Genomic DNA, 121,589 nt, shown 5'->3' with positions numbered 1-121,589 from the left:
CTGGTATATCGTTTCCCATGTTTGACAGATGTCACCCAACTATTACTTTCATTCTAAATCACCTGCTGGGAACAAATTTTCCCACCGTCCCACCAAGATCAGAAGGGGTTCCCGAGGTTCATCAGGATCCCGCTGGGTTCATCAGGATCTCGTGCCGGGCGAGTGAAACACGAATCGAGCACGGTAGGGGAAATTGCCGGCACCACAGGACTCGTTGACTCCCATCACTCGAAATGCGCGTGGAAGCGACCTGAAGTAACGCGTGACCGCTTGTTCGGGGAGGCGATCGTCCCTTTCCGAAAGGGTGCCAACCAGCTGATTACTGCTCGATGCCGTTAAAGCCGCATACCCAAGCAAGTGACAACATTTCCAAGCGGAAGGAGATATACAAGGGTCCGCCAGAAGTGATCAAGTACAAGACAAGCATACGTTTCGCTTTGAATATTATGTTTCCCGTTTAACATTGACTTGAGAATAGTGAAAAAGAAGGAAAATAATAGGTTACCAACCTCGAGAGTATTGCCTCCAAAAGAGATCAGTGATGGTGGTGGCGGCCCATATACCAGCAATATCCCGGCGCGATTTCTCACGATATTGGAAGACCAACAGTAAGGCGAAGGAAATTATCACCATTAAATCGAGTATCACCATTAGGTAGCACGGCTTGAACTTCAAATCAATACTTGAACATACAATGTACAGGCTGGCCCCGGTTTTCGTCAGCCCCGGTTTTCGTCGTTTGACAAATCGTTCTAAGCTGGTTTATAGTACCGTGCTTTGTTCTTTACTCATATGATTCAATGCATTTTGTATGACAGAAGATCCGAACATGGACTCATAAACGAGTGGTACAGGTTTTCTGCTTCAGACTACCCAGCGAACGGTTTTGCTCGAATCAGTTCATTTTACAGGCGAGGGGTAGGGAGAATCCCATCTCCACGACCCTCTACTGTGGACAAGATCGAGATAGCTGCTATTGATGCTATGCCCTGACTCTTTCTTCCTCATTGGGTCATGCATTTGCTGTTAATGCGGAATAAAAACCGGTTGATGGTGTGCGTGAAGCGGAAGGCATATGCATTGTATGCGTGTTGAGGATTCTCTTTCAATGCTTTCTGCTGTGTGCAAAAAGAGCATGCCTCAAATGTGCTATCTCTTTCACTCGTATTGGACCTGTGTTTGTTTGTATGTGTTATGATTTTTATTCTATGTTATTGGCACAGCTGATTGCTGAGCAATGTAGCGGTCTCCAGATTTACAAGCGTTCGAAATTGGTAGCAATCGCTGCACGGTTCAGTTTGTTTCAATAATGTGAATGGCCATTATTAACCAAAGGCTTTGGCTCACTTCTTTGAACCGAAATCCGATGAACCTTTACTCAAGCTGACACGAGCATACGTAAATTGAATTTACCTTAATCAACCCGTACAACATGCATACAGCGGTTAACGGCATTATTGCGGTTGTTGTGCTAATGTGATAACGCAGTACTACCATATTTCAACCCATTGCAATTCATAAATTTTTAATCGTTATTTTAATGTAGTCCTTTCATTCATTCAATTCTATAGTAAAACGTACGAAGAACAAAGAAAATGAAGAAGCAAAACGACAAATAAAGAAATTACTTAGTTTCATGCATGTAATTTCATTACATTAGCTTGACGCAATTTCATTCCGCAATCAAAACAATCCCCATGCATGCATCGAACACATACACCATTCATATCATTGACTACGAACAGCTGTTTGCGAAACCATCCGTGCTTACACCTGAGCGGAGCAAGGTAGTGCGCCATGATGGGAGAGAGAATGGAACGTCATGGAAAACGATGTCCATTCCTCCTAGGTTAATATTGGATGTTAAACCTCGGGCATCGCCAACTGACAAATAGCCCAGAGTGATTATTGCACTGACTTATCCTATCGAGACAACATGACGACTAAATAGTAGAAAAAGACGCATTGGTGAGAATTGAAGACGAGCTGGGAGAAAGCTTGGGGGCTGAGCATAGTAGCGAGCGGAATAAGAGAGCAACTATGTTTTTGCCCTTTTTTGCCTGGCGCGCTTGGTGTGCGTGTCACCTCTGACTCAACGTTGTGTGCGTGTAATCCGACCCCCCGTTAAGCGGATATCGGGGGGTCCGAAAGAAAAAGGCAAAAAACTGCTCGATATTCAGTGCACCGCCGTTCGCTGGGTACTTTGCTCAATCAAAAATATCTTCCAATTGAAGCACTGAACGTATTATTGTAAACCTACGCGGCATGGAAACCAAGAAAGTAAAACGTAGTATAAAACGATTGATGGCCATTGATTTGGTGATAAAACACACAAACTTTGTTATAGTTTGAAGAACACCTTCATATCAACCACTGGAAAATTCAGACGAGAAGAATGTACATAAGTAAGGTTTGTTTTGTGTTAGTCAAGTCTTGAGTAGGTATTATAAACGTAAGAGCTGTAGTCCGCTAGCCTCGGTTTTCGTCGCTGTCAAAGTCCCGTTTGGTGACGAACACCGGGGCCAGCCTGTATTGTAAACTACAAAGTTGAACAGTTCAAAGTGGAATTTTTACATCCCTGTATATAGCGACTTCTTATGACCAACATTCAAGGCACACAAAATGCTATCCTAGAAACTTAATCTGGTTCGTATTTACCACTGGCTTTGCTGCAAATACTGATGCACAACCATCTGACGCATAATCCAATCGCTCTTTTCCCGACTTTACATACTCTTCATTCGACTTTCTATCTGTAACGTGCTACTGAGAAAAGTACCATATCAATGCGTACTACGATTTTACTCAACAGCTCAATCAACTGCATATTGATATTCCGTGCGATAACGACAATAAAATCCCCCTGCAAAGAATTGTTTTGCAGCCCTCATCTGGCTACCTTTGCCTACACCCTATACCGCGCGTACAACACACAGCCGTCTGGGTGATATTTAATCTTATCCTCTATCACCTCCTGACAACCCGGATGTGGGTAAACCGTCAATTCCAAAACATCGAAGGGTTCGGTGCGTTCCTTATCATTCTTAGTCCTGCAGTCTAGCGTAGTGCGTGGATACGTTCGGTTCAGGTACTCGGTTACTAGGAGAGTCGAGCGCCATACAATAGGGTTATAAAGCATTCGATTCTGACCACTATGGCATTCCAAGCAGACCTGGGCAGTATTGGTACCAAAAGCATCGAAATAGATGAGAAAAATGAGTCCGCTGCACGTTTACCAGATTTAGCTCCATATGATGTCAACTACGATGAGTTTGGACCACGTTTTGCGGATCTTCCGATGGAGGTAGGGTTGAGGGGAGAGTGGATGTTTTTATTGGTGATCATGAGATCGCTTGCTGGAAAGTGTCGATGTTGTGAACGATGTAGACACTGGGTATTGAAATGTCAGGAAATTGTGTAAATCAATAAAAAAAGGAGATGACACCCGACAAGTCGTTATCATACGATCACGACCTTCGAACGCGTTCTGATGACAATAAAAAACCAAAACTACGAACAGCAACTTGCACTCTCGGCAATTACTGTGGGGATAAGCTATCTTCCCTGCAAGCATCAAGATAACGATATTATCCGTGACGTACGCGATTAAAAGTGGCCTACTAAGGCTGATTAGGGAAGGGAGTGCATCGCCTACGAACATACGCTCACAAGTGGTTGCTGTTTTTCAATTGATTCACAATATTCTTTACTAATAATGTTTGGCAACAAGTGATTCACATTTTGTTTTCTACAAGTGTACTGACCACAAAGTATTTTTTCCCTTTTTTCTTCCAAGATTCTGCTAAAGATGTTTTCTTACCTTACTCCATCGGAACGGCGAGAGGCGGGACTAACCTGTCGCCGTTGGTACGAGGCCACTCACCATACGGCATTTATGGACAGATACTGGCTCGTCCTAAAGCGCTTCGAGTCCGATGAGAATGAACTGTTCATGCAGCACCTGCTTGACTACTCCCACCATTTCCCGAACATCGAGCTGCGGGAGGTTGATTTCGATCGGCTCGGTAACTTCTTCGCTCAATTCGGACTACACATACGTAGAATCGTATTCGATGCGTGCGACCTGGAGGAGCGCACACTATTCACCATCCTGAGCCACCTATCTGGATTGCAGTCGCTCTCGATACGCTCTTGTCAAATCCCGTATACGTCCAAGAGCGTGCTGGACGAGAATCCAACCGAACAGGCGGCCCTCCGTCAAACGTTGTCTGGCGTGACGGAGCTGTCCGTTGCCAACATCAACGACACACTCCTAGACCGGCTGGTGGAATGTATGCCTTCGCTGTGTTCGCTCGGGCTTGTGCGCCGTGTCATGTACTTTAATTCCGAGCGATTGCGACGCAAATTCTTCCCAGGCTACATATTTAAGAACTGTTTTAACAGCGCAAGAGAGCTGAAGGAGCTACCCGTCATGGTGCCAGAGCTTCAACTCAAACGGCTCGAGTTGGAAGAAACGACGGGAATAGGTCCTCGTTGTGGGAATGCTATGGAGACGGTGAACCTATTCTTTTCTATGCTGCTTCGAACGCAAGCGAACCATCTGCAGCATCTCAACCTTTCAACCTGGTACAAGATGGGTAATCACACTCTGAAACAGATTTGTCAGGAACTTCCGGGGTTGCGTGTACTCAAGATGCGCAAGTGTAAGATCAGCAACCAGGGCCTGCAGCAGCTATCGCAACTAACCCAGCTCGAAGTGCTCGACATTTCGTACTGTAAGGCCATCAATGGTGAAGGAATCGTCGATGGAATCGCCTCCAAGAAGAATGATGTTCTGAGGGAGCTGTACATCGGTGGGTTGGATTTGTCCGAGCGGTCGATCATTGCCATTACGGAGACCTTGGGAGAGTTGCGTGTGCTCGATCTTGGCTACTGCTTCCATGCCATGTCCGACCTCTGTGTGCAGTTCATTTGCCGCAATTTGGTTCGCCTGACGCACCTGACACTGGATGGCTGCAGGAAGGTGTCGGACGGTGGCCTGACTGGGCTGGGTATGCTCGAGCAGGTGCAGCACCATATGCAGGCAGCTACTGAGGATTCTTCAACGGAAGGAAACCGAATCCAAAATGCACACCAAAAGGCTGCTGCTCCCGAAGCAGACGAAGTTCAACCAAAGCTTACCGTTCCACAAGTCCAACCTATCCGCATCCCGCTTCGTAGGTGTGCTGAGCAGGAAATTGTGAACGATGCCGAAAGGAAGCGCCAACGCATGGAAGCGATGGAGCAGAAGGAAAGCATGTCGCAGCAGGCGTCTTCATCGACTACTGCGTTCAGTTGCTACTCGATCGAACGACTCCAGCAGCTCCGTGTGCTCAACCTAGCCGGCTGCTATAGCCTGACCGACGTGTCGCTCCTGTTCAACTTCCGGCTCGTTGAGCTCCGCAAACTATCGCTCGCCGCCTGCAAACAGTTCACGCACGAAGGTGTCCACGCACTGGTGCGGGATTGTCCCGCTATCGAGCAGTTGGATCTGAGCGAGTGCTACAACATCAAGGACGAAACCGTACGCCAGATCGTGATCCATTTGCGGCGGCTGCGGGTGCTCAGCCTGCGCGGCTGCTACCAGCTGACCGACTACAGCCTCGACTACATCGCGTCCCATTGCCACCGGCTGCGGGTGTTGGACGTTCGCGGTTGCAAGCAGATGGACGGTGAGCCGGCCCGTCGGCTAGTGAACCTGAAGCAACTCACCACGATTCATAAGGGCGAGTAATTTTTCTTCTAGGGGCGAGGGATATTCCGAATTGGTAGAAAAAGCTTATTTGGCAAGCTTTAAGTGAAGAAATCCACAGAAAATTTGTTGGAAGCATGCCAACACGGCGTGTTAACACGTTGACTGCCATGTCACCCAAAAGTGGGTGACAGCAAAAATCAGTTCTAAAAAGTTTTTGACCCATAAGTAAATGAAAATGCAACATGAAAATTATAGTTATATATATAAATATATATAACTATATAAATGTTATAAAACAAATTTTATCAAAAAAGATTGTACTTATACTATACTTATGATTATACTTTAAATGAAAATCAATCCATCGCAAATGTTATTCCTTGCCAACCAACATACTGATTTGATAAATAGATAATAACTCCCAAAAACTTATTTTGTATTCATGATAAGCCCCGTTTTACGAAAAACAGTAGAAGCTCGAGTATCACCATTAGGTAGTACGGCTTGAACTTCAAATCAATACTTGAACATACAATGTATTGTAAACTACAAAGTTGAACAGTAAAGTAGAAATTTGACATCCATGCATATAGCGACTTCTTATGACCAACATTCAAGGCACACAAAGTGCTATCCTAGAAACTTAATCTGGTTCGTATTTACCACTGGCTTTGCTGCAAATACTGATGCACAACCATCTTACACACCATCCAAGTTCACCCCCAACCAGAATCAACCAGAATTCAACCCCCCAGAATTTCAAATTGTATTCTGGGTTCAAACTGGAATCGGGACCCATAACCTTATGAAAAATACATTCTCTCTTTTCCCGACTTTGCATACTCTTCATTCGACTTTCTATCTGTAACGTGCTACTGAGAAAAGTAACATATCAATCCGTACTATGATTTTACTCAACTGCACATTGATATTCCGTGCGATAATGACAATAAAATCCCCCTGCAACGAATTGTTTTGCAGCCCTCATCTGGCTACCTTTGCCTACACCCTATACCGCGCATACAACACACAGTCGTGGTATTTAATCTTATCCTCTATCACCTCCTGACAACCCGGATGTGGGTAAACCGTCAATTCCAAAACATCGAAGGGTTCAGTGCGTTCCTTATCATTCTTAGTCCTGCAGTCTAGCGTAGTGCGCGGATACGTTCGGTGCAGGTACTCGGTTATTAGGAGTGTCGAGCGCCATACAAAAGGGTTATAAAGCATTCGATTCTGACCACTATGGCATTCAAAGCAGACCGGGCCAGAAGCATCGAAATAGATGAGAAAGATGAGTCCGCTGCACGTTCACCAGATTTAGCTCCGTACGATGTCAACTACGATGAGTTTGGACCACGTTTTGCGGATCTTCCGATGGAGGTAGGGTTGAGGGGAGAGCGAATGTTTTTTATTGGTGGTCACGAGATCTCTTGCTGGAAAGAGATGTTGACAGTGGGTATTGAAATGTTAGGAAATTGTGTAAATCAATAAAAAAGGAGATGACACCCGACAAGTTGTTATCATACGATCACCACCTTCGAACGCGTTCTGATGACAATAAAAAACCAAAACTACGAGGAGCAACTTGCACTCTCGGCAATTACTGTGGGGACAAGCTATCTTCCCTGCAAGCATCAAGATAACGATATTATCCGTGACGTACGCGATTAAAAGTGGCCTACTAAGGCTGATTAGGGAAGGGAGTGCATCGCCTACGAACATACGCTCACAAGTGGTTGCTGTTTTTCAATTGATTCACAATATTCTTTACTAATAATGTTTGGCAACAAATGATTCACATTTTGTTTTCTACAAGAGTACTGACCACGAAGTATTTTTCTTTTTTTCCAAGATTCTGCTAAAGATTTTGTCTTACCTTACTCCATCGGATCGGCGCGAGGCGGGTCTAACCTGTCGCCGTTGGTACGAGGCCACCCACCATACGGCATTTCTGGACGGATACTGGCTTGTACTGCAGCGCTTCGAGTCCGATGAGAATGAACTGTTCATGCAGCACCTGCTCCACTACTCCTACTTGCCGAACATCGAGCTGCGGGAGGTTGATTTCGATCGGCTCGGTAACTTCTTCCCTCAATTCGGACCACACATACGGAGAATCGTATTCGATGCGTGCGACCTGGAGGAGCGCACACTATTCACCATCCTGAGCCACCTATCCGGATTGCAGTCGCTCTCGATACGCTCTTGTCGAATCCCGTACACGTCCAAGAGCGTGCTGGACGAGAATCCAACAAAACGAGCGGCCCTCCGTCAAACGTTGTCTGGCGTGACGGAGCTGTCCGTTGCCAACATCAACGACACACTCCTAGACCGGCTGGGGGAATGTATGCCTTCGCTTTGTTCGCTCGGGCTTGTCACACGCGTCGTGTACTTTAATTCCAAGCTATTGCAATGCAAATGCATCCCATGCTATACGACTTCATTTATCAGCGCGAGAGAGCTGAAGGAGCTACCCGTCATGGTGCCAGAGCTTCAACTCAAACGACTCGAGTTGGAAGAAACGTCGGGAATAGGTCCGGGAATAGGTCCTCGTTGTGAGACTTTTATGAGGAAGCTGTCCCAATTCTTTTCTATGCTGCTTCGAACGCAAGCGAACCATCTGCAGCATCTGAACCTTTCAACCTGGTACAAGATGGATAATGACACTCTGAAAGAAATTTGTCAGGAACTCCCGGGATTGCGTGTACTCAAAATGCGCAAGTGTAAGATCAGCAACCAGGGCGTGCGGCAGCTGTCGCAACTAACCCAGCTCGAAGTGCTCGACATTTCGTACTGTAAGGCCATCAATGGTGAAGGAATCGTCGATGGAATCGCCTCCAAGAAGAATGATGTTCTGAGGGAGCTGTACATCGGTGGGTTGGATTTGTCCGAGCGGTCGATCATTGCCATTACGGAGACCTTGGGAGAGTTGCGTGTGCTCGATCTTGGCTACTGCTTCCATGCCATGTCCGACCTCTGTGTGCAGTTCATTTGCCGCAATTTGGTTCGCCTGACGCACCTGACACTAGATGGCTGCAGGAAGGTGTCGGACTGTGGCCTGACTGGGCTGGGTATGCTCGGGCAGGTGCAGCAGCATATGCAGGCAGCTACTGAGGATCCGTCAACGGAAGGAAACCGAATCCAAAATGCACAGCAAAAGGCTGCTGCTCCCGAAGTAGAGAAAGCTCAACCAATTCCCACCGTTCCACAATTCCAACCTATCCGCATCCCGCTTCGTAGGTGTGCTGAGCAGGAAATTGTGAAAGATGCCGAAAGGAAGCGCCAACGCATGGAAGCGATGGAGCAGAAGGAAAGCATGTCGCAGCAGGCGTCTTCATCGACTACTGCGTTCAGTTGCTACTCGATCGAACGACTCCAGCAGCTCCGTGTGCTCAACCTAGCCGGCTGCTATAGCCTGACCGACGTGTCGCTCCTGTTCAACTTCCGGCTCGTTGAGCTCCGCAAACTATCGCTCGCCGCCTGCAAACAGTTCACACACAAAGGTATCCAAGCACTGGTGCGGGGTTTTCCCGCCATCGAGGAGTTGGATCTGAGCGAGTGCTACAAGATCAAGGACGAAACCGTACGCCAGATCGTGATCCATCTGCGGCGGCTTCGGGTGCTCAGCCTGCGCGGCTGCTACCAGCTGACCGACTACAGCCTCGACTACATCGCGTCCCATTGCCACCGGCTGCGGGTGTTGGACGTTCGTGGTTGCGAGCAGATGGACGGTGAGCCGGCCCGTCGGCTCGTGAACCTGAAGCAACTCACCACGATTCGTAAGGGCGAGTAGTTTTTCTTCTAGGGGCGAGGGATATTCCGAATTGGTAGAAAAAGCTTATTTGGCAAGCTTTAAGTGAAGAAATTTACAGAAAATTTGTTGGAAGCATGCCAACACGGCTTATGGATGGAGTGGTTATCGATGCAAACCGAATTCGTACAAACTTAGGCATCTTGTTTGATGTATTTGAATTTAAAATGATGAAAATGACACATTTTTGGTAAGTTACTAATTCATCTCTGCAGATAGTCTAGGATGTACACTATTCCACAAAAGTCACTACACAGCAGGCCATAACGGACACAAGTACCACGAGCTGGGACATTCATTTGTAGTGTTCTCCACATATTGATGCACATTCGGATACGAAGCGAGTTTGGTGATCCGAGAATTCTGTCGTGCCCCTACAGAACTTCAATCGTCCACAGAGTATCATGATATTGAGTTTATTTGTACCAAAACGCTGTTCTAACATCGCCCGATAGCCCTCTGTCATGAGCTCTAAAAAGTGTTGTGCAATAAAAATGCAATATAAAAGCTAAAGTAATTATAAAAACTAAATAATTGTAATTCTAAAGGTGCGTACAGACTACGCCAATATTGGCGCCAAGTACTTACCGCCAATGCGCTACTCGCTAGCGATTCTACACTAGCGACTACTAGTGATAGCTAGCGCAACCAAAAGTTGCTCACCGAGAAAATGTTGTCGCCAACACTTGACAACTTGTTCACGAAACAATCAAAGCAAACCGTTTTACATGCATGTGCATCAGAAATGGATGTATCTACGAAAATAGTGCAGTGGTTTGTGTTGTGAAACGCTGTTTGTAGTGTAATTGTGTGTTATTTTGTGTCCTGGAACAGATTAGGCACTAAAGTCGTTCAACTATGAACGAATGAAAATGAATCAAATCGACTGTTCCGAAATCACCAACGGTTTCTCAGCAATTTCAAATCCAATGATTGCTGAGTATTACCGAGGGCTTTCACACACGGGCAAGACCAAGGCAAGATTTTTTGGCACTTGCTAGTAGCTTGTCAAGTGTTGCCTTGGTCTTGTCTTGGCAGGCCTTGGCGACAGTCTGTAGGTACTTTAAAAGCACCTACAGACTACGCCAATATTGGCGCCAAGTACTTACCGCCAATGCGCTACTCGCTAGCGATTCTACACTAGCGACTACTAGTGATAGCTAGCGCAACCAAAAGTTGCTCGTCGAGAAAATGTTGTCGCCAACACTTGACAACTTGTTAACGAAACAATCAAAGCAAACTGTTTTCTATGCGTGTGCATCAGAAATGGATGTGTCTACGAAAATAGTGCAGTGCTTTGTGTTGTGAAACGCTGTTTGTAGTGTAATTGTGTGTTATTTTGTGTCCTGGAACAGATTAGGCACTAAAGTCGTTCAACTATGAACGAATGAAAATGAATCAAATCGACTGTTCCGAAATCACCAACGGTTTCTCAGCAATTTCAAATCCAATGATTGCTGAGTATTACCGAGGGCTTTCACACACGGGCAAGACCAAGGCAAGATTTTTTGGCACTTGCTAGTAGCTTGTCAAGTGTTGCCTTGGTCTTGTCTTGGCAGGCCTTGGCGACAGTCTGTAGGTACTTTAACGTCTACGGCTTGCTTTACAGTGTTTTACATCTCACCTAGCAACCGGGGCAGTGTATGTAGAACATCAAAAATGGTAGCCTACTGCAGAGTATTTGATGTAGAATAGCAAAACCCACAAGTGGCAACACAAACGGGTAAGTAGAAAAATCATCACTTTCTAGAATCTACCAGAATGAAAGTTGTCGCGTGGATGTTCGAAGTAGGACATACACTGCCCCGGTTGCTAGGTGAGATGTAAAACGCTGTATCCACATATTGATGCACATTTGGATACGATACGAGTTTTGTGGTCTGAGAATTCTGTCGGTGCTCGTCCAGAACTTCAATCGTCCAGAGAGCATCATGATATTGAGTTTAACTGTGATTGATTAAAAATTTGCTGTGTGTGAAAAAAAAAGTGTTATTCACAAAAGGGATTAAATTTCATTCTTTTGGATGGCATTGTAGAGTAAATATGAAGAAGAAACCCGGGAAAGAACTAACATTCAAATACACGACCAAGACACAGAAGTGGTAGCGTCTTAACACTTTGACTGCCAATGATCCACATAGTCATAGGACAGGCAATTTAGAACTTGCCAGGAAATTTATCGAGTATTGCACTATTTAGTGGTGGGCTGAAGAAGCTGTTACAGCGTTTTACAGGTCACCTAGCAATCGGGGCAGTGTATGTAGAACATCAAGAATGATAGCCTACTGCAGAGTATTTGATGTAGAATAGCAAAACCCACAAGTGGCAACACAAACCGGTAAGTAGAATATCCATCACTTTCTAGGATCTACCAGAATGAAAGTTGTCGCGTGGATGTTCGAAGTAGGCACGACGAGTTGAGGGGTGCAGGTAAAAGTAGGGGAAAATCGCTTTCCGGTCGAAAACATACTTTTGCGAGCATTGTTGTGATTCGCGCTCGTTTTCTGATGCGAAAAAGCGATCATAGCCTACCTTATCCTGTACCTCTCAATTGGTCGTCTCTACTTCGAACATCCATGAGACAACTTTCATTCTGGTAGATCCTAGAAAGTGATGGATATTCTACTTACCGGTTTGTGTTGCCACTTGTGGGTTTTACTATTCTACATCAAATACTCTGCAGTAGGCTATCATTCTTGATGTTCTACATACACTGCCCCGATTGCTAGGTGACCTGTAAAACGCTGTAACAATAAGGCTTAGGAAAGATAAGTCTACTTGAAATTGGTTTAAAAACAATTCTAAGCATTTGTTGTATAAACATTTTTTATCAAAAATGAGTGTTGAGAAACCACTGGTCTAAAAACGTTGATTCCTGTTTTGATAGCCCGCTGTTATGAGGTCTAAAAAGTGTTTGCAATAAAAATGCAATATAAGAGCTAGAGTATTTCTTCGTCTTCTTCTTCTTCTTCTTCTTGGTCATGCCCGCCCCGTTAAGAGTTGTGTCTGCTCGATCCCCGCTACCAATCGATTCTGTTGAACATAGGAAATTATAGAGCAGTCAACAACGATCGCTACCGGTCTTAAGGAGAGTTGAGTCGAACTCTTCTGCCAGAGATTCAGAGATAAGTCTCTATTACTTCAACATGGAGAAGTAGATACGAGTGGGAGATGGTATGCTCTACAGACAACGACAGCAAACTGTGCCTACAACCTGTCAGGAGAACATCGTGGCAACACCAGTTTTAGCGGGTACGCAGATTGACCTGGTATCGCATCAAAGATCAGCAACCAGCCAAAGGTCCTCTCACGGTAGGCTCAGTACTTCAATAAAAAAGTAAATCATTGCATAATAAGGCTCCACCAGCAGAAGAGAAGAAGAGCCGATACAATGGTGAGCTCTATGAGTCGACCTTATTGTGGTGTAGCAAATTAGACTCACCAGGCTCCGGTAGACTGGTCATGTCAAGCGAATGGCATCGTACGACCCAGCTCGTAAAGTTCTTACAGGCTGTCCCGAAAGACGGAGGTGGCGTTGTAGGCGTAAATTAAGTGAGAAGAATGATGTACCGACATAATACATAAAATAAAGTATCTTCTTCTTCTTCTTGGCGTAACGACCTTGTTGGTCATGCCTGCCCGTTGAGGGCTTACAAGACTTGTTTCCCTGTTGTACGTGGATAGTCAGTCCTCTGGTACAGGGGAGGGTCTCGGTTGGGATTCGAACCCTCGCCGTCGAGGTGGTAAGCCTCGGCGCTCATGGACCGATTTTCTAACCGGCGCTACCGCTCGGCTGTCGCGGACCCCCTAAAATAAAGTATCCATCTCATTTTATTTTTTTGAATTGAAATAAGTACACTGTAATTATTTTAGAATTATCATATTTTTCATAAAAACATCTTTCGCTCTAAAAATTGGATTTACAACAACATATTTAACGAAATGTTTGGTTGTGATACTATTGTAACGGCTTGAACAGAGTATTTCAATGCCTCCATCCCTAGCTCGCTCCATTTGTTATCGATGACTCCGTTCCTTGGGTTCATACGGTTTCAAAACAATGAGACAAACGTCAACCGGTCGAAAATGAAAACAACAACTGTGACTGTGTATTGTTTTGCGACCCTGATCTTGCTACCTTCGCCTACATCGGCCCCCATAACACACGGCCATCGGGGTGGTAGTTAATGTTACCCTCGACCAACCCCACCACCCCCACGACGTCATCAAAACATCGAAAGGTTTAGTACTTCTCTTATCGTTCATCGTCGTGCAGTCTACCGTAGTGCGCGGATACGTTCGGAGTTGATCAGCCGTTGTTACGAGAAGTGTGTGGGTGCCACCAAAGGGATTCTAAAGTATCCATTTGTGACCACCATGGCTTTTCGGGCAGGCCTGACCAGTTTTCGTAGCAGAAGTATCGAGAAAGATGAGTCCGAGCTACGTTCGCCAGATTTAGCACCGTACGATGCCAACTACGATGAGTTTGGACCGCGTTATGCGGACCTTCCGATGGAGGTAAGGTTTGGGGGGGAGTGTTTTTTTATTGGTGGTCACGAGATCTCTTTCTGGAAAGGCGTAGACAGTGGGTGTATTATAATGTTATGAAATTGGGCAAGCCAACAAAAAAGGAGAGAACACCTGACAGGGTGTTATCATACGATAATTTCACGCCCATCGGTCGTGTCCAGATTACAAGAAAACCAAAACTACAAAAAACAACTCGCACTCTTCGACGATCGGAGACATGATGCGCACCAATGACTATAGGAAAATGCTATCTACGCTGTAAACATCTAGATAGCGATATTATCCGTGACGTTAGCGATTAAAAATGGCCTACTAAGGCTGATTAAGGAAGGGAGATAATACGAACAAACGCACATAAGTAGTCAATGAATGAATTGGTTCCATGGCTGAACAATATGGTGTAGGTTGATAATATTTAGCGTAATCTAAAGTACTGACCACAAAGTATTTTTCCTCTTTTTCTTCCAAGATTCTGATAAAGATGTTTTCTTACCTTACTCCATCGGATCGACGCGAGGCGGGCCTAACCTGTCGCCGTTGGTGCGAGGCCGCCCACCATACGGTATTTCTGGACGGTTTCTGGCTTGTACTGCAGCGCATCCAGTTCGACGTCAATGAACTCCCAGTACAACTTCTTCTCGACAGCTTCCGCCACTTCCCGAACATCGAGCTACGGGAAGTTGATTTCGAGCGGCTCGGCAACTTCTTCCAACAGTTCGGGCCACTCATCCGGCGAATCACATTCGATACGTGCGACCTGCAGGAGCGCACACTGTTTGCCATCCTCAGCCACCTGTCCGGACTGAGGTCGCTCACGATACGATCTTGTCGGGATCTGTTTATGTGTGTACTGTTGTTCGAGAATCCTACCGAACGGGTGGCCCTTCGTCAAACATTGTCCAGCGTGACGGAGTTGTCCCTCGCAAACATTCAGTATCTCTCCGACGCGATCCTGCACCGGCTGGTGGAAATCATGCCTTCGTTGTGTTCACTCGGGCTCGCCGGATGCAACGTGTCCTTTCATCCCGGGCTGTACCGGAAATTCTACCCCGGAGATCGTAAGCAACCGTCGGAGAGTGTGCTAACCTTTCAGTACATCTCGCAGGTGATCGGCGAGCGGAAGGCGTTCATTCGGACGCTCGATTTTAGTCACACTCTGGTGGACGATAATGCGCTGGAGGTGCTGGCCGCCATGGCGCCAGAGCTTCAGCTCGAGCGGCTCGAGCTCGAACGCTGCGAGCAACTTTCCGGTCGAGGATTGAGAACACTGCTTCGAACGCAAGCGAACCATCTGCAGCATCTCAACCTTTCGCGCTCGTACCGGGTGACCGACTCCTGCCTGGTGCAGATTTGTCAGGAACTCCCGGAGCTGCGTGTACTCAAGATGCGCGAATGTCGTGCGATCAGCAACCAGGGCGTGCGGCAGCTATCGCAACTAACCCAGCTCGAAGTGCTCGACATTTCGTACTGTAAGGCCATCAATGGTGAAGGAATCGTCGATGGAATCGCCTCCAAGAAGAATGATGTTCTGAGGGAGCTGTACATCGGTGGGTTGGATTTGTCCGAGCGGTCGATCATTGCCATTACAGAGACCTTGGGAGAGTTGCGTGTGCTCGATCTTGGCTACTGCTTCCATGCCATGTCCGACCTCTGTGTGCAGTTCATTTGCCGCAATTTGGTTCGCCTGACGCACCTGACACTAGATGGCTGCAGGAAGGTGTCGGACGGTGGCCTGACTGGGCTGGGTATGCTCGGGCAGGTGCAGCACCATATGCAGGCAGCTACTGAGGATCCTTCAACGGAAGGAAATGGAACCCAAAATGCACAGCAAGAGGCTGCTGCTCCCGAAGCAGAAGAAGCTCAACCAGAGCCCACCGTTCCACCAGTTCAACCTTTCCGCATCTCGCTGCGAAGCCGGGCTGAGCAGGAAATTGTGAAAGATGCCGAAAGAAAGCGCCAACTCATGGAAGCGATGCAGCAGAAGGAAAGCATGTCGCAGCAGGCGTCTTCATCGACTGCTGCGTTCAGTGGCTACTCGATCGAACGACTCCAGCAGCTTCGTGTGCTCAACCTAGCCGGCTGCAATAGCCTGACCGACGTGTCGCTCCTGTTCAACTTCCGGCTCGTTGAGCTCCGCAAACTATCGCTCGCCGCCTGCAAACAGTTCACGCACGAAGGTGTCCACGCACTGGTGCGGGGTTGTCCCGCCATCGAGGAGTTGGATCTGAGCGAGTGCTACAACATCAAGGACGAAGCCGTACGCCAGATCGTGATCCATCTGCGCCGACTGCGGGTACTCAGCCTACGTGGCTGCTACCAGCTGACCGACTACAGCCTCGACTACATCGCGTGCCATTGCCACCGGCTGCGGGTGTTGGACGTTCGCGGTTGTAAGCAGATGGACGGTGAGCCGGCCCGTCGGCTCGTGAACCTGAAGCAGCTCACCACGATCCGACCGGACAAGGCGGTGGACGACATGGATTCTCGGTCTGCCTACGGAACGGTGATGATGCCGCCAGGTGTACCACCGCCTCCGGGAGTGCTGCTGGCGATGCGTCTTTAACAGGACTTGGCTGTGGCTGATGCTGCTGCTGGTGTTCGACACCGGTTGCTTGCTGCTGATGGCTTTGATGCTGAGTTAGAATCTTGACACTACAACGCAACACTTGCAGACCTTTAATCGGGCTTCGTACCTCAATTGACAGAACGATCAAGTCGTCAATATAACGGAAGAGAGTTGTTCAGTTTACAATCGTTGCCACCTATCTTTTCCTCTAACCAACCCATAATTGGAATGGCTGGCAAATCAGGGCTGTATGTGATGGAAGTACCGACCAATTATAAACCACAACTTAAGGTACTATTTTGAAATGACTACAAGCAGCTGTTACTAAACTACTGTTAACATGTATGTACATGTAATAAAATTGTTAACATATTTTAATTAGCAATAAAAATCATGACTCGATAAATGGAACGTAAAAGCCCTTGTGATATCACCACTACCGAGCACAGAGGGACACAGTGCTCTCACACAGCTCCCCACTTCCACTTCACTTTATAATCACTTTAATTAGTATTCAGTCCAGATTTATTGCTCCCGAAACGCATTTGGTTTGCTGCTTTGTAAATATCTCTCTGCTCCACTGGTTTCGATCCACTTGATTTCCCTTTCCCGTTATTATTTACAAGCGCAAACGGAAAAGGGCACCGCGCACAGGGAAATGGGTCACTTATGATGTACGGGGAAAACACAAAAGCTAGCATGCACACTCACTAGTTATGAACGCAAACAAAAAACACCGCGCAACCCTACGATTGCTAATATCAAACGAGATACGAGAAATGAAACTACGTTGTACAATAAATATTTAAAAGAAAAATGGCACTAAAATTGAATATTAAAAAAAAACGCACACAGAAAAACATTTGCACACTCACACGAACCGCATCCGCGTGACTCGTGCGGTAAGACGCACTCGCGGCGTAGAGGAGAAATTAGACGAAAAAAAAAGGTAGGAAGGATGAAGGAGGCTCGTAAAGCTATCTTACACAGGGCGCGACGAACACGACATGAAATTTCACCTACGGAAGGACGATTGAACTACTTGACTTGACTTGACTTGACTTTTCGCAGTCGATCCTTTGATTGGTTTGTCCGATCGTTGTACGATCGGGCAATCACGAAGACTCGTTATCGACTAAATTGGCTTGCTTGATGTTTTGGAGTAAATCTCTCTCGCTCTACTCGGACAGGACCCACCCACTTCTCTACCCGTACTCCGACTGTATGGTAAGGGAAAACTCGCCCTTCGAGTGGATGAAGGTACCGTGGTACCAGAGCCGGGTGTCAACGAGCAGCGCGTCACCCGGTTCGACGTAAAAGCTGAAGCTGCGACACTCCGCATCGCACTCAGGCGTTGGCGCCAGGATCCAGCTCTTGTTGCCTCGCAGCTGCGCCTGCCACATCAACCGGGGGATGTAGTCGATCTGCGATGGGGAAATCAAGGGGGTGCGATGAATCAGAGTGACAGCACGAACTTACGTTAAGAGATCGTGAACTTACGTGCATAACGGCTCCCTGCTCGTAGCCGAGAAACACAAAATCTGTATTGGGCATTTCGGCGTCATCGGGCAGGAAGTGTGGTTTCGGGTACAACTTCCGCAGCTCACCGAGCACGGCCGGGTTGCAGTTGCTCCAGCCGACGTACCACGGTTGCTGGCCCGCCCGAAACTCGGCCCGATCGTCCGACATCCGGAAGACGTCGCGTAGCGTTTGGAAGTTCGATTTAAAGTGCAAAAACTGGCAGTCCTCGTGCAGGCTGTCCAGTGCCGTCGGGTGCTTCAGGTAGAGGTCCTTCAGGAAGGTGTAGTTGAGCAGCCGCACGGCCGGCCAGTGCGATACCGCCCGCTTGATGATGATCGGCCGGGACGAGTACGCGTACGGTTGGAACTCGTCGCGTGTCAGATTCTGTAGTATGATCGGTCGGTCGACCCCGCGGCAAAAGTCACAGTTCGAGACCGGTCGCGTCGCCTCCCAGATCAGATAGTTGTTTGGCACGATGCAGCGCATCCCGAGCACCAGCTCGAGGAACCCCGCCAGGAACGGTGTAATGATGAACAGCACGACCACGAATATGGCACTGTAGACGATCGCCAGTATGCCGTCGTTCTGTGGGAAGAAGCGTGGCGCCCGGTAGCCGATCGACTGCTTGAACGCTTCCTCCATGTCCCGCTCGGTGATGCCACGGTTCGTCCGCAGCACCTCATTGCTTAGCAGGTGCAACTTTTGCAGCAAAATCTGATCACATACTTTCACGCGATCCATGTTTAGAGCTCGTTTACTTTGTCGATTTTTGAGCTGCAAAAAAAGGAAATTAGGACAGTTTAGCTTACATCAGACATCCGGCAAACAACGGGATGTTTTGTTTACTTTGGCGTAAGGAAGCATGTACCGTACCACTTCTGCTGGCCCATTTACAACTGCTTGAGTCCTCCCTAGTTTGTTGTGCGTGCACTAGTTCGTGCGTGTTACTTTTCTATTTGTGATTTTCCCCTTTTTGCGCTTCAAAACTACACTAAAATCATCCACTCCCTACACGTCGCTCGATCTGTTGTTCGGTGGACTCGTCGACAGTTTTGCGGCGCATTGGCCGTCTTTACACGGGGCGTTGTTTATTCGATAATTCCGCGAGTCACGGGCCATACCTAGCCCCTTCCTCCGACGGTGGACAGTGTGTTTCCTCAACTATCGCCCTCACACCAGCGATTCCGTCCGGGATTTACACAATTCGCATGAAAGTACGATTATCTTCGGGAAGGCTCACCAAATTTTGACAGCAAAACAATTTCATTTGACAGCATGCCGTCCTGTCAGTGAGTTGTCAAAACTAACTGTCCGAATTTCGTCCGAATCCAAGGGATTTGAAAAGTCTTCCCCGTTATTATTATGCCCGTTAAAAATTAATCACACATGTTCTGGCGTTCTCGTGTTAAAACACTTATTAAAAAGCAAGAATTAAGATATATTGTTTTGGAATTGAGTCATGAATATAGGAGCTGTCTCCAATTGTGATGGGTAGATTTAATATTATAACTGTTTGGAATACTATGGAACATTGAAATGGCTGACTATTTTTCAACCAGTAACAGTAAAACGTAAACCGTAAATAGAATAATAGTTAAATAAAGAATCTCTTAAATTACTGTTTAATTTTCATGAAGTTTTATTTAGCCACGTTGTAAGTTGTCTCCGTATCGACCGATACGCAGTGCATGTACACTTTTGTTTCCAATCTTTTTTTCGCAGTAATAAGATGTATTATTAATTTATTGTAAGATTTTTTTTTCGTTCAATTTGCAAAGATTAATGTTATTTGTGTCGGCGCGCGTGCGTATGTTTAGTTTTATATTTTTACCTTTACGGTCAGTCACGACAGATTAGCTCCCGGGGTTACGTGGACATCAACTTGTCCTCCACCAGCGGTCTCGTTCCCTACACACACTCCATTCAAAAAAGTGTAAGCAAGAGTCCAATAGTTAGTTTATCCAGTATGAAACAAATTACGAGACAAATTTACATTTAATTTAAATTTCACTCTTTCTCTTTCATCTTCGCCGTACAATAGCTATCGAACATGTTAAATGGGTAATGCCTCATTATCTATTTGCTCACACTTACCACCGGTACACTGGAAGATGGATAAAATTCACTGCCTAACACAGACGATGTGTGGCAGTTCCGTTTGAACGCCATACCTCTTGCACTTGCTCAAATGATTATTTATTATCTATCGCTCCAAACGAGCTTCACACTCAACACTACCGTACGGCCGACAACTATTAGGGATACCATCTATCTCTTCAGCCTTATTTTTCCAGTAACATAGTGTTTCGCAAACATTTCAATATTTTGTAGCGTTAGATAATATTAGTTGATTCATTCATTTCCATCTTTACATTCAACTTTACACTACACTATAGGCGTATGCCCAGTTGAACGGGAGGTGTTTTTTTTCGAGAGTGAATCTGTTGCTTTCTTACAACAAATACGAATTGGATTGAACTAGGACTTTCATCTACCACACATTGCATGATTTCACTGGATCTTTTCCGCCACATACTAGGAGATAATTTATTAATACATTTTTTTTATCCTGCAACATTCCTTTGCTTTCGCTATTTTTTTTATCTTACGCATCACCTATAAATAAAAGTGTTTTGTTTTAGCGTCCTAACAACAGAATTCGATAGAAAATGTGTACTACAAAGGGTTTTAAACGAGTTTTTCAGCTTGTGTTGCACACCAACAGCGTATTTCTACATATTTTTTTGATAGTCTGTAAGAACAACTCTCACTTGGATGTAGCATAGCAAAAGGGGGAGGAATTAAGAAAATGCATTACACAATTACCATTAACTTGCAGCACACCATTGGAAGTGCTGGAGGTAGGGTTGAAAGCTGCCCAAAGTGAGATAGAGGTGGATGAAACTAAAAAAATGCTTCATACGAAGAACGAAATAGGATTGTAAGCCCTTTGGGTTTTCCATCTAACAATTGTTTGCCGCTGGGGCGTGTAAGGATATAAATGACTTTTATTTTGTTCTAACGTTTACCACCGACCAACGTCCCCAAAAGGTCCTGGTGATGAAGAGCGGGAAAAAACATTCGTTTCACATTACAACAAAGGCAACCCATCGAACGAGTGGAACGAAAAGAAGGCGATCTGTGGTCTGCGCACGTTTAATCTTGCATGCGGTTTCCGGTCGGTTCCCGATTTTCTGGTTTTTATTGCTATTTCAACTGTTATAATTACGAACTACCGATTACATGTAGCCTACAAAGTATAATTAGGAAGTTCTTATGCAGTAATAGGACAGCTGAGTAACTTAAAACAATATGTACACAAACCACCGCCGGAACATAGCCCGGCAGTCCGAATAAATCCATTTTTAGATCGTTTACATTTACAGTGTAGAGCTATGTAATGCAATTTTTTCAATTGTATTTTCAGTTTCTCGCTGAGAACTGACGGTTCCGAACGGTGTCAATCAACAACTGCAGCAATGACGCCGTTCGACAATCACACGACGGTCCCGACGATCGCGGTTTGCCGTTCGCTGATGATCCTTTGGACCCTCGACCCGCTCCGACTACCCTCGACTGTACGTCCGTACCAGCATCGTGGGCGGATGATGGTGCTGGAGATGCTGATGATGGTGATGAAGTTGGTGGTGGATCCGCGGCGGTTCTTCCATCGGATGGTAGTAGTTTTGATGGTGCGCCGGTAACCTCCGGCCACGATTTGGCTGTATCGCTACAACAGCCGGCGGTGGTGGCTGCTGCGGCGGTGGTTCTACCGGTGGTCGGCGTACCGATGGAGCGATTGGCTGAGCAATGACTCTGCCGCCGGGCAGCTGCTGCGGGTTGATGGCCACTCCATTGTCAGCGACGGGGCGAACGGCGACCGACGAGGAGGACGACGGCGCAGGACCTGTCCCTCTACTATTCCCACCTGTGTGTGCCAAAAAGGACAACAACAATAGAGCAGAAACGTTTTAATTTTGGAACCGTCTTGACGTTTTCTAAGCTCAAATTCTCCCAACTCCGGCGAAGGAAGGAACGCTCAAAATATCGTAAATTCTAAAACTTATCGTACTAAGGCCGCAACTAGCGTCGGCAGGACGATTTTCATTTTTTTCATACATAAAAATATAACTTTTTACATTCGAAACAACACAAATAATTTGTTTATGCCTACACTCTTCCTAAGGGTGTTCGTATATCTACTAATTGCTAAAAACAGTCTTTTTTTACTAAACAGTACATTCGTTTTCTCCAGCCAACGTTGCCATTGGGTATCGATCACCCTAATTTCCTATCATGTCCTATATCAGCGCTTCGGCGATGAGAGGAGTAATATCGGCGAAGGAGATGCAAATCCTTCAACAGCACACAACAGAGGGACAACAACACAGGAGCGACATTAAATCAACGAAAATGATCCTAGAAGAAGATAAATGACAAAATCGGGGAGAGAGAAAGAGAGAGAGAGACAAGAAAAAGAGAAGAAAAACGGGACAGTCGATGATGGACGGAAGGAAGGTAAAAACATTGGGTCGTCCGAAAAGCAAATTAACCGAAAGACGAAGAAGAATTCGGAGGGAGGGGTGGGCGGTAGAATGAAAAGATAGAGAAAAGAAAATTATCATAAATGGTGAGAAAAATATGCACGGTAAAGGTAAAATGCCAATAGTTTTAGTTTTAAACTAAACTTCAGTTAGGCGAGAATGTGTTAGGCAAAACCAGAATCAAACTCAAAACTGTTCCACTGTCACCCCTTACACATCGGCCTTCGTGGCGCAATCGGTTAGCGCGTTCGGCTGTTAACCGAAAGGTTGGTGGTTCGAGTCCACCCGGGGGCGAGGATCTTTTTTTTGGTGTTACAAAAACTTTTTACTCGTTGTGATGAGTTGAAGCTTTGTTACTATTACAATTATTCAAATAATTAATGTTTAAAATCTCTAAAATCATACATATTTCATTAAATAATAAACCAGATTCACCCTGTTCCCATTAGAGTATTGTCCGAATGCTATTTAGCGGTATTTTTGATCGCTCTTTTAGAAATTTCATCATTTTCGGTAAATTAGTTAACTATCTTTTCGCGTTTTTGGTTTTTTTATGCACCTCTCCACCATTCCACTAGCTCGGTGTAAAGCAACAGATCGCGCCGCAATTCTTTTAGGCCATGTTGGTTCAATTTTACGAGTTCTTTTAATAACTTTCTGGACTGTCTAGTTGGATGGAGTAGTGCATCAAAAAACCAACAATGCCAAGCAACACATCTACTTAAAAGAAGCTATTTACAAATCAGAAACATTTTCAAAAATGTCGACGTTGTTGTAAATGTCGAAAAAAGATTTCGAGCCTGATCAAAATGACCGATATTTGAATTCTAGTGTTAACAAAACGTGAACCTTCTTTTTAAGGAGTAACTAGTCGAATCTATGAAAGAAAAATCTAGATCTCAGTGTAGGAAAATTTAGTGTGGAAAATATGTTTTAAAAAAATGTTATGCTGTTCAACAACGATACTGTAACTTAACAGCTTTCAAATAACACAACCCAAATCCTAACTGCTTGTTTTTGTTTGTTTAATGTTTAGTTTATACCCATTTTTGAATACCTTACTTTCGATACGTTTGTTTTACTTTGTAACCAACACACACACACACAAACACACACACACTAAACCAAGCGGTTATGCTACAGCTAATGAGTAGAGGAACCATTAATTCGATACATACCTTTCGAATCGTTTCGCTTACGAACCGGAGCGGTCGTTTTCCGGGCGGCTGAGATTCCATTCCCACTGGAGGTCGTGGTCGTTAGCGCTTTCCGCTTCCTTCGGGTGCAGACGGGTGAGTAGTCGACGTCGCGCGTATCGTCATCGTCCTCGTCGAGGAAATCATCGTCCTCCGGAAGGGTGGGTAATCGCTCCGGGCCACTTCCACCGTTGCTCGCCGATACCGACGATGAACGCGATGAGGTGGCCGTCGTTGTTGATACACTCCCCCTGTGCGAGTTTGCCTGGCTCCAGTGCTGCGTGGCATCACTGCCATCCGCCGCCGCCGCCGCCGCCGCCTCCCTGACCGAGGCAGACTTCTCCGAACATTCTTCCTCTCGGCGGCGGCGGCCACTTTTACTGCTGCCGTGGGTGGTGGTCGTTTGGGGGAACACGTTTTCCTCGGATACTTCTTCTGCAACGACGGGGGTGGTCACCACCACTTTTCTTGGACGACCTCTCTTCCTTGCCTGCTGCACCGGCGCAACCGGCTCGTCGTGTGTGGAGGGCGCGGCGACCGATGAAGCCGCCTCCGAAACGGCCGAAGACGGAACCGAGTCTCTACTTCCAACGCCGACACCACCACCACCACCACGTGAGGACGATGCTCTACTGCCGCCACTACTGACGCTTCCGTCGCTTCCGGTCGTGGTCGTGCTGGTACTGCTTCCACCGCCACTACTACTACTAATGATGCTGCTACTGCAGGAAGCTTCGTCGTCATGGAGGGTCGATTCCAGATCGGCCACCCCCGATACCTCCAGTCCGTGCGCTGCTGCTGCCTGTGATTCACTTCTCCGCTTGTCGCGCTGGGCAGCCTTCTGCTTGCGCTGCTGATTGTAATCATTCCCTCGGTCGGTCGGTCGGATACGTTCCCGCAGCCCGGACTTGCGGCGCTTCACCAACCGATACTTAGACTCGCTGGACAGACCGCTACCGTTCAATAATGCTGGAGGCGCATCGTGCGACGAATCGTCCACGTCACCATAGTAGGCCTTACTGTTGCAATTATTGTTGTTATTGTGTTGATGCCGGACCGTGACCGTCGGCGCACCCAGCACGTGCCCATTGTGCCGTGCATTATCCCCATCGTCCTCCTCGTCGTCGTCATCGTGCACGACGTCCGCGCGGCGCTTCTTCCTCGAATGCCTACCTTCGATTGCTTTCCTTCCGAACCGCTCGACTGCAAACCCGTTTACCATCGCACCATCGTCGCCGTTGTCATGGATACCGTCGTCAATGCCTAGTGGGGATGCGTTGGATTTGCTGGATTTTCGCTTCCTTCGGCCTCCTCTCCCTTTCACCGATATTTTTCCGTTTACAGACTTTTTCTTGCTTCTACGACGGTTGGAAGAAAAAGCTTGCCGACGACGGCTCGAAGGCATTACAACTTCGCTCTCGGATGTCGTCGTGGCGGTGATACTGGTTTCCTGATCGTTGAAGTCACTGTCCTGCTGATCCTCATCCTCCTCGCCTTCCTCCTGCTCTTCCACTTCTTGCTCCTCGTCGTTGAAGAAATCACTGTCCGTATCTTCCTCCTGCTGTTTACTGGCACCTTTCGGCGCTTTCGGGCGACCCTTCGATCCCTTCCTCGACACCACCACCTCTTCCTCTTCCTCTTCCTCCTCCTCCTCCTCTTCTTCCTCCTCCACGGTGGACAGTTCATCCTCTTCCTCCTCCTCTTCCTCCGGCTGTACCTCGTAATCCGTGTCATGATAGTATTTCTGCCGTCTCAGCCTTTTCTCCGCCTCATCGTCGTCGTCATCGTCACCTTCGTCGTCATCATTATCCTTCTCTGCCTCATCTTCTCCATCTTCTTCTGCTGCTGCTTCCTCTTGCTCCATTGGTTCCTCCTCACCCTCCCCTTCTTCCGCATTTGCTTCGCCATCATCGGCCGTTTCGGCCTGAACCACCTCTTCCTTGGACCGCTTGGCCGCCGCATTGGTTGCCTCAATCTCGCGGAACAGCTGCGATTGCCGTTTGCGCAAAATGTCCATCATCGGTTTCGTGTAGCCCTTGATGTAATCCTCGCTTTCCGTGTAGTCCAGCCCACCGGAGCCGCCACCACCAGTGTGTCCTGCGCCACTGTAGCGCATCTTTCGCTCGAGCTCCTGGATGGCGTATGTCGGACGCCCGGTGTACCGTATGACCGTTTCCTCCATCTGTTCCGCCCGCTCGTACTCCTTCTCGACGCGCTCGCGCGCAATCTGATCGGCGTCGGTGGCGAAAATTTCCTCGCACGAAATCTTTTTCTCCCGCTTCCGTGCGCCGATGGCGTTCGATGAGCCGAGGGCGGCCGCGGCGTGTCCACCATCTCCCGCCGCACCGTGAGAGCTCGCAACTCCCGTCGTCGCTTCGGAACCATTGCCTCCTCCCGCCAGCGCGTTGCGACCGTTGACGTGTCGCCGCTTAGAGCGCAGGTTTTTCGGTGACGTTGCCTTACTGTGCAGGGTACTCTCGCGGTACGGGAACAGGGCGCCGAGCTTCATGAGCGACTTGACGTGGTTGATTTTGTTCGTTATCTCCGCCTCGTCCTGCGCCGTCAGCGGTTCGCTCTGCCGCTCGATCGCTTCCACGTCCAGCCGCAGCGGATGATTGCTGCGTCCACCGCCGACCGGGCAGCCTAACCGTTTCAGCTCCTTGAGAAACAGCGCGCGGCAGTGCTGGTAGTCGGGCCGCTCGTCGTAGGTGAGCTGACCGACGTACGCCAGAAAGTCGCCCAGGTAGGCCGGACACTCGTCGCCGTAGATGAGCCTCAGCATCTCACGCACGTCCGTCATGAAGTACTCCTTCATCCGGTGCACCTGCTCCGGCTGGTTGAGAAGCTTCTCGTCCTTCCACGGCAGAAAGCCGCGACTCCAGTACACCAGGTTGTACCCGAGACACTCCAGGTCGCTGCGACGCGCGTGCGCTCCCATGTGCGCGTCGCGCGACGTAAACTCGAGCGTTCCGTCGTGCGCCCGCCGCTGATCCATGCAGAACGGCCGATGCTGCCCGGTTGAGTCCATAAACTTGGACGCGAGCCCGAAATCGATCAGATGTATCCGCTCCTCGGGCGCTCCCAACGGCTTCTTCTGTTCGATGACCTGCTGCTGCTTCAGATGCAGTTCGTTCCGGTGTGCTTCCAAGGTGGCCGCGCGTAGCTCGTCGTAACCGCTTCGGCGAGGAGAAATAGAACAGCTAAACGACGCATCGTTGTTCTTTTTGCGGCCCCGCTTCCGATGGCCCGTGGTCGATGACTTTTTCCCACCACCATCCTCATCGCTCAGATCGCGATACGTTACCGTCTTTAGGGGGCGTAGATTGCGCGAACGACCACCACCCATTTCCTGCTCCTGGTGCTGATACAGACCATTTTCAACTAAATGACCTCCGAATGATGCTTCGTCAAGCGCTTTCTTGCCACCTCGGCCGACCGCCTTTGCTCCCCCATTTGCCAGTGTTGTTCCGTTGTTCGGCGAACGCTGCTGACAAACCGTAGCACCGTTTCGGCCGTTCGTATGCGACGTCTTTGCCATCACCCCCTCTCCGTTCTCCACCTTGCCGATCATGAGATTTTCTGCCTTGATGTCCGAATGCACGTAGCCCTGATCGTGCAGGTGCTCCAGCACGTCCAGTATCTGGCAAGCGACCACCGGAATGCTCTTCGGATTGACGCGCTTGTTTTTTATTAGCGAATGCAGATCGCGCTCGTAGCGCTTCAGGATGAGAAAACGGTACCGTTCGTTCTTGAACATGTGCGAACCGGACGCAATGTATTCCGGCATGCCTGGCGGGATGTGGCAGGTTTCTGCAATACGAAAAAAAAAATCAACATTTTAAAACATTGTAAAATAAAAAATATTAGTTTTAAAATAGAAAGTTAAATGATTTTTTTTTTAATTCTAGAAAAAAACCTCAATTGGCATACGACTTTCCGATGAAATTATACGATTTAATTTTAATGTTAACGATAACGATATTGGTTTTATCGTACGACGATTTCGTTTTTCAAATCCATACAATATCGATTAAAATATCGCAACAACTTCTTTCTCTAACGCATTCAACAGCTTGATATTTATCATCTAAAATTTTTAATGTGCGAAATTTGGAACCCAGGGAAAAAAATAAAACATTAAGAAAGCGTAAAAAATAGATAAAACTAGTTTGCACATAGCAATTGTATCAGTGTTTTATAGTCATAATAGAAACAAAACCACACCGCACCAGATGACCGACTGTTTTCAAACAAAATTATCCGCGTGTCAGTGTGTGCGTGTGCAGTCCGTATTTAAACTGCTCGAAGTAACTGCTCGAGCGTTATGCTCCTTTGCACAACCGGCACATCGGCTGCTCGATAGCAAAACTGTCTGTTTACAAACAGCTGTTTCACTTGACATTTTCGTATGCACTCCTCCATAGAAGGCTGTGTGGTTATGCCGCATATTTTGTTTACTTCATTGCCGGATGGACATTAATAGATTAATACAAAAATTTCCAGAATTTCAGAATGAAACGATTTGTTGTTTCTGGGCTCTGGGCAGAATGGAACGACCGAAGCGTAAACAAACGAACGAAGTTGGACCTGCGCAGCAATTTGATACCGAAAACACAACCTTCAAAAGAGGAAAAAAGGTAGAAAGTAATTCAAATACGCGTCAGGGTCTGCTGTGTTTGTCTAACTAGCGCGTTTAAAACAAATGCAACCTTATCTCATTTGTAACACATTCCACCAGAAAGGGTACTTTCGGGTAGTCTTTTATCTTTCCAAACTAACCTGAACGTTTGGCGGTGTTGAGCAGGCAGTGTATCTCGACAAACAGTGGCCCGTTGGAGTGTGGCTCGATTTTGACCACGTACTTCGCATTCTCGCTCGTAACCGGCGTATCGATGTCATCCGAGGCGAGGAATATTTCACCGAAGCTTCCTTTGCCTGCGGGGAATGAGGAAGAGGAGTAAATCATTTGAACATCAAACCACCAAAGAGTGGTATCGAGATTGGTAGTAACGAATCCTACCAATCGGTTTGCCGATGCGCCACTGCTTGAGTGTCAGATCCATCAGCTTGGTGCCATCGACGAACTCCTTGCTGAGCGTAAACTCGCAAGCACTGTCGTTGGCAGGCGACGTCGGCGGCACCGTCGATGGTGTAGTTGTGGCGGCCGCCGGGGCATGCTTCATGCGCTTTGGTGGCGTTTCAAACTGCTGCAATCGATCAGCGTCCACGATGGCGGCCGCGGCATTTCGTTTGCCCATTTTCGAAATCCCTTTTCGTTGATGCCGTTGTTCACGCAACACGTTCGATGACCGCCAACGAGCCCACAGTAGATGTCGGGCGCAGCAGGGCCACAGGGAGGGGGATTTCAGTTCACTGTTGACACCATAAACAATACGCGATCGCGCGCACGCGTTGTATAATATTCACCCGCACATGCATTCATTCATTCACTGCTGCTGTGAGCTCTGTTTCGATGCATTTCCTTAGTGGTATTTTTTTACTTTTCAATTGCACAGATTCACTTTAAACTGCTGAAACATTTTAAGAGCTTGGTTAGTTTAACTTGAAGGCATAAGGTAAGATAAAAGGTCTACAAACGCAACTATTACGACGCTTGTGCACAAATAACAGAATTCAACTGTCAGGTGATAACTCCGGCGTGAAACGTCATATTCCAACATGACTGGTTTGCTTGATGCTTTTTTTACTCCCGAAAGTTCAGCCTATTCAAAAGATGACTCTCACGACGGTAATAATTCTCACAAACATTCGACAAAATCTCAGTGCCGCCACTTCACACCGATCTAGAAGGAAAAACCAGACGACCAGCAACAAAAAAAAACTGCAGGTTCCGAGCGTTCTCTTGCTGTTGCTTTTGACCCTTTTCCGTTCTTTCTCGTCTTGCTTTGCTGCTTCCTTTATCACTGACTCCGATTGCTTCCTTCGACACACCACTTATGAGACTGCGACGCTGATCACAGAGTGGATTTAATTTGCCTTTGTTGAATGTCTTCGGTCCGGAAGCAGACTAGATGCTCGGAACCATTTGTTCCAGTCAAATTCGTTATGTTTTGAACACACTTTTCACTTTCTTTTTAGTATTATTCGGTACAGTCTATGTGTAATAAAGTAAGCAGCGGCTCGTGTGTTTTGTATGTTATGCCCTTTCCCTTTCCCTCCTTAGCCGGCTTATACATGAAAGAATGAGAGCGACGCACGGAAAAGTGACAGTTGATTGCCCTAAGACAACGCACACCATTGCATATGTTTGATTATTTCTACCAAGTTTGTTCAGAAAGTGGTTTTTGATTTGATACCAACTAATTTCTACATTATCAAGATTCTAGCTCAATTTAACGGACGGTAAAGAACATCTAACGACACTCTCTGAATGTGGTCTTAATCGTTCTAAGAATTATGTACCTTATGTGCTAAAACGCTTCAGATATACGTTAGCTTTATTTTTACTTTATGCAGTTATACAGCTACAATTAGATAAATGAGCAAATACATTGCAATATTTGTTTGTAAACATTTTCTGATCAAAGTGTCATACGAATGGCGGAGCAGGAAATATAAAGATTCGATTTCTCTCTCTCTCTCTCTCTCTTCCACAGCACTAAACTAACATAACTTTAACTAACTGTCAAATCGACAAACCACTCAACATTTTAACAGAATCTGCTAAACGAGAAAAAACTGCCAAACGATTCCCGTGGAACAAATGAAATAGTGTAAAAATAAAAACTGATCGAGTTTTTCGGCATCAGGCGCTTTTGTGATTCATTTCTTTTTCTTGTGTGAGGTTTGCTCATTTCCTCTTGGACACAAAATCGCTGGTACTGTACTCGGCGCGTTGCCTTTATCCACCATGATCAAGACACCAACCAAAACGCGACCGAACAAGAAATTCGAATCTTTCGAGAGAAGTCGGAGCGGCTTCGCTACACAAAAGCAACACAGCAGGACTCGCGCACGCACACGCCGCAAGGTACCGAACCAACGACGTTACAGCATTGCGCTCCCATGTGTGTGTGTGTGTGTGTGTGTGTGCGTACGTGCTGCCCGAGCTAGGGGTATATAGATTGAATGCAAAATCGATGGCACCAGAGGGAAATGGAGTATCGAAAACACATTTCTTTCACCACTGCAATTCACTTTCCACTGCACATTATATTTCAATGTGAGCCTGTTGACATTGCCTACACTATGTGACACAATTTGTACTGTTTAATCACCATTTTCCCGTCTAAAAACACACAAAATTGAAGAGCTGCGTTCGCCACCCTTCGAGAAGCAACTCTGCTTGACGAGTGTAGTTGTAATTTCTCTTTTAATTCAACACACTCACACTACTGCTGATTTGCTCAGAGAGCTACTAGGTTGTCAGTTACAGTTCCCTTCACTGTAATCTGCTTAGCTGCTTTTTCCGTTGAACTGTGAAGAGAGTAACTGCTGCTTCTGCTGCTGCTGCTGCTGCTGCTTTTGTTGTTGTTCTCGCGTTTCCTTCTCGTGCATTCAGCACTTTGCCGTTCTGTCATCCCTCACCTCAAGAAGCCCACAATGGATTAATCATTTTTCATGCCACAAAAACAGGCAGCGCTCTTGAAATGCATGAATTGATGCACTTTTCACATTAAGAACGATAGGGAACAAACAAAGATACCGCATTCACAATACTTCCGGCACCTGCATGCAAACCCAAGCCTGGAACGAACGTCCATGACGGGAAGGACACATCACGATCGAGAACACAACTTTAACACATACTGGCCATCAAAGTAGCTTTTACAGGGCTTTGGAAAACTTGACGCATCATCTTTTCCTGCTCGCAGCAGCCCATTTCCAGTGCTTATTCACCCGTCCCATAATATCACCCTTTCCTACTGTTGTCAGCTGGCCCGAATGAAGAATTCAGACCAACTACACTTCGAGGCGAACTTCGTGCCTTACCATAGCGCTAAACTCAAGCACATTTACTTCACAGTCACCTCGTATTTATGGATTTCAGAATACGGGAAACCCCAAATCTCTACGCGTTTAACTCGTAATTGGAGAATGATGGCAAAAAGGCATCCGTAACATCAAGTATCACTTGTTTCCTCACACGCTCACTGCTCAACGCACCAAGGTCCGTGGACGCAAGGTCGGATCAAAAGTGTTACTTGATACCGTTACCGTAACGGTTGTGATGGAATCGTTGTCAAAACTGTACAAGAGGTTGGTTTCGAAGCCACATTTGAACCGAGTTGAGTTTCGATCATTTGTTGCAACCATTACTTTGCGCAGACCGACTAAGAAATAAAAAACAGATTTTTTTCCAAAAGGTTCATCATAAAACGCAATCGAAATATGCCGGTGAATTGACATTTTGACAACCGGTTTTTACAGCCGATTTTTGCTTTCTTCGTCTGTCGTTACTACCACGGTATGTGTAGAAATAAGGTCCGTTTATAAAAAAAATGATAACAAACGAAATTAGTTTAGTTTTGCAAATACTACTCTCATATAGCATTTAATTTTCCTGAAGATGCTACATTAAAAAGCAAGTGGCTTCATGTATGACTAGAGCGAAGCCATCAATGGCATAACTTCTACAAATCAAATTGAACATGACTGCCATGGAAATGCTATTACCTCACTTATATTATACCACACCTTGGTGAGGCCGGCTATTTTAGAAAACTCGATCATTTTGACAGCTATCCACACGGAATGAATTTTGTAAACACACGTGCGTTTGGCATTCATTAAAATCTCGTTTTTGTAGGGTTTATATTTCACACCGTGCTGTTCTATCGTGGCGTTAGCAGGAAAACTTAGCAAAATGAAGAAAGATAAAAAACAGAAAACGCTTGCCAAGCAGGCAAAAGAGGCCGCCACAACGAATGGTAAAGCCCTGGGCGAAGAGGACGTGATCAAGGCGAGCTGCGATCTGGACCTCATCAAAACGATCAACGAGAACGACGAGGTGGAAGATTTCTCCGAGGAGTCCGACGCGGAGGTCGAGTATCAGCCGACGAAGATAAAGAATCAGAAGAAAGGGGATTTCGATGCCGACTTCCAGTTTGTGTCGTCGATAAAGGAGTATAACCACGACACGTGGGACGACCTGATGCGGTTCGTGAAACGCAAGAATCGTGGCAAAGTGGACGACAAGATTGCCGACGTGATAAAGAACCGCACCAAGGAGGATGCGGAGGTGCTGGGCAAGGATGAGGACGAGGCTGAACGGACGTTCAATCAGGAGGTCGATCTGTCCGACGATGAGCTGAAGCACGATTACATGAAGGTGAAGGAGCGCAAGGGCAAGAAGCGCCAGCAACAAAATGGGACCGCTCCAGCGACGACGGTCGAAGTGAAGGAAGAAACGGAAGACGGTGTAGCCGACTACTTCGAGGAGATGGAAGACGCGAACCAGCAGATACAGTCGTTCTACCAGATGGACCTGTCGCGCCCATTGATGAAAGCGATCGGTGCCCTGGGCTACATCTACCCGACGCCAATCCAGGCGTCCACCATTCCGATCGCACTGATGGGCCGTGATATTTGCGGTTGCGCCGCGACCGGTACGGGCAAAACGGCCGCCTACATGTTGCCGACGGTGGAGCGTTTGCTGTACAAGCCGAACGCGGCCCAGGCTGTGACGCGCGTGCTGGTGCTGGTGCCGACGCGAGAGCTCGGTGCACAGGTTTACCAGGTAGCTAAACAGCTGACGCAGTTCACCAACGTGGAGGTGGGCATCGCGATCGGTGGATTGGACGTGAAGGCACAAGAGACAGTGCTGCGGTCAAACCCGGACATTGTCATCGCAACACCGGGTCGGTTGATCGATCACATTAAAAATACGCCTAGCTTCACGCTGGATTCGATTGAGGTAAGTTTTATCCCAGTTGAGGATCGCACCGTACCGGAATTTCTCGACTATTGTAGACGACACAAAATCGAGAGATAACTAATATTCACTGTTTTATAGCAAATCCCTTAAATGATGAAATATATTTCCTTGCGCTCTGAAAAACTGCTTCGCAGTTGAATGACGAATTCGGGTGTAATGAAAAAATGAACGCCGAGCGATCATTTTGTTTACTTCTGATTGTCATGGAAGCATGGAGTTTAACAAACAATTCCGCATGCAATTCATTAATCCCGGAATGTTTTGCTCAACTGCTATTTCAGATCCTGATTCTCGATGAAGCGGATCGTATGCTGGACGAGTACTTTGCCGAGCAGATGAAGGAAATCATTCGCAGCTGTTCGGCCACCCGACAGACGATGCTCTTCTCCGCCACGATGACGGAGGAGGTGAAGGACCTGGCGGCGGTGTCGCTCAAGAAGCCAGTGAAAATCTTCGTCAACAACAACCAGACGGTGGCGTTCAACCTGCGCCAGGAGTTTATCCGTGTGCGCGAAGGCCGTGAAGCGGATCGCGAGCCCATTCTGGCGGCCCTCGTGTGCCGTACCTTCCACGATCACTGCATGGTGTTCGTGCAGACGAAGCGTACCGCCCATCGATTGCGTATCCTGCTCGGGCTGCTGGGGGTACAGGCGGGCGAGCTGCACGGTGACTTGACGCAGGCCCAGCGTCTCGAGTCGCTGAAGCAGTTCAAGGACGAACAGATCGATATCCTGGTAGCGACCGATGTGGCGGCCCGTGGTTTAGATATCAGCGGCGTAAAGACGGTGATCAACTTCGTTATGCCGCCGACTTTGGAGCACTACATCCATCGCGTCGGTCGTACGGCCCGTGCGGGGAAGGCGGGTGTGTCGGTGTCGCTTGCCGGCGAGGCTGAGCGTAGGATCGTGAAAGACATCATCAAAAACGCGACGAACCCGGTCAAGAACCGTATCATTCCGGCCGAAATTATCGAAAAGTACCGGCGCAAGGTGGCCACGCTGGAGCCGGAAATCGACAAGGTGCTCGCGGAGGAACGGGCGGAAAAGATTCTGCGCCAGACGGAGCAGCAGCTGACCAGCGCCGAGCGCAAGCTGAAGGGCCTGCAGGGGACGAATACCCCGAACGCACCGCCCCGCGAGTGGTTCCAGTCGAGTCGTGAGCGTCGCGATGAGAAGGACCGGCTAGCCGGCGACGAGGCCCTAGCGAAGAGGAAAGAGGCCCGTCTGGAGGCCGCCAAAAAGCGCAAACGACGCAACGGTGACGACGATGATGATTTCGATCCCGTCGAGTACCATAGGCAGAAGATGTTGAAGCTCAAATCGGGCGAAGGCGCGGGGAAAACGAAAAAGCCGGGACACGCCAACGCCTCCGATAACAAACACCCGAATGTGCTGGCCAAGCAGCGCGCTCTCGAGGAACTGCGCAAGGTGTCGATGGTGCAGGCTAAGCTGGCGAAGATTCGTAATCGGCCGGCGCGTCTTACGGCCACCGCTGAGGATGTCGACGAGCGCACGACGTCGAACAACTCTGGCGGCCGCCAAAAGAGACAGAAGAAGACCACTCGCTTCGAGCGCGATCTGACCGATGTGCGGAACAAGAACGTGAAAAAGCTGCGGTACGACGCGTCCAAGAAGCAGAAGATGGACAAGCTGGACAAGCGCAAGTTGAGTGGAATGAAGGTAAGCACGGAGAAGATCCGCAATAAGCAGGGCCTGAATAAGTTCAACAAGGGCAAAGTGTTCGGTCAGAGGGGTGTGAAGCCAAAGGCGGGGGCCGGTGAGAAGACAGCAGGTCGTGGTGGGAAAAAGGGAGGTGGCGGAAAAAGGAAGTAAACTCAACTGAGCGTGCACGACGGAAGGAGGGAGGGAAAGTAAGTTTGTTTGAGAAAGAGTAAATAATAAAATTTATGTATAATATCTACACTACGCAACATACAATTTTGTTTAATATTTTTGTGTATATTTCGTTTTACTGAACTAATATATCGAGTCGATTTTACTGGAAAAGAAAGACTCAGGTAAGATTGTAAACGTGTTCGCTGTTTAGATGGTTGTTTGAAACAAGCTGGATATTTGCCCAGAGGAGCTCTTAAATGATGCTCCTGTGCTTATCAAAGAATCAATTCGTTGACAAAATTACCTTTGTGTGATAAAGATGTAACAAAGACTTAGGCGCATAGCACAGACTACGATCGAATCCAATTCGTTCGAACGGAATTCTATTCTTCTTCATTCTTTAACCCATTTGTATCGTTCTGTGTTGTAACATACATTTTTTCGAACGAAATTTGCTTCTAGTAGTCTAAAATGAGATGTTTAGCCAACATTGAAATGCACGCAAAAAAGGCGAAATTCAAACTTATCACATATAGTGAGCAAGGATAAGGCTTAAGAAAATGTTCCTAAGGATTATAATAGCAAGTAATTATAATAGTTTAGAATGATAATATCATCTTTGCCATCATCAGTAAACAAAATGTTTTATAACAAAGTATGAAAAATGATATACAACAATAAGTAATAGAAGATGTCCAAGATCCTGGAGTGAGTAAAGCCCGGTCCACTCGTTCCGATTTCTCCAATGCATTACCCGAAACGTTACAGGTAAAACGTTGGGTGGAGGACAGGAGCCTGGCGCGAGAACTGCACGGTTGCAGGGCTATTTGAAGAAAATTGCTTGATGGAATTTGAAGAAAAATTGAAAACTGCGCAAACGCATCGCAACTGCGATGCCTCTTAGGGAATTCCCCAAAACCGCGACTGACCACTCCACGCAGTGGTATGTTGTGTGCATCAATGCGCAGCATCACGACGGGCGCGCAGTTCATCTCTACTGCTGACCGAGACAAGTTGATATCGCCTCAGAACATTGGGACGTTTCGAAAACCGTAAATATCTTATCATAAATCCAAGCACATACGAACCAAACGATGGGTCTAACCGAGACTGAAATAATCGAGATAGTGAGTGTTTCTAGTGTTTGAATATTTGTTGTGCATCGAAATATTAAAATCTTTGTTTCTGTTAAATCTTTGAATGGTTTCTTCCGTGTAGGTCAAGAATGACCTTAAAAATCTACCAGACCGAGAGAGAAGAAAGCTACTGAATGGTATCCCCAAACCGGAAGATTTTGTTGCCAATGAATCTCTTGTGGCGATGTTGAAAAAGGTGTTTGATAAAAGTGAAAATGTCGTGCAGGATGTGGATGATTTGCAGATGGTTATGCGGATGGAAGCTAGTAAAGAAGTTGACGAAGATGAGCGGGCCAATCTTTTCAAGCGGATTAATGAAGAAGGTGCTTGGCAAAGCGCGTCCGATGGAGAACGTAGAACCCAAGTCTTGGAGAAAATCAAACTAGCGTTGACTCAAAACCTTACTGGTAATGAAGATTACAATCGATTTAAAAACATTGTTGAGAACGAGGTAGTTGCGATGTATGCTGTTGAGAAAGAGGTAGTTGAATGCTTTTGCGTCCGATGGCTAAAGTTTTGTTGTTATGAAAGATGTAGTTGCTTTAAATAGGCTGTTAGGCACCTCATGGTCTTTCTAATGCAGCTATTTTATAATGTGCGAGCAAAAACTTAATAAAACCAAAATTGTTCACTGCTAGATGACTCAGCTGAAAAAATTGACAATCGAATTGATAGAAGATGACACGATGATTATTTTGTTATATTTTGTAAAATTAAATCTTAATTAAAAATTGCAACGGCTTTCTTTTGCCCCAAAAAAAAAAATGTGCACAAACCGAACACTCGTGCATCGATTCATTCCACAACCATGATTCATTGACCACATGAACCCCGAAATCCATTACATGTAGGTGTGTAAAGCTTTATTTCTCTGCGACGGCATAAACCGGGTGAGGAGCTAAAATAAGAATGATGGAATCGAATTCCGATGCCGCACTCTATGGAGGAGCGTCCTCATCCATCGAGATCAGATGGATGCTGCAAATGCACAGCTTTCGCGCCAGCTCATGCAGTTTTCTTGCCCACACTCAACGTTTTACCGTCAACGTTTTGAACTGCGCAGGTAAAGTGATGAAGCGCTGGAGGATGAGAAAGGCAATGAAAAGTTATGTTCTAGGTTGAAGATGATACATTTATCTTTTATCAGGTGTTTCGAAGCGAACTATTCGGACAAATGGAGAAACCAATAGCCGTTAGACCATCAAAAATGCGATCGTGGAAGATTTTTTAAGACAGGGCTTCAAGAGAGATATTTATAATTCACTCAATCCAAGTTCTCCCGGGTATGGATGTGTACTTTCGGTTCAGTTTCTTTTTAGAATAATCGAATAATTTGACATCATGTTTTCACATCATAGTTATGACTTTATTCTCGTACGACAGTATAAGATATCAACCTTTCGCAAACGATATGATTTGCATGACAACTATGTTATAGAAAAAACAACTTCAAACGGGAATACATTGTATGTTTTTTACTGCTTTCTTATCTTTAATTCTTTTTTTTTGTCTCTCTTCACTTACAGTCTCTTTACAAGCTATTACCTGAATTTGATTATTTTGTTTCATTGTATCGTCCAGCACTAGAATCTTTTGCTCTCTTCCCCCATTGTAGCATGAGTTTTATGTGTTCTAGGTTTTTTTTTATCTAGTTCCATTTCCTACAATCTATTTGCCGGCGGGTGCGGACTGGGAAAGGAAACAAAAGTACGCGCCGTGCGAATATCCTTTGGTACATTCTTATCATGCACACAAAACAAATCAAAACCAGATCATTCTGTCCTCCTCGCCAACAACGACTTCTCGCACACACATACAGTAACATTCACAGGGTTTACTTACTAAAATGAGGAGCGAACGGAGCGATTGAAATAATAGAAAAGAAACACTTTCTTACCGAAAACAATTAAAAAAAGATATATAAAACAAGCTAAAATTATTTACCATTAGAATAAATTGCAAAATCCGACACATAACTTAGAACTCCTTAAGTGAGAGAAAAAAAGGCACAAGGAAGTTATTTGATGCAAGTCGGAGCAGGCAACAGAACATGCCAAATGCAGTGAATCATTACGAAACGCCGTAAGGTTTCTGGATTTGTTACGATGCGCAGATCATAACAGAAAATCCCAAACTCCATGTTGCTTAACGGAACGGGGAATGGGAACTGACATGCGTATAACGTATACAGAGGACACGACGACAGTTAACAATTATAGACAGTTTTAACGATCAAGTAGAGTAGAAATTAGGGGTACACACTGTCTGAATAGTAGTATTATATGGTTGTTTGTTAAAAGGTAAACTGTAGTAGTACTTTAAACCTAACATAGTTTCATTACTGTAAAGTAGAATATATTCTGTATTCTAATGTATAACTTTGTAGCTTCCGTCACCTAACCTTCAGCCATTATGCTTTCGTTTGTTCGACGCTTCGTCGCAGTCGCGACCCAAGGAGGTAAGGCTCAAATCTGCGATGGAAAATGGAAACCGAAACAAGACAGGCCAACCGATTCGTGTATCCAAAGTGGAAAAAAGAGTACGATTAATGCACGGCACGAATAATCAGTCATTCTTCTATCATCTTCCTCCGTGACTGAGTCTAGGGACTCTTGACAAAGAACAGGACACAAAGTCGTTTAGTTTTGTTTTTCCCTAACGCAATATTACATGCTCGTCATGTAAAAAGGGACTGGCGTCCCGTTTTCGCTGAATGGTTCAGGTACACGATTCCATGTGTGGTTATACATATTCTATTGTCCCCCCACTACTAAGCTCCTTCTTATGCACGCCCCCAAAGATAATGTGAGCTCTTCTATTTTGGGGATTTTGCTGGGACTCTTCTTCTAATCCTCGGTTCATATGTACAACGTGCTGTAAATCCTTCTTGGGTTCGCAAGGGAGATTTTGCATAAAAAGAACATCTCGATAAGATTCAACATTTCGTTTTGCGATATAAGCGAATCATTATTCTTTTCAATGTCGAACAGAAAACACTAAATGAAAGCATGTTCGAAACTCTTTCCTCGTGCTTGAAGTGGAACAAACATAACGCAGCGGTTGACTATGGTAAAATAATATGTATATATCAATCTTGATTACTTTCTAATGCAATTTTTGTATGGTTTTTTTTGTTTTAATGTAGATATGAGAGCAAAATCCTTCACCATGTTTTTGTTTGCGTGTTCTTACATAAAAGTGCCTATGCTTGCGCATTGCCTAATGCTAGCCTGAATTAATCTTTGTAAGATAAAAAACGTAGATTATTTCACCCTTTTGTTTCATTTTGTTTTCACTTATCTATCAATCTAATTCTTGTTTTCTTATCGTTTTACCATCAATCCATTTGTAAACTCCTGTTTTCCAACTAGTCAGCCAACTTCAAACATATGGCCTGGGCTTGGGGGAGACGTTCCTCACCCTCTGCATCGAAACGAGAGTCCGGAACTCCAATCAAACCAGGATTCAACCGTTTTGAGCAAGGCTTTACGCCATTGTTGATAGGCGTTGGGAGTGTTTTCCCTTTTCGTGCTTAGAAGAAAAAACGAGAAAACAACACCAACTACAACAACATCATTGCTTACTTCTGCGATCTCTGGTGGGAGAGAGTGTGTCCTTCCAAGAGAGAACACAGAAGTGTGGTCCGTTAAAAAACCACACAATGTGGATACAAGTTTACACACCAAATACGAAGAACATGTAGTTATGTTTTCCCCTTTTTCTTTGTAAAGATACACCGTATTTTCATCAATTCTTTTCAAAACGAGTGACTTATCTTTTAACGAAAATCTTCGATTACTGAAACAAACTAAAACGACACGAACCCACGTTTGAAGGGGTTAGCAAAAGGGGACAAACGCGCAATCGTCGTGCCTAACTGAATCCTTGTGTTTTAGAAACTGCGCAGAAGAATCGTCCTTCAACGGACGATCGAAAGGCTTCGTGGGAATGGATTTAGTAGCATCGCTTAATTAGAAATAGTAAAACACACATTAACAAACAATCAATTACTAATTTCCACTCGAGAAAAAAAAAACTAGGATAATTTTCACTCGTAACTAAATGTGGTTATTTATGTAGAAATTCTCCTTCAATCTTCAATAATCTTTGTTTATCACTCAATCAATCTTCTGTAGCGTTCCTCTACTCTCGCGTGAAGTAATCCTTTTTCCGTCCCGGAATTTCGTACAATTGTTGTCCGATGGCCTTCTCCAGGAAGCTTGCCGAACGAAAGCATCGGTTAATATCAGTTACTCTTAAAACACCACCAGGTTCCTTTTGCAGCACCACTATATATGGTTATTTCTGGTTGCCTTTTCACTGGAGCAAAACGTTGTTTATTTCGGTTGTGGTCTTCCTCGCGAATGTTGAATGGGTGGGCAGGCAGGCGGGCGGTCGGTCGGGAGCAATGACGGAAACACGCTTGATCAAATGATGTTTCCGGCGATGGCATACAGGATTGCTGGCTGGCCGTTTGTGTGGCATTGAGTAGAGTGCGGAAAAAAACATCAACGATCAACAGCATATGCGGTTCAAAATAGTGATGCACGGGATCGTTTGCGAAAGATTTGAGATTTTGAAGTCAAACCGAATTGCGACGCCAAAAAATATGGGACTGCCACAAAATGTTGGGTACATTTTCCATCTTTAGGCCATCATAGATGCGTTGTCCTCGTCGTGGCCACCATTTCCGTCCATGCTTAGCAGCTCGTTGAGATCGATGTAGTCGCCGGACACGATACCGAGCGATCCACTCGGACCCATCATCGTACCGCCGCCGAGCAAGCCGGCCATGTTTCCATTGCCCGCAATGCCACCAGCGCCATCGTGAATGCCGGGACCGAAGAAACCATTGTTCATGCCAGCTCCACCGACGTTACCGGCCCCGCCGCCGTTGTGGCCACCGAGTTTGAAGGCCATCAGCTGGGTGTGTGCTGATGGCACCGGGGATACGGGAGACATTTGTCCACCACCTGATTGCGCGATTCCGATATTCGTGTGTTCAGGCAAGATGGTGGATGTTCACAAACGGGATGATCGTTGTTGGTTGTGCACGAACGGATTTTTTCGTTGGTGCGCGTTGAGGTGTTTTTATTTTCAGAATTAAGAGGTGTTGTTTCGACAACACGCGATTGGTGCGGAAGATACAGAAAAAAACGGACAGAAGAGAAACAGAAAATTAGTTGCTGTAAAATGGAGTTTTACTTAAGCGTTACACCTTACAAGCTAGACATTCAAATAGTTTTCAACTAATCCCTACTGCTTCGCCCTGGTTCCCTACCATATTTCACTTCACACCCTTTGGGTGATATATGGTGGGTCAAAAGGAAAAGTCAGACGAACCTTTCATACATTCACACCAAATAGATCGATCATACACACAAGCATACACGTTGCTACAAACATTCTGCTTCCATTCTCGTTACTAAACACAGCCTTCTTTAATCTATCCTATCCCATACTGTTTATTAAACTAATTTAATTTAAAAATTTTGCCATAAATAATTTAAGTATGTCGACAAAATATGTTTGTTGTTGTTGTTGGTTTTTCAATGGTGGCATTTCCTACCCAGCCTATCCCTTTTTCCCATCCCTCATAAGCCTACTTGATTGCTTGAATTTCCACTATTCGACTGATGTTGGTCTCAAACACACACATTCACACATATGGTATGGAAAGGTATGTATATTTCTTGTTGTAGTTGTGTGTTGTAGCTTTGCTTGAATTAAATATTTTATGTTTTATAAACTCTTTTCTTTATGTTTTGTTTAATTTTTTTATCTTTTCTATTTTTTTTACCTTCTCCTTTTTATTTTGTGTCCTCTTATTCAAAGAACTCAAGTTTTGTTTTATTTCAAAAATGCAAGTTTCTTTTTGCCGTGAAAAAGGTCCCATACTGTTTCCATACGATACGAATCATTCTTTTAAGTACTCAAGCATTCAGATGTACACAGAGAAGATTGGACAACTTTCAAACAAATAAGGAAAATCGTTTTGTCTGATTGCAATATGTTTACCTACACCCCAAAGTGAATGACTGATAAAGGAATTCAGGATAAGGATAAAAGGATTAAATAGGATTTGATGAGGGTTCATAAGTGGATCTAACTAGGAGTGATTGTGACTATGGATGAGGAGGAGGTTGTGTGTGTCTGCAGTAAACATATATTGATGAAGCGGTATTTTTTTTTACTGTAAAATGAAATTAAGGAGAAAGTAAACAGATTTACAAATTGAACTATCTAAAGAGAACATTTGTTTTTCTTCGATCCCACCCCGGAAATGTGGTGTGTTTTTTGTGTGAATGGGAAGTAGCATACAACAACAGTACCTTGTGCCCGGCCTGTGGGTGAGAGAGACACATTGGTCCACATCATTTTCAAACTCTTGGCGAAACCCGATCATCATTATTTTCTCATCATCCTTGAAAGTGATTATTCGTTTGGTTTACTTCTGTACTGTCTCTAGATCAAACAACTTTTGCTTTAGCCGAACGTGGGCGTCTTTTTTGGATCCGCTTTAAATTGCACCTGCTCCTTTCCTTTTTTCCCCTTTTCTCCTCTGAACTCTCACTCTATTTATCCGTCTTTCTCTCTTAGCAAGGACACGCGTCGACCGAACTCTAGCTCAAAGCAGACAGTCAACGAGGGGCGGTGCCAGGCCCACCGGGAAGAAGTCCTCCTCCGCAACACCAGCAACAATCTGCAGCGCGCGCGCCAGCAACACTTCGAAGTAACAACTCTCAGATCCAACGGAATGCAACAATGCGATAACAACGGACCAGCAGAAGGGCACCAGAAACCAGAGGTACGCGGCGGAGAACCCGAACCGACCAGCTAACGCGGAGTGGTATGGTGGTGGTGATGGTGGCGGGTTGTGGTGGTGGTGATTGTGGCTGTGGCTATGCGCGCATCAAACATGGTTCTTAAAGGATTGGCAATAAGACGGCGATCTGATCCGATGCTATAGCTATAGGCATCCATCCATTGACCCATGCATCTGATCGATCCTTTGGGGGGATGATTTTTGACTGATTGCGTTGGTTTTGCATTACATTCTACATATCAAGTGTTTTTCCTCGACTCTAGTGTCGCCGGAAGATCATCATCGCCATTTATCGCCACTTTTTCCTCGTTTTCGATTTCTTTTTTCGAGCACGCGAAAGATACGATGGCGCACGCACGCACACGGCTCACACACACACGCACCCATATACGCTCATTCAGGCGTTTCATGTTTTACTTTTTGCATGACATGTTACGGTTTTTGCGCGCGTGGTTCGGTTTTTGTTTTCGAAGAGACTGAAATCCTGCACAAAATCCTATCTCAATTCATTTTCAATTTCCATTTTCTTTTATCAACCATATCTTTGCATCGCAACAGACATTCCTGTGGAAAGGAAGAAGGTCAGATTGTTGTGATTAGAGAGAATAGTAATAATTATTTTGCGTTGGTTTTTGTTTTGTTTACTTTCAGGAAACGGGAATTGGATACAGTAAGTGTTGCTGTAATAATATAAATGTTTTAGCACTGGGAAAGTATTTGGGACGAGGAAATTTTGTTTTCTTTTTTCGTTATACAAGAGAACAGTAAAAATTGAATGCTTTTTCTGTTAGGCTTTGGGTAAGAAAAAATGTTAAAGGACATTTGTTTGTAGCTGTAACAGTTCGATATGTCTTTTCTTAGTTTATTTTGCGCGGTTTATGGTTTGTGATTTGAAGAAAGTAGAAGAGAAATATCATAAGATAAATTCATTGCACGGACCCGTAGGGAATATGGACAGAGAAGCACAAACGCAAACGACCTCTATCTTTGTGTTATCCTTCATACATTTGCTAAGCTTTCATTACTAAACGACGTATATTCATCGAGAGGATTCGCGTCTGGTGCAAGTTCTAACTTTTCATAATCTACAATATGTTGTAACCTTTGCAACTCCCACAATGTGAAAAAAAATGTTCCAAATGATAAATCAATTACTATTATCATTTTTCCGTAGAACAAAGCACAAACAATACGGAAAGTCCTTTCTACTACAAAGAAAGACATACTTCAACACCCTTAAAATTCTAACGAGAAATAACCTACATACGCACAATCTAACCAACACGTAACTGAAGGGATGAATTGATCCATTTAACAAAATTTAAATGATGTTTAACAACTTATAACTAGTACAGTATCTTATATACTAGCAAAACCACAGCATTTCTGTGTAGAAATTATCCAAATTTCGAGAAAACTATGAAAAAGAGCGCCAATTGTGTTAACATAACAAGAACAAAATACTACACCACACAAACAAAAACACTGACCAGAAAGAAACTGTACAGCGTAACCAAACCGAGAAGGAGTATGAACAAGTGTTTGAACAGATCCGGCGGAGCGAAAGATTTCGTTGCAAAGCATCTTTCTCTCTGCTTTTGTTTGTTTGTGCGAATTGTACTTTTGTTTTGCTATTAAAAAGGATTTTTGATACTGAAGCAGGGAAGAAGAATAAAGGACAGTCAGGTGCGCATAGACCGAATGCATTTCTTTGTTATCCGATATCCTTTCTCAATCAAGACGTATTTAAGTTTATTCTTTTTTGGTCCTGCGACGAAATCCAATCAAAGTGATAATACTCTCAATGTCGTATCGTTTCACTGTTGCATTTATTTATAAACATGCGCTTGCAACCTCCATTGTGTTTGCTGCTCTCAGGATTCGGGAGAAGAAGTGTCTGTTTTTCTTCAACCGCACACACGCACAGCAGCATTCAATAATCATTCGCAACATTTTACAACGTTTTTACTGCTTCATAATCGCGCTGCTGTGGAGGAATGTGTTTGCCAGAGTTTATTGATCAACAATGGGCAAGAATGTAATAAGAAATAAAAGATTATCTCATTAATTAAGCATACGAGCGTAGTGACGAAAATATTGCTTATAATTGCTCTTAAAACCTGCTACCCGTTTACGTACCGGGTGTCGGGCTGCTGGACGAGGCCGATTTGTCGCTGCCACCGCTACTTCCTCCGCCGAGATGTTGTAGCTGTTGTTGAGTCTGCTGTTGCTGCTGCTGCTGCTGCAGGGAGCTTTGTGTCAGATGCTGTAAGCTTTGTTGCTGTTGCTGCAGCTGCTGGTCGTCCGACATTAGATCCGGAAGGTTCATGGGGAAATCGTACCCAAGCATGTCCTCGTTGTTGTGGAAAAGCTGTACACCAGAGCATGATGGTGTGGGAAGAGAAGAAATCAAACGCAGAGCAGGATGGCAGGGGAATGCCACACAATGAGAATAGGGTTAAAAAAAAAAAACAAAAATATAACTGAGAGAATCGAACGGGAAGAGTTGTTTGTCATAATTGGAAATTGAAATGGTTCTAACTCGACGAAACCGGTTGGCAGTATGTGCAGTAGTGTTATAAAACTGGGAAACGTGCATTGAACTGATGTGATAAGTTGGAAGAAGTATATCGAGTTATAAAAGCAAGGAGTCAACTTAACCAGCTCAATTTCCATTATTATGAATTAAAAAACATTTTGTGAAATGAAAACTGCCAGCGAAAGTGAGAACGCAGAATGAAGTGTTTTTTCCCCCAAATCGTTCCGCTAGAACGTCGGTTCAATGTGTGAAACTTTTTGTGAATTTTACCATCTTTCATTTCCAGAAGAACGTGTTTGTGACGACCACACCGCGCATGGTTGAGCCGATTAGCTTGAATTATATATGGGGTGTGTTGGAATTTTGTTTGGACTGTAATTCGATCGGAAATTAGCACACAATTACAACTTACATTCTAAAGGAACAGGAGAGAGGAATTCACGAAAAATTTTACTAGAACTTGCGAAAGCCCATCTCCGTTTTTCATCTGCATCGATCATCTCTCTTCAAGTGCTGATTTTTAATGTTTACGGGGAGATGGTTTAGTAGTTTTTTTACGTTCTCTCACAAGGACATCCATCGGCACGCGGCGGCCATCCTTCGCTTACTAACTATCGTTTATGCTTACATCGGTCCTAACCTTATTGATGGTATCTGGATCGAACGGGCCCGACGGGAAGTACACCCGACCGTACGTTGGAACCGCCGAGCAAGCATTCTGTATGTGTGTTGCACGGATCGGCGTAGGGCGTGTGTGAATTGAGTTTTATAATTGCATTATAAAATATTTGTGATCATCAGCAATCATCACGGTTCGGATCATCCAGTCACACAACAATAGGGCCAGATGTGGTGGTGGATGGTTACGTTGGTGGTTGCGGCACACACGATCAGGGAGATAATTTGCTCCATCATCATCATCATCATTGTTATCAGCATCAATATAATCATCATCGGCAGGGGGGTTGCGAGTTGGGTTGGGTGTTGCCAGTTACAAAGCAGCACGCACAGCCACACAAATGTAAGTAATTGGTTTTATTTATACCAAAATTCAATTCCAAAATAAAACGCGTTAGGTTACGATTTGCATTTTTGTTTCCGGTAGAAATATTATCCGGAATGGAAAAATATCGTAGCGGAAAAAGCAACGTAGCGGAAAAGTTGGAATTGAGTTAATGGTTCGTGGGTGTTGTTGTTTTACGTTCAACGTGTGATTTTACATTTGTTTGCAAAAAGGTAACGTAGTTGGAAGAGAGAAGAAAACAATTGACACGCATGAAAAATAGAACAGCACTACATCACATTAAGGGTTAGCGTTTAATCATTTAAAGACGTCCACAGTCAGCGATTTTAAAAAAAATCTGACAAGACGGACAAAAAGTCGTACACAAATCAAACGACCAGTGCTAATAGATAGCTAAAACAGAAGTTACCACGACAAAGAGTCTAGTGGGATTGATCGAAATCCTTAAACATTAATTAAACACAGACAACGAATACATTGGATACCAATTGGTAATATTGAAATTCCTCTGTCCTTTTTGTTAGTACTCGTGTCCATTAAACAAAGGTATACCAACACCACATTAATTGAATGAATTTCTCTACCAACAAAGAAAGGACCATCATTGAGGCGCCTTGATTTTTACTGTGTGCGCAGGGGATAACTTTTGGGCCAATTAAAAGCTTGAAAAATAACGCATTTTTCAGTTCAAAAGTATCGCCAAAAGAATAATCGTTCTTTTTCAAGACCTTCTCCTTGCCTCTTCATATAAACCCACCCCGGCCTCTCACTTACCCCGAGTAAAGCGTTCGCGTCGAGCTGGTAGCCTTCGCCTTTCAGTAGCTCCTTCAGGGACTCCAGATCCGTCTGAACCGTATCAATGTGCTGCCCGTATTCGGCCCTGTAAATGAAATTAATCGTGTCGTGCGTGCGTGCGTACGTGCATACGAGGATGAGGAAGAAGACGACGAACGGAGAAGCACGGAACAATTGTGTAAATGGTGTGTTGTGTGTGTGTTTGGCACGACAGTTAAAAAAAGAGAAAAGAAATAAAAACATTGAAAGGAAGAAAGGAAAGAAGAGAACGGGCACGCAACCACCTTCGATTAATATCGCCAGACATCCTTGTTTTCTCGATCATTTTAGACGCGAACTATATATGCAACGTGGGGGCGACGATCGGTGTGCGCCAAACGAGCTCACCCAGCAGTTGAAGGCAAACGCAAAAAATTGGACACAATAGTTATGCTGTAGTTTGCACCGATTGCTGAAATTAATGCGTGTCTTCCGGCTCTCTATTACTTCCTCTAATCTCTCACAGCTAGATCCCCAACCCCAAACGGTAAATATGGTCGTGTATGAGTTAGCCATCGATGGAGGATACGATTGGCGGTTGCATTTGAGAATAGGTTAGCCCTCTGTGAGTTTGTTGTACTGCTGATGGTGTTATTTGTCCGTGCGATCATCTAATGATAGACACCGGTACCGGAGGTATACTTAACAATGAAGAGATGAATGATTGCTCTAGGAAAGATCCATTTCAAATGTTTGTCACAACATCGAACCAATTTCACGCGCATTTGAAATGGGCCACCCTTTGCTTTGATCGTAGTATGAAACAGTAACAGCCAATATGTTTGTCTTAATTTAAGCTTTACGTAAGAATAACACAATAAGCATAACATTGTAATGGAAGAATAATTTGGAACAGCAAAAGACAACTTGAACAATCAAACCAACAGGTAAAAGAAACAGATCGCGATCGCGAATAAACGGACAAGAGAGGAAAGGAGTTGGGAGAAATGTCAAAAGTTTATCGAAAACAGGGAACCATAGAGCGAAAAACTCGAAAGATATGATGACTCGACTAACGAGACTAGACTTGGTAAAAACCATCGAAAGGTGCAAAGAAGACGAAGCAGCAAGTTCGAAAGATGAGTGATAGTGCGTAAATATGGCTTGATAGGGATGAAGAAGTTGGTGCGCGTGTGTGGTTGCAAACCATTTTTGGTTGGGAGATTCGAGTTCCCCGCATTTTCTCACAGCCCGATTTGTGGTTAAAATTACTATTTGCATTAAGCTATTTTCTACCGATTATTGCCGATTGCCTTTTTCTGGTGGGTGAGGCTCGATGTGCGTTGCGATTTTAGCGATTTTTATATAGTTAAAACTGTTGTTAAAATATATAGAAATGAAATATAAAACGTGTCCTCGACGCGACTCAGGTGTTGGTGTTGATGCGATACTAATAATCGAATGGGCGTTGTCGGCCATCAATTTCCCAGACAAAAATACTAACACCGTGTTCAACCGGGACACGTCAGAATCATTGCTAACAAACTTTGATATCTGCTGTTCGTTGTTTTCGCCGGAAGCCGCTCGCGGTGTTTGCAGCATGCTGGTGTCGAGCGAGTTCTCGTCGTATTCGTCGGCGCGATCCACTGGCGTCGTTGTCGTCGCCACCGTTGATTGCTGTGCCTGCTGTTCTGGCTGCTGGCCAGATTGGTTCTGTTGTGCTTGTTGCTGTTGTTGCTGCTGCTGTCGGCTAGCTTTGATATTGTTGATGTTAACGTTCGGGTTGTAGAAGCCGCCGTCGATGAAGCTGTATCCATTGAGCATCGGTGATGGGTTGGTGTCCTTTACCATCACCCCGTTACCGCCGTCTCCACCAGACTCTCCCTCCAGGGTGTTCTGGTCGTTGGTAATTTCGAAAATGTCTCCGGGAAGGATGTCACTCGCCGTGACGTAGCTGCTGGTTCCACTGTTGGGTCCATCAGTGATGAACGTCGGGCCAGATGCGGGAGAGATCGAGGCCGGCGGCGAGGGGCTATGGGTACTGCCACCCGATTGGTACCCAGATGGGCCTGGCGAAGCGTCGTCTTCACCGCCGGTAGCAGCATTAGCTTGCTTCTTGGCAGCATTAGCCAACGCCAGCTTTTTGCCACCCCTCGTGACTATCATCGGTTTAAGGCCACCGACTTCCGTCTTCACTGGCGTATTCAGTAGACTCTTCTGATTGCGCTGGGAACCACCAGTTCCTCCTCCGCCATTGCGCTTATTACCACTGAGTGTTCCTCCACCACCCATCGTCTTCAGCAAGCTGTCGCCTCTCTTTCCACCGGGCTGCTGTTGAAGACGCTGTTGGCGCTCCTTCGTCTGCTGCTTCTGCTGCTGCTGCTTTTGCATCTCCCGAATCACCATCGGCGTGTTGAGCATCATGTCGTTATCGCCGTCCTGGTATAGCTGCACGATCGTCGGATCGATCTCGTCAACGTGATCCACCAGATAGCCGTGCTGCACCGCATCAGGATCATCCTCTTCATCGTCCGCGTTAGACTCATCCTGTTGTTCATCCAGTTCCTGCTCCACGATGTCTCCGTAGCTCTCGAGTTCGTCCTCGTCGACCGCGTTCTCGATCAGCTGGGCCAGATTGGTGGGCGCACTGTTGTTGCCTCTGGCTGTATTTAGCGACCGCATAACGTATTGATGCTGCTGCTGTCCCTGTCCCTGGCCTAACTTCTCGACCTTCACGCGAGCGCCGGACGACTTGGAAGATCCACCACCTCCCACCGCACGGAACTGGCTCATCGGGGAGGTAGAAAACATTTCCTCGAACGTTTCATCACTCGTTCCACCACCACCGTCGCCCGCCTCACTGCTCCTGATGCTGCTACCGCCGGTGGACATGGCCGGCGTGGCCGTACGATGGTAGGGTGACCGCTCCGTGAACGACATCGGCGAGCTAACCTCCGGTATTTCCGAGTTCCTGTCGGCACAAGGAAGGGGGAAAAGATCAGATCACATCGCAAAATCGCAAAGCTACTCGGTTTTTCTCTCGATATTCCCCCCCTCTCTCTCTCGGGTATCTTGCCGTTCACGGTTCGTATATTCAAGGAGCATTTTTGTGACGTGGATCACTGTGCAGTAAAACGCCACATTGCTCCAATTCCCGGTTCACAACAAGGTAAGCTGTCACGCAGTAGGAGTAAACGTTGTCTCGCGAAAAGGACGAAGGGACGATCCCTGGTGATGTTAGGTACATTGGCATGTGTGTATGTGTATGTGTGTGTGCTTGTGTAAGTTATTGGCAGTTGTTACGCCTAGATCACAGAGATTGCCATCTTCGTATCCACACGGTTTTTTTTGGTCCCCATTTGCTCCACCACGGAACAGCTTAACCCGTCATTGTTCTTCGGCTTGATTCCTTTTGGTTAACTGGCGTCCGAAGAAATTGGTCCTCAAAGAACTCTTCCGCCTGACCCCCGTTGTTTTGACGCAATGAATCTGTTTCCTTTTTAACGCGAAATCCCGAATACTCAAAGAATCTTTTCATACGTAAATTGATTGCACTTTGAGAGACCTGGAGTTTGTATTTACGTCTACCTAGTTCGTTTGTAATGAACGATGTACCCTAGAAGCCAATTACAGCATGGTCCACACATAATCTTTACGGTTAGAACTGTACAAAAAAGGACACGCCGGGTTAAATGCAATGTATGCACTAGTGAAAAAAGGAAGCGATAACAGCACTAGTAAAGCACGCCAAAATAGATAGAAAAAAAATTGTAACGGAAATGTATGAGACATACTGACCCCACCATTTCCTAAGTTGAGTTAATTTGTATCATGAAGATGAGTTTATGTGACGATTGAACACGGAAGACAAAATGAGTGATGAGTGTAATGCCGATAAATTGCTCGTTTGCGAAGAAGATCACAGACAAAACGGGATCAAAAACTCTGAAACTTCAGAAACGACTAATTTACAACTACGTAAGAACGGGTAGAATAAGTAAGGAACCGATTTTCAAATGATTGAGGGACCAATGATAGTAGAACTTTGTACATTTGAAAGGACAAATTATTAGCAAACTTTCGGTAATGAAAAGAAAAACATTAAAGCACAGTGATTAAGACAAAGTATCTAGGGCGTTACCAAAAATAGAAACACAAGAACGAAGGCACGAAATCCTAGGACCATATATTCGAATCAATTTTGCAAACTCCTCTCATGGGCAAAGACTAAAGTGAATCGATGGTGGAGGGGGGTATCCATTGGAGAAAGCAACCATCTTTTCGAGTGGACCAGTTGTTAAAAACAAGGTTAAACGGTAGCTACCGTTAAATTTTGGGTGTCGAACATTACCTGTTGGATTTGCCGCCTGGCGGCACCTTCTGCTTCTTAATAATGCTAGTACCACGGTCGAGTATCTTAACGATCGTTCTACCACCACCCAGCGTCGCAGTGTTACTACTAGTAGCCTTCGAACCCTTGCCGACAACGGTGCCAGAAGAAGAAGAAGAAGTGGCGGATGTTGAGGTGGACGGAGGAGTTAGCACGATCTGCGCGGTTACGACCGGTATTTCTTTCTTATCACTCTTGTCTTGTTTTGACCTGAAGAAAAGTGAAGAGGAGGAGGCATCATGTTGATTGAAAGCTCTATACAAACAACAATATACAAAAATATGCTTGTTGGCAAACAAATATATACTCCGTATATGCATTTCTCTCACTCGATCGAGGGAAGCTAGTCGTCGTTGTCAAACGATAAATGGCAAACTCCATCGAACTACCCGACCTGGTATTTGTAGGGGTCCATACACTATACGGGCAGCAGGCAAGAGAGGGGGCGCAAACAGCAGCCCAAAGCAGAGTGATGCACAAAATTCGATTCCATTACATTTGCACCTGAGAAACGAGCGTTTGCGGCGCATTCTCACAAAAGCATTATTATGAGTCTATTCAATTTGTCTACTTTTTGGCACTAGCAAAAGACATGACCTACGCAAAAAAATGGAGCAAACAAACGAATGGAATTGTATCAAACAGCTATGTAGTAAGGTACAACAACAATAAATAATAATACAAATAGGTTATTACATATTTTCTGTCATGCACCGAACTAAACATTCGAATGATTTGAAACTAAAGATAATCGTTTCAAACATTCAACAAAATTCGATCGATATTACGCTACTAAATGCAGAAAAAACAGTCAATAAGTTAGTTCACTTACAAAAAAAAAATACGCTGCTTCTACCAAAACGGACGATACTGAGCACTGCTTGACAGCAGCACATGCTTTTAAAACAGTATGTCGAAAATAAAGAAAAATCTTCCATCTACAAAGAATTAAGGGTTTAAAGAATTAGTTTGAGAATGCATAAAAATGGTTTTATACATACACAAACTAAAAGGTAACACTACACATGGATACAAGATATAGAAAGCACGACCAGAAAAACGGTACATTTATCTGAACAATCCGAACGATATTGAACCATCGAAATATGAAACTAGCAAACGAAGAAAGGGAGAAGATGCACCTAACCTTAAAACAAGAGATCGAAAGACAAGCGAAGTAAACGAAATAAACAAAAATAGCTCTTATATGAAATCTATACTAAAAACAATTGTGTTTTTAGTAAATGTGTTAGCTAAGTGTAGTGTTTATATATGACAGTGTGTAGTGTGTTTAGTCTGTTGCGAGTTGCAAAAGTTTGTGAAACAAATATGATGGTGGCGACATAACATGCCTCTGTCTGCACCAACATCACGCGCTACATAAAAGGGCAGAAAGATTGCGTTACGAAGGGGGGAACAAATTAAAAAGAAGTTCGAAGAAGTTTGATTAAACAAAAAACACTGCATAAGACCGTGGAGTCCACCGTCGGGATACCGTTCATACATCGCAGACGAACGGCTTCTCCCAACACACACTCTACGGGTTGTTCTTTTACACTACCTTGCGACTACGTAAGAATAATACTGTTCGTTGTCCGTAGTAAAACAGAAAAGTCGAAGAAGCTGCAACAAAAACAAAAAGAACTCACGATGAGGAGATGTTACTTACAGCAGTTCCTGCTGGTTTGCGTATGCGACCTCCTCCAAAGCTTCGCCTAGCTCCTCAATCGTAGCACCGCCATCGCTGTAGTCCGATTTCTTGAGCTGGAAGAAATAGGGTAAGCACAGAGAGAAACGATATTATTTTGTGATTTTAATCCCTTTTGAAGGCCCAGCTGGATTCAGGGAACCGCAAATGATTTATCATATTATCACCATCAATCAATGGGCAGATGAATGTTTGTATCGATTACGGAGGAAGACCGCAACGAAGCGGCTAAGATTCGTTCTTATTTTTTATTTACCACAGATTCTTCATAGTGGAGATTATGAATTATCGATGGTGCAAGCACTCGGTGCACCTTTTACCCGACATCGTGTGTAAGAAGAATTCTCCCCCCTTATATTTGTATCGATTGTTTCCAGGTAGTGGAAATCATTATTTATTAGTGAGCAACCTTCGACTTGATCATGTACTCCATCACCGTGGGATTTTTTTTACTTTCAATAACGCTATTTCCAGTTCATACACATATCATCCGAAGCAGAAAAGTATGTTTGATGTGAATTGAGTAACGAGAATAACAACTCTTTTGAAAGACTTGAATCAGACGATGATTAGAATCTTTAGTTTTAAACCCTTGTTATTAGATGTAACAGGGAACTCACGGATTCGATTCCAACCTTATGCAAAACCAGTAACGTATTTTTTCTCTAGTTCATTGAATCGTTTTACTCTTCTTATATGAATCGAAAGTCCCTGTTTGAAATGCGAATCACTGATAGTGATATGAATCCCTGATAGAAATATGAATTCCTAATTCTCTAATAAACTCAATCACATCAATAATCAAATTATAAAAAACCTCGAACGGAACAGAAATCTTAATTGTAGCTAGTTATTCCGATATCATAATACCATGTGCTCCGATTCGTTTGAAAGTGATACTTGTTTAAGAAAAGCAAATAAAAAAAAACATAAACATTTGTTTCCCCGTTCTAAAACGAGATAATACCTCACTGCCACATAAACAGAGCTCTTTCCCTGCCACGTGCTAATCTTATAAGCCAAAGTCGCCTGATAAAGGTAAAGCTTATTAGTCTCTATTACAAGAAGGAAGCGCCCTTAGGCGTTGGTCGATATCTCTCTTTATTTTAATTGCCTTTCCCCCCGGGGGGAAAATTGGCAATCGACACCTTAGACACTATTAAATCGCAGGCAATAATGCTCACCTTTGCTTGCTGTGGCGCATCGTTGATCATTAGCTGGAATCGGCGCTTGTTGTTGCCATTGCCCATCGAACCGAGGCCCCCGCGGGAGGGCTGCACAATTGTGACCAGGAATTGGATGAGCTGCAATTAAAGGGAGAGAAGTGCCGTAAGTGTTATTAATTACACATAATCAATTAATTAACTTGTAATGTATTTTTGCTAAGCTTCTTGTGTACACATAAATAAGTCAGGCAAATCGTCTACGCGCGGTAATTCTTCTCAAAATCATTTAGTATCATGGGCCTCTCTGTGGCAAACTGATTGTTTGGCACTTGATTGTTGGCACGTGCGTCATCCGTCGTATTTTTTACGAACTCCACTTTCCTCCCTTCCCATGTTGCATATGACCTCGAATGACTTTCAGACTCATGAGATAGGAATTGAGAGGGAAAAAAACCACCAAATCAGTGCGTTAAGCTTCAATGTTCATCACTCCCTATCCCTACAGAGCCCTGTGCCTTACACAGCGCGCGGTTTTGCTCGTTAGAGATTATTATCTTCCGTTCCTGGAAGTGAGCAAAAAACCATGTCAACTGATACCCGATGCGAATGAGCGGGTGCTATTATTTCGGAGCAGTGGTAGGCATGGTGAAAACAAGAAAATCTGAAACCCAATCAGGATCATCGGGTTCATCATAGATCGGTGGACAATTCCGGTGACGCTCTGATAGAGCGCTATTGATGCGCGATGTGGCGTAATGTTGTTGTTGGGATGAATTTGTTCTTCCACAAAGCCTTGTTGAATTTGGCTTGCAAAGTGTCAGTTTCTTCCTGTAGCTTATAAGCACACCACGGCCATGCACCAGACCAGGTGGTACACTCCACTTACCAATACCGACCCCCTACTATCACTCGAAAGATTTTATTCATATAGAATAATTTGTCAAAAATTTATACACCTTTCAGAAAAGGGTACCATTAGACATTGCCAGCTGAACACGCATCACCCTCTACGGGAGGGTGTATAAATAAATAACTTAGTTTCAAAAGTTAAAAAAGGATTTTGCTTCTTCTTGTCCCGCATGCATGTTCGGCAAATCTTTTCTAGAGCGCCTTTTCCAGAGCGAAGGTAGCAAAGAAATCGTTCCATAATATCAACATAACATCAAAGTATGCAAATTTTGAACATTTGTACCGCAGAATGTGTCTCGGGGATGCGGTTTAATTTCGTTTGGCTACGGTTGTCGCCCATCATCATCACCGCGTCCCATGTCATTTGTCTTCCAATAAATTTATTGTTGCGTTGCATAAGTGGAGAGTGACCCGTACATCACGTTTCAGGTGCTGATGCCGAGAAGCTTTACTGGGATAATTGAATACATTGTAAGGGGAACTTTTTCAATGCCCTGCACAGTAACAGTGTAGAATGCATCTTTGGAATGCATCATGAATTCGTCAAGGTTGCAAATGTAAATTTTCTATAGTTGATCCAATAAATATAATTTGTGAATTTAGTAATTTTTACATGCCTAAGAAGTTTCATTACAAGAAATTGTTTTCGTTATTCCAGTTCTACTTTACGAAAATTTGTATCTTCATTGTGTTTTTTAAATCTCTTCATCAAACTGGATTCCATTCGACTACTTGAAAGGTTTTCCGGCCGCACAACTCTGAACCAACCCGTCATGCGGTGCTCACCTTATTCACGATCTGTTGCTGTTTGTGGTGCTTTTGGCGTAGGATCGCCACCTCGCGCCAGAGCGCCTCATTTTCCTGCTTCATCGCCTGGAAGCGCGAGTCGAGCGAATCCTGCCGACCGCGCATGTTCTTCACCTCGCTCAGCACCCGGCTGACCGCCTCCAGCTTCAGCGCGCTCTTGTCGTCCGCGGCCTGCTGTGCCTGCAGCTGCTGCTGCTTGGAGGTGGCGATCTTGCGCTTGATGTGCTCCAGGAGGTACGGATGGTCCTTCTGGAAGCACGGATGCGTGAACTCCATCTCGTCCCGGTCGAACCGCAGGCCACCATTGTCGATGGAGGTAATTTTGTGGAAACCATCTGAAAACCCGTTGCATACACATGGAAAACACCATTAGAATCCATTTCCAAAAAGGAGATTCGTCAGCTAAAAGTTCGGACCGATTGGTTTCTACCAGAGTTCCGGTTTACTTACACATATTCAGCTGCCTGATGAAGCTGGCCATGTTGTTGTGTTTGTAATTGAGCGGCAGCAGTTCCTTGGCGAACTGCGCCTGATTCTGGATGATAAAGCTCCGGCCATCCTGAGGGGGCGAAACACGCAGGAAAAAACACACGTGATTAGAAGAAAGTGATAATAAAACACGAACCAAATAAACCCTTGATAAGTGATGACTGTTTTCGCGTTTCAGTTACGATGTTTTTGATACGCCCCCGCCGTATTCTTTTTTCCTTGTTTTATTGATAACAGCCTTCAGTTTTTACTGAATCAGATTGTGCTTATCGGATAACGGCCGGTCACACGCGGGAAATAGCAATCACAGACGGGTTGCCAATTTCTGGTCGATAACGAAAAAAAGGCCACGGGAGAAAAGGAACATTGTTTTTGCCAGACCCAAATTGATGAATACTTTCTTAATCGCTCGACCTGCAGCAACAAATGGCTTGAGGGGCCATATAGATCAAGAACGAGATAATAAATTAAAAAAAGAAACTAGAGTGCTGGTAGAGTAATGCTTACGGGACGGCCCCGGGGCCGACGAGGGATAGACTTTATCAGTTAGGGCCCCCATCCAACGGGAACGGCGGCGGTAATCGCAAAAACGGTGGACAGTGACAGTAAAAGCCACAACAGGCCGAACCAAAACGAACCCCGAAAAGCGATAGTGACGGGCAGAAAAATTCTATTACGCATTGTCATACTAGCCCCCTACCTAAACGAAATGTCACGATGCCGTCCACAGCGTCTTGTGGGCCACGATAGGATCGATCATTGAAGTGTGGGCAAAGCCCGAAACCCGAGGCAGCCGGCCGATGGTTGATAAGGACGCACTGTTTCCCATGAGAGTGTATTGCAACCACGACGAGCCTGGTTTGTGGACGAATCTAATGTTGAACGAAATCTAATGGCTTTGATGTTTACTGATTACGTGGGACGAATCAGTCTTACGCCCTTTACTTTCGATTTCATAATGTACATGGGCCTAAGGGACACGTGTTATTTCGTACTAAGTGTACCGGAAATAGATTGTATGATCACAAACCCATAATGTCAAGCATGGAAGGTTCCTCATATGGTGAAAATTTGTTTTGACAAATAACGGAGCGGAATTGATACACAAAGGTAATATTCGAAAACCACTTTCGCCAAAAAGCAGCACGGTGCACTAATATAGAACAGCTAACGAAACATGTTTAACAAATTAGATCTTTGCATTGGAAATGGTTGCGTGTGACACGTTTCGGTAGGTCAACACGTGTGCCCTTTTAATCAATTTCACCACATTGTGGAACCATGAACTTTTTTATTTGAAAGTGGATGGGGATGGATCAAATTTTTTAGATTGATTTTTTCCACGATTTAGAGGAAAACACAAATTTTAAATAGTTCAGTTCAAATATAAAGTTTAGGAGTAGCGAAGAAATAGATATTACTCGTGAAGTTTTACACTCGCAGCTATTTATTGTGACAGAGATAGTGTCACGAGTGTATTAATCAGAAAATTTTAATCTTTTCTCCGTTAATCAAAGTTGTAATTAAAGCATCATATGTTGACTAACAAACAAGTCGATGAAATCTACAAATTAACGATTTAAAGAGTATACATAATGGGCTAGAACACCAACGACACCGGTTGAGCAAGTGACCTCTAGTAACTGACCTACGAGTTTCCGGCCATATTTGCCGAGTAATTAGAGTAGTTTATTTAATTTATAGTGCCAGCTGTTTGTACGCCGTGCGCATCCTGAAATCGTTTTCATTTGGTTTTTGTTTTGTACGATCTTGTCTCTAACCAAAACCAAACGTTGTGCACCGGTTTCATACCCATGCTATCTTGAGTATGGTGGGTCAGAAAACATTGTGTCCATACAATGTAGAACGCTCCGAGTCTAATCCAATTTATAAACCGGTCGCAGGTTCACTCGTAAGAATAAATCAACATAGGAGAAGCAAGCTGTACGGCGTGGTTTAATTCGTAGGTATTCTCTGTGATCGTGCCGTGACCCTGAAAAAGATCTTCTCCTAAGATCTTCCCGAAAATGTTTGCTGGCAGCACGGACTTGGGAAGCGTCGTCTTCGGGCCTCCACTCTAGACACTAAACGGATACACTAGCGGTATAAGCAGCATTAGAAGTAGTAGTGTAGCGTAAGTGGCGGCTCCTAATGGTGGTCATAATAGTTGTATCATCGAAGGCATTCACATTCAGCGCGTTAGGACTGATGGGGGAAGGGCGAAATGACCGCACTTTGTCGAGTTGATAAGTCTCACCACCGAAATCGGAGCGACGACCACCATATCTCCACTCCACTCAGGGATCCACGCCACCAAACATCCCCTCCTCCTTCGGAGAGGGTGTGTGTGTGGGGAGGAGAAAATATGTGAAAAACAACTATCCGGTTTGTGCGATGGACCGACCACCACTTTGTGGTGTGGTTGCAGCAAAAACAGGTGCGACGAGTTGGGGTAGGAGCCGGAGGGCCAGAGCAAGCATACGATCGCGCGGTTCGCGGTGTTGGACTCTGTACCATCGGACGGTGCAGCAAGCAGAACGCACCGCGGATCGGGAAGGTGGTCGCGGGATGGAAAAACGCCGCAGCGTAGAAGCTATTTTTATTGGCTAACACACGAGAACGACGGAACGAGCGAAGCGGAAAGGGGGCCGAAAGCGAGCCCCACTTGGATCGTGAATCGTGTCACAGCATCACGCACACCTCCATGGGAGAGTGGGAGAAGAAAAAGAGTCAATTAAAACCGGTTAGCTGTTTTCGCGTTTGACATGGCAGCAGTAAAAAGTGAATGATAAAGAAAATCAACAAAATGTTCTGTGTGTTAAATAAATTATACACAGAACAAAATCTTACATTTAGGCAGACTGGATTCCGATTTTTAACTTTAGAAAAAAATGGAAAACTTATGTTTTTATTTTTGAGTTACCGGTTTTTTTTATTCAATAGTTTTTGAATAACTTGTTTTTATTAGAATCACTTTATGGCTAAGTCGTTTTTTTCCTACAACAAGTTTACTTTATCGGCCACCATTTTATTGACACATGGACTGGAAACGAAATAGTGGTCTGGTAGGTTGATGGTTGGTCGACTCTACACTCCGATACGATCCGATTATCACTTTGTCGCTATAAATGCATCATTATAAAATCAAAAGCAACTTGAACGGGCGGAGCAGCATCATCGTGCGCATGGGGGAGAAAACTGCAAATGCAAATAAAATTCGTATCGCAGGGGATTCAGAAAAATAACACTGACGCCAAGGTAGGAAGAAAACATGGCAAAAAGTTTGGGCCATATAGAACGGCCACATCGAGCGGTTTTTGGGGGATAAATTCGGATCTCGCTGTCGGTCTTGGCTTCGACAGTGTCTGGTATGGGCTGGCTTGGTTGTTTTGTTGATACAGCGAAAAAGCTGTACACACACTGGATGATGCGGATGTGGTATATCTATGGGCTATAGCTTTTATTTGAAGAAAACTGAAACCTGTGGTGCTTTTATAAAACACACCCAGGACGGGCTCCACCGTTTGGATTTTATTTTCTCGTTGCAGCGCCTCTGCCAGTAAGAAACTCTTTCAAAGACACTTGTTTTCGCGGATTCGGCCATGCCGCTAAAAACGATATTTTTTAACCTTCCGAAGAGAAGGTATGAGTCTGCATGTTAGAAGCATATACGCAAAGCTGCAAAATAAAGTGGAGCTTTTCACCACCATAATTGCATTTTCCAATTCCATATACTACTTTATTAGTTAAGGGAATCAGTGAAACAGAGACCTACTGATTTAGCCTTGTTCAGTGATTCAAAATATATTTATCTTTACTGTTCTCTTCCTCATGAATTTTTTTGGGGTTTGCTGTAAACATATTTATTTAAAAAAAAAAATAAAAACCTGGAACGGTTATACCAAGCTAATGCAGTCCTGGAGAGGTACATCAAAGATTTAAAAATACCAAAAGAGTCAAAGATAGTCATAAACAACTATCGAGGACGCCCAAGGCTCAGAGGTACTTACAGTGAAGTGCTGGAGCTCGATACTTTCCAAAAATCTATTTAGATAACTTAGTTTGCGCCTCGAGCTACGCAGCACCCATTGCAGGATTCCGCTAATTGAGCTCATTAAAATCAACGCGAAAACAACTTCCCAGAAGCCATAGCGATTGAATGAAGTGACGGTGATAGCACGGCTCTCCCCCCCCCCCCCCCCCCCCCTGGGCCTCAGATGGAAAGAATCAAAAACAATTTTGGTTCATGTGGGCAGCGAAAGACGACGAGTTGGGGAGGCTTTTCATCGGTTGGAAAAATGGTGCCCGCCCGACGGTTACCATGGCTTTCTAGCTCGCAGGTAGCCAAGGATATCCCAACCAGACCAGCTCTCGCCCGGATAACACAACCAAAGGCAAACTTCGCCGCCCGAGGACGACGAGGTGGTGTTCAGGTGTCAGTGCTGCTTCAGGTTGGTGGTGAATGTCGCTGTACAAGACGTTATTTTGCCACCGATCACGACCTGGGCGACGGTTGCCTTATGATGAACCAAAAATAATATTTTCTCTCTGCGTGGGACGGTGTTTTGTTTTTGTTATCGCTGTTGATAACAGCAAGCTCCGTTCGCCGAACTGTCGAATTAAATTGTTTTCACAACAGTTAGGTGGGTTGGTACGTGGGGGGTGCTCTGTAACGCTGCCAGGATAACCTACAAAAGGACGACGGGATGGTACGATACAGTAAACCCCCCGAACGATTTAATCGATTCGTTGATATGACGATATTTTGTATGGGACAGACATTCGTGGTGGTAAGCCCATGGGGCAATTACGGGGTAAATAATAAATAACACACTTTAAATAAACGCAACCTCACATTACGTTACGTAAATGACTAATTACACACACGTCGCGGTATGCGTTCGTGTTGGGGCGTTGATTAAAATCAGTATCAGTATGGAGTGCAAAGAATGAATTTTCCTTCGTGGAATTCGTTTTCCTTCTCCCTATTCTAGGAAAACCAAAATTTTCCATAATCATTCGTAGTGCAACAGTGTTTCGCCATCCGGGTTCCGTGTGTGCGTCTGTGGTGTACAAATAAATTTCACCGGTAAACTGGTGATCGTGCGCTCGCGCAGTTCCTCAGTAATTCGTCGACATCAAAACATCACAAAAACAACAACAAAAACATACCGAAAAATGGGCAGGCAAACAAAGTGTTCGCGAGTAAATATCGAGGTGGAAGAAACGGCTGTGGCCTTTGCTACAGAATGACGTCACGAACGATGGATGAAAAAGGGTGCCCACGTTAGCGCATATTACAGGAGGAAAATTTAACCACAAACCCCTAAACGAACTACTTGAAGGACGTTCATTATGACGACGTTACGATACGTTTGATGTATCATATTTGAAACATCTCTATCTAGGAACAGAATGAAAAGAAACCATTTTTGATCAACTGAAAAGTTGAGAAATTGATTAAATTATCATCCGAAGCTGCTTTGTTTGCACAGGAACAAACGCTAATTATCACACGAAAGGCGAACGCGAAGCAGGCATTGACCGGTCACGGAGCACCTCGTTCATGCACATAAGCGACACACAACGTCGGCTGCATCGAACACTACAAAAACATACAAATGTCGGCCATTTTTATTTGTTACACTGCTATTTTCATTCTCTCACGTTCTCTAGCTCCCTCTCTTTCTCTCTTGGATACTTGATTTTCCACTCGTTTGCTGCGATGTTGCCGCACTGAAAAGCTCAGGGTAGGACTGCGAATTACTTTCCGAATGTGGTAACAACTTTTTTTTATCTCGTACATGCCCGTTCAACACAGCCTACGCATCGTGAACAAAGCGGGAGAAGGGGGGTAGGCACAAACTGTCGATCTGGTTGCACGAACACACATACTGAATGAGAAATGATTTGCTGTTGAATTATTTGCCCGATGGAAATGGTACCGCAGTAACCTTAAATTGTGCACGATTACACTTGATTTCAACATGGTACGACCCGCAATACCCACACTCACCGTGCTCCACGATATCAAATCATTCGTTTCGGCGTCTTCGACCAGGCGCCACAGTTTTGCCAGAAACGCTGGTACACCCGTACCCGTCTCACTAAATGTGTGCATTTTGGTTGTCACCCTCCCTGCTTCTTCTGCTTCTCTAGTAGCACCGATAATCTGTTTTCCAAATAGGCACGCTAGCACACACTTCACACGCGACGCACACGTCGGTTTTCTCCTTTCCTGTGTGTGGTAACGGGCACACACGACACAACACGCACGCACGCACGTACGCAGTACTTTTGCGAACGATCAAAGACCACACTTCCCCACAAGGAATCGACTTTCAAAACGAAGCACCACAAAAGTTGCTAACGATTCGGTCTAACCTTTACGTGTTTGAGTAACTTTCGAACTGATTTTTTCTTCACTTGAGCAAATGACCTCGAAAAGGGCTGATTAGAAAAATAGCACACAGAAAACGAGGAACTTGCACGTTGATGAACCACTGTCGTTGACTTTCCAACTACGACTGACAAATTATCGCATTGACGTTTGCAACGCTTGTCAAATGCCATTCGTGGCTGGGCGATGCGTTTATACTGCGGCGTCGAAAGGCATTGCAGTTGAAATTCGGAATTGTCCACTTTGAATATTTTTTAAGCAATTCCTACAATTCCTGGTATTCAAAATGCACTAAAATTATTTTCTTAATTTTTTATGTCTTATGTGATGCAAAATATTGATAAATAAAATGTTTCAATCTGTATAATGTTGTGCAATGCAATCATATGATTGCTCGAGTTCGAAAAATAAATTCGAACACGATTTTTTCAGCATGTCAAATTTTCATCGATCGATCGATATGTCGGACCGACGGTTTTAAAATAAACAAACCAGTGGTCTTTAAAAACTATTCACAGGAAGATTTAAGCTAGCCCGCAAAACCGAAGAAGAAGAAAAACTATTCGGACGTTTGTGAATTCCGGTTGAAACTGTGCACCGCACTGCATTTCCAGATTGTCGAACCCCATTCAAGCATGAGCGCCACGTTGGTAAATATTGCCGAGGAGGATTTCTTCGGCACCGTCATTAGGTACGGACTGTACGTGGGGGCAATATTCCAAATGGTCTGCTTGGCTGCATGCATTGTTTTGCCGGACTCTTCCTCCGGAAATGGCGACCCCGGATGCTGGTCACCGAAGGTAGGGACGATGCATAGTTACGCAATTGAATCTACTCTATTATATTTTGTATATCCCTTGGCAGAACAACGATAGTGAAGACTCCAGCTCGGAACATTCATCGCCTCAGAATACCCCCAGACGGCCGTACCATCGCAGCCGAAAGCAGGACAAAAAGAAGCGTCGTTAAATCTTCATTCGCTGTACCCGTTTGGAACAACAAACTGAAGACTTTGCAACACTCCACTAAAGCGTTATTAACGTTTAAACGCCACGTATTCTTTTTGAACTCGTTCAAGCTTTGCGTCATTCATTCAGACTGCTTCAGAATTCCTTAAGAGTCGTTCCAATCTCAGAATAGTACTTACGCTATCTTATTGTAGCCTATTGATGTGCTTCTTAAATACTATAAAACTGTGTAATCCGTTCGTATACATGTAATAGTGTATTTTCGTTTTATAAAATACATTTAAATAGTAGTATGTAACAATATACCTCTGGCAATTTCTTTCACACAAAACTCTTCCCAGCACTAACGTCGATACGAGTTTTTCATCTTTTCAATTCGCCGTTTTCTAACATTTATATTGCAAAACATGTTCCGGAACATACAAAAAATTGATCCCTTGGGTCAACGTTTTCCACCTTTTCTCCCACATTGTCTAAGTTTACAAATCGCGCGTAACGAAAAAATAGATTAACAAACAAAATCAACTGCTTCGGGTTGAGACGATGAAGATAACGGTGTCGCACTGTAAGCACCCCGAATGCTGCATTATGCTATTTTAGAGTGTATTTCATTTTGGGCGCACTTCATCACTGCCAGTGCACCCTTTGCGATCAGGTCATGGGCAAGATCGTAGCCGAGCTTTTCGCACCTCTCGAAAACTGCCCGCTCGATAAACGAGTGCCGATGCATTCCACAGAACAGCTGTTCACTGTTATCCTCCAGTGTCGGTTCCGCGATCTTGCGCCGATCGAGATGTTCATTATAGTCCAGCACTTTGGCTGCGAGAAACGGACATTTATCCGCCAACGGGGCCGTGCTCAGTTCGGTGGTCGCCTCAGAGGAAGATCCGTTTTTCTGCGAGCCATTCTCTTGCTTCCGGCCTGTCACTGGGCAAACGAGTCCTACCGATAGACTGCCACCGAGGTCAACCTTTGCCTCGGTGCTAACGAACGGGCAGTCACCCATTACCTCCTGCCCAACGGGAAACCGGCTGCTAGGGCATCGATCTGTCTCACTTTTTCCCGTCTCCTGTTCCGTTGGTTGCGATTTTCCCTCGTCCTGCTCTTTCTCTTCTTCGGCTTTTTCGCCCTCCAATTCGTTTCGATCTAGGGCTGCCTGCTTCGCCTCCTTGGCCAGTTTTGTCAGCTCGGATGAGTACGGACACTTCTTGAACAGCTCACCATGGATGTCGATGAACTTGGTCAGATCCAAGCGTGCCCCGCCATCCTTCGAGCAGCCGGGTAGCAGTAGCAGCTCGTCGGAATCGACAATAATTTCCGGACTCTTCTTCCGCTGCTGATGGTGATCGATGGGACAGACGCGTCCCGACTCCGGCGAACTACCTCCAGACGATGGTTTGGCCTTTTTCGCTACCGGCGTTTCATCCTCCGAGTTGCGATCCTCCAAGCGAGGCGATTTCGGACGACTTTCGCCGAGATTCAGCACACACTCGCCCTCGGATCGGATCTCCGTCTTGCCATCTAAGCTCCAGACAGCGCCTTGCACGTGCAGCTGGAAAGTTTCGCCATCGTCACTCGCCGACGAGGCCCGCTTGCGGCCATTGGCAGCCTCTTGAGAGAGCTTAAGCTCGGTCCGTACAGCCACCGGTGCACTACAGCCTCCACCGAGCGTTTTGAGGAAGCTCCGCTCGGTCAGGATCCGACACTGGGTCTCCAGATGGCACAGCTTGGCCAGCATAGTCAGGATGTAGTCATCGTTGGATCGGCACTCGACGGCCAACGCACCCTGCCCAACAGCGTACAAGATTTCGTGCGGTTCGATAATCTGATCGATACGCTTATGCCAACCCATCCGAACGAGACCGGCCTGGGCCAGCACGATTCCAGCGAACTTGGATGCGTCGGCGTCCAGTTTCGCAAGGCGAGTGTTCAGATTCCCCCGAATGTCACACACCCCTAAGTGCGAGTAGTAGCGAGCCAGCTGGGCCGAACGGCGCAATGACGATGTGCCCACAACCGAGCCTCGGGGCAGTGTGGCCAGCGTGCAGCCCCGGTGGCGTTCGTTCAACACGAGCGCATCCCTAGGATCCTCACGCTCCAGCACGGCTCCAATGGCCATGCCAACCGGGAGGGCCGTCGGCAGATCCTTCAGCGAGTGAACAACAAAGTCGACGCCACCGGTACGCAACGCATCCTCCAGGTCCTTGGTGAAGAGAGACTTTTCGCCGATCTTCGGCAGCGATTTGTTCAGCACTCGATCACCGACCGTCGTCATCGTATCTGAATGATGGAAAAGATTTGAAAAATAAAGAGTACATTATTAAGTTGCTATTAGAAACGGCGAAGGAAAAGGTTTGCTGGCATCCAGGGACATGGTTTGGAAAACACATTTTATGTATGAATCTTAGCTCCGCACTATTCGCAGAAATTTAAAAGTTTGCAAGTTAAATTTGTTTTACGGGTTAATTGTAGCGTTTGATCAATTCGATGCTTTAGCAGCAAACTTTTCGTAAACATCGTTCATCGAATAACATCTACTGACAGTCTATAAAAATCACTGTCATAAGCCTAATGTGTCCAAAAGATAAAAGACGATGATAAAATTTTATAAAATAAATTTAAAAACATAAATTTCATATCAATAAAAATGGAAAACACTTATTAAGTCATACAACAATCATTTGATCGAGCAAGATCAAGCTGTTCTGATTTTTCTTCTTTTGAATTAACAACAAGGTGCAAATCATAGAGTACTTTAAGTAAATAGAAAAAAACCAATTCATGTACAGTCCAAGTGTTTTGGAGAACAATCTTGGCAGGTTTCGAAACTAAATATAAACCTTATCTATTGCAAATGCGATCGAGGTGAAGTGCCGGTGATAGCTCACTGATCATTGGTTTAACAAATCCGCAGCCGTGAAGTTTTTCAACCGACAAACAAACGTGTTGCAACACACCTGTGTGGCAAGGTGCCAGATCATGGCGTTCGGGTCAGTTCTGATGATAAATGAAGCCTGTTACTGGGCCTAGAAAGAAGAATTCAACCATCAAGCAGAAGAATCCTCCCGGAGTCTGTAATTCTTTCCTGCGGCCAAATAAATTTACCGATAAGGTAGGGTACATTGAATGAAATCCAATGCTACGCTCAAACACAAACTGACTTGAGCTGTTGTGCACATTTTTCGAAAAAAGAGATTTTTATGGTGAGCAAAACGAACAACTTCAAATCGTGCAGAGAATCAAATTCAAACCTTAGCGTTGTGGCCTAGCTTGTAAGATAATAAACTACCTTTCTATTTCATAAAAAGAGCGAAACGAAGGTGAAACTATCAATCACACCACAACATTTCGGTACTTGGGGGAGAAGTGCCCTGAGACGACCAGGGGTGGTTTATCTTGTCCGATCGACAAGCGAAAGGGTTTCGCTGGGAACGGAATGTTAAGTCAGCTTTCGTTCATTTTTCAAGGCTAAAGTCCAATAAAAATCTGCTTAGACGAACCAAGGTCCAAGGTCAGCTAAGTGTGGAATAAAAAAAGGTTTAATACGAGCTTTAAAACATATCAAAAGAACTACAAAGTTTTCTCAAGTAAGTCCTACTTGACTTTACGGAAACTTAAGCTATAAAAACAAGTTAAGTGAATAGGTTAAGTAACATCATTTCTTATATTAATAGTTTCTTCCACATCCAGTAAGTGACCGGATGCATAATATGAAACGTACAATCAACGTCGTTCGGTCTGCCAAAAACAACACTACCGCGGGCCTTGTCACCAATTCTAAGGTTAATTGCTGAAAGGAATAAAAAAACGGAAATCTCGGCGCGAGAACGTGCTTCAGTCCAAAGTCGTTAGCGTTATTTTGGCGTTGCGCCTGCACGTTCCGAGTGGTATGGTTCAACAAAAAGAAGGGGGTGGCCAAAACTCTGTTGGACTTCTACAAAACCATAATTTAGGCTGAAAAAGCGAGAGGTTTAAAGAAGTAAATGTTGCCTTTCGCTGATCAATTATTCAAAGACGCACGTGGCGAGGAAAGATGATAGTTCATTTTCGATAGCTATCGCTTGGAGGGCCCTTTCAGTGTAATTTTCTGAATAAGTCTTATAGTTAACATCTCGCTTAAAAGTGAACGAACGATGAGCTTATCGCTGCACGCAATACTTATCAAAACGACTGTGACTAGACGCGACCGGCTCGCGATATTGCGGCGGGAGTCAATTCATTCGAGTTCGTGTTCGTAAAAACCATAAGGAGGAGTATGATCGTATATGTGCGCTGCTACACCACGCGTCCAGTTGTGGGTAAAGATACCAAGCGTCCGTCACGATGACTTTCAACTCTTGAAACGACTCCGGATCTATCCCCCCAGATGATGGAGGTTATTGGCGCAACCTTTCGAACTTCGCAACCAATAGGTGTGATCTTCTATTTTCAGAATCGGTCAAAACGATTCGACTGAGAATAAAGTCAGGGTTAGATACTTACGAATTTCATACACCACATCCGGGTTGAGCTTCTGGAGCAATGCGATCACGTGCTTCGTTTGTGTGAGGGCCAGCTGGAAGCGAAATAAATGCGAATATTACATGAGAATATATTCATGGTTAGTGAGTGAAATTAAGGATTGATAAAATTTCAAAACAAAGGGTCGCGCCCTTGAAAACAATCCTCCACCGTCTCAAGTCCCCGAAAAGATAAAATAAAGAGTTCTTTTTCCGACATAAATATTTAAAATCAACATGTCATTGTATTATTCAAGCTTTCAAGGAAAATAAATTCTTGCCAATGATATTCCAAGATCCTGGACAAAGTTACAAATGGAACTACAACATGCCCTGGTGCCCAAGCAGTAAAGTACATCCCTCGTGCCAGAGTCAAATGTCGTTTTGTAATTCTAATTGGCCCTTTCTGGCTGACGTTGCCTGTATGGTGGCCGATGCGATGTGCCTCCATGAACGATAAGCGATGTGCCTTCACTTTGCATCGTGAGCCTCAGAATGAATTTTGTCTTTTTGATGACGACCGGGGTGGGGTGTAGTCAAGGTCTGCATTTTGGAACAATGAGCAGGAGAACGTTTAATTGGGCTTCCAATAGGAACTTGTCCACACGAAAACGGGGGAATAAGTAATCATCATTAGAAAACCATTTGACAGCAAATTATCTTCACCAATGGTGAACAGTATGTCCCATTATTAATCTAATGAAGCGTTTGCAACAGGAGGACAGAAGATCCATGAGACGGATCGATTCATGAGCAAATTGTCACATAAAAGAAAATTGTACATACAGATCATGATGAAAAAAGTCGAGTTAAAAGATAACCAAATGTTGTCCAATCCATTTCCAACTTTCCTCTCACACGACCGAGAGACAAAGTATGATCCAACGAAATTTCGGTACGCCATAAATAACTTTTATTTTTAGTTGATGGTTGCAAAAAACCGCCAAACATGGTCCTGGTAAACACCTGAAACAATATTTTTCACCTTCAATGTTTCACCAGGTGTACCAGAGGTACCTAGCGATACTTCGGAAGCCTTACAATAAAATGAAATGGTAGATCTACGAGGAAATCACAATTTCAATGAAGCCACACGAAAAGATGGTTTAAAAATATACATACACTGGAAACAGTGAAAACTCTTGTGTGGTTTTAATATTTTTAATTTTTAAGGTGTTTTGCAAACTATTTGAAAAATGAAATGTTGAATAAACATTTTAAAACATGATTTTCTGTCTGTTTCTGCCGTGCATCATGCAGAACTTTTACGACAAACTGTTCGTAAATCTGTTCGTAAAAAGATGTCGTAGATTTAAAAATAACTCATAACTGGTTGTGAATGAACTCGTTATCCATTCTCGTAAATTGTCCTGTCTTATCACAGCTCAAGTAGGCAAATACTTGTAAAGAGCTGCACAAACTACTGCCGTGAGTAGGAAAAGCTTAAGCCAAACAACCGGCTTAAGACAATTGCTGGTAAGTGTCTATTTTAGCAGCACGTGAGCTCACAAAATTGTAACTACACGCTTCGTGAACTTACCTCACTTTTCCGCGATCCGACACGGATCGTTTTCTTCGCGCGCTCCTGATCGTCACCCATGGTTTCTTTTTGCAGACCAATTCCGACTCCTTCGATGATTTTCTCAAAAGAGTTTGCTGGCAGTGTTCGGTGGCAGATATTTCAGTTGGTTCTTGGCTTTTCTCGTCAATGTTTTAAACGTGCCCTTCGTCTAATGGCAGTTCTCCAGATGCCCGCCAAACCTTTGACCAAACTTAAGCCGAAAGGTGCATTTGTTGCTCGCGTGAAAGTACGCACGGCGTAGGTTGTGTAATGGTTACACACGGACAGCCGGGGGATCTTAGGTCACCGGCAGTGTCGTTACGTTGTCGTGAACGTATAATTTGTCTGCACGTTCGGTCTGCACACTACCACTAAATCCAGATCGACGGGTTACGGTGGACTCGCGGGGTGAAAGTGTACGGTAAAACATATGGTTTACGACAAAAAAAAATGGGCCACTACTTGTCCGCTTTGCAATGCTGGTGTGGTCGGTCGGGAGATCGTGTCTCGCGAAGGTTGGCCCGACGTCGTTATGCTGTGCACGTCAGTGATGCTGGGGAGACCGTCCAATTGGTGGAGAGCAGAACCGTCCCACTCGGTTGGGTTTCCAAACACTAATGCTACAGTCCCGTTGCCGAGTCGCAGCAAACACACAACTTCTCGTCTCGCGGTATGCTGTAGGCTCGGGGCCGTAGGTACAAGTGTGCTTGATATCCCGTTAGATTGTGGCTCTGGCCCCGGGAAGAAGCGAGGAAGTAGCACACAAGAACCGATAATCCAGGAGTGCACCAGGTGAAATTTTGGTTTACTGATTAGGCACACTTATGCAGCGGAATGCAATTTGGGGCGCGCTCTTATCACCTTGGCAGTGGCAGGACCATGGAAGCTTTTGTAACTGCACGGAACATAAACCCAATCACGGGCGGGCTTATGCAATGGAAATGAAACCGATTCTTCTCACTGTGGGTTGTGATTCTTGCACGAGCGGGTATTTCGCGAAAGTGTTTACATAATACTAGTTCCGTAGCACAAGATCAGGCCAAGAACGGAGGGGGGAGATGAAGGAAAGACATGTGTAGTACACGACAATCGACACAGGACGAAACGGAAGGGAAGTGAGTTGGGACGCGAAACTAACGAGTTATGTTGCCAGCACCTTCACGACTGACGAACAACGTTCACGTACATCCACGAGACGTGCCTGACATCAACTGGTTCTTCACTTTTTGGTACAAACCTGGTTAAAAAATGTATCCAATCCACGAGGTCTCGATGACACACACCTCCGCGTGAGAAGGAGCGAGATGGAAAGAAAACACAAGAAAAGAAAGCCGTCATCGGCGATTGTCAAAGACGCTGTCAGTATGCTGTGGGTTTTGAAATCGGCATTTGAATTGCGAACCACGTGATGATTCGTTGGGAACTTTTAATTTTAATTTTAATACAATTCTTTCGTTTGCTATCGATTCATTTGTTTAGTCGAAATAGAATGAAACTGCAATATTGTTAAGGAATATTTTTCTTTAGGAAGTTTATTATTACGTAGAATTTTTATCAATATACACTGCAACCATTATGTCAGTACACAGCAGGTTAAAACAGAAACAAAAGCTATTTGCTTTGTGAGGAATAATTCTTTTAGAAAAGTAAAATTGAGGGATTGTTCTTTTCACTGTTCTCTACATATCCGATGCGACTGTTGGACCAGAGATCTCTGAATTCTCGTCACAGTTGAAGCGCTTACTTTAGGTTCAGCGTCCGAATTTTCTTATCCATGCGTCCCTCCCGGGTCGATATGCCATGGCTTTTCATAATTGTTTAACGAGGCTCTCGTTTTCTACTGGAGGAATTGTGTATTGTCTTTTGTAGAATAGTGCATTTTTTAAAATATTCCTTAATTTGTCATCACCTCTACACAAATAATTTCTCAACTGCCTGTGTGAACGGTGGATCAGCTGTAAAAATGAATAATAAAAATGAACTTCGTTACCAATTTTCAATGTAAGCACATTTGATACAAAACAAACATCCACTATGGTTTATTGTACTAGAATGTATTCAATAGCATTTGATTCATTTATTAACTATCACAATACAATGAAGTCAAGCTGATAAAAGAGCAAGAAGATATTTTCTTCAGGGGCTTTGTAGGCAATTTTGTTGATTGGTGTTACAAACAATCCAAACTGGCATTTCCAGATAGAAAAGTAACGAGGGCGTGCAGTACTTGTGTGCCGTATAAATCTCTTTCTTACTAACTAGAATATTGTCCTCTCTGCATGTCGACAACCAAACGCATTCAAATCCAGCTTTACATAGTCGCAAACAAAATATGCTGTGTCATATAAAACTCATATATTCTATCAACACAATATATGGTTTTATCATCTGCAATCAATCCCTACTTCGCGATACCAACATTTACGTTCGATGCGCATAAAACATCACGCCCAGCGCGTCTGCTAACAACATCTGACAACAACAAATAGCGGTTTGCTTTTGCATCTAAAAATAGTGCCATCAATCGCCGACTCGCGTATTATCGATCCCCAGAGTGGCAGGGAAACTGATTATGTTTTTAATTTAACCACTTCAAAACAAAAAAAAAACCATCCATAACATCAGCTTAGCTTGGGGCAACCATTGGATGGCAAAACGGAACCTGCTGTTACAAATTAAAATAAGTACACGCGATATAACACTGCTCCTTGTGTGTGTTTGTGTGCTGTTCGCGGAAAAAGTAATATAATGTCCCATGTGACTTTTTACCAGCCACGTGGGTTTCATCATCTCATGAATAACATCATTAACACTGTTCTATCAATGGGATAACTAAATGTCGTTTTACGTTTCACAAATTAATCTAGAACAATATTTAAGCCATGGCCAAAGTAGTGGAACCTTTACCTAAGTACCAATAGATTTTGTTTTTCTCAAACTCCTTATTTGCTTCCTAGACTCACAGCTTGAAATCTGACCGCTTTAAATCATCTTTCCAAAAGACGTGTACGTTGAAGTGAACGCTTCTTCGTCTTGGCCACCGTCTTCTTCTTGGTCATGCGCCTGTCCGTTAAGGGCAGATTACTAGACGTTTTCCCTTTTGTATACTTGGATAGTCAGGTCCTCTCGTACAGGGGTGGGTCCGTTATCGGTTGGGAGCCGAACCCACGCCGTCAAGATAGTGAGCCCCAGCCCACTTGGGCCGATTTTCTAAGCGGCGCTACCGCTAGGCTATCGCGGACCCCCGCTGCAAAATACGAAAATATGGAAACATTGTAAGTACTACATCCATCTGCAAAATCATCCGCAAAACCAAACATGTTTAGGCACAACCGTTAGTGACCACGTAACTGTCCCGGACCTCGAGTTCCCAGGTGGGACTTGCTTCGTTACACAATGCACACCACTAATTTCTGGTAGCACAAAGTGAAGCGCGCGAATAAACTAGCTCGTTAATACTTCGTTCTCCTCTCTCACAACTTTCGACTGTACCAAATCGAAAGTCCCACTCAAACAACACCCAGGCGATCGAAACACTGATGGGGTTGGGCTTTTACGTAGATGAGTTGTTATAGTTTTGGCGTCCACCCAGCTCGAGCAGATACCGATCCGGATGATCCATCCAGTCGGCGGCCGTCATCTTGACCGTCCGCTGCCGTTCCGCTTCCTTGATGGCCCACTTCTTGATGTCCAGCTGGACGTCGCGCAGCTGCTGATTGCCGCAGCCCCACACCTCGATTGAAAGGATCTTGTGCTGCAGCGAGCGGTACTCGAGCCGCTCAAAGTGTTCGTCCACGATGAGGATCGGTTTGCGCGGATCGGAGCCGGCTCGCAGCCCCTTCGGATAGCCACGGATGTGCGTGTTCAGGTAGAGACTTTTCGGTTTTTTCTCTAGCATCTGGAATCTGAAAAGGTGAATGGAAATTTTAAATTGTATTAAACGGTATCGCTCGACGCTCAACGTATTTTATGGCAATTACTTCGGTAGCAACTGCAAACAACAGGCCCCTTCGTCGCCGATGTATAAGTGCGTTTCACGCCACTCGTTCGGATTGGCGACACAGAACAGCAGATCGTCCTCGCAGCGGAACAGCAGCAAGTTCGGGCCACGATAGCCGAGTACGTGATGCAGGAAGCGGTTCGTGCCCGCTCCATCAAGCCGTGAGTCGTACAGGGATGTCCAGTGGGACGGTACCAGTGAGAGTAATTTCGCTAAAAACACCTAATATAGGAATGAAAAAGAAAAGGAATCATTCGTGTACAACTTTCCCTCACTATGCAACTTACATGCGATGTGAGGTTTGCGGACTGCGGGTTTATCGGTGCCGGTATAGATTGCGGTTTGCTGTACAGTGGTGGTAGCGATCCCGCCAGCAACCAGGCCTCCGAAAGGGGTAGCAGCGGCTGCTGGTTCTTTATTCGTTCCCGTTCTTCGTCCGTAAGTGGTTTTCCGGGTTCACTGACTCCGGCACCGGCCGCTCCACCGCCCGGAAGTCGTCCGCCACCACTGCTGCCAACGTGGACATCTTTACTGAATGGATTCGTCTTCTCGAGGATCGGTGTCTGCAGCTCCAGCCCATAGCTGGCCTCGCCCGCGTTGATGGCACTAACCGAGATGACCGTTTCGCTGTTGCTGGCCATGCTGCTGTCGATGATTGTCCGGTGCGATGTACTGAGCGCATGCACGCAGTACTTGTGGATCGGTGGCACGAGCCGGGGTACGTTGTTTTCGAGCCAGCGACAGATGTAGCCCGGACTGAGCGATTCTTTCGAGAAGAAGCACGACTGCACGACGGATTCGAGGGTCCGGTTTAGCTGGTGGAAGAGGGCAAAAGCAATGTTAAATGGTGCTTTCGTACGCAAAGCTTTAAAATAACTTTTACAAATCAAACTGAATGTTCCTACCGAAGTTTCATCATCCTCTATCTTTGTGAGCGGCATAAAAAATATATCAAAGATAAATTATATTTATTACTTTACCCAATACTGTATTATATTTTATATTTGTGTTTTTTAATTATATTGTGGTGGGATTTAAGTTGTTGGTGGAAAATTTTAATCTTTTTATAAAATCTCAAACTTTGCTAACACTTACCAGCAGACAAGTTTGCGGTCCGTCCGAGTAGTGTGCCATCGCCAGATTGTAGCACGTGCGCAACAAATTCTTCAGATTTTCCGGCTTAATCAGCTGCTCTTCGCTGAGCTCACCAAACATACGAACGTAGCTCTCCAGAATAATCGAATCGTCGAGCAGGGCAAGAAACTTTTCGCACTGCTGCCGGAACGCCACCAGTCCTAGGTGTTCGGTCTTGGCATGGCTTAAAAAGCGCAGATACCGGAACAATTTCAGACCGAGGTCAGGATACTTCGGGAATACATAGCGCTGACGGAGAAGACGGGATTAAAGTTAGTTCCGTTTCGTCCACATTCGAAATGATATTCTACACGGCACGCCGAACTCACCGCAAAAATGTCCCCCGTGATGCCCTGTATCCCGTACTGTTCGTCACACTTTTTCACCAATATTCGGCCGAGCTTCTCTACCGGCTGGAATTGCGTCTGCGATCGATCCTGAATGTCGGCCCCGCTAGCAGTTCGCGTCATGCCACGGGCCTGCAGTCCCGGCTGCTGCGTTTGTTTCGGATCAACCGAACCTTCGGGTTTCGATTTGGATGGGCTGTTCGTACCGCTGGAGCCTTTTGCATTATTGCTGTGCGTGTTGCCCATTGCGTATAATTGATTTAGCACAGGTGCCGCCGCGTGTATCCGTTTAATTTACCAATCAAATTTCCCCTAAAAAGAAAAACAGAACCCTTAGAAGGAACACATCGAAGAGTCTATATATGAACATCCGTTCCCAATAAGGCAAACGATAACGAGGACTAGAACCTCCCACGAAAGGGAAAACGATGTACAAAGTTGCAATAGGAGGAATGTAAACTTGAAGCAAGAAACTTGTTTGCCTTGTAACCGGTGGCACATTCGACGGGAAATAGAAGAAGAATTCTTTCAACTCAATTATCATCTCTCTTTGGGTCGTGCTGCGCTCTGTCTAATCAGGTGCGAAGTGCAGACAACTAATTGTGCCAGTCACTGTACGCATCATTCGTAGTCACGTTTTAATGTCCACGATGAGTTGGAGTACTTCCTAGCAGCGTGAAACCACGAGCCCACAGTTTTTGTTTCCCTTTGCCAGGATTACATTTAACGTGAGATTTACATCCCAACGGATAGCGGACAAAGTTGGCCGAATCATTTCTTTAGCTGTCTCTTTCGTTCCTCTGTTTCCCCATGTCTTAAGTACACATCGCCAACTGTGTATTCGGCTACTTCATCCATTTATCAATAACCGTGTACTGCGATTCATTCGGTTTTGTGCACGGTCTACTTCTTCGCCGATAAGAACAAGTCCTGCGGAAATCGTTGGGGTAAAAGATAGGGTAGGATGGGGGTTGCAATTGGCCAATGAGCAATAGCTGCCGAGCGATTTCTTATGCAGATTCGCAAAAGCGCGAGTTGGTCGATAGATAACACTTTCCCCCTAGGGCTAAGGAATTTGTTTCCTAATCCATTTGCTTTCGTCTGTCGTCATCGACCAACCCGCATGGGGTTCACTGCTTTACAGTAACTCTTTTGCCCCTTACCTAATCGGGATGGTTCGCTATCGGAGCATTCGATTCGCCAGGCGATGTTTGGCACGCTGCGCTGCACGATGAAGCTGCGCTAAACGAGGATGTTTCGTGGCGATGTACTGGCAGAGCAAACACCTGTTGCACGATAAGGCAAATTTCACCACCAACCCAAGACGGACTTCGAGCGGGTATCAATAAATAGTCCTCTCGAATTCGGACGGTTCCGGAACAATGCGCGCGTTAGTCCAGAGCAGCCGTCGGGGGGCAACGAAGGGATCGAATATTGACCCTAGCAGACCACTGTAGACACCGAAGGGATGGACGATAGGAACGGGACGAGCATTGCTTCCACCACTTCCAACCACACACCGAAACAACAACCCGCAACCGAACTGCTGCACCGTCAGAGGCAACGCAGTGCACCTTCGCGAAACTACGTTGTTTTCTGAACTGCAAACCCGTCTGACAGACATTCGCCTGTTTTGACAGAATTCAAGGTTTTCGGTGGCCCATCGAGGAATTACACTACCTGCTTGAATACTCCAAACGGCCATCGGTCCCAATTTTTTGATAAACCACGTTTGTGAATTTAATATTTTTTCTGTATTGGCCAATCTGCAGACACCGACTTAAATATGATCTGTTTGGTGGGGATAAATTGGTAGGTTTCTTAATTTCGATAGCTGTTTGCAGCAACCAATGGTAATTCTACATCAACCTATCTTGTTTAACCGTTGCCAGGATACGAGTTTCACGTTGTTGAACAAAGAGCTCTAAAATTTCAAGGAAGCTCATACCAATTTCATCTTTGAATCATGTCGTCTTACCCGTGTGCAATTTTTCCCGAAGAAATAGAACCGTTTGTGCAAAGCCTGCGATCCTACGATGTTGCGGAAATCGGAAGCAAAGGGTAATTTTCAGAAGCAATGCCATGCAACTGCTTTACTAACCGTGTTAAACTATTTTAGTTGGATGGAACAACATGAGGTCCTTTTGAAACTGTGTCAGCAAGCCTACATCGAAGCGTCCACCAAGCAGGGGGAAGTGGTCAAGGAATATTTGATATTGGAAGGTAAAATCCCCCTGCTCATCCATGAGCTCTTCAGTGTACTCGTGTGGCGGACGAAGGTGTTGCCTCGCTTGTTGGCACTGGAGGACCCGGAGAGCAACTTCCAACTGTACAGCGTAATTTACCATGAGGTCAATATCGGATCGATGCTGGAAACGATTCTTTACCATCGGAGCACCTGCGAAGCACTCGGCGGTAACGCACTGGATCTGATTGACTACTGCGCCCAGGCGCTTGGCCGTCTGATGGGACTGCTGGCGAACGGCTATAATGACCGTGAGGACGATCCACCTCCGGAGCAGCTGCTCAACGAGTCGATGAAGGAGGAAATTTGTAGGATGCAGCGTGGATTAGATTTTCGCATCGGTATGAAGTGTCTCTCGATAATTTCCTACCTGGTCGATGGATTGAATCAACTACCGTTGAGTGCCGCAACGCGTTTGGTGCGCGTACACGACTTTCCGTGTTTGATAGCGGAAATTCTGCATTCGAAACCGTGGCTTCGTCGGTCCCGCAGCGGAGTGTTCGAAAAATTCCGTAAAGACAGTTGGCAGCCGGCCGTTGGTGAAGCGGTGCTGAAGGTTACCGAAACCGAAGCCCAAACGTGGTTCTGCCTGTACAAACTGCTCTTCAACGGTGAGGTGATGCGGGACTACGAGATAAACAATTATCGACAGCGGGAGATTGGGAAATGTGTGGGACTGCTCAATGAGAACCTTTTGGATCAGCTTCCGGCTTTGATTCCACTGAAACAACACCTCTGCACGCTGCAAGTTACGAAAGAAGCAGGTGGAAACCAAACGATGCGAAATGATGCCCTACTACTTGAGGAGCTGCCGGAAGTGCACGATAAATTGCTTACCAACGCACGAAGAATCGGATGGGATAACATTGTTGAACGCCAAAGGGCGATTTTCATCGACGTAAAACAGGAAGACGTTCGAGAGATGGCGAAACGTATAACCGCTGCTTACAACATGGACCTGTTGGAAAACTACATCACCAAAGAGGACGAGGAAGTACGTGTTTCCTTAAAACCAGACGAAGGTGCCGTTGGGGGGAAAGTGTGCGGGAATTGTGGAGCACCTGCCGCTAAGAAATGTTCCAAATGTCTTCTAGTGTTTTACTGTTCACGGTAAGTACAATAAATAGACGTTATGTTTTTCTACCGATCGTTAACATCTCTTCTTGTGGCGCTTTCGATGTTTGAAACAGTGACTGCCAGGTGCAAAACTGGCCGGAACACAAAGAACTTTGTCATCAGTTTAAACTTGGGTGAATAGCGGAGAACGAAACATGGAATGAGAAACAATCGTCGTGTGGAATTTACAGTGTTCGGCGACACCCTGGTTTATGTGTTCTCTTCCACTTCACAATAAATCATAATGCTCTGTAAAATTTCACTTGTTTAACTCGCCTGCCGGAGATGCTCCTTGATGACATCGAGGGCCGGGGTTTCCTCTCCGAAGTCCTGTCGGAGGATAAAAAAAAAAATTATTCGTGTTAGGCAAGACGCTAGTGGGAAACACATCGTCCGATAAAATGCGCACCTTCAGCACTACACAGGAAGCACCGCAGATCTTTCGGGGTTTGCCTTCCTTGTCAATCTTGCAGAGGCCAGACCACTCGCCGAGCTTCTTGTTCGAATCGACACGGATCAGCGGAATCTGATGCTCGTTGCACAGGGCAGTAATGAGCTTCTTGTACTGCGGCTCGTCGCAGCTTTCGGCCAGAATGCACAGCACTGCCTGACGCTTGTCCAGGGCCTTGCACGCCTCGTGAATTCCATGCACCAGTCCATCGGCAATCAGCGACTTCTTCAGCACCTCCTGGAGGGCGGTGTTGACATCCATGGTGCCATCGGAGGGCGCAACTGGGGCCTCACTGCAAAAGAAACATACATGTTTTAAACATCGGTGGGTCTCTTTGCTCAGCCGTGCGCTTTTGACTCGTAGTCCAACAGCAGAAGCCGTGTGTCAACAAACTGTACGATACTTACACTTCAACGTCGGACATTGTCTGCATGATGTGAACGAAAGATAGAAATAAAACAAAATACCAGACAGATTAGTTTCAAATAATTTCGCTACCACATGGAGGCCACGGGGCGCACAACATGACATCAAAACATCTTCCGCCAATGTACACCGGACACCCGACGGTATAGTAAATCCTGCGAGACGTCAGCGCCGCCCAAGCGAGGAGCAAGGAACCGCACACTACGCGATGCGTGACTCGATAAATTTCACATCAAATACGCTAAAAGCGGACCACTTGCGCACATTCATCGATCGGGCACACATTACGGAATTAGTTTTGATGCCATTCGAGACGCACAATGTCCAAATTCACGAAACTTACGGCAATTTATTCGCTAAGCGACACGAAATGTGTTTCACTATCGATGCCTGCGATTGACGGAAAAGAGCGAAAGGGATAGCAGTCGGCCGGAGCTGAACGGCGGAAGTTGATGATGACTGTTAGCTGTCACACGTACTGTCCAAGCTAACTTTCCATAGCATATTATTTTCAAGAAAGTTATACCAAATTTAAATGATTTTTATTTCGAAAATCATTCGTTTCATTAGATTATTCTGTGATAGGCTTCAAAGAAGATTGAAAGGATGAGACATCGATTTTAATTTACAGCTCTTCAGACAATTATTAAATGAGCCACGTTCATTTTCTGGGGGTAAGCTTCCTAATGTGAACTTGGTCATGGTCCCATTTATGATATCGGAGGGCTCAAGTGATCAAAAATGCCAGAAGTGTGTGGTTGAAATTCAACAGACATCTAGATGGAAGAGAAAACAGTTTTTGCTAATAAAAGATTCACCTCAATTTCCGGCGATTGGCATTAAAAACCTTGTAGAAAATGTCAAATTTTTAAAATGAACTGTCAAAGTCCATGTAATAAAGGCGAATGGATGAGCCAAGCCAGGTTGGTTCATTGAGTAAGTTGAAGAAACGATTAAACTAAGATTAATTCAATAATACTTTTCATTTTTTGTTCGATTGCTGCTGCGATCTTAAACGGTATTTTTTGCCACTGAGTTAATCGATCTTCGTAGATGCAGCAAACTGGATAAGAATTGTATTTTGGAGTGAAAGTCTGCTTGATTACACCTGGTATACATTGGTGTTGGGGGACCTGCGGTGCAAACACACGAAAGTTGACTTCGCGCAAGCAGTTTGTTTGTTCGCGTCGCGTACCGTGGTTCGTGGAAGTGCAGCAGTCCCAGTCGTTCAAGTTGATAAAATGGGTCGCGAAATCGCCAGCTGAAACACCTCTACACGCAGGGTTCGTTCAAGTGTTCTTTTTCGCTTGCTGATATGACAACAGTAGGCGTAATCGTGATAAGAAAAACGAGGTACAGCCTACTTCCCCATGTCTGTTGTTATTTGCTTTCATTTGTTCCGTCTCCATCCGCGATCGCTTCCCCCTTCGTGCAGGATTGTGTTGTGGCATTCGTGCGTCGCCCCCGCACCATTGCATACCCGCTCGACGATGGTTCGTGGGGAAAATAATGTTCAACAGTGAAGGATGCAGTGAACCTGCATATTGACTGATCAAGCTTACCCCCTTCAACTTTGACCGAGTTTCAGCGCACCAACAGATACATCCGGTTATAGAAAATCGGGTGTGCAGTCAAGTGGCACAACGTCGGCGGGGAGCAGTTGTCTGCGTGTCCTCGGCAAAGCAAGAAAACGATTGTCATTTCGGTGCGATGCAAAAAAAAAAGAGAAACACAAATCATGGCACCGTGCAAAACCTTGTTCGATGTAATGTAACAAGCATGGATCGTTATGTCGGGGTTTTCTTCTGACTGCATACTGTGTTCCTTTGGTACAACAAATTAAAAGCATTTCGTTTTGTAAAAAATCTTTAACCAGACTTGAACACTCCCTTGCATCATTGTTGTTGTTGCGATTTGTTGTTCTCCTATTTGACAGTTCGGTATTCTCCCGAGATGTTGCACAAATGGCGAGAGGAAGAAGTAAGTTGCTATTTTTCGGTATGATTTCACAAATCACCATGAAAACAGTCTCCAAAAGAGCCTACTCGAACTTATTTGCAGTAGGTTTTAAACTTGCTGCCACAAAAGATCTTTACGAAGGTTTGTTCCGGAAGTCCAGTTGCATTTCTGTTGGTTACTATGACGATAGAGTGTTCTTGCACAAGAACGATGTAATAAAACATTGCAAATACAGTTCAACGTACGATGCAAAAAGGAGTGTCTCGCCTTCGCCGTTGTTAATTTGACCCTCCAAATAGGGCGATATTACGGTCCCGCACAGAGAAAGCGATCACGATGGAGAGAAAGAATTGAGAGTAAATGGGACTCGGCTGCTCGGTGCATCGTTAGTGCAATATTTTCATTTTTGTTTCTCCCCTTTTTTTCATTCCTAACTTCCGGTGGAAACAGTCTGGCTGCATCTGACTTTCCACCAATTCGTAGCGCCACTCGATGTGTGTGTATGCGTGTATGTGTACGTGTTGCAGAGGAAAATGAATGAAGTTTACTGAAAAGAAAATTTTGATGAAAAAGTGTGTGATTAAAACCGTGTGAGTAATTGGAGGAAAATCTTCGTGAATATGATTCACAAATGAAGAAATAGAGCGAGATAGTGCTTCGTTCGAAAGTGTAGTGTAGTTGTGTGTATATATTTTTTTAACATCAAGTGACTGCGTAGAGCGTGTTTTTTTGGGAAGTATTCCACAGGCTAGAAGTGGATTATTGGTTGTTCAGATCTACGATTCCCGCAAACGTGTACGTAAAAGTGCGGTCAGGAAAAAAATACACAGCCAAGGAATGACATCAGCTGCTGCTGCGGTTTCTGAGAAGGCATAAGAACAGGTGGCGAGTATAGAATCATCTCCGTGTTCGTTGTGTGAAAATCTTCGGTGCGTTGCTATTCATACATGCTTGCATCGTAGCAACCATCTTCCTTCGTCATGTCGTGATTCTTGAATCGCGCGAATCGTTACTACGTGTACAAAGTTAGTCGATTTTGGAGCACATTGTTTGCGGGGTGAGGCCGACGATGGATCCGTTTGGGGAAATGCAGTGTAACTTTAATACCGGTAACCACCAACCTGTCACCGACGCGGCAATGGCGGTCTCGACGGACGCACCCGCTTCGGTAAAACCCGCACAAGGGACGGCATCGGTGGCGAACACACCGACCACACCGAACGATCCGGAACAGCAGCAGGAGAAGACGGACTGCTCGCCGGAGAACTCGAAGAAGAGCGACAGTTCGCCGGAAGGTGACGGAAGCGATGCGTTTGGACGGTCGGAAACCCGCACTTCGGAGGCGACCGATTCCGTGTCGAAAAGCGTTTCACTGCAGGAAATGCTTAAAGCGAGTGGTGGCGCTGGCCGGAGTGTGAGTGAGGAACCTTCGTCGAAAGCCAGGACCGGCGACGACGATGCTCAGCTGATGGACTCGGTGCGGAATGCGTTTGCATTCACGATCGATTTTGGTGACGGTCGGAAGCCGGTCGATTCGCAGCGGCACGAGAAAATGTTGGAACGGTTTCAGGCCCGCCACAAGCGCGGTGTGTCACTCTCGAAGCTGGAATCGAGCTCTGGTGCGGTCACGTCATCGCCGTCCTCGGCACGGGCGCAGCCGGGAGCAACGCGAGCCCCGGCCAGTGTAAACCTTCCCCGGCGGAACAAGCCCCCCGGGTACGATGCGGGCGATCAGCAGCAGGCAATGGTGATGATAGACGATACAACGGGACGGCCGGTTGCGGTGAAAATGATGGAAAAGAACCAGCGTACGGTCGGTCGGGGTGAAGCGGCCACCAAGCGGCACAGTTGGAGTCCGCGAACGAGTATGACCGAGATGAGCGCCAGTGGACGACCACAGGAGGGCACACCAAAACCAAGCAGTAAAACTCCCTCGGCAAGTGGTGCTCGGTTCGCACCGAAATCGGCCACACTAGCCCTGGCCCTTGAGCAGCAACAGGTGGCTTCCCACCTCACTGGGAAAGATGCGTCCTACTCCAGCTCGGAGTTTAACACGGAAAGTCTCGACTCGTCGGGAGGAATTCCTTGTCTCGAGGCACCACTGGAGAACTTCCGCCCGCCAAAGAGGGATGGTGACGACGATGAGGAGGCGGTTAGTGAAACGGGCACGTACACGATCGATGGGGCTAATTATACGGAAGAACAGAAGGAGCGGATGAACATCGATCGGATTGGACCACTGCCACCCGAAATAGACCCCGTTCCGGCCGTTCCACCTACGGGAACGGCTGTACGTCCCACTGGATTCCGTGAGGAGCTGGAAGTGATTGACCTGGAGCGTACGATCCCCGGTGGGGGTGGAAGAAAAATCCCTCCATCCACCGGGAAGCCTCAACCAAATCAGCCACAGCAGGAACAACTTCCAACCGAAAAGCGTTTCCATAACATCCTGGAGGTTTCATACTTCCACGAACCGGCTGGGGTGCCGGTGGCGAACGATAAGAGTGTGACGGAACGCGCCAAAAGCAAGCAGTCCTACATCGAGAAGCTCAAGTCGCGAATGAAGCATATGACACTGAAAACGACCGGAAGTAGTACCGGAGGTGTTCGCTCTTCGGTCGACAAACTCGGTTTACACCAGCAACAGCATCAGGTGCTGATGGCACCAGAGTTGGACTCACCCGACCAGGGTACATTTACCTCCGTCACGACGAGTGGAATTCTGAGTCTGAAACCTACGCTTCCGGAGGGTGATCCCGTGCCGGGCGCACCCGCGGCAGCTCAAAGACGTCGTGGTAGTCTAACGAAGGCGCATATCGACAGCTCGGAGTACGTACAGGGGGTGGCCAAGCTGAACATCCATAGTAGTGTGTCGTCCGTGGTGGTACCTCCTACGCGCGAAGAACTAACAGCTAAGGTCTCCGCCGAGCAGGAGGACGCACAGGAAGAGGAAGAACTGAAGATACTCAACTGCTACACCGATTCGGAGAAGGCCCACCACGGTGGTAAGGGAAGGTCCGAGGCGAGCCCGGTCGGAAGTGGCCGACGGAAACACCACCATCAGCCCACATCCTCGGATGTGGCCGCCCTGACGTCGGTGGCGACGAAAAAAGACTGGATCCAGGAATGGGCGAAGAATGCCCGCGAGTACTCGAAATCGACAAGTCCGAAGGTGCACCCGCACGATCCGCCGCCCGCATCGACGGCATATGGCACCAATGTGGTACCGGCGTCAGGTGGGCACATGACACGCAGCTACGGGGATTACGATGGCGAACGGAACCCGCGCAACCGGAATCAGTTCGGGTACGATTTCGACATCGACCTAACGAAGAGTGACTACTACGAGGCGAAGAAGTACGAGGAGTTTGGCGACAATCTGGATCACCGGCAGCTGCAGCAGCAGCAGCAGCAGCGTCGTGGTGGCGCTAGCGCACGTAAACAATCGCAGCAAGCGTCCTCGCGCCATCCGGAATACACAGCCGGAGGTAGCGATCCGCTGGTATTTCGCCAGCAACCCTCGCAGCAGCAACCGCATCATCCAACCACACCGGATGACGATGCGTTCGCGCTGCCCTACGGGATGAACGAGTTTGCACGGACGGGATCGCGCGGCTCCACCCGGAGATATGGCAACAATCAGCAGCAAGCGCAGCATCCGTCGCCGGTGTCCGCGGCCGCCAAACCACCGATGAGTCCGAGTAAAATCCCGTCCCCGATCGGATCGATCGGTCGAGCTCGTAGCGTCAGTCGGAACCGGAGTCTACAGGGTAGCAATTCGGTGAGTAGATTCTTCATAGCTGATAGATCCTAATGGGCATCTTTCCGTTTTGGTACTTTTAAATATTCTTTTTATGGTTTACCTTATGAGCTTCACATTTCTTAAAATGCGACAAGAACTTGCCAAAATATTCGTAGTTAATCCTGGGAATTGAAGTTGTACCATTACTTTTGGAAACGCGTGTATTTGAGGTACCACAAAGGCAACCAACTTCTCATGCTGGTCACATTCGTCGCGCGAACTATGGTTCCCCCAAAAATGGCGCGGACTCGTTTCATTTCCGTCCCGCTCGCCGATGTTTATCGGCTGGTGAAAATGAAGTCACAATTTTTAGCCACACACTTACTTGCAAGACGGTCCCCCGAATTACTTTGGCTGGGGTTCAGCTATATTTTTTTTTGCTGTTGGTTTTTGTAACGGGAATTCATGAAATACGATATCCTAGTTCGTATCGCTATTTATTTATTTATTTCTATGCCACCCCACCATGTAATGTTGGTTGATTTCACGACCAACTTTGGGGACTTTGGGAACGACGGATCATTTGCGAATCGGGGACGCATTGCCGATGACTCAGTCACTGACGCTGGAAGTAGTAGGTTCGTCTGACACGGACAGGTGAATAGCGGCCACCCTCTCCAAGGCCATATGGGTTGGATTTGTCAGTGTTTGACTACATGTGCATGACGTAATGGCTTCGTTTGTAGAAACAAATAGTGTACATATTTGTACATGTATGACTGATTTTCTACATGTTGAGACTCACTTTAAAGGAACATAGTTTTGTATTTCTATATTTTTTATGTTTGAAATTTTTAAGTTTCAACGATTTTGCAATATTTACTCAAGGTTATTATTCACTTTTTCGTTTCAATATACCAGACACATGACTCATTAAATTGTAGCGGAAGGCTGTGGCTGTGCCTTGGAACAAATCCTGTCGCATTAAGGTGATCGGTTTCGGAACGCTTTCTCTTCGATCATTGAGGATCGATGGTCTTTGTTTTATAATCAATCTTTTCGAACACCTCGTTGAAAATATTTTTGAAACATTTAATAGAAAAATAGTAATATCTTTCTTTAATGAAAATCCGTTTTTATATCGATTGCGTTATCAAATGAGCATTTGATTTATCAACGTTGGAATGTCAAGAGACGTTTGTACACCTTTGATGACGTAGTACGGACACATTCCTCCCAAACAATTCCATACAAATGACGTCTCGAAAGGTGATGAATTTTTCGATTACTTGCTTCGCATGTGTTTGGAGCAGCATGGCTTCGAGCGTATACTACGTGTTTGCAGCTGAATGTGAACAAGAGTTGCCTCCTTTCTTTCGTTTTGCGTAGACGAAAAATGAAATAACATCCAGTCTGTGTGTTGATCGTGAATGGCATATTTTCGAGGGAGCATATTTCAATCAACTTGTTGTCTTGTCTTTATTCTACAGCAAAGAGGGAGTTACTTTCCCCTCGGACTTTGGGAAGAAAACCCTTCCACCCAACCGTTGATTTTCGTCTCATCTTTTCATTAAAACCTTTGCTTTTCGTCAATTCAATTATACCCACACTGATGAGATCATCGGCGTCCCTCCATTCGTGTGACGTTCGTGTTGTCCGTGCGCGCTTTGGAATAATGAAGATTTTTATAAATATCTCCGCGAGCACGATCACAAACGGAAAAAGAGATCCAAAGTCGACGACGAAAGGAAAACTCCAGTTTGGTCAAAATTCACGACCCTCTCGATCCCGATCTGTTTGCCATTTGAATGTTGAATGACTTTAAAATGACGGTTCATTCTAGTTGGCCAATTTCAATGGACCTAGTTCCCTGCCCGACATCACAAAACCCCCTTCGTCCGAAATGGTGTTCCGGTGGTTGCACCGCCCTGTTCCACTTCCGATTGGGTCGGAAAAATTGGGCTGCATCGGGATGGTGATGGATTATAAATTTCAACAAATTATAGGCAGACGATTTGCCTTGCCTTTCGTGGTGTTGGTTTTGTGTTTTTTTTCTCTTGCTTGTTTGGGTTGTGGAAATTTGTTTGACTAGCCGTGAGAAACCAGGGCAATGTGCGACTCGAGTTTCGCTTTCCACGGGGCTAAGCGGTTTTGAATTAAAATAGCTTCGAATGAAACAAGAAAAAAATAAATCAAATTTCCTTCTGCCCAGAGGCGAATACAGTGTAGGCTAATGCAGTTCACCCATTTTTGTCTTACATTCGTTTCTATTTGTGTGGTTTTTTTTACTTACAAATGTTCAGATGATTTTTCTTTTATTTTCCCATAAATTCTTTTAACATTTTCCCTTTACTAGCTCCCAATGTGTTTGTTTCAGTTTATGTATCACAATGAACATTCAAGTGTGATTGTTTCCATTTGGTTAACTATTGTTTGTGTTTTGGTTTTCTAATCTAAAGTTTACCACTTTCCAAAGTGCGTTTTTGCAATGTTTCGAATTGCTTTTCATAATATTTATGCTAAATTTTTCGATTAATCGTACGGTCATCCATCGCTTTTTCTCTAGTCTCTGTTCATTTTCCATTTTAAAATTCCCCCTTTTATTCAAGCTGATGCGATATTAACCGGCGAACAAAATAACACATGTTTATCGAGGTGTTTGCATTTTGATCGCTCGCCATGGTTGACGATCGTGCAAGTGGATGGATTTAGCTTGGCACATAAGCCGGCGCGAGGGGTGTCCGCAGATGGATGTTAGAAAAATATTGCGCCGCGATGCAGATTTTTGTTTGGAAATCAACAGGCTTGGTTAGGTTTTAGCTGTTTGAAGGGCTGTTTGGGGAAGAGTGGTTTAGTAGTATGGTGCGAAGCCGTGCGAATATGAAAATCATCGTCAAGACGTGCCTTACCCATTTGTTGATGCCACACTTTGGTTTGCGAAACGAAAAAAAGTAAACATCTCTGAAAAACCTACGAATGAAGAGGGAGGAAAATCACTCAAACCGGGGGAACTTTCTCCGGGTGGTTTTTCACCGTCTTTCTCTCTCTCTATTTCTTTCTCTTTCTCTTAGACATTTTATTCACCCCAATTAGTGGGCACCTTCGTGTGAGCATTTGTTTCTTGTTTTTACCACTTTTTTCCTGCACCGAAGTTCAACCATATACACGAATGCATCCAGAAATGCACGGGGGTTAACCTGTCTGCTCGGATCGGGACGGATCGGCGGCAGCGGGAGGAGGGAGGGTTTGTTTGCCAATTTCACGGAGGGAAACCAGAAAAGCGAACATCTTGTAATGACGTGTTTAGTTTGGTTTTGCCTTTTTTTCTTTTGTTTCATCTCCGTTCGCCCGATGTTTGGAAGGCGTCAGCGTAGAGGTGTAGAGGTAAACACGGTCACGAGTCCGGCGGATGAGTTTTCTCCTGTAGTACATTGCAAAGTCGACTCACCAAAGTTACATTCGCACCGAAACGATACTCTTTCCCTCCTTCCAACAAGCGGGTTTATTTTTAAAGCAGCGGTTGGTGAAAAAAAAAACATTCACGGACAAATGATTGTTGTTAACTGGTTGATCTCGTTCTAGCAGGACAAAGGTCTACGCCCCTAAATTGAATGGAAATGAAACAAGTGGATGAGGAACACATATGGGAAGATTGGAAAATTCGATCCGTCGAGATGATCGATCGATGAAAGCACGGCGGCTGCGTGTTCCTGTTCACCAACACTGCGAGCTCCCGGCAGAATTTGATTTTTACGAGGCATTCCAACATGTGTTGAAGGGATTTCATTCGTTTTTCATTGTTTTCAGCTGGTGAAATTATTTTCTTTTGTATCAATGGATTTTCTACAAACTTTTGGGACTTGTGTTTTTGTTTTGCTTTCTGCAACGGTGTTTGTGTTTCATTTCGTTTCATTGTCAATTGAAACTTAACAGTTTGTTTTCATTTGTTTCACTTCTTATTGTGTTTGATTTTCCAATTTGATGGATTTTGGAAGAGTTGTATTTTGAATTTTAGTTTTTAGTTACCACAAACACCATTTTTATTTATCATAAGCGTAACATTGTCTTCGTTTAAAAAGGGAATGGAATTGAACAGCCAAGCTCCAAGGTCGTGCGTGTTTGGAGTGGATGTTTCGAGGACCCCAGGGGCAACCTACAATCACCTCCCGTGTGGTGTGGTGTGAACTGATGTAGAACTGGACGAAACACGTTCCCTTTTGCACTGTCAATTCACGTTCTCGGTGCATCCGTTCGCGAGTTCGAGGTTGAGTTTGCAGTTAATTAATTACCATACTATACTTCACCGTACTTTACCGACCGCTCACTTTTATTTGGTTGCCCATTCTGCCCTTGGTATTGGAATTGATCGAACGAGAAGATGCATTCGATGCAGATTTGCATCGTAATGTGCCGGATATCACGACGTGAAAACAAACTTTTAAAATTCTTGTCCAACAGGAAATTTGTCTTTTTATTTATTCAGCATTTTAAAATTATTTTGGTTATGTTGAAACTGAAAGTAGAAAAAATAAATCACACTCCTAATCATATTCAAAGTTAAAAATACTCAACACCCAGACACCGGAGGTAATTTGTCATTGTTGCACCAAACCCGGGTTTGGTGTCTGGCCGGGACGGGAAAAGGTTTCCACCTATTTCTACCGGCGCCTTCCGGCCTCGGGTTTGTTTATGTATGTATGATGCTAGGTTGGCCAGGCACGGAAAGGACTAACACATATACATACAGCCATCCCTTGGTGTGCCGGAATTTGATCACTGTTCGCCCGACCGAGCGCCTTCTGATGGGCGAGGCCGGCTCACCTTCTCGTTCGTTCACCGCAGGGGTTTGCCAGAAATCGTTAAATTACCTGTTGCCGCCGCCATCCCTTCCCATTGGGGTCCTTACCTTTCGGCACATCCGTTTCCATAATTGTGTTTCCATATCCTTGGTGTCGAAGGGGACATACGGACTTTGTTGCGCCACCACAACGAGCGGGAGTGGCTTGTGATTGACATTCCGGAATATGGTGGACGATGGAATCCCGAACCAAAACAGCTCGGAGTCTAAAGAAGGGAGAGCTCACTGGTTCAAATGGAATACGGATACATTAATGGCCGATAAAGGCGATGCGACAAAACTGATTTGTTTATGAGATCTGGGGTTTTGATATTTTTTTTAGTATTTTTCAACGGATTGGAAAACCAACATGGAGATGTTAATGTTACGGTTTGATTCATTATTACTGTGGATTATTTATAATTTTTTAGCTTTTTAAAAGAACATATTATTCAGTGGGGGTGCCCATGGCGCAGCGGTAGCGCGAGGAAACACCACACCACAGGTGTGGGATCGAATCTCGAGTCTGGCACCCTCCGGTATTACGAACGGCTGACCACCGATCTATAATATACCGTCTTTCGGTCACACAAACTCTCTTCGGAGAGAGGCCTTGTCCCACTAGGGGATGTCGTGCCACATATAAAAAAAAAATTATTCAGTTGTCTTATGAGAAATGTGTTTTTCTTATCGGAGCAAGGTTCGAGACGAAATTAAGGCATTTATTAAGTTGATCTCAAGCCTTTTGCTTGCTTTCGCGATATAATCAAATTCGATGTTTAATGTTTGTGACGCACTTCATCTCAAATGATTCATTTCTCCGTCAACAAAAGAAGCTCGTTTCTCCGGGGCTTGTAACAAATGAGTTGAAATTTGTGAAATAACATATTAAACGGTTGTGCCATTCGCCGTTATCGCCATCTTCTCGTTTTTTCTCTCTCGGTCTCTCAATTGGCTGCTGTTGCATTATTCATGATGACTCATTTAAGCCGCATTTTGGTCGGAGGCCTGTGCTGGCTGTTGAACTCACCGACATCGGCGGAAATTATTATTACAAGCATCACCATCGTCTCATTTTTCCGTGTGGCATATTCCTTTCCTTAGGTTGTAAAGCTCATTAGACCGGACAAGGGGTGGCTTTGGTGAAGAAACAGCATATGTTGAATATTTTTACTTTTAAATCTACCACAACCTGTAGCTGTTGGTGGTGCTGTCAGTGCGGTGACCCGAGAGCACTCGAATGTGTCGAGGAAACCGTGTTTAGGTGGCCATCAAGTGACATGACATGCGAGAGCACGTCAAACGAAAGGAGCAACTTAGCCGACCATTACCACAGACACACAACAGTGAACACTTTTCAACACTTCTGCGAAAGTTTGCAAGAGAAAAAGTTGATTTTATGTTTACACACTTGTCTGCGATTGTCATTTATTTAATGTTATCAACTTAATGTAATAACAAGCTTCGAGTTGGATAAAGATCGAAAAAGTATTAATGATTGATCAATTAGTTTTTTCTCCGATATTATGCTGCAGATTTTTACAGATTATTTGCCGTAAACCTTAAACCCCAATCGGAGCTCATCACTCTCGTAAACCGACCGCCGTAACATGTGCGTGACGCCATCGTGTGGCCGATTTTCCGGTGCCGTTTTTCCACTCGTAACAAGGGGAATCCATTCGTTCTACATTAAACTGGATTTTGTGTTCCGCGACGAGAGCTCCGGTCCCCAGTGGGGAGGGGGAGGGCTGTGGGGTTGGGTATTGGTTGGGGGTAAGTAACCGGTGCATCCAACGGTACTGTTCCCTTTTTCGGAAAATACACAACCGGAGCACATGCTTGCACCGCGGCCCGGGGCGAGAGATTGTACGTTAACGGGGTATTTTTTTTTGTCTTCTGGATTTTCTGTTCCGAGCTCACAAACGTCAATGACGTTTCCTTCGGCACGATAGAACTGTTTTGTGTCGAAGAAAATTGTGTACACACACACGTTGGACAATTGTAGCAGTTTAACTGCACGAGAACCAATCCATCGGGTCGGGAAAACTATGGCCCAGAACATGGTCGACAAACGATGATATTGGCGATCGATCGTCGTATGAGAAGTAAAGTAGAGTCTTTGGGGAAGAAACTTGAAATGGAATCAACGACCAGTATGATTGTTCCTGGAAAGGAAAGTCGTTTTAGAGAAATTTAGGTTGATGCACAAGAATAAAATAAAGATGGGATGTAAAAAGATTTGGAGGGACTGCAAAACATGTTAATTTTAATTAATATCCAAAATGTTGTTTTAATAATTTCATTACGATATGACATTTTCTTTGGTATTTGCTACACTTTATTCACTATGCTTGTTGGAAAATTCGGTTTTAACTGTAATTTCTTACAACTTTTTTTATTCTTAAACTGTGCTACGCGGCGTTACACAGATAAACTGCTTTTTCTATGATTTTCCAACAGAACAGGCCCGACGGTTATCTGCTGCCCTTTTGTATAACCTTTTTCGCTCCTTATGTTGGACTTATTGATCATATTTCCGTCTGACTCCGAAGCCCTCGTTCACCTGTCAATTTAGCTCGCGATCACAAAGTTTACAATACTTACACTTACTATTTTACTTACTAGGAAATTAGTTTGGCATGGAGGACTGCTTTTCAAGTAGTGAAACTTTATTACTGTTGTTTATTTTCTTTACACCTTCCATCGGACGATACAGCTCTTTTCCCTTCTTTGACCGTTTTGTTTTCTTCCTAATTTTGTTCAAGTACGAAAGCATCATCGTACCGTATCGTATTCTCCCAACAAGCTGCGGGATGAATTTTACTTCCCATAAACGCTGGTCCATAAAACGTTCACCTCCACGGTTCCACGATCGTGAAAATCAAGATCACGATCAGCGGGGATGTTGGGGATGACACTGGCTGGCAGGGCGCAAAGATCGTGTCGGTTGCTCTTGGTCATGGTTTTCTGACTTTTGTCAATGTCGCTCTACACACGATGGGGGCAAGATGTGGAGTAAGAAATGGTGCCGAGTTCAAAATGCTGTTGAAACGGTCGTTGTGAGAAATTAGTGAGAGTGAATCGAGATGCACAGATACAAATGGTTGCTTAAAATGGAGATGAAAATTGCAGCTGCACAGGAAGGATGTGTTGTGCCAAAAAAGCGTTATTTGGGTTGTAGAGAATCTCCTCGTCCATTTGCCGGAAGCGCTCGATCCGGTTGGCCAAATTTGTGCAACTGACGCAGGTTTCCGTTTTTCCACCGTATGGTGTTTGGTGGGCTTTGGACGGACGTTTGCGAAATTGGATCCACTTTTTCTTCCAAATGAACTTTTACTACATTTATCTCAAGGAGAGCAATACTTGGAAATGGCTTTTTAAAAATATACAATGGTAAATTACTTCTCCCTAACAGGGTTTAATTGAATCTAATCGAGATAGCAAAGAAGTGGAATCTATCGTATCATAATTGCTCATCTCGTACAACCTACCAGTGCCTCCCGCTTCACATTCGGGTTGTAACAGGTTCGCGTCACGGTTTCATGCGCATCGCCTTAATTGTGCCGGGAGATCGGCTTGCGCATAGCAAAATCCAATCTCCGAACCCGGTTCGAGGGGGGTGTTGCCACATACACAGCGTCAGCTGGTGGATGGGATTAACCGGTGGCAGCACACGGACCGACGGAACGTTACGGTTATTCCGCCACTACCTAGCGGCACACTGATCTGATGTTTTAATTTTCGATGCATTGAAGTGATAAAAAGCAACGGTTACGGTTGAATTATTCAACGAGTAAAGGCTGAGGCAATACCACCTTGGGTCGGCTGTTGGGTTGAAGGGGGAAGGGGAGGACTTTTTCGCAAAAGCCACCGGAAAGACGACAGCAGTCCGACCCGAGTTGTTGTATCCGGCGCAAACGGGTTCGTTTCGTCTCTTCCAAAGACAAGAAATAGAAAAAAACGCCAAACCTAGTGAAAGTGAGTGAGTGTTTTATGATTGATGTAATCGAACGCCCACAACCTTCCCCCCCACCCCCCAGCATACACGGGGCGTGTAATGTGCGTGCGGAGAAGTTAATCCATCTGTTCGATTTGGTTGGAAAGTTATACAATGTTTTGTCGAACCACTTTCACCGCTGGAGATATTATTTATGATGACTTTTATGCTGGTGTTTAATTCGTGGTCGCATAAAGTTTATTACATTGGGGGAAATTAGTCTGCAAATCAAGTTTATCTGTAAACCTGTTGATGGGAATCCTGGAGTGTGTTACAATATGATACTTTTTGAAGAAATCTGGACTTCCTTTGCCTTCTTGGAATAAATAAAACCATTTTACTTCCTAACTCATGGATAATGATAATATGTTTGCTAGAACCTTCCATCTCATATCATTTCCAGTCAATAGACTTTCAGAATTATTACTGAGTGGATGAAGTATCACCGACATAAATAAAATATTCACCATCTCCTGGGAGAGCCTCCTGTTCGACGCTTGTCACGCACAACTGGTCGTAAAGAGTGATTTTTAGCTATCGCCAACTCCTCGTTCGAAACCTCACTCCTTTCCTCCTAGAATTGACGGTTTTTCTGGCGTGTGGCGTATGCCACAAGGTTGCACAGACTACCGTGGTAAAACCGGCGGGTTGACCGTGATGTAAACAACCGGTTAATGTGTCCCAATGCGCGACCGCAGGGCGTGTCTGTGCGCTTTGGGAAGCAGGGAGCTGGAAGAAAGGCGGCTCGAATCAGAGACGGCGAAGAGAATGAAAGTAAATATGCAAAGCACACACACACGCACGCACTGTTGCACCCTGCACGGTACATATATTCTTCCTACCGATGTCCGGATGTGCCCCACGGGTTGAGTCACACCGAGCCGAGAAGGCAGGACTTCGAGCCTCTACGAGACATTGTGTTCACCAGTTGATTCCGTGGCCTGAGTTCTCCTTGACCTGTCTCTGCGTGAATTCAGGTGAGCCGGAGATAATGACTTCAGTAGAAATCGAGTGGAGATTACTGTAAGTAAAAGGTCTCTGCGATGGACAACGTGTGGAACTGACCTCTTAACGAGATAAGCCACACAAAGGAACAAGTTATTCCTAACAGGAGTAGACGTTCTATTATTACAGATTATTTTGTTGAAGCTGGTTGCAATAAAATCTATCGTAGAATAACGCATTGAAAGGGTAGACAAGTATATTCTGCAGACAAAGACTCATTGGTAGGAGCGGAAAGAACTTCATTAGCATGGTTATGACTACCTAAGGCCTCAACCATGTCTGGTTCCTCGCATGTTTACGTTTCTAACCAGTAGTGTCTGGGATTTCGCATCGTTCGAACGCGTGGTAAAGTTCATCAAGCCTGACATTTACGATCTCAAGCCGGACGACGCTGGCGAATTCACTTCTCCTGGAAATATTTCTTGGATAGTCTACTCTCCGACACTGGGGAACCATTTCCACATCTCGGTAGGTTCGCTCCCTCCCCATCGGTGATTGGCATTGATTTATGTTGTGCACCCTGTTAATGACCATACGGAGCTGGTCCAGTGAGATCAGTATGGCCTCCATGGAAGGCGTTGCCTCCGATCGGAGCGATCACTACCAGCATTCGCCATGACTCATTCGTCCAAGCTGACGCAAGGTTTGGCAGCATCAGCCAAGCTTATCTGTCGAAATTATCAATTCCAGAGACTTGCAGCACTCTACCACCCAAAATGATTGAAACATTCTGTCTTGTTATCAAGCTTTGGTTTTACGGTTTTGTCTGTTTTCCTATTAGAGGAACCCATTTTTTACCTTAATCTTGGTTATAGAAGGCAGATTATCAGTCCTCCACCAGACTTAAGAAAGAGGTTGTCGATTCACGCAAATGTATAGTTCGACAATCAGAATGCTCAGCATGGATCTCTTGTGTTTCTGATGAATGCTACATTTCACTTTCTTCGAGGAGCTGCATTATTTTATGGTAACTTCTCCTAAATGACGGTAACTTTTATGAATGGATTACAGTTTCCCATAACGTTTCGTTTGTTGGGAGCAATCGTTTTGAAAAACAATCATAAAATGAAACAAATACAGCCACACCTCCTTCTGTCGGTCTTTGTTTGTTTGAAAAAGCAAACCAACCCGGGTGGTTCAAGTGTCGCGTTTCGCATTCTTATCTCACGGCACAAACATTGAAATGGGCAGGCATTATTACTGCCCTGGACTTACATTTATGTTGTCTTTTGTGCACGTGTCGGTTGACGGACGTGATTTATAGTAAAAAATATCTGACTGTTTTTGTGATACTCAAACTCAGGAGGAGCTCTAAGTTCGTTCGTTCCTTCCCTTGTGGAAGTGATTTTTCTTCCTTGTTCCGGATACATTTTTCGCATCGGTTTTCCGGTTGAAAACTCCCCGAAAGACGATGTAGTAATTAACGCAGTCGAGTGGTTTGTTTGCCCAATGGTTTTCTGCCTCAGTAAGATTCAATTTTCGCAGCCCTTTGACACAACCGTGTATTAAAGTTTGTGAACTGTCGTGGCGAGAGGACGACGGTAGATTTTCCAATCAATACCCTTCGATTTTCTTTTCCCCACTGTTTTCATCCATTGGTTGATTTTCCCCCCGAGTGAACGTGCACGTTAACCTACGCTCACGACGGTTTCAATGTTTTTGTTTTTTGTCTAGTCTAATGCAGCAATTCCCTCTTGAATTGGTTACTTGCTCAGTCCTCGGCAAGTCTCGATGGATGGTGACAACATTTGATTTTCGCTTTGCTTATGTAACCGTACTTCCGTACGGGGGAAAAACTGGACTAACTGTTGAATGAAAACCAATTAAAAGCTGCAGTAGACTCAGGGAGATCTCGCATTAAATTGTAGTTCGTTCGTCTAGGATTGGTTCCCGATAATTATAGATCCGTCAAATCATCAGTTTCGCTTCGCTGGAGTGAGAGAAAACAGATCGTGTGATTACTAAAACATTGCTAAATTGTTCCTCACTCCATTAGCAAGTCCACTTGTTTAGTTTCCTGAACGAAACTTGATGATTTAAACTCGTTTATCGTTTTTTCATCATCTGCTGTAAATTCTATTTCTCTTTCAACACATGCCATCCTAAATGGGTGCAGGATTAGTTTCCAAATTGTTCTAAGGTGTGAAAATTAATAATCCAGTGTGATAAAAGCAACTTCCGTCGCGTTAAGCAGTAGGATGGCACGCTGAAGGGAGTAAAAAAATGAGTTGCTAATTAAAACAAACCGCTCTGCTAAGCTTCCGTGGGCTGAAACGGTCCCCTCCCACGTTGCGATCGTTAACCGACCCCCAATTAAACGTTTAGCACTACCGGATCTTGAGTGGCTTTCATAAAATGCCAAGGAAACCCGAAGGGCGGACGTGGAAAGAATGCATAAAAGTGCATCTTTTCGTGTGGCTCGTGAGAGATTTATTTTAGGCGCTCGTTCCATTACATCCGACCACAGAAGGAAGCGTGAAGAAGATGCCTCTCGAACACCTCGAACTATGGCAGGGCAATTAACGAGCGCTGGTTGGGAAACTGGGGCCCAAAAGGTTTCGGCAAACATCCGGAAATGGGCAGAACGGAAACGATTCCACCATCATTCGAGGGCTGAAGATGCGGAAGAGCGTTTGCGTTTGGAAACGACATTTTGCTGTCGATGATAAGCCTCTCCTATACAAGCCGACGAGGAAGTGGAATAATTTCTGGTGGTTTTTAAATGAGAGCGAACAATTCCAACATATTTGCATTCCCCGCACCTTTGTCGGTATGTTTTGTCGATTTGTTCGAACTGCAACTCGATGCGAACTCGCTGGGAGGGTTTACTTCAACCGCAACCCATCGTTACTTCCATCTCGGCGTAGGGTTCAAGGCTGTCGCATCGTGTCTCGTGGCATTGGAGCATTAAGCTGAACGTATAAAGATGTGATGGTGGGTGTATCTGCCTGCATATGCCGCCCTTTTTGTAAAGCACGATATTATTTATGAAAGGTTGGTACAAAAACATCCACACACACAGTGTTCGTTGAAGAAGTTTTAAAATGGAAAACAAGCTTAACACCAATTGTTTTGTTCGAAACTGCCTCTTGAAACTATCGCTCTTAGTGTCCTCTAATTCCTACGTTGTGATTTATTTCAAAATAGTAAATGCGTGCTTTTCGTGCCACTATACAAAAGCAAGAGAGTGTTACCATACAGAAAAAAATTAATCTAGCCTGCTGCGTTGGTAAAAAATTGCACCCCTGAAACGCTGTCAAGAAACGCCTACTCGAATCTACTCGTTACAAATTTACACAACCAGCCGTTCCGTTCTGAACACCAATCACACTCAGTTTGAAGGTTTTTCTTCAGTCACTCTTATCAATTCAAAAAAAAAAAATGTAACCAATTAAAAGTTGCAACAATTTTATTAGTGGATTTGTTTTACAGTAACAAGAAACAAAAACATGATAGAGTATTACATTTTGACTTTAAAAAAATCTCTTGACAACACTTTAAGACTACAACAATAGAACTGTAAAGCTCTTGTACTTCACGGCATCGATACGACCTTCTTCATGCTGAAGAACCATCTTTGATGCTTCATAAAGAAACATTGTCCATCCATGATCCTCTCTTCCTGAGAGACCACTGTGTCGTGTGGTGGGGATCTCAAGGGATGGATCATGTATAGGACTGTGTCTGATAAAAGTGTCGCCAGCCACTACCGTAAATGTCAAGGTCGACCCATTCCGAGGGGTGGCCTTCAATGGTCCCTCAAGAGCCTTCGGGTGGTATGTTCCCTCATTACGATGACAGATTTGATGCGCCAATGTCTGCGATGGCGTCGAAGGTCCTCCTCCGTTGTCAGAGTACGCGCGCGCGCGAGAAAGTCAGAATCCGAAGGTGATAATGGGTGTTTCATGTAAATTCAATACCGTGTGGCATATGGGTACCATAAATGGAAGTACTATCGGCGGACGATGAGGAGGTGTGCTGAAATATGGTTATTTTTTGGTTGGTTGGGACTTTATTATCCGCGGGTTGAATAAATTAATGTTTCAAGAATGGCGTGGATGAAGCGAGGACCATATGAGGAAAGATTTATCGTAAAAGGATAGCATTCCGCTGGATGCTTATGGATTGATACTCACAACAAATTATGACACTCTTACTTTAATGCTCAACCCAAGTGCCAAGGTCAACGCCATATATGACGCCATGTTTTACACGCCGAAGGTTAATATGGTAGTGTTTTTATTAATAGAATAGACAGCCCGAAAGAGAAGGATAATCCTTGAGTTTTATTAATGTCACTGGTGTCAAAATATACACTTCAAATTTAGAACCAGAACTCTGAAATATTGATGACCACTGTGGCCTTTTACTCCACCGACAACCGTTTGATCAAGTTTAGGTGAACGTTTAGGTGAACATTAATTAAAGTTTGCACCCGGTCGAATGCGTGCCGAAGGGAAAGATTGGCCGCGGTTGTTTAGATCGACCTCTACCAGCATATGTTGAGATTTAAAGGACAACCTTCCCTTTTGAACGCGTTCTTTTTACCGCCAGTAGAGTGTATGCGCCTTTGGGTTGGTTTGGATGAAGGTTAATGATTTTAATTGCCTCTATCAAGCGGGAGTAGCTTGTCCGGCCAAACCGGTTGGCTCAAAATTCATGTTTAGTAATCGAAGGTTAAAGTCCTAAAGCTGTTGGCAGCATGCTGTGTACAGCTGAAAGGTTTCATAATTTATGCACTTTCAATTATCCGGCGGGAACGGAACATTAGAGGATGTGGAAATGAACTCGCACTAATGTGTATAATGCTTCCGGCTGGTAGTAAATATTATCGAATACCGCATACCAACCACATCACCTGCTGCGGGCAACTACTTACCGAGCGTGATGAGTGAAATGGAATCGGAGATCGGAGGAAAGACTAATACTTTCCACTGGTTTGTTTGTACACGATGATACGGTGGCATTTATTTTGGCAGCGAAGTGGATAGGATTTCCCCGGGTGTGAACATGCCATCGCATCATTTCGTTGGCACCTTTGGTTGGTTGAAGTGAAAATATTTGGGGTTAGATTGTACCTCCTAGTACGGTACACGGGTGGTGTGAATTGTAAATGAGAAGTTTCAAATTTTCATGGTCCGCAATCGCCCCCGGGGTGTGTTGTGTTCCGTCTCCCTAACTTTTCGTTGGCTTGAGTCCCGCCTGTTCATGCTGGCGCAAGGTTTCCTCCGAATGTCGGGCGAGGAAGGAAGGGAGAAGGGTACAGCATCCGCCAGCGGATATCGTCAGTGTGTCTAGGCCACCCCGGTCTCGACTGTTTGGCTGGTTTGGCCGAGTAGTGCGGTGGGTTATTTATAGGAAAATCTGACACGGACTGGCATCCCCCCCCACCCGAACCTGCTCGGAGGTAGAACTCCAACAGGAGGGCGCACATTGCATTGGCATTTGCTGGTTTTGGATTCGCATCTGTGACTGGTAGCCTTGAGCCAAAGCAATAGAGTTTTGGATGCTCGTATGCATGAGCTGCTCGTGCACACGTGTTTTCGCTCGGTAGTAAATATATAACCTTGGGGATGAGTCGCGCAAAATGGGACAGAGAACGATGCACCAACACAAATTATGTAACATTAAAAAGTGAGAGGGACTGCGGGAAATGTTTTGTTGTTTAGATCTCTCCTTCTTCTACAAGCTGTTCCTAACATGTCATGTTTTGTTTGTTGTTTCGTTGTAGGATCTCTCCGGTAATGAGACGGAAATGTATCTCCTCAAGACTGCGGCCGCCATCTCGACGCTCCAGAATCTACAGCGGCGCAACTCGCTGCGCAACAGCTCCTCACATCACTCATCCAGCCCGCTAAGTCCGGCTTCGCGCAAGCTTTCCCCCAAAGTATCCCCCATGAATTCACTACACTCGCCAATTCACTCACCATCGGCGTCGTATCAGCATGAGAAGGCCTACAATAACTATGGCGAGGGTGTCGGCAACTCACCGCTCTACTCACCACAGCATCATCCGCGCGGTAACCTGCAGCACCATCAGCTCCATCAAAACATTGGTGGAGTCGGTCACAAGAGGAACCATTCGCTCGATTCCGGAACGCCGGATCCGCTGGCATCGCCCGGGGCCGGTTACAACATGTCCAACGGAGCCACCGGTCATATGGTGAAGAGTGCAAACGCCAACACTAGCCCCAAGCTGGACTACAAGATGAGGCACCATACGCGCCACAATTCGTACGAAGGTGTGATGGCGTCGTTGCCACCGAAACCGGTCAAGTGCTTCCAGCAGTACGATCCTTCGGGTGCTCCGGTGGTCGGGTACTATGGTGGTGAGAGCGAACTTGTGGTGGGCGATGACGTGGACATGGATGTGCTGGTGGGAGATGGTCAGGATTACGACGAGGACTTTGAGGACGACATCGACGATGACGATGAGCAAGAGGAGGAGGAACTGGACCAGCAGGAGCTTCATCGAAGGGCGGCAGGGCTGGTGGACATAACCTCTATTAACGATCATGCAATGCCGCGACCAAGGGCGATGTCATTGGGCCCTCGACGAACACCCCAACAGCAGCAGCAGCAGCATCAACCACAGCAACATCACATTATATCATCCTCCACAGGTGCCAAACAGCAAGGGACCACCGCCGCAGGGCAGCAGCGGGATACGGTCGCAATGAAGAATGTCACTAATCGTGGCCAGAAAACGCATCCTCAACAGCAGCAGCAGCAACATCTTACATCACCGATCAAGCGGTCGAGCTCGTTTTCGGTTAAACCGAATGTCATGAAACCGGCTACACCGACCTTGTCAGCGAAGGCCACCGGTGGTGGTGTTAATGGACGGACGGCGGCGGCGGCGGGTGGTGGTGGCTCAAAGATTCAAAAGTCTGCCAGTAGTACCAGCTTCAAGAAGATGATCGGAGCGCTAGATAACGGTGTGCAGCCGCAACAGTATCATCATCACGCGGTGCAACCGCCCCACCATCGGCATCAGCTGGTGATGGACCCGAACTACCCGGACGAGCTGATGCTGTACATAAACGACGGTGATGACGACGGCTTGCAGATGCACGGTGGGGGAGCGGATCGGCGCCATCAGCAGCAGGGTTATTCGTCTAGCTCGCTTACGGACGAGGACGACGATGGTGGGGAGTTGGATGACGAGGAGCTGGAAGAAGGTGGACGCGCGGGCAAGGAACCGCTGACAAACACACGCTACAACAAGACGTTCCTGATGCGCATGGAACAAAACAAGAAAATCGCGGCCGGTTCGGGGGCACCAGCGGCAGCAGGTGGAGCAGCTGCGGCTAGTGGTTCGAAGCAGAGTGGTGGCGCTGCGGCTTGCCCTAACACACCGGAGCTTCCACGGCGTGCGGTGCAAGTGCGGAGTGGAGTGTCCTTGGGGCACGGACGGGACCGTGCTTCAATGCCACGCGATTCCAGCCTCAATCGGATGAAGCAGGATCTGATGCTGCGAAAAAGTAGCACCGGCCGGGAGATGCTGCTCGGCAAGGGTCAGCAGCAGTCTACCCAGTCGATTCAGTCCACCACTTCGTCGACGGCAGCCGCCGGTGGTGGTGGTAAGGTGCAACCGAAGTATCTGGACATTTCGAAATACAAATCCTCCAATGCGGCCAACTTCCTCAAGAAGGATGAATCGAAAAGCTACCTCGTCCGGCAGGAGGGGGGTGGTGTGCGTAAGAGCCCGAGCAGTGCGTCCGTGTCGTCGGCCCTCAGTCGGGCCGATCCGACTCGCATGAGCGCCCGGAGTATCAAGTCGGCCGGTAGTACCGCCAGCAAGTCGAGTGGTAGTGCTGGTCCGGCCGGGGCAAATAAAAAGGATCGTAAGTGCTACCATTTGAAACTAAAAAGTGTACAAACAATAACGCTCTTCGTTTGATTTTAGCTGTGAAAATTGCGAAGGAACAAGAGCTCGAGATGTGGCGCCGCCGAGCGAGCTACGATCCGATGAAGGCTGCCCTCGAGGGCAAAAAGAAACAGCTGGAAGAATCGAGACGGCTGGCGATGCAACAGCAGCAGCTTCAGCAGCATCAGCCGCAGCATTCGGATCGCCAAAGTAAATCGAACGAAAGGTTTGCTACGCTTGATGCTTCTCTCACTACACTATCTTCCTGTTGTAACTTCTATTCCTATGTCCTATCCCTTTCCTCCTTTCGTATGACTGTCGTTACCTGTAGAATAAGTATTCAATCTATCTTCTCCTGTTTCTAAGGTTTCAATTACCTTTTTTGGCAGATGAATTCTTTTGATTATTGTTTACAAAATTGAAAAAAAGTAATCGTCCGTGGTATCTCAAGCTATACTTTCCTACCCTTATGTTTTGTATGTGTTTCTCTCTATGATGTTCAACTGCACAAAGCACTGCAGCGATGATGCTATTATCGTGTTTAAACCTTACCTGTGGGTGTATATTTTGAGTGAGATTTGCTTATCATTTCTAAACGCTTAGCTGTTCGATGTCCCCGACGCGTTCATCGATCAATTGTCATTGTGTCCCTGGCCGTGGCACAAACTCTGCAGCCTATTTCCTACTTCCCCTTTTTTTTACGACGGTACCTTGACTAGCTCGCCGTGACCGATAAGGTGCGACGTTTTATCTTGTTTTGGTTGCATCAGTCCAAACAATCTATCTTCATTCCACGCTTTTGGGCCCTTACCACAATGCCAGTATTTTATCAAAACGTTTGTCTTTCGTGTGGATAGTTTCAACTTGCCGCCCTTATCTTGAGTCTGCAAAGATGCACAGACCCCGTATGCCGTCTTGGGCATGAGGTAGTTTGATAGCGTTACATACCTCTTTAGGTGCGTTAAATTCTTTTGATATCTTTCCCAATAGAATCTAGGTGGGAGTAGGTCAGGTGGAAGGTATTACCGCTAGCTTATTCATGCTCCGTGTGTTAGTGTGTTGTGCTTAAGATAAATCGAGTAACATTGACCTTCGTGTGTAAAATGGAGGTGTACTGGACGATTTTCATTTGTTGAGTTGTTTTTGTGTGTAAATAAATGCTTTCATGGCAGGTTGGTTACGAATTTGACAGTCGCTTTGGGTGATTGAAACAAAGTGAGATGAATATTATCAGACATAAACGACATTAAATATCAAGAATGATTATGATTATCCTCCAATTACGATGTTCGTTTCGATTACCGTGAATAATAACTTCTTCTTGAATTCTCTTACATTCAAGCTCCGTTCTAAGATCCCAATCGTATCACAGTGGCGTCGGCAACGTTGGCGGTCAGCAACGCCTCTATCAAGGCACCGTCGGTAACAGCAGCAACGTAAATCTTCGCGGAGCCTACAACCAGACGCTTGGGGACGAGCTTCCGTCGGACGATGGTGACAGCAATAACCGGTGGACGTTGACATCGACTGAGTCTAGTGAGGATCTGGAAGGAGAGTTGCATTACATCAATTGAGGCGCCACGGGCATCCTGGTATTTCTAATACTAACAGCGTCCGAGTCCGAGTGGCACAAGTGCATGGATCAAAGCGGAAGTAGCACATGCGCATAAAGCTTTTTAAGATTTTATTTTAAAATAACCTCTCCCAAGCTTTATGTCCTACGTGGAGCTTTAGAAAACGCAAACTACCCGCCTAAAGCTTTTTTTATCAGAAAAACCAGAGCAGGTGAAAGAAATCAGAACAGAAAATGTAGTGAGGACCCTAAATTAAATGATACCGGCTTAAAGACCGGTACTTCTTTGGCCAATTCGTATTGCAATGAGTGAAAAAAAAAAATTAGACACCATGGAGTAGACGAAAGATCTGGAGGAAATCGGTTGACGCACCGTCAACTGAAGCGCGTTATGATTGTAGATATCGTTAGGTCTCATTACGTTGTACGTTTAGGTTGGGAACAAGAAGTTTAAGTTTTCATGATTTCACTAAGGTAATACATATTGTTTAGTGTAGTTCCAGTCTTTATTACAATCCGTCCGGATAGATGATGGTGTAACTGTTTCATCCATCCGACCACGTTTCCTTTGGTCATTTGTGTATTCTTTTCATGCCTTATATTATCCTTAGGACAAGCCGATAGTTTGCTATAGAAAATCAAGCGACCTTACGTAGAGGAACGAACGAAACAAAAAACAAACCAGCACTCTAGTGTGCGCACTAGAATTTTGCGAATATAGGGCGACACCCTAGTGACGATCATTTCCGCTTGTTTAGTTGCGCACTAAAAAGTAGTAATGGAAATGGTACGAGAAAGAGGACGGGAAGAAGTTGAACGACAAACGAAGCAAAAGTTAGAGTAAACAACTGATGATCGAAGAGCCAAACGATGATGATGGTGGGGGGCGATAATTTGAAACGGTGGTGTTGTACCGACGGTGCTTGCACCTAGAGAAACGATCGTTCCTTCTGCAAAACGTTTGTAAAGTTTACATCGATTTCAGCACTATGAGTATATGGTTTAGGAAAAAAACAACAAAGTATTTTGCAGTCGATGGTTAGTTAGTTGTTAGCTGTTTCGTTATCTACTACGCCGTACGCGCGTAGGTTTGCAATATTTGATTATCTTTGTATTTAGATGCACCGTCTGCGTTAAAGGTTTACTATGTATGTAAGTAAAGCCCTCCGGACGCACAACAGAGATAGGGTTTTATAATTTACCAATAAGTCATTTTGTGTAGAATTTGTTTAGAATTTTATGATGGTTGTGTTGTGTAGAAGAATGAAAGAGATGTGTCTACCGTACACCGTACACCACTCTATGTTCAAGTAGGTTAACATAAAACAGTCAAAAAATAAGAAAAAACATCCAAGGAAACGATCCGAGGTAGGGATAAGAAGGAATGTTGTACTGGAAGGAGAACCAATCAATCTAGGGTTAATAGCACTCATTTGTATTGTATTTTCAAACGGAGGATGATGTACACTTTTGTATCAATTATTACTCGGTCAGAAAAGAGAATGTTGCAAATTAGCTTGGTGCTAACATCGAATCTGTTGCAAAACAAAAATGGTGTTGAACGGTACAGGATAAAGTAGGACAACAATTTTTAAAACCTATTACAACACTCCGTAAATTATTTCAAAACATTGTTTCTTGATCTGTTGCCTTTGTAGACAGTGCTTGGATTATCGATGTCGTTTAGTCTTCAACATTGTTAGATGATTTTGTTCACGCGTTTTGTTACTAACACCCAGTGCCCTTGTGTAATGCGCTGGTTGTGTGCTTTCCAGTTTGTTGTTTATGCCGCTAGTTAACGATTGCTCCCCATCTCCCTGATACTTTCAAGTTAATTTGGAGACAAATTTCTCTTATACACATCTCCAGATCAGCGCCGGTTAACCGCAGTTTATCGTGGGCGATTGAGAATCGATCGACGGTAGCTGTAAGTGGTGGCGCAATGCGAAAGTGGTATATTGCGATGTACTACTGTGATGTCGGAGGCGGGATGGAGCAGAGAAGAACCGTTCGTGACACTCCGGTGGCGGCGGTCGGCACTCAAACGGAACTGAAAACTATCAAAAATTAGTCATATAATAGCAGCGTAGTGTGACAAGGGGCTGGACAATGTAAAGATGAACACAGAAGGAAGCAAACGCTTAGATCCTGGCTTTCGAAACATGCCTGATGAATGAATTGGATGGATGGGATGGATTTTTTCTATTGTGTGTTTGCTTGTTGTGTGTCTGGCGTATGCAAAGAAAAAAAAAACTATGAAAATTAACTGCATTAAATTAAATGCGTGATTAAAACGAGCGAAAGTAAAACGAATGTGATCTTGGTTAGAAAAGTCGATGTCTCGCGGGCTCCAAGAAGCGCAGATAAGTTTCGATTGGACAAGAGTAACACGTAGAGAGTTAGTGTATCATTTATGTTTTGTTTTCTTCCATAATTTTCATTCGTTCGTATTACTTCTCATATTAAGCTTAAAACATTATGACACGTGATTTAAGTATTAGAAACCGATATATACCCTAAAGAAAACGACTATTCACTATCGAACTAATCGAACGAAGTAAAACAAAAGAAAAAAACCCAAGAGCATAGCATTACGACATACGATGGCTTTGTGGATGCAGCACAAAGGAGGAAGCCTAATCACATTAAAACAACATTACATTAAACATCAATAACTGTGCAATCAAAGCCACTTCTTTCGTCATTTGAAAAACAAAATATCAACAATGTATCGGTAGTAGTAGCCCCCTTTCAAACGCTGTACAATTCCTGCAGTTGTGCCGTAGGCGAGAACTAACTTTTCGATTATCTTCATTAAAGGAAACCTACGCTTCAATGCTGCCGTATAAAAAGCTTGTCCGTATCAGGAAAGCGAAACAAACAAAGCCAAAAACACAGAAGCATAAAAAAACATTGCAAACATAAACCAGCCAGCCAAAAGGATGATAACCGTTCGGTCCAATGAAGCACCCGTGCGTTTTAGTGTTTTGTTACCATCAGCTATATATATCATAAACCGGCCAATCGTGCATCATCGTGTCTCGTGGATGCGATCGCGTCGACATCTTTTTTAATCGTATAATACAATCCGGAAACCAGCTCTAGAAGTGTAGTGGCAAGTTGTAGAGTTAATCTGTTTTATACGCTGCACAATTCGTGGCACATGGGTTGTACTGTTTATTATGTTTTTTTTTACCATAGTTATTGTTTAGTTTTTGTGTATATTTTGGTGATCTTTATAGCGAAAGCTGGTGGCTCACTTTTCGAATGCCGATTTGAACAAGGAAAATATACGTTTACGCAGTATTGAAATATCATTTCAATTTGAAACTTTAATCATCCGACATTTAGTGGTTTTTTATTGCATCCGAACGCTTTGCGAGGAAAATACAATATTTAATTGTAAATTATCGAGGGCTGTAATACCATGTTGTGATGGGATATATTCTTCGGATTTTTGAATAAACTTCGGACACTAATTTATTTATTCGAACTAATATTGTATTGCATAATAATTTGTTTAACGGTCATACTTTGAACGGCAACACAAACCATTTTTCACGATTTTAATACGCTCGTCTTTGCGAAGCTCTAACAATATGTTAAATGCATTTAAACTACAGAAAACAGTTTGTATTGTTTGAAATAAGAAAAAAAAGTATTGAGTATGAATAAGTGTCAGATGTCGTGGTTGGCTTTGAAATTATACGTCAAGTTTAATTCACACGTTTTAGTGGAACAAAAAGTCAGAGTAAGACGCTTGTAAATCGAAGCACACCGAGGAATTATTCGAGTATCGACGGTACGAGTTAATTGTTTTTGGCGAACGACATACAGATAGTTGAATTTGAAAACGTATGAATTACTGCAGACAATTCTCATCCGGCATTGTTTGGGTTTTGGTTTTTTTTGTTGTCTCGTTTACTTTGCATTTGCGTTATTCTACTTATGCTCCTACGATAGGCGGCCGGAACCGAAAACATATCCCACCTAACCCCTCGGCGAGAAGGAGTAAAGTATTTGCTGTTCTTAGTTCGAGTCAGGGAAAGGCGTTCGGCCCGGCAAATGTTTCGGTCGTCGTTTTATGGTTGTTAATTTATTTATTCCATCGAACTAAAATCGAATCACCGAGGACACCAAGATATGTTCGAATTTATACGGGGTGGGTTTTTTTTGGGTTTTAAGAAGAATGTCTATTCCCGTTCGTCTGTCATAGTTTAATGCTTTTTCGAACCGTTAGTTTTAGCATGGGCTTAACTTTTTTTTGCCAAAAAGACTAACGAGTTTTACGAGTGCACTTTTTATGTCCCGTCCCGTGTTGGAAGTGAAGGGACGCGTACGGAGAGAATAATGACGAGTTCGTCAGTTGTGTTAAGATCCACTGCTCTATTGAATGATAATATGTACAAATTGGTGCAAATTGATAATGCTGGGAATTACTTTTTAGTTTGTTGGGAATGACACGGTGCGTTTTCATTGCAAAAATACTATTGCTCTCGGAGTGTAGTGCAATTTGTTTGTAAAAATGTGCGAAAGGAAAGATTATTTTTGGTTTTTGTATGAGGAAAAAGTTCCCTTATCTGTCGACGAACGAATGTTTTATATCGTCATTAATTATCGACCCTTCCGTGGCATTCATCCTTCACTTCACGCCCCCCGTTTCAACACTATCTTATCATTACATCAACACCGTAAGCTTATCTAGTTAGTTATAGTGTCCCTTTATTTTCTTTTTTCATCTCTAGTTTTGTTTAGTGTTTCTTGACTTTGTTTCTTTAATTTCTTAATCACACGATTATATCATTAAAATGAAAATGGAAGACTGTTTTAACGCTATTCTGCGCTAGACGTTTGTGTTTTTTTTTTCGCTTGTTCACTTGCATTCCCTTGCTCTCCTTTGCTTATCGATCCAATTCCGAGTTCCACTGTGCTTGTCCTTTCCTAACCGATCTGCGCTCCAAACGTTCCGATTTGTATATGTATATTAATAATATGTATATATATATGTGTATTTTGATACAACTTTTCGCTTGTTTTTACGCTTACATCTTAAAACATTGGTAAATACATTGGATTTTCATTTGCACGGTAGAACTATTAAGAGTGATAGAGTTTTTTTTTCGTATTTAGGTTTTCATATTTCCTTTTGCATCGTATTGTTACTATTTTTTTTAGTGTTACCAAGTTTTGCGATTTTGTTTCAAGATGCTTTCAATGTGTTTCAATTTTTTAGTTGTTTTAATGTGTGTTTAAAGTGTTTTCCCCCATTTTCACATATGTTATCAACTTTCCTGCTGTGGTTCCTAAGGGGTTGCACAGTGAAAGCTAAAGAGATTGGCGGTGTTCTGCGTGTGCTTGTCTGTTGCTGTCCATGATGGAAGGTTTTCTCAATCCAATTCATAGTCTAGCTGCTTTCGGTTGGATATTTTTTTCCCCCGCTATAGACGAAGTGCTGTGCTGGGTATCTGATGTTCTACTGTTTGGCCACGATAGAACTATCTCTGCTCCCATTGTCTTGTGCTGTACGGCGGTGTACCATCCACGCCTTAAGCCATGGTTCCGTACTGGAACTTCTTGACTTTGAAGTATCTGCAAAGGGAAAGGGCAGCTTAATTTAATATCTGATGGTGATATGGTCATAGGTTAAAACAGGTACCTCCACAGTCCGTAGCCAACGACGGTGCAGACGGTGGCGACGGCCAGCGTGGAACCGACGGCGATCGGTGCCGTCTCGTCGCGGTACGTGCCGGTGGCGCTACACTGGAACGTCGGTCCCCAGGCGTTGCCGGCCTTGTACATGAAGCTCTGCATCCGCAGCTCGCGCAGGTACAGCTTGGCCAGGTGGCCCGACTTGTCGTTCTCGTCCTGCGCGAACATCGTGATGGTCAGCTCCTTGTCGCAGGTGTACGACTTACCGACCGGCGTCGGGAAGAGCAGCGTGCCGGGCGGAGTGGACAGCTTCACGTCCAGCCCGGGGCGGTCGATGTGCTCGAACAGCTTGTTGGAGGACGAGTACGCCAGGTCGACGCTGTTCACGTACCAGCGCTCGCCACCCGGCGTCTTCGAGAAGTAAATGTTGATGGTGAAACCCTTCCAGGCGAGCGTAATACGCGACTCGTCCTCCCAGCACTCGCCGGAGATGTCCATCTGGTCCGGCATGAATGTGTCCGCTTCCTACAACATGAATAATGATAATGAATTGTGATTTTGTTGGCTTTTTTCAATAGCTAGATTGACTTGTAGAGAGAAAGCCAAGCAATAATCTCATGCTGAAATCTGATGAATATGTTTAAACTTCCTAACCTTAATCTTTAAACTTATTTCACCTCATCTTTCTCTTTTTAAATTGGCCATGTTGTACACAATAAAGGATCATAATGGTAGATATTGGTTTATACTGAAGACTTTAGTCCTTTTCTGTTTCTGTTTTGTCATATTTGTTATCCATTGTTGCAAGTTGAACTTGTTATACACACACAAGCTTAGTTATAACATTTTGTGGCATTGATTATCCATGATTTGTAACCGATTATCAAGAAGTGAAGTAGATTTATTCTTTGGACTTTGGGATTTGTTTCAGTTCCTAAGATGGTATCATTTTGGGTTGAAGTCATTAAGATTTCTATATACGCAAATAAAACGCTCTCCTTATAAAACGAGTGAAATGTATTAATCTGATGTCGGGAAACAATAATCCCACAAGCGATTTGATTCTTCATATAAATAATCACAAATATCTAATAAACAACACACTAGCCATAATTATGTCAATGGGATATTCGTTTGGCAATCAATCCTCCATATTTTTTTCTTAAATTCGCTGCAGCAACACATGATCACATGCTCAATAGGTGTGCTATTAATTTGAACTTTTGTTTTCATTTGTGTGTGCCTTAAACTAGATTTGTTTTTTCACCGTACTACTTTGAACTTTGAAGTCACTTTTCCACTTGTTTTATTATCATTTTATCGTGCTTTTTTTAGCGAAGATTTAAACGACACGATAGCCGACTGTCCAGTACGCACTACGCCACACGTTTTGTCACACTCACCTTATCCTCATTGTACTTATCCCGGTACTGGATACTAAGCAGCCCGTCGGTTTGAATCAGAATGCACGTCGCTCCACTTGACGCATTCAGACGGTACAGCGACAGGGACGATGGAACGGCCGTGGCCTGCGTGGGGGGAGAGGGGAAAGAGCAAGAAAAACATAATGAAAACTCCATGACATTTAGGTAAACAGACGATTCTGGTGTCGCGGAAAATGTCAAACGTGGGTGTCTCCGTGGGCGCCCTCGGTGACAGTGGAGTTTTTCCGGAGAGCGAAAGCTTCGGAAAAGCGCTCGGGGCAATGGAAATTTTGAAGAGTGAGTGAGTGGGAGTGAGTTCAAAAAGGTTGGTTTATGCTTTCGTCGACAGAGGGTGGGCAAAACGGGAGAAAGAAAACAGTCCTTCCAACTTCTTCTGGTTGTACTATTAGCTGGGTATGTGTCTGTCTGTGTGTGTGGGTTGGTGTAGGGAAAGCGAAGGGACAGGAAAAATCGATACGCTTACGTGTGGTGAACTAGCAGCACCTTATCGAGACACTGGACACAAAGGCACTGGGTTGCCCACCACTTGGCAATGGGGAATAGGGTTCATTCATGAAAAAGAGGGTTGGGGGGGTGGTCATTAGACTAATTGACCACGACAGTGGGCCGGAAATGGACGACGCCTCGCAGCCACACGGTATCGCACTTACCGAGCTGGCCGTGGGCTTCATGGTGTACTTCGTGATGCGGGGTTTCTTTGTCGAGAGTCCTTCCAGCTGGAGTGCGTTGGCCAGATGCAGCAAGGTTGCTAGGTGGAAGAGGAACGGTAAGGGGAGATGGTTTTATTCGCACTTCGATCTACTTCTTTTTTGCCTCCATGTCCCTCCTTTGGCTTTGTTCGGGCGTACCGATTCCTTCACTTACCGAAAAGGATCGCCTTCAGATAGAGCAGCTCCCTGCGGGAAAACATTTTCGCTGCCGTTTGCGCTGCTTTCCTCTGCCCGCGGTTCGGACTGCACTTTTCACTGCACTTGGCTCTCGTCGGCGGAAAATTCGATTCACGTTCGCACTACCGTTAACCACTACCGACAGGTGTTTGCTGGCTGGTTTGCATAACCGCCGGAGTCGTCTGGAGCGTTGCGAATTTGCGACGGAAAAACGGTGTCACGACCGTGTTTCGGGCGGACCGTTTTGGGGGGGTTGAAAAATGTCCCGTCCCGTTCGAGCGACTATCGTTGAATGAAAAGGGACGATACGGATGTGGGAATACTAAATTTTCTCACCGAGCGCGATGCTGACACTCACGGCGGGAAAAAGCTTTTCCTCGAGTGCCTCTCTCTCGCGAGCGAATGGAGAAAATGTCAAAGTCATACGCTAGGCGAAAATGTTTACTCGCAGCCTTTTAAACCAAGGTCTTTTTGGGTGGGAGTGGAGGAGGCAAATGGAAATTGTTTGGCAGGGGTTTGGCTGGTTTAATTAGCCCACCACGTGGGTGGTGGCATATTTCATGCTGAACAATGTGAAGGCGTTTGCGAAAATGGTTTATGAGTGTGCTTTTAACTTAATTTTACGGTTGTATCTAGTGTTGGGTAGTGAGCATGTGAGCCACTTGGCTCACTCAGCTCACCTCACCGAATAATTTGTTGGCTCAGGAAAGTGTTGCATCGCCCTAGCTTTACAACAAATCGGTGGCTCACCAAACTCACCTGTTCAGACGGCTCACTTAGCTCGCCTACTCAGGTGTGGCTTAGTAAACTCAGTTGGCGTATGTTTCCTCCATCTCTAGCAAAATAGTATCGAAAGAGTTTAAATCGGCAATTTGGTTTTCATCCTGAAAATTACATTGTTGTTTGAATGCTATACCTTTTCTAATAATATCAATTTGTTATAGAAAAGAAAAGTCAGTAAAACTCTAGTTACAAAATACCAAATTTACTATTTTATATACAAATCAACAAACACATCATTCTTTTTAAATGCAAAATAGAGTATGATTCACATATGGCTTTCAGTATGATATCTTTGGAGTAAAATATTGCGTCATCATTAATTATTTGTTGAAAAAGCCTAGACAAGATAAGAATAACCAAATTAAGTAATCTACATCTTCTTCTTGGCGTAACGAACTCTTGGTCATGCCTGCCCGTTAAGGGCTTACGAGGCTTGTTTCCCTGTTGTACGTGGATAGTCAGTCGTCTCGTACAGGGGAGGGTCCGGTCTCGTTTGGGATTCGAACCCTCGCCATCGAGGTTGTGAGCCCCGGCGCTCATGGGCCTATTTTCTAACCGGCTCTACCGCTCGGCTGTCGCGAATCTTCAAGGTAGGTAGTCTACATATTCTTCTGATTATTAGGTATTTCTAAAAAATATTAGAGTCTGTGTAGAGGGGTCTGAGTTCCATTTCAATTTAATTTTCATTTTCAAGCTGAACCTTTAGAAAAAGAAAATTTCCACACGGTCAGCATTTTTACGAACAATAAATCGATCGAAGCGATAACTAAGCCATAATTATGATCTAATGGAAAACAATTTTGAATGCTTTTCAGTTCCTAATTGTTCATCTCTATATAAAGGACCTTGGCGTACCGTCATTCGTTTAGTGTTTGAAGAATTAGAAACAACACGATGGTTGTCCTGTTGCGCATGAGTTTCTTTCTTGTGGCTTTTCTAGCCACAGCTTCAGGCCAAAGTGGAAAATCTTTCCTACAGAACCTCATAGAGGCAGGGTTGGCTAAATCGGACCTTAACGTAGTGTATTTCACCGCCAGCAGTGCCAGCGGTGTATCCTTACTCGCAGGTGACTATCCGCGAGTATTTCTGCCTCGATTGGGTACCGGTCGGTGGGATGGGAGAAAGGTTCGAATCGAAGCTCAATCGATGGTGGTGATTGATGGACGTCACGAGCCGGTGGTGAGTAATGTGGAACTGTCGTCGCTTTTTGTGCACCATTTTGAAATCAACATCTATAGGCGCAGAACAAGTGCTTGGCGTATATGTTGAAGGAGCTGGCAAGGATTAAAAACCCCGGAAGCAACAAATTCGTCCTGCTTGTGGATCGCACCTTTACAGAGGGTGTCCAAGCAAGTGGCGTGAGGAACGTCTATAAAGCTGTACGTAACTCTGGCATTGGATATTTGGCTCTGCTAAGTTTCGCCCCTTCCGCCGAGAATCCGGTTTCGGTGACGCGCATCAGCTTCGGTGAGCTGGTGACGTACGCACCGCCGGAACTTGACGACGCTTGGAGTATCTTTCGGTTCGACATTCGCTCGCTCGACGGCGAACGTGTGGCCGGACTTTTGTACAATTTCTATCCCTTCAGCTACATTGCCCGGAATGGGTACTGGATGGGGACGGATTTTTACATGTGGAACGTCATCGCCGGTCAGCTACGGTTGCGCCTTCAGCTAATTTACGCCAAGCCAAATAACCCTCAGTTCATCGGCGCGGCTCACTCGCCTGCCATGCGGAATGGGACGGTTCACTTCGTAGCCACACGGGACATGCTAGTACTCGACGGGCAGCCCAAGATACATCTGTACGCGCGGGATCATCTGAGTTTGGTCGTTCCACGACCCTTCAAGCGTACCCTGATCGATGCACTGCTGCAGCCATTCACGCAGGAACTGTGGATTCTGATCGGGGTGTTCATAGGTGTTCGCGCAGTGGTAGGTTATCTAGGCGTAGGTAAGATGTACTGCTCGCTAGAACCTTGGTCCAGTTGGCTAAACCTAGCTGCGGACGTGCTGACGTTCGTCCTTATCGAGGCGTACCTGGCGAAGGTAACCTCGCTCCTACTGACACTCCGCTACACCGAGGGTCCGCAAAATTTGGAGCAATTTCTAGCCGCCCGACTTCCGATACTGGAACCATTGGATAAGAAGTACGCTCTGTTCCAGGCCGGTCCGGAGCTGTCCGCTCGTCTAAAGGAACGCTTCGTGCCGTTTGATGTAAGCGATATAGGTAAGTCCACCGACGAGTGCTACGTGGAGGTGAGGAGTCGAGTCGTGCAGCTGTTACACGGTACGGAACCATTCGACGCGGTCACCGGGCGCCGGAACTACTACATCCTGGACGAACCGCTCGCTGTCATACACTATCAGTACACCTTCGCCAAGGAGACGGCCATGAAGCACATTTTCGAGCGCTGCATTGGACAGTACGAGGAAAACGGATTGCGAGTATGGGTGGAGAAGCATTACGAGCACTGGGCTCAGGTGCAGCAGTTGAAGAAGCAGCTCGGCATCAACGGCACGGTACTTAGCTTCACAGATCTGCACTCGCTGTGGCTTTGTGTGGCCATAGGTTGGGGCATCAGTGGAGCGGTATTTTTGGTCGAGTGCACCTTGCATCGCGTGGGTAAGCGCTTAGTGGCTCGGATTGGGCGGAAGAAGTAATTCCTGGTAATGGTATGACTGGATGGGGTATTCACTTAATCATATTTATGGCCTTTTTATATTACATTTTTTATTATATTTTTTTTTGCCATCAAAGCAGGAGAAGACAGAAATCAATTCGTTTCATGAAACGCATTCTCCAAATACATTGAGTTGTTTCATAATTCGCTATCAGCTTCCCCTTTTTAGTGGAATAGTTTGACACTTCAAGATTTGTATCTTCTGAATTGCCTTAACTTACCTCTAACTTTCTTTTTATTGTATTTTATCCAACTTGTATTTTAAACAACTTTAAATGTCAAACTTGACGCTTCGATAAGAGAATAAGTAATAAGTAATAAGAGAAGTATCACAATCATTACAAAATTTAAAAAATAAATCCCATAAATTAGAGGCAAAGGAAACAAGTTAGCTGTTCGGCAATACTTGAAAATATTGTTCTACTCAGTGTGTATTAATGTTTACTAACAATTTGGCTAGCTTTGCAGGAATAATGCTTGATCAACCAGTTTAGAAAATGCGTTTTGAAGGATTGGCAACATTAATCAATTAGAATTAGTCTTTGGAGGTTGTTAGAAACACTTTTGCTTCTAACGCCAGCTGTCAATTCGGCTAAGAACAGACAGCCTGACGATAGTGATAACCCAAAAAGGGAACTTCATCGATCAGCTGACGGATCGGCTGATCGAGAGGAGCGATGGCTCTTGGCGTCGGCTTCGCCGGCAGGAGGCTATAAATAGGGCACGTTTGGGAGCGATGAGGGATTCTGTGCAAACCTGTAAAATAAAAACTAATTTTTTGGTTCCGCACCACAGCGGTCCCTAAGAAATTTCTTGTTTCTTTTTCTTGCTTGCACAACGTTGGAACAGTTTCCAACAGAGGTCTTAATCATTTAAAATGTGGACCTCACGATGTCGAAAATATTACCGAATATCTGTACATTGAAATAAAATCTTTATGTGTTGTGAATACTTACGTTACGAGGTAAATTGAATTTGTTTTTGATAGAACTTTAGTAGTAACCAATATAAACATAGTTGTTTTTTTTTACAGATTTTTAACGCGTAATATAATGGACCAAACAACATTCAATAAATTTTCAATACAAATTTTACACGAAAATGTCCATCCACCCGGGTTCACCTGGATGTCTTTAATAGGGTCTACGAGTGAGAGATAGAGAGAGCAATTGTGAACAACTGGAATGCGTCTAGGCTGCCTAAACCAAGCCAAGGACACCGGCAATGGTAGGGCGAAGCGCCCGAGGGTCTGTGTCATTTGATTCGTCCTATTCTTCCGGCCAAGCAGCAGACAGAGCGTTGCTCTTTTGAAAAGTGGATTTTGCCGGTAATTTAACACCTCATTTCACACGACCGACGACAGATGACGGAAAGGTAGAGCAACGCGCAGCCGAGAAGAAACGCCGGTTGCAAACGATGCAATTCTGATGAGCGTTTTGGATGCAATGTGGATTAAAGGAATACATGTCTTCCTAAAATGGCATCCCGAAAGTGTGTAGTGATTGTAAAAAATGAAAAGTGTTTTACAACAGCTTTTCCCGACTAACAATCGTAAGTTGCGTTAAAATGTCCTGCAAACTCTCCGGAGACTTAATTTGTCTCGGGTGACGAACTGTCCCGGAAGGTCCGATTTGGGTTTTGGAATCCGATTTTAATTAAACAATTCCATCGTTTGCTCTCCAACGAATCGCTGGGAAAGCCACTCGTGTATTTGAATGTTTTTTCCATCCACCCAACGAGGGGAGAAATCTCGTCATCATCCGCTTGCCGATTTGTTCCGGTACCGTTCGCTCGGGATCGGATTACGGGTCGTCCGCCATCGACGGCGGAGGATAGCAGCGCACGTGGGAGAACCGGCCGACGGCCGTGTCGTCGACTTTGTGGTGGTGGAAGGTGAGAAATGATGCTGTTCCATCACTCGGCACATCCGGAGCGCGCTGGATGAGAATAGGAAACATCAAAGCAGCGTTGGAACCGGTACGCCAGGGTTGCTAGGTAGCAACACATCTAGCTCAGTACAAACGTTACTGGTTGTTGGTTGCGTTTACCTTGGCAAGCAAAAAGTACAGTAAGTTGACAAAGTATAAGCGTAACAAACCTTCCGATTCATAAAAAACATTTAAAAAAACACACATTTTCATTTTGTATGGAAAAATAAGTTTAAAAATTCTGTTTAAAATTATGTTATTTTCGTTTCGTTTAGTTTATTACTGCGTTTCTATATTACTTTTGTTTGACCATAATTTGTAATTCGTGTAAACACTCGTTGTTTGTATTGAATTGATGCGATATTAGAGAAGTACACTGAACAACTACAATGCTTCAGAAAGCTGTGCGTCGTGTTTTTAGAAACAGAATAAGAACCTTAAAGCTAGTGCACTTAAAGTAGTTTAAAGTTTCTTATTGATGAATAATCTTATTATTTATTTTAAGCTTAACATAAATTATGATATTTTTCAAAACTTAAATTATTTTTTTAACTTTTCCACTGAGTTTATCCTACCCTTTAGCACGAAATTTGTTGCGCTTTTTTATTTGAATATCTGATAGATTTTAACATTTTCGAAATGCACTTCAAAGTTCATATGTTTACTCACCTTCCGCTGAATTAAGAACATTTTACTGACTATACTTCTTCTTCAAACCAATCTTCTTACAGCACCTATCTTTTGCAGTTGTAAACTTTAACTTGTTATTCTTACATCGTTGTAGTTAAACTTTTGCTTTATAAACCGGCAGTGACGCAACCGAAAAGAATATTGTTTTAGATTTTTACCATCTGAACCTGCACTTGATTTGTCGCTCTTGTTAATATTTCCAGTGGTGTATTTTCATGAAGATTTTCATTATTTCTCCTGATTTGATTCGGTTCGCCTTTTGGCTCGGGAAATGCAAGGGTACCGTTTATGACGAGCGTTGCTAGAAAGTGGCCCAGTCTGGAATGAGCATGAGCAACGAAACGAACCTAAGGTGTCGCTTTACGTTCGATTCACCTGACACCGAATGGATGCAAACACGCTGGAAATGGCCGGAATTGGCTCCGGCCCGGACCTGAACGCAACAACCTTCCGGTTCGGAACGAGCCCGAAAGGGGTACAGTGTATGTTGACGTTACCATGGGGACGCCAGCGCTGGGTTTCCTAGCGCGCGAACGATCCTGCACACGTGGTGGATTAAACGTCGACACATGGTCGCCTCGGAAGGTGGCTCCGTGTTGGCAGTTAATTGAATTAATTGGATGGCCAATTATTGTTGGTGTGTACTTCGCCTTTCTTTTTCTAAACCCAAATCTCTGTTGACCTTCGGATAGGGTGCTTTGCTTTGGGGTGGATTTCCCTCGCCTGATTTTCCCGCCAGCCACTGGGTTTGTTTCTTTCGCCAGGAATCCCCAGGGGAGATAATTATTTGCTTATTTTAATAGATAAATTCAAGTGGCATTTGAAGAGGGCATAAAAAACAACTAAACTCGTTCACCCCAATTTCCTCGTTTTCCACCATTTAGGTACGTGTTGTTTGCGTGTGTAACGACGAACGATGAGAGGTTTCAAACATCCCTCAAATGTATCCTCTCGGGGGAAAAAAGGCGTATGGTTGTAAAAACCGGGAAGGACGACTCCTTTAAATGGAGTCGGATTGGCTGGAAATCAGATTTCACACTCGGTTGAGAGCTTTGTAAGCGTTTGTTTCGAGTTTATTCTCCGTCTTAAATCGGGCTAAGCCATACGCTGGCACTTTGTATCGGGAAACTCCGATCGATGTGTTTACAGTTTTATCGATTTACTTCAGGACGAAACCGTGGAGCTGCTACCAGTTTCGAGATCATTTCCAGGACTCACCGATAAAGCTTTCATCTTCCAGGACACGCAGTCCTGGTCGTCTAAAAAAGTGTTTTTAAAGGCGTGAATATTTGCTTGAACACCTCCAGGTTGTGATACGATCACTTAGGATGCTCTTATGCTGATTACCCACTCTCCAGGGGGAAGTGTTAAGTTGGTAGGTGTTTGCTTATCTTTTTCAAGACAAACCGAAGCCCACAGCGCGCACTCGGAGATAAATAAAAGGAGAACATCCGAAGGAGAAGATGACCCGACCCGGTGGTGATCTTTCGGAAGAGATTTATCCTTCCAATTTCTTCTTCTACACTATACATACCGAAGAAGCAGTACGGTAAAGTTAAGATTGCAGCTCGCGCTTGAAGTCTCTAGCAAAAGATAAGATGTACATCTTTTTTCCACCGAAAACTTTGTGTAAAACTAGAGCGAAGCAAATGGAAATGGTGGAAGAATGTTAATCCTCTCGTTCGTGCTTGTCCTCTAATCCCTCTTGTTTGAGTTCTTGCCCGATGTCCTTTTGCACAGTACAGAGAAAAAAAAATAGGGATGATGAAAAGTGCGAGTGTTTGACACCTTTCCCTCGTGCGACCTCGTACTTATCTCCGGCGTTTGCCCAAAACAAAGTTGAAAGAAAACGAGAAATAGAAGAGATTTAAGCAGCAAAAGAAGTAGGAAAAAACATACAAAATCGTTTAATGGGCCCTCGGTCACAATGTACCGTCAACAAAAGGCACTCGAGCAACAATTCGGCAGCAAAATATTGGTTTACATTTTCGGGACGGCTTTACCGGGACGGGATGCAATTCTGATTC

At 44.9% G+C, this 121,589-nt stretch overlaps 14 protein-coding genes and 1 non-coding gene across 26 annotated transcripts; 8 read left to right on the top strand and 7 right to left on the bottom strand.

The window, feature by feature from the left end:
• Positions 1–3,154: 3,154 nt before the first annotated feature.
• Positions 3,155–5,734, top strand: LOC131269108 (F-box and leucine-rich repeat protein 13-like). The gene is made up of 2 exons (XM_058271432.1): positions 3,155–3,304; positions 3,797–5,734. Exons 1-2 carry the CDS (start codon positions 3,155–3,157, stop codon positions 5,732–5,734), a joined length of 2,088 nt encoding a protein of 695 aa, XP_058127415.1.
• A 1,206-nt stretch (positions 5,735–6,940) lies between these two features.
• Positions 6,941–9,491, top strand: LOC131269098 (F-box and leucine-rich repeat protein 13-like). Its single transcript, XM_058271420.1, has 2 exons — positions 6,941–7,078; positions 7,551–9,491. Exons 1-2 carry the CDS (start codon positions 6,941–6,943, stop codon positions 9,489–9,491), a joined length of 2,079 nt encoding a protein of 692 aa, XP_058127403.1.
• Positions 9,492–13,668: 4,177 nt separating this feature from the next.
• On the top strand, positions 13,669–17,001 carry LOC131272043 (uncharacterized). The gene is made up of 2 exons (XM_058273659.1): positions 13,669–14,027; positions 14,509–17,001. Exons 1-2 carry the CDS (start codon positions 13,887–13,889, stop codon positions 16,600–16,602), a joined length of 2,235 nt encoding a protein of 744 aa, XP_058129642.1. The 5' UTR covers positions 13,669–13,886; the 3' UTR covers positions 16,603–17,001.
• A 108-nt stretch (positions 17,002–17,109) lies between these two features.
• LOC131271691 (uncharacterized) lies at positions 17,110–19,356 on the bottom strand. 2 transcript variants are annotated; one of them, XM_058273199.1, is made up of 3 exons: positions 18,973–19,356; positions 18,106–18,900; positions 17,110–18,029 (listed from the first exon to the last, which is right to left on the bottom strand). In XM_058273199.1, exons 1-3 carry the CDS (start codon positions 18,988–18,990, stop codon positions 17,811–17,813), a joined length of 1,032 nt encoding a protein of 343 aa, XP_058129182.1. In that variant the 5' UTR covers positions 18,991–19,356; the 3' UTR covers positions 17,110–17,810. The 2 variants fall into 2 exon arrangements, with proteins under 2 accessions (XP_058129182.1, XP_058129183.1); XM_058273200.1 differs by having other exon boundaries at positions 19,000–19,356.
• Positions 19,357–21,266: 1,910 nt separating this feature from the next.
• On the bottom strand, positions 21,267–31,952 carry LOC131260644 (uncharacterized). 6 transcript variants are annotated; one of them, XM_058262417.1, is made up of 5 exons: positions 31,820–31,952; positions 28,887–29,394; positions 28,646–28,801; positions 23,849–27,676; positions 21,267–22,054 (listed from the first exon to the last, which is right to left on the bottom strand). In XM_058262417.1, exons 2-5 carry the CDS (start codon positions 29,122–29,124, stop codon positions 21,693–21,695), a joined length of 4,584 nt encoding a protein of 1,527 aa, XP_058118400.1. In that variant the 5' UTR covers positions 29,125–29,394; positions 31,820–31,952; the 3' UTR covers positions 21,267–21,692. The 6 variants fall into 6 exon arrangements, with proteins under 6 accessions (XP_058118400.1, XP_058118401.1, XP_058118398.1 ...); XM_058262418.1 differs by having other exon boundaries at positions 28,887–29,397; positions 31,847–31,951; XM_058262415.1 differs by having other exon boundaries at positions 28,887–29,397; positions 31,820–31,944.
• Positions 22,891–22,964, top strand: Trnan-guu (transfer RNA asparagine (anticodon GUU)). The gene has a single exon. It is a non-coding gene; the product is annotated as a tRNA-Asn (tRNA).
• Positions 31,953–32,579: 627 nt separating the features above from the next.
• LOC131260335 (probable ATP-dependent RNA helicase DDX27) lies at positions 32,580–35,689 on the top strand. The gene is made up of 2 exons (XM_058262070.1): positions 32,580–33,743; positions 34,046–35,689. The coding sequence occupies exons 1-2, from the start codon at positions 32,694–32,696 to the stop codon at positions 35,594–35,596; spliced, it is 2,601 nt and encodes an 866-aa protein (XP_058118053.1). The 5' UTR covers positions 32,580–32,693; the 3' UTR covers positions 35,597–35,689.
• Positions 35,690–39,830: 4,141 nt separating this feature from the next.
• LOC131259930 (uncharacterized) lies at positions 39,831–63,875 on the bottom strand. Of its 6 annotated transcripts, none has more exons than XM_058261541.1 (11): positions 63,384–63,875; positions 57,329–57,437; positions 56,858–57,213; positions 55,181–55,300; positions 53,958–54,052; positions 52,250–52,498; positions 49,403–50,869; positions 47,899–48,004; positions 46,729–46,818; positions 45,701–45,932; positions 39,831–41,708 (listed from the first exon to the last, which is right to left on the bottom strand). In XM_058261541.1, exons 1-11 carry the CDS (start codon positions 63,486–63,488, stop codon positions 41,383–41,385), a joined length of 3,255 nt encoding a protein of 1,084 aa, XP_058117524.1. In that variant the 5' UTR covers positions 63,489–63,875; the 3' UTR covers positions 39,831–41,382. The 6 variants fall into 6 exon arrangements, with proteins under 6 accessions (XP_058117524.1, XP_058117525.1, XP_058117526.1 ...); XM_058261542.1 differs by having other exon boundaries at positions 46,741–46,818; XM_058261545.1 differs by lacking the exon at positions 39,831–41,708 and adding an exon at positions 44,872–45,548.
• Positions 63,876–64,261: 386 nt separating this feature from the next.
• LOC131258505 (protein anon-73B1) lies at positions 64,262–65,032 on the top strand. Its single transcript, XM_058259829.1, has 2 exons — positions 64,262–64,567; positions 64,632–65,032. The coding sequence occupies exons 1-2, from the start codon at positions 64,403–64,405 to the stop codon at positions 64,734–64,736; spliced, it is 270 nt and encodes an 89-aa protein (XP_058115812.1). The 5' UTR covers positions 64,262–64,402; the 3' UTR covers positions 64,737–65,032.
• LOC131260747 (uncharacterized) lies at positions 64,975–71,996 on the bottom strand. Its single transcript, XM_058262554.1, has 3 exons — positions 70,775–71,996; positions 69,218–69,290; positions 64,975–67,015 (listed from the first exon to the last, which is right to left on the bottom strand). The coding sequence occupies exons 1-3, from the start codon at positions 70,832–70,834 to the stop codon at positions 65,322–65,324; spliced, it is 1,827 nt and encodes a 608-aa protein (XP_058118537.1). The 5' UTR covers positions 70,835–71,996; the 3' UTR covers positions 64,975–65,321.
• A 1,084-nt stretch (positions 71,997–73,080) lies between these two features.
• LOC131261205 (uncharacterized) lies at positions 73,081–77,851 on the bottom strand. Its single transcript, XM_058263174.1, has 6 exons — positions 77,440–77,851; positions 76,259–76,588; positions 75,891–76,178; positions 75,083–75,610; positions 74,776–75,017; positions 73,081–74,700 (listed from the first exon to the last, which is right to left on the bottom strand). The coding sequence occupies exons 2-6, from the start codon at positions 76,520–76,522 to the stop codon at positions 74,349–74,351; spliced, it is 1,674 nt and encodes a 557-aa protein (XP_058119157.1). The 5' UTR covers positions 76,523–76,588; positions 77,440–77,851; the 3' UTR covers positions 73,081–74,348.
• A 391-nt stretch (positions 77,852–78,242) lies between these two features.
• Positions 78,243–79,775, top strand: LOC131269088 (zinc finger MYND domain-containing protein 10 homolog). The gene is made up of 3 exons (XM_058271409.1): positions 78,243–78,337; positions 78,396–79,631; positions 79,712–79,775. The coding sequence occupies exons 1-3, from the start codon at positions 78,243–78,245 to the stop codon at positions 79,773–79,775; spliced, it is 1,395 nt and encodes a 464-aa protein (XP_058127392.1).
• Positions 79,776–79,811: 36 nt separating this feature from the next.
• On the bottom strand, positions 79,812–80,949 carry LOC131271562 (small ribosomal subunit protein eS12). The gene is made up of 4 exons (XM_058273037.1): positions 80,858–80,949; positions 80,496–80,515; positions 80,047–80,380; positions 79,812–79,967 (listed from the first exon to the last, which is right to left on the bottom strand). Exons 2-4 carry the CDS (start codon positions 80,510–80,512, stop codon positions 79,905–79,907), a joined length of 414 nt encoding a protein of 137 aa, XP_058129020.1. The 5' UTR covers positions 80,513–80,515; positions 80,858–80,949; the 3' UTR covers positions 79,812–79,904.
• Positions 80,950–81,814: 865 nt separating this feature from the next.
• LOC131261397 (uncharacterized) lies at positions 81,815–105,710 on the top strand. Its single transcript, XM_058263421.1, has 5 exons — positions 81,815–81,867; positions 82,924–86,254; positions 101,786–103,901; positions 103,964–104,150; positions 105,267–105,710. Exons 2-5 carry the CDS (start codon positions 83,543–83,545, stop codon positions 105,496–105,498), a joined length of 5,247 nt encoding a protein of 1,748 aa, XP_058119404.1. The 5' UTR covers positions 81,815–81,867; positions 82,924–83,542; the 3' UTR covers positions 105,499–105,710.
• Positions 105,711–109,335: 3,625 nt separating this feature from the next.
• On the bottom strand, positions 109,336–113,578 carry LOC131261410 (uncharacterized). Its single transcript, XM_058263440.1, has 5 exons — positions 113,456–113,578; positions 113,242–113,339; positions 112,550–112,675; positions 111,154–111,671; positions 109,336–111,086 (listed from the first exon to the last, which is right to left on the bottom strand). The coding sequence occupies exons 1-5, from the start codon at positions 113,499–113,501 to the stop codon at positions 111,044–111,046; spliced, it is 831 nt and encodes a 276-aa protein (XP_058119423.1). The 5' UTR covers positions 113,502–113,578; the 3' UTR covers positions 109,336–111,043.
• Positions 113,579–121,589: the final 8,011 nt, after the last annotated feature.

The sequence above is a fragment of the Anopheles coustani genome, chromosome 3 (assembly GCF_943734705.1).
Source record: "Anopheles coustani chromosome 3, idAnoCousDA_361_x.2, whole genome shotgun sequence".
In the NCBI taxonomy this organism is placed as follows: domain Eukaryota; kingdom Metazoa; phylum Arthropoda; class Insecta; order Diptera; family Culicidae; genus Anopheles; species Anopheles coustani.
The sequence above is the reverse complement of the archived record's forward strand: the minus strand, read 5'-3'. Positions and strand labels throughout refer to the sequence as shown.

Bases quoted from the DNA above. Each gene is read 5' to 3' on its own strand.
- LOC131269108 (XM_058271432.1), top strand. From the start codon at position 3,155: ATGGCATTCCAAGCAGACCTGGGCAGTATTGGTACCAAAAGCATCGAA. The intron at 3,305-3,796 runs GTAGGGTTGAGG...TTTTCTTCCAAG, and splicing joins TTGCGGATCTTCCGATGGAG to ATTCTGCTAAAGATGTTTTC.
- LOC131269098 (XM_058271420.1), top strand. From the start codon at position 6,941: ATGGCATTCAAAGCAGACCGGGCCAGAAGCATCGAAATAGATGAGAAA. The intron at 7,079-7,550 runs GTAGGGTTGAGG...TTTTTTTCCAAG, and splicing joins TTGCGGATCTTCCGATGGAG to ATTCTGCTAAAGATTTTGTC.
- LOC131272043 (XM_058273659.1), top strand. From the start codon at position 13,887: ATGGCTTTTCGGGCAGGCCTGACCAGTTTTCGTAGCAGAAGTATCGAG. The intron at 14,028-14,508 runs GTAAGGTTTGGG...TTTTCTTCCAAG, and splicing joins ATGCGGACCTTCCGATGGAG to ATTCTGATAAAGATGTTTTC.
- LOC131271691 (XM_058273199.1), bottom strand. The intron at 18,030-18,105 runs GTAAGTTCACGA...TCCCCATCGCAG, and splicing joins AGCAGGGAGCCGTTATGCAC to ATCGACTACATCCCCCGGTT.
- LOC131260644 (XM_058262417.1), bottom strand. From the start codon at position 29,124: ATGGGCAAACGAAATGCCGCGGCCGCCATCGTGGACGCTGATCGATTG. The intron at 27,677-28,645 runs GTTAGTTTGGAA...TTCGTATTGCAG, and splicing joins CAACACCGCCAAACGTTCAG to AAACCTGCCACATCCCGCCA. The intron at 22,055-23,848 runs GTATGTATCGAA...TGGCACACACAG, and splicing joins TAAGCGAAACGATTCGAAAG to GTGGGAATAGTAGAGGGACA.
- LOC131260335 (XM_058262070.1), top strand. From the start codon at position 32,694: ATGAAGAAAGATAAAAAACAGAAAACGCTTGCCAAGCAGGCAAAAGAG. The intron at 33,744-34,045 runs GTAAGTTTTATC...CTGCTATTTCAG, and splicing joins TCACGCTGGATTCGATTGAG to ATCCTGATTCTCGATGAAGC.
- LOC131259930 (XM_058261541.1), bottom strand. From the start codon at position 63,488: ATGCACACATTTAGTGAGACGGGTACGGGTGTACCAGCGTTTCTGGCA. The intron at 52,499-53,957 runs GTAAGTAACATC...ACTTTTCTTCAG, and splicing joins GCAAACCAGCAGGAACTGCT to GTCAAAACAAGACAAGAGTG. The intron at 48,005-49,402 runs GTTAGTATTTTT...TTTCATTTACAG, and splicing joins GTGTCCCGGTTGAACACGGT to GGCCGAATACGGGCAGCACA.
- LOC131258505 (XM_058259829.1), top strand. From the start codon at position 64,403: ATGAGCGCCACGTTGGTAAATATTGCCGAGGAGGATTTCTTCGGCACC. The intron at 64,568-64,631 runs GTAGGGACGATG...ATCCCTTGGCAG, and splicing joins CCGGATGCTGGTCACCGAAG to AACAACGATAGTGAAGACTC.
- LOC131260747 (XM_058262554.1), bottom strand. From the start codon at position 70,834: ATGGGTGACGATCAGGAGCGCGCGAAGAAAACGATCCGTGTCGGATCG. The intron at 69,291-70,774 runs GTAAGTTCACGA...TTTCGCTTCCAG, and splicing joins TCGGATCGCGGAAAAGTGAG to CTGGCCCTCACACAAACGAA. The intron at 67,016-69,217 runs GTAAGTATCTAA...TCCATCATTCAG, and splicing joins GGATGTGGTGTATGAAATTC to ATACGATGACGACGGTCGGT.
- LOC131261205 (XM_058263174.1), bottom strand. From the start codon at position 76,522: ATGGGCAACACGCACAGCAATAATGCAAAAGGCTCCAGCGGTACGAAC. The intron at 75,611-75,890 runs GTAAGTGTTAGC...CTCTTCCACCAG, and splicing joins GACCGCAAACTTGTCTGCTG to CTAAACCGGACCCTCGAATC. The intron at 75,018-75,082 runs GTAAGTTGCATA...TTCCTATATTAG, and splicing joins CCGCAAACCTCACATCGCAT to GTGTTTTTAGCGAAATTACT.
- LOC131269088 (XM_058271409.1), top strand. From the start codon at position 78,243: ATGTCGTCTTACCCGTGTGCAATTTTTCCCGAAGAAATAGAACCGTTT. The intron at 78,338-78,395 runs GTAATTTTCAGA...AAACTATTTTAG, and splicing joins GCGGAAATCGGAAGCAAAGG to TTGGATGGAACAACATGAGG. The intron at 79,632-79,711 runs GTAAGTACAATA...TGTTTGAAACAG, and splicing joins CTAGTGTTTTACTGTTCACG to TGACTGCCAGGTGCAAAACT.
- LOC131271562 (XM_058273037.1), bottom strand. The intron at 79,968-80,046 runs GTGCGCATTTTA...ATCCTCCGACAG, and splicing joins CTTCCTGTGTAGTGCTGAAG to GACTTCGGAGAGGAAACCCC.
- LOC131261397 (XM_058263421.1), top strand. From the start codon at position 83,543: ATGGATCCGTTTGGGGAAATGCAGTGTAACTTTAATACCGGTAACCAC. The intron at 86,255-101,785 runs GTGAGTAGATTC...GTTTCGTTGTAG, and splicing joins GTCTACAGGGTAGCAATTCG to GATCTCTCCGGTAATGAGAC. The intron at 103,902-103,963 runs GTAAGTGCTACC...GTTTGATTTTAG, and splicing joins CGGGGCAAATAAAAAGGATC to CTGTGAAAATTGCGAAGGAA.
- LOC131261410 (XM_058263440.1), bottom strand. From the start codon at position 113,501: ATGTTTTCCCGCAGGGAGCTGCTCTATCTGAAGGCGATCCTTTTCG. The intron at 111,672-112,549 runs GTGAGTGTGACA...TTCATGTTGTAG, and splicing joins ATAAGTACAATGAGGATAAG to GAAGCGGACACATTCATGCC. The intron at 111,087-111,153 runs GTACCTGTTTTA...TTCCCTTTGCAG, and splicing joins GTTGGCTACGGACTGTGGAG to ATACTTCAAAGTCAAGAAGT.